We start from the raw sequence: 115,596 nt of genomic DNA on the forward strand, positions 1-115,596 counted from the left end.
GTTGTGCAAATATAAACGTTAACAAGTAATTAATAAAAGATTTTTAATCCATCATTCTGCAGCTTCAAAACACTTCATACCCTGGCAGCCCAAAAAGTCGCGCTAATGACTTGTAACTGATCTATAAGTATCATTAGGAAATGATTCATTATATATATGTAATAAATCAATTAAGACATTTGGTGAGAAGTCTTTATAAAGAGTGACTTTTTAAGAAAGTGGTAGTTATTTATATTGTTTTCTATTTCCAAAAGCTGTTGTTTTTACATATTAGTATGGAGAATGAACAAGAAAAGTTCTTACTGGCAGGTTTTATTATAAGTCTGTGGTGAAGTTTGTAACGTGTTTGTATATGACAGTGCTGCAACTCAGTTTATGTGAAGATACTAATCAGCCTTTAAATTCACTTGGATAGGCTGGTGTTAACATCTTCAGCACTGGACTGGAACTGTTGCTGCCGCTGCTGCAGTAAGAGGGATCCTGTGGTGTGGTTTAATGGGGAGCGGATCGAGCTTCTTGCCATTTGGTTTCCAGTCGCGTCCTGCGCGCTGTAGGACGCACAAACGATCAGCTGAGTAGCGTTTGGCTCTCAGAGGAAGACAGACAGAGCTGTGTTCAGTCAGAGTCTCTCTCTCTCTCTCTCTCTCTCTCTCTCTCTCTCTCTCTCTCGCTTTCTTTCTCTCTCTCTCTCTCTCTCTCTCTCTCTCACTCTGTGTGTGGTGTGTCTGGACAGTGTAACAGAGTTTGTTGCGAGCTCCGTTTTTACACTTAGTGAAAAAAAAAAAAATCTGTGTATCGCGGTTGCTTTTGTGAACGAGATGTTGGAGATGTTCTATTCGCCAAAATGAACACAGGTGAGATGATTATTTTAAAAGCTTATTTTCACTCTCCATGCGATACTTAATAGAGAGCATTTTGGGCAAGTGCATCGGGAGTTTTAGTTTTCATGCCTTCTTGTAATTTACTTTTTTTCCGTACATGCCTGTGAATAGATGGCGAATACAGCGGTAGTAACAGGATGTGAAGCAAACCAAAGTGCCCTTAACACGGTGTTTATTGATATCAGAGGGGCTGTGTAGTGATTGTGGACTTTATACCACATTGATAGATGTAAGACACCCACTCTAATGTGTGACTTAGCTCGAATTGAGCTCATCTTTGGTTGTAAAAAACATTTTGAGTGTCTTTTCAGTACATATAACATGTCTTTTGTAGTTTTGATGGGTAGATACACTTCTGCCAAAATCTTGAAAATAGTGAGAGTAATTTGCTGATGCCTTTCAACATGACAATGTTATGCACGAGTTCTTTTTTCATTTTGTCATTATCCTTTGCTGCATTTACATTATTACACTGAAAGCAGTAGAGGCAGCCTGAGAGGGGTTTCTCTCACTTAAATCACAGGAAGTAAGACTGGGAAATCCCTTAGACTTTTTTGTATTCTTTCTCAAAGGGTACACAAGCTTACATTACTCATTTAAAATCTCTTATTCTGGACTGAATTTTAACAGTTTGAGTAGTAAATGTAAACTAGAACAAAAGCCTCCAGCAGGCTTGCAACATCTGTGTAGAAGGTTCTTTCAAAGAAAATGATCGAATGGAAATGTTTGTGACAATTACAAATACAAGTACAATTTTATAACATCTGAAGATAGAATCTTTGAGCAGTTTTAGGTCACAGGGACACAATACAAATGACCTGTAAGCTATTTTAAAGCACATAATCTTACAGTTTCCTTTTCCTGTTGTTCTTTCAGACTGCACCAAGCCTTCTGTTGCTCCAAAGCCAAGATTTGCTTGTCACGCCAGCCTCAAGCTGCCCTCCCCTCTAATGTCTGCAGCCAGGGGTCCCAAACCTTCTATCGCCCCAAAACCTAAAGTCACACCAGAGCTTAATGGCAACCAGGGAGGATGCAGTAATGGCGGCTCACTAACTTCAGACGGTGAGGTGGATGAAGAGCACGAGATGGAGAATGGTCTGAACAAAGTGTTTACAGTAGAGGAACAATTTAACGCCTATGTCCTAAAGTCACCACAAAAAGATTTACAGAATGTGTCACAGGGGCTGGAGGATGTCGAAGTGACAGAAGAGGAAAAGGAAGAGGAAAAAGACATGATTCAGAAGATGGATGAGGACTGGAGATTAACTGACAGTGCTCTAACAGAGGAGGTGGACTCCCTAGAAACACTGTGGGTCAGTGATGCTGGACTCACAGCTGACTCTGAGGAGGCAGTGGAGATGATTGACACGGACGTAACGGAGGACATGGATGCTGAAGGCTGTGATGCAGGCGAGGCACTGGCTGACACAGATGGCCTCTCAGTGGGAGATATTTCTGTTAATAGCATTGATGAGGAGTCAGGCTGCTCCTCTGCTGAAAATCGAAAGGCGAAGGAGAGGCAGGGAAAGCTCCAAATCAAGGAGGATGAAACAGGTGACTGTACAAGCGATGATTTAACTGAGTCTCTCACAAATGAACCTTATGTCCCCATCAATACAAACGCGAAGGATGCTGATGCAGAACATGATTTTTTATCGAATGGAGAGGACAAAGAGGAGGAATCTGTTTCTGACTGTGGCATCACTTGCAGCATCCTGAAGTTGAGGTGTGGCCATAAAATGAAGGAAAAGGGTGAAAACCTACAGAACATTGGCTTTTATGACTTTATCCCTGAACGCCAGAAACAGTTCTGTGATGCCACCAAGAGACATGTTGCCTTAGGGGACGATCCAATCCATGAGCCTTATTATGTCTCTTCGGAGGACATTATTAACAGAGAGATAATGCCAAGGGATAACAAAGCTCACAGACTGCCAGATAGTTCACGAACACCACAGAAGCTTTTGTCTGTAAATAGCAGTGGAATATCTGCTGGGAACTATAGGGAAACAGCACAACATGGACAAACAGCGTGTGTGTCCTCTGAGGATTACGTAGAGATTGGTAACAACGGCAATGAGAACAAGGTAAGAGCATGTCAGAAAAGGACATCTTTCAAAACTGAAGAGCGCAAAGCTCATACAGCGGAGGCCTTGTTGAATCATTTGGACTACCAGCCGAGGTTCAGGCTGGTATCCATCTCGGTGCCAACAGACACTGACACCTCACTGACCTCTTCTCTCTCAGAAAGCCAGCTGCTTTCCCCAAACGACTCAGACGTCTTTAGAGACGATGATGACCTGGAGGGTCACATAGTGCCATTTCTGGATGACACCACTGATACAGAGCAGGATATCAGTGATGAGCATGTTTATGAGGAGCCGGGGCACAATTCAGAGGGTGAAAATGTTTTTCCATTTGACAGGAAGGCCACGGGGATGCACTCCCGCTCACTGTCACACCGAAGTGTGGCTGAGACAGGGGTGCAGTTTGTTCAGAGGACCTACGTGAGTGGATTCGGACAACCTGCACTAAGCAGCAGCCCCATGTTAAACTCAGTGCGGCACAAGGCCTACTCCAAACCCCACTATCTGTCCTTATACCCCCGCTCGTTCTCTATGGAGGGACAAGACATGCCTCTGTGTGTCTACAGAGACAGGGAAGAATCACAGCGACAGAAAGGTGGAATTTGTTCATCTGGAAGCTTCTCCAGGTGCTCACCTTTGTCATCCAGTGGCCTGTCCACTCCAACATCTGTGGTAGACATCCCTCCTCCATTTGAGCTGGCCTACATCACCAAGAAGCCCATCACAAAGAGTTCACCCTCACTTCTCATCGAGGGAGACTCATCTGAGAAAAACAGGAAAAAGAAATCTTCCATTAAGCGCTTCCTGATGCTTAAGTTTAGGCGGAAAACAGAGAGCAAGTCTGTGGTGGATGTTAGCCCTTCCTCATTTAAGGCTTCACCAGAGTCCAACCACCACACGGCCAGCAGACCGCTGGATTTAGATAGACACAGCTTAAGTAGTTCTCCGCATCTCAACTCACGCTCTGCTAGTAAACCTCACGTTTCATCTGAGCCAGCCTCCACCTTCTTGTTCTACAAGGAAAGTAAACGAAAAGGGAGCTCAGTGGCCTTCCTCAATCGCAGCGTCGTCCGAGTGGAGTCCTTTGAGGACCGCTCCCGTGTGCCTTTCGTACCTCTTCCTCTGACCAAGCCTCGCTCAATCTCCTTCCCCAATGCAGATACCTCTGACTATGAAAATGTTCCTGCCATCAGCTCAGACTATGAGAACATCCAGGTTCCGCAAAGGAGGCCTATTCGTCAGGGACCCTTCACAGACTTTTTTGACCGTCCCAGTCGAGTGCTGTCGTCATCCAATGATACGGACGGTTATGTGGACATGAGCAGCCTCCCCGGGTTCAAGAGCAAAGCTCAGTCACCTGAGGAGGAAACAGAAAGGTATGTAAATAAGACTGAGAGTCTACAACCGTGCTCTATGAGGATTTGAGTTAAATCACCATGCAAATACTCTCTCAATTACGATGCTAACATGCTAGTTAGCAGGTATAATGTTTACCATGGCCACTATGTTAGTTTAGCATGTTAGCATGCTAACATTTGCTAATTAACACGAAGCATAAAGTATAGCTGAGGTCTCTGATCATAAACCAAAGTGCTTTTCGAACTTTTGACCTGCTGATAGTGCTAGAAAAAATATTAATATCTCACCAAAGTCTTAAAAATTGATCATCTGGGGATCATGAATGTCTGCGCCACGTGCCATGACAATCTATTAAACAGCTGTAGAGACATTTCAGTCAGAATAAAGTGGTGGATGGAGCAACCAACAGACAGACCACCCTTTGAGCCTGTGTTCTGATGCTGCTGGACATAATGTTAGTGATACTGACCACCTTTTACACTGAGCACTGGTCTTTTTTTTATTACAGCCCACGACTGTGTGGGTTTAACAATGCTCCTGGGGACAAAGATTTATGAATATTTATTATTTAGAGTCCCATGATGCTGTGATCACAACCCTCATGAATGTGGTGGTCAGTGGTCGAGAGGATAGTGCAGTACAGTGGCTTCCCTTTTTTATTGCTGTGAGATATACTAAACCCCGGCTGTGAGGTATCCGTGTGTTGTTGGGGCATGTTGGGTGGTAGAGGAGGAAACACTGGCGGCAGGGGCGGTCTCTTCAGATTTAAGTTAAAAACACGCTGGTTTCATTCATAAATCATCTGTTTAGGTGCAGAAACAGACTCTTGTGTTGGTGCTGTAGGTAGAGCTTCTCGTCTCCCTGCTGCGGTGTTATGTGTTGGTATGTTCAGCCGTGCGGGGCTGACATTAACCCATCCCCCCCCAGCATTGCTGTTGGCTATGCCCATATCATACAGACCGCTCAGAATGATTAATAGTCAGAGCATTTTGGAGTCATTGCTCTTCTCTAGCCAGTCGGGAACAACAGGCTGAGATACAATCTCAGTATGTTCTATAGTCAGCAGTTGTTCACTGCAGTGCTTCCCTCTCATCGTGCTCACCATTTTGGTGTGTGTGCAACCAAAACTGTACAACAAAGGTTCTACAGTGGATGTAAAAAGTCCACACACCCCTGTTAAATGCCTTGGAAGTTCTTTTGTATTCCTCTCCTGTTTGATACCTTTCAACAGTGAGATCCTGTTCATGCTTTGGAAACTCTTTATGGACAATGACTTTTTCTGTAGGATGCTACTAAGAAGGTTTTAGGAAAATACTACAGGAACAGCTTTATTTAGAGTTAAACAGCATCACTTTATTTGATGGCAGGTGTACAAGAATGTGATTTGTTGATTCTGAACACAATCACACCCCCAAGTTTCAGTTTGTTTTTCATTTGAATTTTAGAGGTTATAGGTCACACAAAATGTGGCAAAGGTTCTGCAATGATTTATCTCAGTTTCATTTTTTACATCACAAAAACCTGTCATTTTAACAGCATAGATTTAGTTTGAAAAAAAAAAGTATGTTTTGTATTTCCTCAAAATGCTGTCTCAAGATTCTGTCCTCCACGCCACTGTGCTGGTGCCTCCACCATGTGGGCTCAGCCAAAACAACATGATGACTAAGTCCCCTGTGACTTACCTTTTGTGTGATTTTACATGTGATTTGATTTTTGTTTACTTTTTCATTCTATGAAGTTAGAAAAGTATGTGATTTTTTTTCATTTAGCTTCTGATGTGCAAAATGATATTTCAGTGATATTATCATACAGTGTGTTATATGTGTTCCTGTCAGCCTACGTAGACTCACTGGGTTCACAATGAGAATAACTCTGCTGGTACATTTTTGAGTTTTTAGAAGGTTTTTATTGTGGGTCATACCCTCAAAGCATGATAATTGACGTGTGTTCCAGCTATGACTAAATTATAGGTTTATTCTAAATTCACATTAGTGTGTATGGACTGTGAGCTCAGTGCCAGTATTTCTTTCCACTAAATGTTATTTTTATTACAACTGCATAAACTAAAAGTTATGTGTAAATTAGGCGTCTTCTTTGTCACGGTAATTTCTGTTGCACTTAATTCCTATTGTGCCAATACTTTGTCTTTATTATATTGTGGATTCTGTTGGTACGCCACACCACTCAACCATGGTTTTGCGTCAGTAAAATCTGAATGTGAATTTGAAAAAGATATCACTCTCCCTCTATACTAGTGTGAATGCAAATTAGAGTGGGTAAGACTTCAGCGTTTGGTGAGTCATTGGTGACGCCTCGCCCAAGTAGAATGATTATGACTGTCGGCGCCTGCTGAATACAGTGATTGTAATCACAGCACACCAGTATCTGGACAGTAGTGCCAGTGGTGGAGGATTTTAGTTTTGCAGTAGCTTGAAGGGGCAATATTAGCAGATAGTTTGGAGATTGTTGGCATCTTTTCCCCATCACTGATATCACTGGAACACTAGCAGGCTCACCAAGGAACCTGAGGCAAAAAGAAAATTAATATTTTTTTATTTCCTTCTGTAATTTATCTCCATAGATCTTGCCTTGAGCCTTCATACAACATGGCAGGACTTTGAGATGTGAGGTGGTTTCTGTGGGAGTGTTATAAAAGCCTAATATAGAAACTGTGCATGCAGATTGTGGTTCAAGCACCCCCCCGGTATCTCATCCAAAGTTTGATCCAGTGAGCAGTAATGGGCCATGTAGCTCTAATGCGTACGATGCAGAGATCTGAACTGCTCACATATGTCGTTCATATGTAGCTAATTTGCATCACAGTGGGGTTAAATCCAGTTAAATCCAGGGAGTGAAACATGGCAGGAACATTGGCAAGGCAGTTGGTCACATAGAGGACTACTGCATCACTACTGTAACTGAAGGACATGTTTTTATTTGCATAGCTTACACTCCCCACTGAGCTGCAGCCATTAGCATATTCATTTGGGCTCCCTGCAGAAGAGAATCTCGTAGCATAAAATACCGACATGCGTCCCTGGTTGGGTACAGTTGTCACCGCAAGCCTTTCAGGACCAGTTTATTGGTTTCTGTGGACCTGAAGTGTTTTATCTATTCACATTTGCTTCTAACGCTGAATACAGTATGTTTATTATAGTGATATTTCAATGTAGAGAACCATAAAGGACTATAAAGATGGCTTGGATGGTTAAATGAAACTCATCTGATTTATTTTCACATGAATGAAGGCAGTTCATATTATAGAATCAAATTTGTGGTAAAAACTGAAATGGTACATTGCAGACCAGACCACTGGTTTCCATCATGGAGGCCGAGATCCCCAAAGGGGTCTGAAGATAAATCTGAGGGGTCACAAGATGGTTACAGGAATAAAGAGAAGAACAAATACAGTGTTTCTCTTACACAAAATTTGCTTGATTTATATTTTTTCTGACTTTTGTCTTGTGAAATACTAGATACTGTCACATTAAAGGAATAGTTTGACATTTTGTGAAATACAGTTGTTAGCTTTCTGATGGAGAGTCACATGAGAGGATTGATACCACTCATGTCTGTGTGGTAAATAAACACAAGCTGTCGCAGTACAATATCGTTTATATTTGTGTGTCTACATTCGTATGCATACCGTGTGAACATATTTTACTGATCTGATCTTCTCCCCACAGTGCCTACACTGAAGCCTACAACGTATGTTTGGTGGCTGCTGGTCCACATACCAGTTCAGTAGGTGACACCAGGGGAGAGACAGCGGGTGAGGAAGATCAGGGGCGCACCTCTGAGGAGGAAGACGGAGGTGCGGACAGCAATTATGACAGACAGGTTAGTTCTGGCAAATGTGAATTGAGTTTGTGCAGAGATGGAAAAAAAGGACCTGTCTGGGATTTAAATTAAATTATTTGATCACTCAGGGATAAAAATAAATTATTATTTTTATCCCTGAGTAATCACTTGCCACCAAGGACCTATTTTACCCACTATATTTTAAAAATTGATTTAATTTGTTTTGTTAAATACTGTCATTTTGAAAGAGAAGTCATCACCTTTTTCCAAATGCTACAGACATGAAGACATACTTGAATAACAGAACACAACAAAAAACTGTTTTTCACCTTGGGCAGCTGCTAAAATTGCCCTCACAAGCCGGGATTTTAATGTGGGTTAATGGAGGTTAATGGGCTACTACAAGCCTGTCCTCATTATTTAGAATTTGATTGCCACTTAGAGACGATGTGGAAAGGAGAGCCAGCTATATTTGTTGAACCAGTGCCAAAATGCTTGAGCACTTCCTAACCCTGGGCTTATTACAAGTAAATAATATGATTGTTTACAGTCTGACGGCCGATGCAGGGCATTTTACATCGCGAAGGAACTGGTGGATACAGAGAGATTGTAAGTTGCATGTAAACTCATTTCCCTTATCAAACATCTCAGCCTATCTGTCAAAACTAATCAGGTTCTCATTAAATTGTGTATATATATATTTCTCTGTCCACAGGCATGTGAAAGCTCTCAAGCTTCTTCAGGAGGTGAGTGTATTCTTTTTAAAGTTACTATTGCTAATTCCCATAAATGTAAACATCTGTCTACTTTCTTCACACCCTAAATTTAGTTCTAGTCCTTTATCATATGAACTAACTTTTATTAAATGCTGTTCATGTTGTGTTTCTGTTCAGTTAGGGTCGTGCTCAAGGGCACCTTATCATCGGTGATGAGGGAGGAACAAGTGCTGCTTTTTCACACCCCTACTTAAAGTTGCTCCCTTGGTGCGGGGATTAAACCATTGACCTAGACCACCGCAGCTCCAGTTAGCTCGAAGAGATGATGAGATCCCTTGACATAATAGCTCATTTACTCCCTACTGTCAGATATTTTCTTGTTGTACTGTTGCAGGGGGAGCAAGGAAATACAGACTTTTGGGAAAGTGTAAGTTTAGTAAGATTTTTAAAATAAAATATGAAAAACAACCTTTCTGCCTTGTGTGCCAGGACTTTCGGGAAGCTGTGGGGACAGCCGTCGGGGACGAGGGGGAGCCTGTGGTGGAAGAAGAGAGACTTCGAGAGATTCTCAATGAGCTGCCTGATGTTTACACCCTGCACCGCAGAATCCTAACCGAGTTGGAGAATCGAATACGACACTGGTAAGACACGAGTTGATGAATACTGGCACACACCCATGCACACATATGCTATAACTAAAAGCATCTCCCTTCCCCAGCCGTCCCTTTTCTTCCATGGCTCCACAGAGTGCACACATTAATGCAGCTCAGAAAGCATTAAATATTACCTGAAGACAGGTGTATGCCGCTTCTGCTTCCTTCTGTTACATCTGTTTCTCCACTCAGGGAGGAGAGCCAGAGGATTGCAGACATCTTCCTGTCCAGAAAAGCAGAGTTCTTGATTTTTACCACTTACATCGGCCACTACGACCGAAGTATGAGCCTGCTGGAGGACAGCTGCCGAACCTCACCTGCCTTTGCAGCAATCGTTCACCAGTTTGAGGTCAGGCCTACAGTGTTTCTCTTACTCTAAAATGCAAAACATGTAATGCAACACATAATGCAGTCCATACAAATGAACATTTTAAAACACACCTTCTCAAAATTCTGAATTGAAATCAAAATTATAAACACATATATCACAATATGAATTAAATATTCTGAGAATGATATGCCCTCCAATGTGCTCCTGGGAAAACACACAATTATCTACATGTACCTATGAAGTCAGCCAAAATATTTTGTCAGAAGTTATATAACATGAAAACATGGCAGCTGGTTTTAATGTTGTGGCTGATCGTTGTATATTTGATCTTTATCGAGAGTCTTTCTTATCTTTCCACATTATCTGTTATCTGTAGAGTTGCTGTGTTTGTGTGTGTGTGTGTGTGTGTGTGTTACGTGCAGTGACAAAGATGAAGTGCGTGTTTTGCAGTAGCAGAGATAGCGATGGCAAAGTGTGTTATACTGGCCTGTGTTTGTGTGTGAGAGAGGAGAGACTTTAAAGAAAAAGATCCAAACCTTAAATGGTTCAAGCAAAAGACAGACATCTAAGTGAATAGAAGTAGTAATTTAATTTAAAGGAACAACCACACTGTGTTCTTGGCTGTTAAAAGAAATCATCACGAGACTCAAAGGAAAAATATAAACTTTGTGTTTTATAGGTTAGGAACAAATATGTTTGACATGAGCCTCTGAGAACAACAATTAGACACTGAACAGTTCTTTAAAAACAAGGGAAAAATTAAAATTAATGTAGGCTGCATTTCCCAGCAGCTTTTTTTGAGCACTTTAGTGAGGAGTTATAATTAGCTTCAAGTACATGAGCAGTGTTTTTCACACCAGTCAGCCAGAGACATTGTTACACAAGATATTAAGCTGATACATTAAAGAATAAAACATATAAAAAAATATGATGATATGATATATTTAAAAGTTCAACAGGGACATTGCAGCATCTGCTCACTATACAGTTTTATTTACCATCAAAAATATTTCCCCACCAGCTGCTAAGTACAGAACCTGGCAGAGATCAGTGGTAAGATTGGTGAAAGACTATTACACCCTTTTGTAATAATCTAGCTGGACTGTAGAAGGAGGTCCAGAGATACTGTATACATGAATCTCATTTATGGACAAAGGAGTTTTTAGTATTTTCCTTCCATTTTATAGACCACTGAGGAGAGGACGTGGCAGAAAGTCTTTGCAGAGCTGGGCAGTTTCCTCTGTCTGATTTAAGAGTGCTAGTCCTTAAAAATCCATAGATTCTCCTTAGCACTGTCTGTAGTAGTGTCAGTGCAGCTGCAGCATTACATTCATAGTTTTTAGCAAAGTATTAGATGGATTTCCAATGAGATTCATTGTCCCCAGAGCATGAATCCAGATGTCTCGACTTGATTTTTTGACCTTTTGTGTGTCACCACCATGAGGCTGACATATGTGCTTTTCAGTAAAATGTCCATAGGAAGGGTCTCGACAAGCAATGAGTAGATTACCGTAGAATATGGGACAGACATTAATGTCCTCCCTCTCAGGATGAACTGTAAACAACTTGGTGAAAACCCTCAAATTTAAATCTACCACCACCAGCACTTGGCAATTTGACTGTGTAAACAGATTTATGTCCCCACAACATGAGTAATACAAGCCCACACACATACAAACACAATCTGCAAGGCACTGTGCTGGCCAGCAGCCTGTGTTATTGGCCCTTGTTCACACTTAAAATATCATTATGACTGCTGGTTGTGCTCAGAGGTCCAGTGTTGTATAATTTGCTTCTTAGTGTGACTTTAATTTTCTTTGTTGAAGTTTTTTACACTGTCAGTGAAAACCCCTGACTTAAATTAATGTGACGTGGATTGGCCAAAGTTCATGTGAACTTCTACAGCAGATATGCCCCTAATAAACAGCAATGATGCAAAGAAAATGTTGAATTTTATTTGTTTCATTTGTCTCAGCAGCAGAGTCCAGCTGGGGAAAAGGTTTCTCTCAAGCATCAGCTCCTGCAGGTCATTGTGCGTGTTGCTCAGTACCGCATGGTCCTCACCGGTGAGTTTAAAGTTTAAAGGATGAGATTTATTTGAATATTTTTTTTTCTGAATGGAAATACATTTCACTTGCATGGGTTGCATTCTTGACTCTTAGGAGGAATTAATTTATTTCAATTTTCTTATAGATTACCTAAACAACCTCTCACCTGATTCCAAGGAATACGAAGACACCCAAGGTACCGTAAACCAACAGCAGATCCAGCGTGGACAGAGGCTGCTCACGCTGCTTTGTTACTCACAAGAGAGCTTTACTGGCCTGTGTTTGTCGCTGTGTGTTTACCAGGAATTTATTTGTGCTCATTTGGCATGGAGAGATGGCCACGAGAGAGCCAATTTAGATTTCTTTGTCTGTGGTGCTAACCCACCAAGAAGCTATTTCAACTCTCTCCAGTGTGCAGACTGTAATGTGTAATTCATGAGAAGGCAAGTTGCAGCAACATTATCTCTTACTGTATCTTCGATAAGAGAGCCTCCCCAGTCCAGACATGTAGTCCCTTCCTGACTCTTGACGTATATTGACTTTTATGTTCGGTGACTTTCTACAGAGACACGAGTAAAGAAACATCTCAGAAATTGTGAATCTTCATTGTAGATGTGTTCACTTGTTGACATGTAGTAGTGTTTTTCCTGATCTTGCTGTTTGTGTTTGTCTTATTCAGCTGCTGTGGCGATAGTGTCTGACATTGCAGATCAAGTAAATGACAGTTTAAAACATGGGGTAAGTGTCATGTTTGGATATATGTAATTCTTGATACCAGTGGACAATCATTTGCATCCAGAATTACGAAGACATTAAAACACAGATCTGCAAAATCCACTCAGCCTAGTGCTTCCAACAGTATGAGTGGTCTTAGTGCATCAAAAGCCTCATTTATGAAAACTGGACCCCTTTTAACTTTAAGATCTTCCTTGTCCAGTCATCCGCCTAAAGTTTACGTCCGGAAAACAAGTGAGAGCATTTTCACCCCAACAAACTAACAAAAATTATATTATTAAAAGCTTTCTCCTATTTGTGATGTTAGAATATAAATATAAATCATGCTCTTTACTCAAGGTTGAATCAGCTTTCAGGAGACAAAGCTCAAAAAAGAGTGAAGCCATCTTTTTGCCATTTTGACAAAAACTGAAAAAAGAAAAGACGGAGATTTTATGTTGTTTGAATTTTTTTGCCATGCCTTGTTAGCTGGTCCATCACTTTGGTCCAGACTGAAATATCTCAACAATCATTGAATGGATTGACATGAAATAGTCATGGTCCCCAGAGGGTAAATCCTAATAATGTTGGTGATATCCTGATGTCTTTTTCTTTGTTTTTTTCGGTGGCTGGTACAATAGATAGAGTTATGTGCCAAATGATTTTTTATGAATGGTCTAGCTTGGTCTAAAGAGAACAATACGACATGTCTGTTTGATTCAGGTGATAATAACTAAAATAGTTTGGGTTTACGGCAAGATGATTGCTAATGTTCTGTCATTGTTCCTCTCAATTCTCATTTTCCCTCCCTCTTTCTTTCTGTTCTTTTCTCTCTTTGTGCCTCAGGAGAACTTGTTGCGTCTGGTCAACATAGAGTACAGTGTTCATGGCCAGCGAGATTTGCTGCAACCTGGCAGGGTATGACTCTGATAACAGCATTGTTTCTGTCTGAAGCTTGCCAGCACGCCCTGTCTGCCCTGCACCACCTCTATGTTGCCCTTTACACAATCATTCAGCCGGGAATCCCCAGCCAGCCTCGAGTGAAACAATACTGATTATTGCAGACGTCCGATATCTGTCATGATCAGAGAATTTGTGAAATGTTCACTTTAATTTAATCCTGTGTATATGTCTTTTTTTAAATATATGTATATAATTGAATCAGGTTTTTGTGAAGGAGGGCACCCTGATGAAGGTCAGCAGGAAGAGTCGACAGCCCCGGCATCTGTTTTTGGTAAATGCTGTTTCCTGTGTGTAGTATATTCATTAATAGATAGCTATTAGGTTAATGTTTTATGTTTCTATGTCCAGACAGAGCTATTAAGAGCAGGGCTTCCTGGCAGGATGTTTCTGAATGCTGACTTCCTGAGCCAGTCCTTTACTGACAGCACAGGGAAGGTCAACACCAGCTCCTTATAAACTTAAGGATCCATGTACACCTGTGAACTTTTACAGCTTTAATTCTGTCATTTAATATTAGTCCAGTGTTTCTTCAGCACTTGTAATATATATAGCACTTGCAGCTCATGAAGATGATGTGAAAGTAAACAGGATTTAAAAAACTCAAGACTAAATTGAACTGAACTAAATTTAATCTGAATTTTTGGCTCATCCAGCATCTGAACACACTCGTGACGTCCTTTCTCCAATGGAAATCAGATATTATTAAGAAACTTCATCCCCCTTTGCTTTCATCTTCTATCCAGTTCATCCCAAAACCAGCTCCATGACGTTTAGTCTGGAGACTGTGCTGATCTTTATCATGTGAAGTCACCGTCTTGTTCTTTTCTTCTAAGGATTTCGGTCATTATTTTGCTGTAGAAAGAAGCCCTGACAAACTAGTCTGTCTTCCTTTGTTACCTGCCTTTTTCTCACCATTTATTTAGTAAAATGCAGTTGTTAGTGTAAACTAAATAATATAATTCTGACATTCTTCATCACCTGTCACTGCCAGGTCCACGTTTCATGAAAGAGGCAGTTGAAAAAGAGAGAATTACAGAGACATTCAGTTTGTAAAATCATAACAGACATAGCTCTAAAATATTGCAATCAAGAGAGATTAGAAAATTAAACGCCTTTGCAAATTATCTATAGAGCATCAGCAAAGTGCATTGCTTTTCCCTCCTGTGGCGTTTTTTAAATTTGTGATCTGGGCTCGACACTAAAAAAGCTCATAAATGTCTCTTCTGGAGGAATGTTGGTAATCATCGCTGCATAACTTTTATCCTGCCAGTTTATCCACCCAGATGCTGATCACGTGTGTTTAGCTGTTATTAATGTTGGAGACACTATAATAAAACAAGTCTGCAGGAACTGGCAGACTCCGAGAGAAGGCACTAAAACACACACGGACAGAGAGTAAAATGATCCACTGGAAAAAATAATACAGAGGTTAATGGTGCAATTTGATATCTACTTACTCAAGTATCTCATTCATGTGTGATGTGTGGAGGATTGGGTTCCTTCACATGGTGATAGAGCGTGTTCGCTTGTGTGTGAGCTGGTAATATTTTTACTGTAGAACTGTGCAACTATACATCATCCCATTGAGAATAAGAAACAAAATGCACAGAGTGTGTTGTACAGTTTTACTTCTCAGTGAACTCAAGTTTTGTGTGAGGCTGGAGTGCCACCTACTGGAGGATTGATGCACATACATGAGTTATGAAGCCATATTTTATCCTTTAAACATGTCCACACATCTGCCTTTGCAAATGACTTGAATGTTCCTCAGATGTGCTCTGAATTATAAATGTTGTCTCTTTTGTCAGATGAACGATGTGTTGCTCTACACCTACCCTCAACAGGACGGGAAATACAGACTGAAGAACACTCTGCCACTCACTGGGCTGAAGGTCGGAGTCTTTCATTAAGTCACTTAATGTCATAATCTCTTTCATTTCTAACTGTGGTTTCCCATCAGAATTCCTCAATTGATAATCTGTGTTTAAAGCTATTTCCAACACATATGCAAACTACAGTCATGAAAGTATAGTTAACACTTCATAACATAGCCCGTACTTTATAGTTTTGTGAACATTGGGTACCTACAGGATGTATAACTGGGTAACAAAGCTAAAGTTTAGGAGAAATGGTGCTAGCAACCTTACTCTTACTGTATAAATAAAGAGTCAGAGGAGAATAGTCAACACTTGATATTACAGCCCATGTGCCTTATTCTTACTGTGTGGTTGAATGATTATGACTGAAATAATAATTACTAGATAAGCTATGTTTGAGGCTCTTCCATGCTTTATATTATTACATGACTTTGTCATGTTATAGTTTTTCCTCTATTGGATGACACTGACCCCTTCAGAAGTACGGACATAATAATAAATCCCTGGAGAGTGGTTGTAGTTTGCCTGCTGACAGCATACCAGTAAAATGTACATATTGTATTCTCTCTTACAGTAATAACGTTTGTTGATAAGTAAAATTTAAGTTACACAGTAAGAACCTGGTCTACAGGCTGTAACATAATTTGTGGCTGTATAATCAAAAGTGTTTTACAAAGTGTTGCCAAAGTATTAAATTATATTTTTGATTAAATGATTTACATTTACCTGTTTGCAATCAAATGAAAGAGTGACAATAGGAAAAAAATATGGATTTCCCAAGTGTCAGACAGGAAAAATTTGTCCTTAACTTCTCTCTCTCTGTCTTCATCTTTCTGATTTGTTATATTAAACTGATTAATTACACAGGTCAGTAAACCCATCATAGAAAATGTCCAAAATGCTCTGAAGATCGAAGGAAGAGACATCTCCATCATTTTGTCTGCAAGGTGGGTCCCACTGCACCGTGTCCTGTTTAAATGATGGATATTAACCAATAGTGGCAATGATGAGTAAGATCCACATCATCACCGATAGTTAAAACATTTGAAACCTAAAACTCATAAAATGCTTACTGATGCAGCTGATGTTTTGCACATTTGGTGTTAATGACTTTGTTGTTAATGACTTCTGCAAAAACTGTAAAATCAACTCTGTAATGATAGTGTACTGTGTGTATTTGTATGTTTTGCAGTTCCTTCATCGAAAGAGAGGACTGGTTTTACACTCTAAGCCGCGCTGTAACTGAACACACTAGGGGATCTGTAGCATTCAACAGCTGCTCAGGAGAGGTGAGTTTTATTCATCTGTTATGTCATTAATTAATAACATTTTCTTCAGTCATGCTTATCCTCCCCAACCACAATGAGACGGATGTTTCACCTTATGGCCTTCAGTCTCCTCAGTATGATAAAGTACTGTATGTGTGTGTGTGTGTGTGTGTGCGTGCGTGCGTGCGTGCGTGTGTGTGTGTGTTTGTGTGTTTCAGGCCAGAGAACGTCTGCATCTGTCTCTGGGAGAGAAAGCTCCCACTCTTGTTCCAGTCTCACAAGTGATGATGTGTATGAACTGCACCTCAGATTTCAGCCTCACTCTTCGCAGACACCACTGCCATGGCTGTGGGAGAGTGAGTCACAATCAAATAAAACACAGAGCTCTATGCTACTTTAACATCTGACAGACAGGATGCAGCAGACTGTGGCTTTGACCAGAGCGCTGAGTGTGCTGAATGTGCTTAACGTTTCCAATTGTGCCTTTGGTGCCTCTGTGTTGTTTAAATACAGATCGTCTGTCGAAGCTGCTCCAGGAACAGATATCCACTGAAATACATGAAAGACCGCATGGCCAAAGTGTGTGATCACTGTTACGCCGAGCTAAAGAAGAGAGGTGGGGAAACTCTGCTTTCATCAATCACTTTGACCGTACTGATAACTGCTAAAGGCAAAATGGTAACCCCTGAGTAGTTAACTACGTCACTAATCATTTTCAGTAGGAGACCCAGTGTCAGGAAAAGTTAAACACAGTAGGAATGCCCTACTTACAATGGACTGAAATCAGATGGCCTAAGTTTATTTTACAGGAAGGCTCTTCAGAAAACACAGGAAGTGGTACATTTTGAAAAGTAGAAATAAAAGTAGAAAGTCATGGGCTCATCGAATCGAATCACATGCACGTCACAAAAACATGTTTACACTATACCACAATGTAGTTATCTGATGTCTGGTCAAGGCACACCGGGTGTAGGATGACGATAATGTAAAATGTATGAAATGTGCCCAGACAAAAATATACATAATTGATTTCAGTGTGTTACACTATGATGGAAGTGTGGTTACGCTCCAGTTTGTCTAACATGTAATTTATAAAACCAAACTGAAGCTCAGATGCATAAATAAAGAAAAAACTTTTCTCTTCTTGTACTTATAAAATGTGATTCTGTCCACATTTGTGGAAAACATCACCACACAGGAATAGCTCTTGAATTTATATTGTTGTTTGTTTCTGTATACTTTCCATAGTTATTCATGCATATCCTCACTGTCATTTAACAAAGACAGAAATAGCCTCTGGGTCAGTATAGTTCAGACATTAAGCTTGCACAATTAATCTGCCATGTTCCACAGTTTGTCAGTGTTGCTGTTGTAGTTTTGTAGCTTGTGTAGTTTTTTTTGTACTTTGCTTGAAATTATGTTGTATGTCTCTGCAGGGGGAGATGTGTCTCCGCTGACAGGCAAAAGTAGCCCTCGTCCAAACCGCTCCAGTCGCCCTCTCTCTGCTGTGTTCCAAAACATTCATCCTCCCAACATTTGGAGACATCGGAAAGGCACCGTCTCCTTCAACCAGGTGCACCTTTCTTTCTTTGTAGAGGAGCCATGTTCACTGTACAGTGCAGATCAGTGATGTGAATGACAGCTATGCCATATTTTTGTAAGTAACTGCCACTGTTGTGCAGGTGACGGTTTCCGAGGAAGGCTCCATTAGTGGCAGTCTACAGCGCAGCAAGAAGAGCAAGAGAAACTGGAAGAGACTGTGGTTCCTCCTAAAAGACAAGGTGCTTTACACCTACCGAGCTCAAGAGGTGAGGGGAAACATGCGCTCCCCTTTAACCTGAACAGCACACATGCATTCGCTCAGACACACTTTTACACTGTGAGGAGACATCACCAGGAGTTTTAGTTGTAGCCCCCAGTCAACTAAAAATAACTGAAAGTGCAGAAAAGCCCATAGTCTATCTTACAATCCATTTTTTCTTTCCCTGATGGATTTTCTGTCTGCAGGAGAAAGTAGCATCAGAGAGTTTGCCTCTGTTGGGTTTCACAGTGAAGCTGCCTGACAAGCAGGAGGGAGAGGAGGAGGCCAACGTCTTCCAGCTTTACCACAAAAACACTTTGTATTACACCTTTAAAGCTGAGGACAACTACACAGCCCAGAGGTGAGGAGCATGCTTACCTGATCACTAATTTTAACGTGTTTAGACATTGGAAAATTGAAAGATGTTAGTTGGACTGCGTTTTGAAACACTGTGCTGCTGTAACACCGTGACTATCTCTGTAGTCTGTCTTGGTGTTGGAGACTAAAAGAGACTCTGATGCAACATTTTTTTTTTAGTGTGACTGACTCACAGGGCTTCTATTGATAAGCTGTTGCTCTCTGGGAATAAAACAGTCAAGTTTATAACTGTCACATTAGTCACTGGGTTCCAAATGGTTTATGGGCCCAAGACTGGAGACTTTTCCTTGACCCAAAGCCTTTAACTGAAGTGGAAATATGAGCATCACCAAATTTGGAGTTTCAGCATTTTCCTCTTAATATGTGGGCTGAGTTCACAGAAACAGAAAAGTTAAACTTAGTCCTTTTGGACAAAATATAGTAATTTTTTAAAATTCAGATGCACACTATATTATTAGCTCAGTTAATAGTCTGGATATATGTTATGTTGACAGGCACAGGATTAATAGTTTTTAGGCGAAGCAGACTGAAATTGCTCATTTAGCACAACTGCAGTTTGTGCTGTTTCTTCTCCCTAATTTAAAATCTGTTCCTCATACAGGTGGGTAAATGCCATGGAGGAAGCCACAGTTTTATAGGATCAGCTGCTCTGGCGGGTTGCTGAAATTAGAAGTCTGCTGCCTTTCTTCTACTATAAACTCTTGTCTCTAAAATGAAATGACCAACTGTGAAACCAAAAAGGGTAGATAGGGAATAAAAAAAACAACATATGATTATGTCTGCAAGTTGTAACTTCTGTGACTGGTGTGAAGAAAAGAAGGACACGATCACCTAGTTTGTCACCGTGCCCGCTGTTACAGCAGGTGTGATGCTGAGAACCACGAGAGCCGATGGCCCAGATACCTGCCAGTGTGGAACATTACATTAATGTGACCTGTATTTCCCTCAGCAGCTGATCAGCGTCATTCCTCCAAATCAATAGGAAGATTGTGGATTTTTGGAAAAGAAATATATATTCTGTGATTTCAATTGTTTTTTTCAACACATCCAATATTTAAAGACAATATAAACAAATAGTTTCTTCTAACATATGCAGCCATTTTACTGTGGTTTTCAGGGAGGCTTAGAATAACAGGCAAATTCAGCCTCACTGAGAAATGCCCAAATATGGAATGGCCCAATTTTCAGTTTAAAAAAAATGTTTGTAATGCCTTCGTTTCAACATCTGTTCTTCCACTGGATTAAATGTATCTTTATAACTAATATTTTGAAGCACAGGCTGAATCAAAGAATGAGTAATTTTATATGTATAGAAGTGTGCGTGTGTAGCTTTGCCATGTACTGTATTGTTGACACAGTCCTGCAAGTGAATAAATAGTATCTATGCTTTTTTTTTTTGCACTGATATAAAGAAGAATGCACCTAGAAAAGGGATATGAGCGTACCTTCATTATAGAGGCCAAAAGCTTCAGCTACTGTACTTTACTTAATTAATTTACCTAACATGTGTTTCTATTGGGAAAATGTGGACAAGTATGTCTTTATTGTTAAGTACTTATAACAAGTATAATGTAAATTCATATTTGTATAAAGACTCCACATCCAGCTGTGCACAGATTTGTTGCCCTGGACTGAACCGTGGATCACTAATTTCACTGATTCCACATAATCAGTGTCTTGGACTTTGTACTGTACTTGATGATTTATTAAGTTTATTTCTAACACTATTATTTTTAAAAAAAAGTAAAAGAGGCTGTAATTATGGAAGCAGTCTGTGTCTGTGTTTTCTCTGTATCCTCCTCATGTCCTCTAGGTGGCAGGTGGACTAAACAATAAAATACAGGAGGCTGTCATTGACTTCCTGTCACTGTGTCCTTGCTGACGGAGCTCAGTGCCTACATTTAAAATGAAGACATTTCCCACTATGCTGCCAAACTGTTTGAACAACACTTGTAGAACCCCCTATATGAGCTTATCACATCTGTGCCGGCGTGTAGTCCATGTGTGGCCCTCTCTGATGAAACACCAAGCTGGCGAGTGTTTCAGATCACACTCTGAGCTGGTCGGGAAGACACCGGGGGACTGAGTGATACACAGACCAGTGTGCTGTGCGGCCAAAGAAAGGCCAGGCCTGCTCTGCTTCTCGTCTCCTCCTGAGGCTTCCTGACCCAGAATAATATCAGGGAGAAAGTTTGCTTTCTGGGACTCCTGAAAAGTTGCAGACACCTCGTCCTATATAGAGGACAGATCATTCATCACTCCCTTCTCCCTCTCTAGCCCCAATTCTGTTTTCTCCCTCCCTCTGTTGCTTTTATCAACTATCTTAGTTGTGTGGTAGGTGTTTGCTTTGCCTATGCTATGGCTGGTTAATACACAATACATATTTTCCTAATGTATTTATTGCACCATACTTGTTCCTTCTGACTCGATCCTTCCACTGGAATAACTTCACTTTACTCACTGCGGTCCAGTGCTGAGTGGAAATGTGCCTGATTTTGTCTTCACATAACAGAAAACAGAGAAATCTCAAGAACAAATCACTTCAAGTACCTGGTTTGCATGAACATAAAAGTCAGTTAGTTATTATCATGTTGGTATTTTTTTTTTTAATATACTTCAGCTTGTGATGTTTCTTGTTTCACCAAAGCAGCAAGGAAACCAGGAAATTGTTGACTTGTGTAAGATGAAGAGTAAACAGGTGTAAAACTGGAATGTCCAGTTGAACCTATAATGATTTTCTGTGTGCAAATAGAAAAACAAGCGATGAAAGCCTGCTGTGGGATTGATAGTTGAGATATAGGCTTTCTTTTTTTTTTTTTTTACAGTGGGCCTGCAACAGTGTTATAATCCAAGCTTACTTCCATATTGCTGCAGGCAGGAGCAATGCAGAGAGAAGCAAATAATCAATCATACACACACAGCCTACTCAGTAAGGTCAGATGCATTCAGCTCTGTTATATGTGCTCAGCCTCAGGAATCATTAACAACTGATGCTAAAAAAGGTAACATACAGTATCTCCTGAGCTGAGCTTTCTCCTCTATAGCTTTTTTCTTTTCTTTTTTTTTTTTTTTTGCTCTGACAGCAGAGTTGTGTGAACTCGGCTGTTTTTAATGACAAACTTGCACTGACACACTTTGTGGCCATTTTCAGTTTTAGTACAAGAAGGCAATGCGGTATTTGTGTTGATGTCGTGAGTAACAACAGCATCTTTTGTTGTGTTATGTGGGCAGCAGATCCTCAGGGGAAAGGGAAAGATTTTATTACATAACAGCCTGAGATTTAAATAAAAAGACTAAGAAGTAGGAGAAAAGGGAAGATAGCTGTGTCCACTTGACATTGGCTCGACAGTTCTGGGTTTGCACCTTGTCTTGTGTTTCTCGGCACCCCTTAGAGATGGGGAGAGGGAGAGGAAAAAAATGATGTGGAGAGGCTGGAAGAACAGAGGGACGCACTCTTACGTCCCACTTTGCAAACTCTTTGCAGCCTACACTGCCAAGTCAATGTTACACCTATTCCACCTCCCCTGAAGCTTTAAATAGACCACTCTCTCTCAACAGGACAAACAGAGAAAAACTCACAGCCTTCAGAACACTCTGCACCTCTGACTGAACATGTATTATCCCTGTTGCCTAAACACGGAGTCTTCATCGTGCTTTCCATTGTCTTGTGATCGTTCTGTCATCAACAACGATCTGCAGAGAAAGAAATATAAACACGTGTCAGCAGGGCCGGCATCTGTCACTGAGGGAGCTAAGACCTGTCTGAAGTGTTTAAGCCAAGACAAAGACAGAGAATTTTTTTTTTAAAGGAGTTTGACACTTAATATGCTCATTTGCTTTCCTGCCAAATGTTAGATGAGAAGATCGATACCAGTCTCACATCTGTACATGGCAAACATGTAACTGCAGCCAGCAGCAAAATAGCTTAGCTCAGCGTAAAGAATAAAAGCAGGGAGAAACATCTTTGGCTCATTCCAAACGTAGTCTTTAGTTAATAACTTTTGTGGCATTTCTGTGTTGGGTTATTGAAAATAAAAAGTCAGCACTGACTGAGAAAATGGGCAACATCCGCCTTCGTGCTGCTATCGGCTACCTCAGTCTCAATGGATTATCGCCCAAGGAAGTCCTTGGCCTGACCTGATTTGGCATCCTCAGACTACTACTTCTTCCCCAAGCTTCAGAAGGAGCTCAGTGGTCGCAATTTTGAGAGTGATGATGATGTCATTGCTGCTGTAGACCACCTGGAGGTCCAAGACGCCAACTTATACAAGGAAGGGATCCTTATGCTTCACAACCACTGGACTACATGTATAAATGTAGGAGGGGACTATGCTGGAAAAACAAATGAGCTAGATTTTCTGAAAATGACTCTTTCTGCCTTAGGCCTTGAACTTAACGATCACCCCTCATATACTGTTTTTTTTTATTGATGATGATTGCCTGAAAATGATGCGTCTTTTCCCTGACTGTACCCCAGCAGAGCCATATAGCCATATCAGCTCCATGCATATAGGTGTAGTCTCTGTGTTGATTTCCATCTGGCTGTCTTTAAGCTCTGCATGCTAAATTTAACATCAGTCTGTTCTAGCCCATACATCCCACAGGATGATCATGGCGGTGGGTATGTGTGGATGTGTGTGTTTGCAAGAGAAAAAGCAGAAGGAGAGGGTTCCTTCAGCTTTGTGTGTCTGTCAGAGTCAGAGAGGAGTCAGTGAGCAATGAAGTCTTTAGAGCACACACATAGTCTCCACTATAAACTTCCTGTGTCTGCCTTGAGTCACAAACTGCGCCTTACGTAAGCCCTCAGACTAGAGAGGTGAACACTGACACACCTGTGCCCCTTTCGCAAGCTCCTGGCAGGTTTTACTTTACATTAACTTACAGCAGGACGTACAGTTTCATACTTGTAAACTGCACCTAAACATTTAATTATGACTCACCCTGCAGGAATTAATCTGCTGCAGTCCTAATTTAGAGCTTTGTTCACTTCAGCCAATATTTCATTTGTGTCATAAAGATGAGAATAGCTCAGCTGGCATAAATGAAGTTCTACCCTTGCTCATTTGTAGGCACATAGCCTATGTGTGATGTGTGTGCGTGAGAGAGAGAGAGAGTGGGCGGCATGAAATATTGTAAATAAAGGATGTGGATAATTTGGAGTGCTTGTGTTTGCTTAGAACAAGAAAAGATCATTTTGGCTGCACGAGCCAAATTTTCCACCTCCTCACCGGCAAAGCCTAGCTCGAACCTCAAAACTTCCCCCGCAGCCTACCAACCACGTGACCCCACCCCCCAGCCACACGAACGCTTAAAGTGGAAAAAAAAGAGAGAAAATCTTCCCCCACATACTGGGCTATGCTACAGTAATCTAGGGCACTTTCACCAGCAATGCAGATCTTTATGTAGAGGGTATAGTTGCCTGGGTATTTTTTTTTTTTTTTGGTGATCAACAGGTTTGCAGTAATGAACTCATACTATCATGTTAATCACAAATGGGGGCTTAAATGGAAAATGACATGGGTGGCTGATGCAGATGTGTGTGTGTGCACAGCAAGTGAACTGTCCAGCTCATGTGGAAAAATGCATTATAATAACTGACAGGACCTTTATTCAAAATAGGGCAGCTGGGTGCAGTGCAACTATTAGGACGCAGACTGTGCATTTGTGTGTGTGCGTGTGTGTGTACCAGGTAAACGTCACTGCCTGTCGAGAAAGCCTCTGTGAGCGGGCGCCACACTTCCTCAAACGACGGAATCACAGAGCGAAAAAACGAGAGGAAGAGAAAGAGCAACTTTCCGTCGTGCCGCGGTGAAAAAGAACCAGCACCGAGGTTGCGGAACGAGGTGAGGCTGCCATTATTTGCCCTCTTTTACCGAGCTTTTCACATAATTTGTTTTGGAGTTTGCAGAAAGTTGCTGAAGATTAAAAAAAACATACCCCCTTCTTCTTCTTCTTCTTTGTGGTAGGTGGGAACAATCTGTAACGTTTACTCGTTTAACCGTAACCGCTGGCGCTAACTTTGGGGAATTATTTACAGTCAAAATGTACGTTAAACTACTGTTGTAACACTATGTCGGCGACTTTTATATTTCAATTAACAGCATAAATGTCACTACCTAGCTCTTCTGATTCATTACAATTATCTTTACCAACTTTATTTTTTAAAAAAAACGGTTGACGCGTAAGTAAACTGAAACGGTGCGACGGAATCTGTGAGCTGTCACATTTTAGGGATCAAATACAAAAAAAAAAAAAAAAAACCCAAACAAACAAAAAACAACCGACCGACTTTTTCCCCAAATATTGACAGGCGAGGTGTTAGTACTCTACACACTGACATATAAGGGCGACCACTTCATGTTACTACAGCTATTTAAATGTGACCCGATTTAAATACGGGAGGGGCGGCCACTGTTTTCGGGTAACACCGCCAGTATGTGGCTAACATGGAATTCCAGTTCAGGTCACAGAATCTCACGGGTCACAGACAGCGTCGTAACACCGGGCGTGAGGAGGAGGAATGCGGGCAGGTCTGGACAGCAAAGAAGGGGGAGTCTGTATTTATTTATTTTTTTTCATTTTAATCAAGGGTTACTTTTATTATTTGTCCTAAAGAGAGACACTGGTTGCAAACTGTCCTCAGAGTCAGACATGAAGTGACATCTGCTTTTCAGTCAACTGCCAGTCAACCACATCCTCCAGAGTCAAAAGCAAGGACTTACTCTGAAATCAGTACTGATTATCCAGAAATGAGGTGGCACCCTCTCATGCATTGTATATCACCATGGTGGACTGTCACATTGTTTTTGTGTACACTGTTTTACTCTTTGTACATGTGAATGATTCAAAACTAGTTAGAGTATGTTCATAGTTGTCACTGGAACTGTTTAAGTGTGTGTGTGTGTGTGTGTGAGAGAGAGAGAGAGAGACAGATTCAGAGAGGTACATGTGGGGACATGTTTCCATCACCAACCCTAAAAGTGTAGTTTAATGCACACAGGCTTCATTGAGAGGTGCTCCAAAATAGTCTGAAGTGGTTTTACATCCACAAATCAGATCACTACTCAACCCCCGTCTCTTTTTCTGTTTTTTACTTCTGTCTTTTTCTTCCTACCCTGGTGTATCAGAGGTATACCCTGTCTTTTTCTCCTTCACTTATTTATTTATTTCAAGTTGCTTAGTAGTAATGTCGAGCAATCGTTCAGTCTCAAGCACTCAGGCTTTATGGACACTGATGCTGTTATTACAACTGTATTATGATTGTGCATTCAGAGCCTGTATTGTAGTTGCTTATCTTATATTTTAAAATGTGATGTTCAAAGACATGCACACGTGCAAACAGTCCAGGTTTTTTAAGTGATTACATAGCCTCTAAACTCAAATTCTAGGTGTAATACTATAGTCACATAATTTAGCCTTATTTAATGTACTTGCCACTCCTGCTAACAAACCCAGTTTTGTGTTGCTCATTAATGCAGATATCAGGAAGTAGAGTGCATAAAAAAGAATACTGGGAAGTCGGGTTGAAGATTGCAAGTTACAGTGTACTGGTGCGTGGGACATAACTACTGAATTTAACAGACGGGACAGATCGAAACTGCACATGAACAGTTTGCTAGGAAATCAATCACTAACGCCCTCAATCACACAGTGTGCTTGTTATTGATTAACTCCAAAAACCCTGACATCACAGCTCACAGCAGCAGTGAGTGTGTGCGCATCGTCATCTATCGCACTCCCCTCACACTGCATACCAGTTTCTTCCCTGTGTTTTTTTTTCTGTGTTGTACTTTTCTGGCCTCAGTGTGGACGGTCTCGCTTTAAGGACTGTAACACCCACCGAGACCTACTGTAGAGCGGTGCATGCTTGTAGTTGGATTTGCGACGTGTTGAGACTTGCTCTGCCTTTGTAGCACAGTCAAACACATCCACTGTTGCAGCTGCAACCTTGCAGAAACTACACACTAGAGAAAACACAGTGACGGGGAACCAAACAAGTAGCAGTGGCACAAGTGTGATATGGGCACATTTAACACACTGCAGTTGTATTTTAAACATATAGAGGTGTGGAACTAATAGAATAAGCATGTGGTAGAGCAGCATGGGCGTGACTGAAGTTTCTGGCCAGCACATACGAAACACAGCGCATTGCATTGTAGGATGGCATTGAACTCTCAGCCAATATATCGCTGTCCGCATATATTTTACCTTTGATGCACAAGGGATGCAACTAGTTTTCATTCACTTTTAATGTATTGATATTATATTTCCTTTTTTCAGTAATGTAATCATTAGGTCTATGAAACAGAAACAGGTGTTGCTGACAGAGGTGTAAAAATGTTTCTCTCCTCCATGTGGGTGTGACTAAGTTTAAATGTCTCAACGCGAGATTACAAAGTACAAGAGTAAATGCAAAGTCATGCTGCCGCTTGGGACGTTTTTTTTTTTCCTTTTGTGGGAAATTCACTGTAGTTCGAGGGAAGTCACTCTGCAGATGCAGGTGTCTGACAGAGTGATCTCTGATATTGTTTGGCCTCACAGTGTACACTGTTGCCCATAAAGTTGGAATAATTTTGTTTTCAGACACATTCCTCTTTTTATTACTATTTATACAGTAATCACATTCAAAGAGACTGATCAATAAAGTTTTGAGAAGATATACACTTTATCAAGAATAAGTCACATTGTCACAATCATTTCATGAGAAGAGGTAAAATGTATTTTATTCCAACTTTATGGTGTGTCTACAGATTGTGCTGTTTAACATTGTCTTAATACTTAAATGTGAGCCAGCAGTTCTGCTGCACAAGATTATGCAACTCTGTGTATGTGTGCTATGTAACAAGTGGATATGGTGATAAACTTTATCTCTGTGTGTAACTAGCATGTGATTAGAGATAAATGTCACCAGGGTAACACTGTGTTTGTCCATCTCTGAGAGCAGGTGACCCTGGTACCTTGGTCACCATGGCTCCTTTCTTGAGGATCACCTTTAACTCGTATGAGTTGGGCATCCTGCCCCCGTTGGTGGACCCTCCCTTTTGTGCAATTAAGATGAAGGAGGCCTTGACAACTGGTGAGAAACTCTTTCACAGGCTGCAGTGCTCTGTCTTTCACAAAAGTTGTCATTTTGAAGCTGTCACTTCCTTCTTATATCTTACACTGTATTAATACTAATATTAAAACTACACTGTACAAGTTATGTTTCCCCTTTTTGCTCTCCTATCTTTGTTTTCTAAGAACGAGGTAAGACCCTGGTTCAGCGGAAACCCACCATGTACCCGGCTTGGAAGGCCAGTTTTGATGCACACATCTATGAGGGCCGTGTGCTCGAGGTACTGTTGATGAAGACAGCGGAGGAGCCTCTGGCTGAGGTCACTGTTGGTGTGTCTGTCCTTGCTGAGCGCTGCAAGAAAGCCAACGGGCGTGCTGAATTCTGGGTAGGACATTATGGATTGTCCTCTGTCCCTGCGGAGCAAAATCTCAGGCCATCTGTGTGTAACTATGTGTTTGTGTGTTCAGGTGGATCTTCATCCCTCCGGGAAAGTGATGATGGCAGTGCAGTATTTTCTGGAGGGAGTGGACGCAGGTGAAAGGAAATAAAATGGAAACATTTCCTTCTTTCTTCTATTCTTTGCTCTTTCTTTTTTTTCTTTATTGTAAACAACCCACCGTCATCAGATTTTGAGTAAGGTTTTTCTGAATTCAGATTGGTGCACAGAGATTTGTGACATCATTTCCATATCCATTTTAGCCTCGCCAACTGCAGTACTAAAACTGCTCATGTAAAATAACCCAGACTGAAAAGACAGACCCCCCCAACACAGAGGCACACGCACACACCGAGATATGTGCCAAGAGATTTAAAGTGGGTGAATAGTATGATAATGGGGAAGAATCTTTTCTTCTTCTTACTTTAAGATTAAACAGATACCATGTTGATAAAACTTTATTTGTAACTGCACAGCCAGTTTGTCTGATTTACTGTCTGTAGTTTTCATTCCTTTCATTTTTAACCTCGCCCCCACACCCATATATTCACACAATGTGCACGCACAGTGTTTTTCCTTTCCTCTTTCACATGAACAATTTCTGTGGGTCACCACTGATTCGTTAATTATATCAGTTTGTGATGTATACAAAATTAGCTTTTTTTTCCATTGAAGTGTTGTGGGATGACTGATTCGTATTCCTCTGTGTATATGGTAGAGAGTAAGTCTGCGGAAGGAAAAAAGGAGGAAGAGGCTCCTACTCTGAACCGCAGACGAGGCGCCATCAAGCAGGCCAAGATCCACTTCATAAAGAACCATGAGTTCATCGCCACGTTCTTCAGACAGCCCACTTTCTGCTCCGTGTGCAGAGACTTTGTCTGGTCAGTGGGGCCTACACTTCAGTCCTGTAAACAAATCTTCAGTGCAGCTAAAGGGGAACTGATAAACTACTGATCAGATAAACCAAAACACTAGACAATACGGAAAGATTAAAAACAGTTTTTAGAAACCTCCTGATACTTGGCAACATGTAACATTCTCTGAGTTGGCTGATTTCTGTCAAAGTGAGTTTGACAAGTTATTTGCTTTTCATGTTACTGATAAAACCAGTAAGGCCAACTTTCCCTTTAAGATGTAATGTGTGTCTGTGGCACACATTACATCTTGGAGGGCCACAGATCTGCACAAATCTGCTTTGAAGTCCACACTGGTCTCACAGGAAATGAAGCTTGTGTAAAAAGGAAACCCTGATACACAAATCAGTATGGGTGTGCTGCAGCACTTCTTTATCTCTAACAAGTGATTAATCAGCGAACCATTCACATTCACATGATCAAAGAATGGCACAAATTTACCTATTTGCATCTCCTTGTCTCCTGCAGGGGACTCAACAAGCAAGGCTATAAATGCAGACGTAAGTGTACAGTAATTGAAAAAAAAATCTTGTGCTTTGTGTAATACTTGAGCCCAGTGGATGAAAAATGTGTGCTTGGATAAAAATACATTTTCATTGTTCTGGTACAAGATATGCTCAGACACTGAATCAAAGTAAATAAATCTCTTTTATCTTTGCTTTTCACCAGAATGCAATGCAGCCATCCACAAGAAATGCATAGACAAAATCATCGGCAGATGTACCGGTACTGCTGCCAACAGTCGGGATACTGTGGTACGTAACACACATTTCTGCAGTACACCGTGTTCTGTGAGCGCTCTCCATATGCCACTTTAGTGTGTGCTTTTCTCTCTCTCTGGTTTATGGTGTTGTAAAGTATCTCTCCTCAACAATATAAACAACTGTGGCTATTTCATTGAACTGTCTGGTGTGTCTGGGACAGAGTCTGATGAAAAGACAGATACCAGTTAGGGCCCACATCCTTCTTCAATGATAATCAATTTTGGTGGATAAAGTCAATCAAAGGCCAACTGACCTAGATAATAGCGACATGGGAACACACCCACACAGTGGGTGAATAAGAGATGGGGTGTGGTGTCAAAGAGGCGCTTTAAAATCAGAGACGGAACAGATCTGGGAAGAAACAAGTAACTTTTTATTGAGTAGTGTGATCACATCTGATAGTATAAACCCAGGGAGAGAAGCAGAAGACAAAGACCAGAAAGAAAAGAAGAAGAAGATGAGGCAGATGCGCAGGGCTGTGAGGTATCACAGGCCAATTATTAGGATTCCATCACCGGTCATTCATGGAGATGATGAATCCTCTTTGTTCCCGCAGTTCCAGAAGGAGCGCTTTAAAATTGACATGCCGCACCGTTTCAAGACCAACAACTACATGAGTCCCACCTTCTGCGACCACTGTGGAAGTCTGCTGTGGGGTCTTGTCAAACAAGGCCTCAAGTGTGAAGGTACAGTACAGATATGATTGACTGATTGATGCATTGCAAGTGTTTTGTCTTTCACATATTTATTTTATTATTTTTGTAGATTGCGCCATGAATGTCCATCACAAATGTCAGGATAAAGTAGCCAACCTTTGTGGTATCAACCAGAAACTACTAGCTGAAGCACTTACACAAGTCAGCCAGGTGAGTTCATGGAGACGGTCACAAGTCTTTCAATGTATGGTCAAATCAAGTGTCTTTATGTAGTTAATCTAAAGTCAAAATGAAGTGGAAGGAATTAGAATGACAGGTCTGACTCAAGTATCATACCACCTAATTAAATCACAACATGGCTCTTTCAGACATTTTGGAGATCTGATTACATTGTCTCTTAACTGTAGATAAGCAGTTAATACATTTTAATGCCATTCTATTTAATACTATATACTAAGTAATACTATTTTTACACTTGAATTTTTTTCACACAAACATTTATTTACACTATACTAACATGTATACTCATAAAAATGGCAGAAGTTGTATGTCTGGAGGCCAGTCTGAAGTGAGTTTGGTAACACTTTATTTGGACGCTGTCCAAGTCCGAGGGTGTTACTAAACTACCCAGTTGAAAAAATATAACAAAATCAAGCAATTCAATGATAAAGTGAAATAAAAAAAATATTTTTAACTACCATCAAAACATACTGACAACTACATGTCTGCGTTATACAGTATGATCTGCAAAAAGATTATGTAAAAATACACACTATTGATGTACTAACATTATCACTTATAATGTTGAATGAATCTTTATTTTGAATAAAGATACAGGACAAATATATTGATTTTGAAAGCAGTAAAAATTTGGTGAACGATCTAGCTCTGCCTTCAGCAAAGTGGCATTGTTGACCCTAACCATGTTCCCAACTGGACCCCCATCACAACTACTGAAACCTTGACCCCATTTTAGTCCTGAATCCAGTCTTTATCTCTTTCTAACATTATGGTAATCCCAACACTTAAGACCAGTCCTAACCCAGATAGAGCAAATCTGTTGAGGGCCTCTTCACAGTATCATGAATATCACATGACACTCAGTTCATTGTTTACTGACAAATTATAATCCTTTGACTGTAAGTTGATTATTAACAATGCCCTATCAAAATGAAGTCAAACCATGAGTGTCACTTGAATGTGAACGTCCCGGTTCCCTGTGCGTGTTGATGAATTGTTTGGTGTGACACCTGACCTCGACGGGAACCTGAGCTTCCTGTCCTGGAGTGTTTAAGGACAGACTTGTTGTGGGACTCCCAGTTCTCTTCTCTTCCTCTCTTTTCACAGACCTCTGGTTTAAAAACCAAATGTGTGTAGTCTGGGGGAAGGACAGGTCACACATTTATAGTTCAAAAGAAGAGTCTGACAAAATGTTTTTGCATTGGATAAACCACAGCTAGATGGGTATCCATTGCTGGGAAACTATTTGTCTGGTTGTTTCACGTTTATTTTTTCTTTTTCTTTCTTTATTCCATCAGAAATCGTCCACCCGCCGTTCAGACCCAAACCTGCCTAATCTGCCTGATATTGGAATCTATGATGAAGTGAACAAACTTGCTGGACTGAATATCAATGGTCAGTGAGTGGTTTTTTTTTCTGTATGAGCATGTGAGTAGAATACAGAAACCTTGGTACTGATAGTAATACTTGCAGAAGAATATTTACAATGGTTAAATGTTTAAGATAATTAAGTGAATTAGTAATTTGCATGTGTGGTAATTTGTTTGTCCATTAGATGGATCTCCTTATGGCAAACTGTGGGAGGGGTCTAGTCCACGGCCTCAGTCTCGTATTACCCATCTGACCCGCATCAATGTGGACAACTTCATCTTCCACAAGGTCTTGGGAAAAGGCAGCTTTGGCAAGGTACCATGCTACCACGTTAGTGTGAATTAAACTGTGAGACTGCTGTTTTAACAAAAACCCTAAACAAAGAGCAAGAAAATAACCTCCAGTCAACACTTATCAGCTACAGTGGATACTGTGAGTCTGATATAGAAATAATGACATACACTGTAGGTGTTTGATCATATTGTGAGCTGCAGCCATCCCAAACGGACCTGTGGAAAACTTACCTGAACCCAGTGTTTGGAACCCAGTGGGGCCGTGAAGATCTCTACTATAAATTTCTTAGCACTTAACTTGACATGTCCATCTCCATGCTCTTTACATAGTTAAGTGCCAATATTAAACCCTTCTCTTCTCACAGGTTCTTCTAGCAGAGCTGAAGGGTCATGGAGAGTACTTTGCTGTGAAGGCTCTGAAGAAAGATGTTGTGCTGATGGATGATGATGTGGAGTGCACAATGGTAGAGAAGAGAGTCTTGGCTTTAGCCTGGGAAAACCCCTTTCTCACACACCTTTACTCCACCTTCCAGACCAAGGTAGTCCTTCTCCACCTCTGGTCACATTTATCTCCACTTTATATAATTGGTTGGGATTGTGCCATCGATGCTGAAGTGAAACTTGTCTACAGGAGCACCTGTTCTTTGTGATGGAGTACCTGAACGGAGGAGACTTGATGTTTCATATTCAAGAGAAAGGGCGCTTTGAACTCTACAGAGCCACGTGAGTCACACATGTCCCACAGACGTAACAATATACAACCTCTGTCGCATAAAACACACACAACCATCCCTCAGCTATCATAACTCATGTGGTTTCACAGAGACTCACGCATCCATCAATGAGCTGATGGAAAGCAGATACTCATGAAGAAGAGCTAATGTTTACTTTCTCCCTTTGTCACTCTCTTTGTCTCTCCCCCATTATGTTTTTTTTTCTTTCACATTATGTACTGAACTGGCTGGGATGGTGTCCATTAGCTGTGGCTCACCAGCAGACTAGCCTTGTAAGGAGTGAGCAGCTCTTAGTGCCTGTGTACTCTTTGTAAGGGGATGTATCAGTTACTACCACCCACCACTACACTTATCACTCTCTGAGAGTCCCTCCAGGAAAAGAAAACAATAGCACACTGATTTAAAAAAAAAAAAAAAGGTGTTAAAAGTCCAAAACATGGTGGCATCTGTGCCACTGCCAACTAAACTTTTTTTTTTTTAAATTTCACATTTACAAACATGGAGATGATTGCCTAGAAACATTTCGCAGCAGGTGCTGTTGGGTGCACAAATCATGCTCAAAGGCAATAAACAAAATATTAACAAGGGTGTTTTGTGTTGTTTGGAAAACAAACAAAATTTGGGCTGGATTGTTGGCTGGTTTAAGAGGAAGAAATGTACAGTGGGTTTGAGGGCCTTGTATGTTTGTGAAAACTAGTTTTATGTTGTTGAGACTCTTATTTACACGTCCACTGCTTTGTGTGCTGCTGTTTTGGTTTTACAACAACAATCGGTGTGTGCAGGCACTGATCTTGCTGTGCAGTCTGCAGTTACATCTCCTGTAGTTAAACTGGTATCTGGATCCATGAGATGACAGGAGTAATTCTCTACTTTGCAAACACAGACACCTGATCTTGTGTTGGCATGTGCTTAAATCCTCTTCACTCAGTGACTGTATTCAGCCTGGATGGATAGATTACCCTCAGTGAGTGAGACAGAGCAGGTTGTTTCATCATCTTAACAGTGCATTCATTTTTTTAATAGCATCTTTGCATATTTGTTTACATATATGTTTAAATGTAATAAATATGTTTGTGTGTGTGCTGCACAGGCTGTCACAGTGGAATGGAAAATATCTCCTGGATTTGGTTATGCAATATTTTTCCTTGGGCAGTGACTGAACTGCAGAGTTTCCAGTGACCTCGTTATCAGCACAAAGACCTTGTTCTCCCAGTAGCTACAGCTAACCTGTTGGCCCAGTGTTTTAGAGAGTCTAGTCCATCGTGTCTGTCTTTTTCGTGTACTGCGGCAGGCCCAAGTTACTTACTACTCACATACACAATCGATACCTAGACTTTATTTTACATTGTTGTAGTTGCTGTTTGTAGGGTTGCTTGTTGGGCAAGTTGGTCTAAATATGTGCACTTCTACGAGAGTGCACACTCTTTAGTTTTAAAACCTGATAGTGAATAAAAGCTGACAGAGTTTTCTGTCCTTGTCAGTTGGTCATTTCCAGAGAAGGAGCATTTACTGAGTTAGAATGGATGCTACTCTTATCTCCCCTAAGACTCAATCGTTTCACCTGACACAGATGACAAGAGAAGCGGGTCAGAGATAGGCTAATCTTTCGCCTCACAGCAGCTCTCAGGTTTCACATTATGACAGCGTTATTCACCTGTCTCCTACACCATACAAATGTCCTCCTCAATAATTCAGATCTACACTGAAATGAGTCTGTAATGACACCAGTGTTTCGCCGCCAACTCAGAAGTGCGATAGCTACGGTGCAGACCTGTAGCTTTCCACCAGCGATGAGTAGTTAATATCTGTCTGTCTCTGCCATCTTTGTCTTCCCAGGTTCTACTCAGCAGAGATCATTTGTGGTCTTCAGTTTTTACATTCCAAAGGGATCATCTACAGGTCAGAGCAAAATGCTTATTACATCTGAATGGACAGTACATACACTTAAATGACCATACTGGTAATTGTTCATGTTTTCACACACAAACTATAACACAAATTATATTCTTTGCATCCCAGCTGACTATTTTGGATTATTTTCCTTTCCCCAAAAGACTGCTGATTTCAGTTCAGCTGCAAGTGCGATGTGAAAGTGAACTTGCAGAGATTCTAAACTTGCTTGGTTAGATAATCCCACGCATTTTGACACTCTTTTTTTTCTGAAAGTTTCATTAGAATTGTGTGGTAATGCATTTGTGAGAAAGGACTGTTTAGAGGACTGTCTTTATGGCTGCAGTCCAAGAATCAAACTCAGAAGAAGAACAATGAGGCATGAATTCTGTGAAGTGGAAAATGAGAATTTGATGATTTCATGCAATAAAAAAAGCTGTCTCTAGTAAAGTAGTGTAACATAGTTATTCTATACTATTGGAAGTATGTAGTAGTGCCAACAAAACCCACCCCTAATTCCAGCCTCTTGTTCTTCAGAATTTGTCCTATATGACAGTAAACTGAATATCTTTTTGAACTGTTGGCCAGAAAAAACAAGACACTGAAGTAAACACTTATGTGACAGATGAACTGATTAGAATTGTTAGTTGGAGCCCTTATCTCAGGCAAGTTTCAGATCTCACCACATTTTGATTTTAAAATTACAGGGAAATTAACTGAAACCACTGCCTGGAAGTAAAAATTTAGCTCAAGTAAATTATGTAAATGCAGCTTTCAGCATTCAAGATGTCATAGTCCAGCTGACAAAACTTTTAAGACACTTTTTTTCAACACATCTAATCCTCTAAAATGCATAATAGTGATACCAGTCACAATCTATTTTTCAAAATCACCATTGTCAAAATCACTTGTGTTTATTTCTAATCCTGCTGATTGTTTTGTTTACAGAGATCTTAAGTTAGACAATGTGATGCTGGATCATGAGGGACACATAAAGATCGCTGACTTCGGGATGTGCAAGGAGAACGTGTTTGGAGAGAATCGCGCCACGACTTTCTGCGGTACTCCTGACTACATCGCTCCAGAGGTATAGTGTTTCAAATCTAGAGATGCACTCTTGTTCTGAAATATTCAAATCTGCAGCTGAGTTGCTTGTATCATTCTGCATGCAAAACTAGTGTCATAATTCTTATTTATAATGTTGTGCCTTCAACTCAGATCCTGCTGGGACAGAAATACTCATTCTCAGTTGACTGGTGGTCGTTTGGGGTGTTGCTGTATGAGATGCTGATTGGACAGTCGCCTTTCCATGGAGATGATGAGGATGAGTTGTTTGAGTCCATCCGCATGGATACTCCCCACTATCCTCGCTGGATCAACAAGGAGGCCAGGGACCTGCTTGAGCGGGTCTGTACTATACCTTTTATACGAACACCATCTGTCATATGACGCCCTTTCTGCCTACAGGGAAATGTGGTATTTTGGATGGATTATGGATGGATTATTTTATGGTTTCAATTTAAGACTCTGCAGCTCTTGGGCTGATTTAAATTTATTCAAATCCAGTTGTACAGTGTCAATGCAGTGCAGTTTTTATGTTGTGATGGTGCACATTCCATGCTTACCCTTACTGTTTCCCTGCAGTTGTTCGAGAGAGACCCCACTCGCAGGCTAGGAGTCGTGGGTAATATCCGTTTACACCCCTTCTTCAAGGCCATTAACTGGCAGGCTTTGGAGAGGAGGGAGATTGAACCCCCCTTCAAACCCAAAGTGGTATGTCTCACACACACACACAAATCACTTGGGATTAGAATGTGATAAGATATCAGTTATAGGTTTTGTTAATACAGTCTAAGATCTTGTAACACCCTGTTTTATAATTTTGCTGAGATATGTTTGTGGTCAATTACAGAAAGCACCGAATGATTGCAGCAACTTTGATCGGGAGTTCCTCAGCGAGAAGCCTCGTCTCTCCTACAGCGACAAGAACTTCATAGACTCCATGGACCAGTCGGCATTCGCCGGTTTCTCATTCATCAACCCCAAGATGGAGCACCTTTTAGAAAAGTGACTGTTTTAATGACAGTCATTCTCGGGTCACATCTCTGCTGTTTATGGGACAGTTCACTTATTGTGTTGCAGATGACTGAGCTCTTCCACAATCAGAATTTGTGACCTTATTTTGAACACAAACTATTCTTCTTGGGTACGTGTAAAAATGATAAGAGTAGAAATGGGCCCTTGTACTGTATATATTGATGTTACTGTATTTGTGTGCATGCTTATTATTTGTCTAGGTTGTTAAGGCCTGTATGAGTAATAATATTAGGGCGGGAGGCTGAAAGTCCTTACATTCCTCTTGATGTCACTGCTACCATCTGCAGCCATTCTGTGTCCCCTTCTGGTAACATTCACTTCAACCCAACTGGGATTGAAACATTATAAAGAGGGAAAGAAACACATAGAAATAAATTGTACTGTATACTTCAAATGTAGACTGTGTGAATGAGATGACTGCATGTAAAGACCAACAAAAACCTATCCATGTTTAAGAATAGCTTAATAATGAATATTATCTGTCTTTGAAACATCTGATTTCTTGCCTTTGACTGGATAAATTGTGTATTGCTGACAAAGAAGAACTTGTGGTTTTCTGGTTGACAAAACAGTGCCATGTGTAGATCAAATTTAAACAGAGCCACAGCGGTTCTCAGCTGTATGGAAAGGTCTTAGCTGTGGATGGGGCTGGATTGGGTGCAAAAAGTTCAGTAATGGTACTTGACTGTAAACAATGAGTGGAAAGTCACTGAAATGCTGTGTATAGATAATGTAAATGTACAGTATATTGTTGTAACATGTATATTGGTTCACTAAGGATGTACTTTTTTTTACTGTCTCCATCTTTTACATCAGATTAAAAAACCATCAACTCCCAGGTCTGATGTGCTCCTTTTAAAACTTCTGCAGCTGTTTCTACCTTGTCCTGGGTCTATGGAAGGTTAAGTCCTCAAAAACGAGAGGGACTTTTAGAGGTCAGATCAGGCTTTAATTGTGAATGAAAGGTATGAACAACATGTAAGTGGAGTAGAACTTCATTTTCACAAACATACATAATGGAAATGCACAAAGGAAGAAAGAAAAAGAAAGGAGGACTTTACATAAAACTGAAAACCTTTAAAATATTTTATCTGCTGGGAAGTGAATAATACTTGTCATAAAGTTTTAATGAACTATAGATTCTAAGATCTTTCAGAGAGATTAAATCATTTCGTTTTTTGGCAAATTGAATTTTATGAATATAGTAGTCACCTAATCATCTCAATATGTTGATGACAAATATTTTCACAGAAATGGACATACAGAATACAAGGGACATAACTTGCGTAACCCACTGCAGATAATGAGAAGGATGGTTACGCCCTCTAGCGGCACCACGCTGGACATGATGTTCTGTGACGTCAGCGCGTAACGCGTCTCCTTACACTGTGTACGGAAGTGTTTCCACCGCTTGCTGCTGGTGCTGCTTCTGCTCATACTCGATTATCAGTGTCGCCGTCGGCTTATAAGGCAGACGCTCTGGCGGTTTTCACATTATGTCTCTATAATGACTTTCCGTCGTAGAAAGCTGCGGGTCACGTGTGGAATTGACGCTTGATAAAAGTTTCAAGCGGGTCAGAGGAAGTGAAGATGAGCTCTCAGGATGTACTGAAGAATGCGTCCACTCTCGCATCGTATAATGTGTTGTTACAGGTACATGAACACACACACAGCTGAACCATAACACCATACTAGTCCGGTGTTTAAAGTTCTGTTAGCTAATGTTTTGGTCTTGGTGTGTTTTTGCTGTTTTGTTTCTTTAATCTCAGGTTATGTTCCGTGTGCTCACCTTCTTGCTGAACGCATTCACACTGCGGTTTGTGTCCAAAGAGCTGATTGGGGTTGTCAATGTCAGGTAAAGAAGACAGGTGCTGTGATTGGAGCACAATGGTGCCACGTGTCACTGCACCAGCTGCTGTAACGTGTGTTTTCTCTGTGTCTTTATTCTGCAGGCTCACACTGTTGTACTCCACATTAGTATTTTTATCCAGAGAGGCTTTCCGGAGAGCCTGTCTGAGTGGGGGATCTGGGACCAGCCACAGCTGGAGACAAGTTATCAACCTGCTATGGCTGACGTGAGTTGGATTTACAGAATAATTTCACTTAGGAGGTTTCATTTGATCTTGTGTATTCAGCTCGGATGTTTGCCTGTGTGTCTTTACCTTTCTTACCCCTCAGGCTGCCTCTTGGTGTGTTATGGGCAGCCCTGCTAGTCTGTGTGTGGCTGTGGCTCCTGGAGATCCCAGATCCTCAGACTGTCCCATACTACGGCCCTGCGGTGGTGTTGTTTGCCTTGGCAGGAGTGCAGGAGCTCCTGGCTGAGCCCCTCTGGGTCCTGGCTCAAGCGCACATGTTTGTTCGCCTGAAGGTGGTCGCTGAGAGCTTAGCAATGATCGCTAAGTGCAGCATAACTGTGGTGCTGGTGGTGTTGGCCCGTGAATGGGGCCTTTACATCTTCTCTGCTGCTCATGTAAGACATCAGTTGAAGCCTCCATTGTTATTTCTGTAAACATGTCTTTCATAATTAATAATTTTAGCCTTTTCTTAGTTGGTGTACACAGGATTCCTGGTGCTGTGCTATGCTGTCTACTTTATTCGCTTCTTGGGATCTAAAGATGCAAACAAGAAGAGTTTTCCCCTGCACAGCGTTGGAGATCTCTTTCCCTGTAGAGCAGATGGAGAGGTAGTGGAGCACAAAATTAAAGTGACGAGTTCTAAGATGTGCTGTTTAGCATGAAGGACTAATTATCGTCATCCACTGTTTTTGTAGCCGCTGGTTGATTGGACTCTAGCCCAGCTGACATGGAGCTTCTTCAAGCAGTCCTTCCTGAAGCAGATCCTGACAGAGGGTGAGCGTTACGTCATGACCTTCCTGAATGTCCTCAGCTTTGGAGATCAGGGTGTTTATGATATCGTCAATAATCTGGGCTCCATGGTGGCACGCTTCATCTTTTTGCCTATTGAGGAAAGCTTCTACATCTTTTTTGCCAAAGTGCTGGAGAGAGGACGTGATGTCAAAAGTCAGAAACAGGTCTGAATTTTGTAAATAAACACAAACATGTCTGCATGAATTGCTGGTGTGAACATCAGTTGTTGATGTTACTTTGTTTTGTGTCCACAGGAGGAAGTTGCCATTGCAGCAGATGTCCTGGAATGTCTGCTGAAACTGGTGTTGGTGATTGGTCTGATTATCACAGTGTTTGGCTATGCCTTCTCTCACTTGGCTCTGGATATTTATGGCGGCTCTCTGCTGAGCAGTGGAGCAGGTCAGTAAGCTATGATCCAGTCACAAACCATGACACAAACCAAGGTATAAAACTTTGTTTTGTTTGGAATTCTTAATTATATTATACTTAACTTTATTAAAGGGCCGACTTTGCTGCGATGCTACAGCTGCTACGTCCTCCTGCTCGCTGTAAACGGTGTTACAGAGTGTTTTGTATTTGCTGCCATGAGCCAAGAAGAGGTTGACAAGTAAGAATGTAAAAATACACAAGACTCAGATACAGTCATTACACCATATAGCAGCTGTCAGTTAACACTGTGTTTGTGTTTTGTCCTCAGGTACAACCTGGTGATGCTGGCTCTGTCTGTGTCTTTCCTCTTCTTGTCCTACATGCTGACCTGGTGGGCTGGTGGTGTTGGTTTCATACTGGCAAACTGCCTTAACATGGGTCTCCGCATCTTACACAGCCTCCTTTACATACACCGCTACTTCCAGTTCAGTCAGTGGAAACCACTGCGAGGCCTGCTGCCCTCACCGCTCCTACTACTGGCACTTGCTGTCAGTGCAGGTGTCACAGCAGCTTCTGAGGTACAAGAGAACCTCTGTCTCTTCATTCTCCACTCATGTCGAGCCGTTACATTGCAGTACATTCATTTTAAGGCTGATTTTCCAATAAAACCTGATCCACAGATTTTAATGCATATAACTGCAGCAGATTGATAGTATTTTTGTGTTAAATACAGTTCAAATCAGTGGCCCTAACTTTAGCTTCTTTTATCCTCTGGTTTCAGAGTGTTTTCTGCTGTGACAGCGGTTGGTTGCTGAGGCTGGTCCATATTGGCGTGGGAGCAGTGTGTCTACTTGGTGTGCTCGTAGCCGTTCTTCTCACAGAGACTCGGCTTATTCAGTTTGTGAGGACTCAGCTCTTGCCCCAGTACAGAAAAAAACACACGTAAATTTGACTAAAAATGGGAGAAAACTTCTCTACTGCCACAAACAGTAGTTAAAAAGCTACTGATTGATGGTTACTGGCTGTGAGAAAGCAACAAGAAAAATGGAAAGTTTTTTTAAGTCTGAAGTGTGTGTGCGCGCGCGTGTGATGTTTTCACTGTAACATTCCTTTGTTGGTACTTGCAAGTACGAAGAAATGGGTGAAAAAGAAGATGAATGTATTTTAAGACAACTGAAACTGAAAAATGAATTTGCTACAGGGACACGTAGTCCTACACAAATACAACAAGGCAATTTAATTCATATTTGTGGTGTTGTAATTTAAGTATGAAATGTTGGAATTTCAGATGACCAAAAACCAGCATTTTGTACTCCACTATCTTTAGAAGGTCCCAGCTGTTATTCAGGCCATCTTAAGTAACATATTTCAGTAAAATCTGAATGTGCATAACATTACACAGCATGAGACAACAAATAGTCGTTAAAATAAAACCTGTATAAATTACGGACTCTTACTTTTATATTTGGCTTGATGAGACGATCAAGGACTTGTGTTGTAGTTTGTTTATAAAAACCTGTGGATTTATTTTAGTTGTCTCATAAAATATGATGCCCACAAGTCTATTCTCATAAGCCTTTTTTCTGTTATGTGCACTACAAACAATGCACACGGTGTCTCCACTGGAGGTTTGCATAAATATAGGTTATAGGTCTAGTTTAACAAAGTGAGACATTTTCGTTGCCACAAATTGTTGCAAAGTGCACACTTTGTCACGCGTGGGTTTGCGTGCTACGTTTGCATTCGGCATTTTTGTCACTCACTCTTTACTCTATGAGAGCTAAATAGGTTGGATTTCACCCACTTATTAACATGCTGATGGGAAACACTGCGTGTTTATTTGTTGGTCTTTCCTCTGTGCTAATTGCCAGTGATCTTAGGGCCCCCTGAGGGCTGAATAATGATGTAATTATGGAAAGTAAGGGGGCAGGAAGGGGTGGGAACCGCATTCTTTAAAGGCAATGCAACGCTTATCCTAGTCTATGTTCCTTATGCTTTTACAGCTATGTGTATGTGATTCTGTCACGGTTTAAAGTTTGCCAGGAAGTTTGATGTTTTAAAACTGACAGCTGCTTATCTTTTGATTCATATCTTTTGAACTTTGTTGCTTGTTACCAGTGCGGTTAGAAAGCAGTAATTTGACTGCAGGAGGGAGCAGGAGAATACATAGACAGATATTTCTCATATTATTGCATCTCTGGGATTTATTTGGGGATATGTATTGCCACCAGTTGCAGCAGTGATCTCATCATTTTCTTATGAAGCTGCAGAGAAGACAGCAGACCATGAGAAAAAGCAGAGGCAGAGAGACAGAAAAAAGGAGGAGCCTGTGCACTCATTACGTCATTTATTGCTCTTAAGAACAGATTTATTGTCCACTGGAGAATCTCTGCTTGGTTGTGTATATATGTGAGTGTGTGTTGGGCTAGACACACAGGAGAAAAAGAGCGACAGCTGACAAGAGGTGGAGAGGAGAATTTCTTACAGGGTATCGTCAACTACTCAACCATCATGTCTCAAGTGAGTTCACTGAGTTTTTAAAACAGAATATATTTTCTCATATTGTTGAAAGGAATTATTGCAGAGTGCCAGAAATCTCTGATGTGTTGTTGTGCTTCTTCCTTTTTACCGCCCTTCAGCCAGGTCAGGAGGAAGATGAACAAATGAAGCGCCCTGAAGTGAGAGACGAGGACCTGACTGAAGCAAAAAGCAAACTGGGTACCGGTGGGCCAGCGAAGAGCAAGACATTTGAAGTAATGGAGGAGTGCGGTGAGGACACAAACACGCACACACTTCCATATGATTTGACACCATTCTTAGAGATTGGAACTGAGAGGAAGCGGTATTTTTCTTTCTGTGTCTGGTTAAACTAAGGTTCAATTTTGGCAGTGAGTTTGTATGAGGGGTATTTTCTATGACGGTCAAGTTTCCACTCCATATACAGAGAGGACGGAGGGTTGTGATGATGGGAGATTCCTGTCAAACTCTGCTTTCTCTCTCTCTCTCACCCAGTGGGATGAGAAATGACGTGTGTGTATTTATAAAAAGCATATCTTCAGTCTTACATAACCATTCTTCCTGCCTCATTAACAGAGAAATATTCTGATCGTTGTTTCTCTTCCTTCGCAGAGAAAATGGGCAAAATTGCTCCCTCTGTGTTCAGTGGAGTGAGGTCAGGAGCAGAGACTGTTTTCAACACACGTACAGCTCGACCAGTCAGAAAATAGCAGGGGACTTCCTGCCCATGATTGGACAGCACCTGTTCCATGTTAGGGGTTTGAGATCAGTTGTTTTCCAGCTGCACTTCAGTCCATGAAAAATTCTGCTTTAAGCTATTTTTTTTAAAAGTGGCCTCATGTTGTTAATCAGAGTCCTGCTTGTGTTTTTGCACTTAAAAGGGTTAGTTACAGCATGTTTTTGCACTTACGTTAATACTGCTAAATAAGTACTAATACATCCCTTAATTTCTATACACAGAAATAATTTTTGAAATAGAAAATTGTGTTTATTTAACCATTATTCTGTTTTCTTCTCACTGGGATTCACCCACTGAACATATGCAATGCTTCAAATGATACATTTGAACTTGTGAAAAAACTGCAAAACATCAGTGAGCCTTACATGCATTTCTAAATTAACATTAAAAAATAAACCTAATTTGGCCTATATGATTGTGAGGGTTTCAATGTCACAATTATGGCAAAAAAAAAAATTATTTGAGATGAATAAAAGCTAGAAATATGCCAGTGCCAGTAATGAATTAAATGTCAGTAAAATGTAATAAATCAATCCAGAAATATTAAAGAAAACCTGAGTCAATTTGTGTTTTTCCTTTTTATTCAAAAAAAATTTTTTTTTCATCAACAAAAACAATTAATAAAACTTTAAATTTATTAGAACAAAACTACTACAGTGACTGCAGCAGAAGCAGGGAGACTAGAATGAGACACGGTGGAGAGAGTGACAATGGAGAAAAGCAAGATTGAAGACATAAAGTGAACCATGTAACAACCGGCTGATAACACAGCCCTGTGTTGTAAAAGAAAGGAGGAAAAAAAATATAGAAATCCACTTCTATTTCATAAACTTGTGATGTTGGTCTTGGAGGATTTTTGCGGAGGACTTGGCGTCGTAGAACAGCTCGTTGATTTCCTCTACCTGCTCCCTCTCCACGGTCTCTTTTCCCTGAACACGGCCAAGCAGACTGGCTGGTGTCAGCAGCTGCACAGCGTATCTGTGGGGAGACAAGAAACATGAGCCAGTATGCTCACATACATCCATATATACTAAAACTATTAGTAACTTTCACTTAACACTTTTCCCCCTTTTCTTTAGTTGTTTGTAATTGTTCTATGTCTGTTCAGGTGGTAAAATTGCTCAAACACTGTCTATGGATAAAACCGTAACACTTAATGTAAGGCTGCTCAAATCTTCACTCACAGTGACTCACACAAAATGTATGTCTTTACCTGAGGGTTGTCTTTGTGCCAATCTCTGCCAGGTGTGTTAGTGCTTCCTCGCTGATGTTGATGCCCTCAGTCTGAGCACGGATCTTGATGATCTACAAACCACAGCCTCATTAGTGACGCGTGCACAGACGAGATGTCATACATCGAATATGGAGACCACCTGACTCACCTGCTTCATCTCCTGTGGCGTGTACAACATGGTGCGGATTATCATGACTCTGTCCAGTAAGTCCAGAGGAATCCCATGTGGAGAGCTGATGTCCTCTGTCCCCCTGGTGAACAACAGATGACTGTTAATATTACAAATCTTACATGTTGGCAAGAAAACTCTTTTTCATTTTGAAGATTGTGTTTCTTGCCGTAAAACACATTTTGGATGTCTTTACCTAATTAAACAGTTTCCCCTGTTAGAGGCGAACACAACAATGGGAGCGATGGAGCTCTCAAGCGCTCGGTGGAGATAGGTGAAGCATTCGATGTCCAGCATGTGCACCTCGTCCACAAATAGCACACCAGGCACGAGTTCAGCTACGCCTTGGTCAATGTAGCGGTTCACCACCTTGTTGATCTCGGCACGCAGCTTATCTAAAATGGGAAAAAGTATAAAATAGCATTGAATGGCACAACAAAAGTCAACTGCTGGCTTTGTTTAGATTTGGGTAGTTGTAGTTTTTCCCTACCTGTGATTTCTGTCTTTTTGGGCTTCATCAGTTGTCCCATCATGGAGAGAATGTCCTGGCCTCCCTAAGATCAAATAATGAACAATTATTTTGAAAATATAGGTAGCAGCTGGACTGATATTAAGTCGATGGTAAAGGGCATTTACAGTTATGTACCTGAGGTCTGGCATTTGCGACATCCAGGTCGTGCAATGTCACATCTTGGACAATCTCCTTCTTTTTGTGAACATCACCTTTGGGCAGCGGCACATACTCCTCTGCCTCCAGATCAAACTCTGTTGCAAAGGTGTCACAACGACCTTGTCTCTGCAAAGACACCAAAGTGTGTTAGTAATTTAAAAAAAAAACGACCCATTTTTAAATATAAATGAATCTCTCTGCACAGCGGTGAAACAAAGACAGAGTGTGAGAGGAGGGAGTGCAGGTGTATGATTGAACCCAGTGCCAGCCTGTTGCAGAGGGCAGGCCATGTGGCTGAGGGATGAAAGGGTTTGAGACGGCAGGTCATGAGATGGCTGTCAACAGTAACAAATGTGTCGTCCAGCCCTCCTCCTTTGGCCTCTGACTAGAGCCGACCCGCGCCCCGGGCCCACCTGTACCGATTAAAAGAACCGTCATCGCGGCCTGTCAACACAGGCCACAAGACCCGCTGCTGGAAAAGAAGCACTGTGGGAGATGGCGAGATAGAGGGAGCAAGAAGAGCTGCAGGAATGAGAGAGGCTCATTCCAGAGTACAGCAGAAATGCAGCAGAGCTGAGAGAGATGAAAGAATGTCACCATGAAGGACAGAAGAGGACAGGCAAGACAGAAAACACTCAACTTTGGCCTAACCAAGAATTTCTATACAGTTTTACTTACACTGTTTAATTTGTAAGTAAAACTGTATATGCCTGATCAAAATTTGTGACAATTGTGAGATAGTAACACATGAAAGTATAGTGATACCTTGACAGCTCCGCTGTTGGCTTCAATGTAGATAACGTCTCCCACTTCCACGCGCTCTTTCTGAAGACTCTCATAAATACTGGGATCCAGCTAAGGAAACAAGACAAGAGATATATTTACTGGCAGTAATATACTGGATCTTCCCTTGTTCATCATTAGAAAACATTATATGTATTTAGTTATACTATACTATCTGAGTTTAAATGTTCTCATGAAGCATTAATGTGATTACTACAATCATTGCTTGAATTGGTCAGTGACCAAGGTCCTATTTTCAACAGGACCTGGAAGATGCTCATAAAAAAATCATGTCTAGAAACAACCTGCTTTATAAGTAACAGTAAGACAAGTGAAAGACAAATGAAAGAGGATAGAAAAAAACTGTTATAGCTCCCAATCTGACCTTGAGCTGCTTTGTGCCTTTGCCTGTTTTCAGACCGATGATGACGTGGCTGATGGTTTTTCCGTAGCCTCCCATGGGATTCTCAGTCTCACAGGGGGTCAGCTCTGTCACCTCCCCTTCATACACCTCCTTTGTCTCTTTGATACGCAGCCCTGAAGGCAGGTGACATTACAGTCACACACACACACACACACACGCAGAATACAGAGTGAGAACTCAATTGGGCCTTTATATTCCTACATCAACTAGGCCTCCACATCCCTCAGTCTACCGAACAATGCGTTTTATTACAGGGAGAGAACATGTGTGCGCGTGCCCATGAAACGTCTGAGCATCGTTCTGTGTAACATGATCACATTCCTGCTCCTCTATCATGCAGGCTGCAGCCCTGTGTATGAGCAGCTCACAGGTGGATGATCCTCTGTGGTGGGGGTCAGAGAGCATGGCTTAAGGCAGGGACTGTCTGTCATGGTGCTCTTATCGACAGGGTGATGACAACCTTTGTATGAAACCCACCCCCCTGCAGATCCTGTTCTAGGGGAGGAGCAAAGGTGCTGATGACCACCTCTCCCCTCTACCTAAGCTCCATTTCCTCCCAAGTGACAGGTGCCATCAGCAGTCAGACAAACCCCTTCCCCCTCTCAGGCCTTCCTTCCTACTCAACACCACTCTCATAAATCCGCTGTAGAGTGCTGGCTTTCAGCTCATGGGGATGGTCTGAGCAGGACAACTTGCTCTTTCTGCCCACTGAGTCCTCAGTGAGGTACTGAGCACTTAAGGTCACAGTATAAAATGAGGGAATAAAAGTGGTCTTGTGTTTTTTCAGAGATGATATTTTGGTTACTCAGGATAATTCATGACGTTGATGTTAACACACTTCATTGGTTCCATTTGGTGGAAAAGAAAAGGTCTTAGTTGGAAATCTGGTGACTATTTAATTTTGTCAGTTTTTGTATCTCTGTTTTGGTTTGCTGAAGCTATGGTGATAAGTTTGAAATTTGATCTTATATTAACTATTTAGGTGACACTCACCAATGGCCCTCCTGAAATTTTCCATCAGTACTTCTGTTTTTTTAATTTCAGTTGAGTAGACCTCACTGCCGACCATAGGACAGAAAGGCACCTTGTTTCCCAGCTCCTGTGCTATAGCCAAGGCGAGGGCAGTCTGAAGGGAGGAGAGGTAGAAAAGGGATTTAAGTGTCGCAATCTGCAGCAACAGAAGACACATTCAGTTAAGGTTTACTTAACTGTCTTTCTAGTGGATGAATAGTGAACACTCACCTTTCCTGTACCAGGAGGTCCCGCCAGTAACACTGCCCTTCCTGCCATCTTTTTTGAGCGAATGAGCTCAACAATGATGCCACAAGCCTGGAAAGTGACAAAAAAATATAGAGCCATTATGTATTGACATACAATGATAAAATGTCAATATGTCAATTAATTGATTAATTGTTACAGCTATGACTGAAATTATCCATAAGCTTGACAGTGGCAGAAGCTACTGTAATTTCTAGTCTCAGCAATGTCACCTCAGTACCTTTGAAACCCTGGACACTCCTGTAATATCTGTGTGTGTGTTACAATACTGGCATAATCAAATAGAATAAATAAAAGATAATTATTTTACTATGCCAGTATAGTAACACACACAGTATCGCCACAGTCCCCTTGTGTCTCCTTTGCCTACAGATCCACTTATCTCTACATTCATCTATACCTTTAGTCTTTAACCGAATTGGTTAATAATTAACAAATCAAACGTTTAACAGAGTATATTTGAAATTAACATGAATGAACGTGACCTCTGGGAGGTAACTCTCCCTTTAACTCACTCATGACCTGGGTATGAAACAGCGACACCACTGTGCTAATTCAGCTAGCTTGTTGGTGCAGCCTGAATTGAGCGAAACATTCCTTGCAAAACATGATCAGCTCTATAGGTACTTCCTCCAAACAAAACACGAATAACGTTGGTGCAGTCAAACATGAATATTACCTCTCTAGCAGCCTCCTGGCCAACCAGACCACATGCGGACTGTTTAGCATTCCCGGCCTCGTCTAGCCCGAGTCCTTTGACATGACTGTGAGAGGCGATCCGCTGAGTTTTCGTGGTGCTTTTTACCTCCTCGATCTTCATAGTTATGTTATTTGTACCAGTATGTGAAGTAAAAAATGCAAAGCGGAGTTAAAGCGAACAAAAACGTCTCCTGTGTCTCGGACTATTTCTCACCGAAATCGGCGCCGAAACTCAAAACACAGGAAAATCGGTTTCCATGTGGGTTACTAGGGAAAATTGACGGAAGTGATACCTTGGAGTACCTCCCCTTTACAGTGTCCAGTAAACGATTGGACCTTGTGAACTCATACGACACAGCTATTGGCTAAAATTTGTGCCAATCATTTTGATCACTCAGAATCCCGCCCCTCAAAGGTTACATTTCCGTTTGTGTTTCAGCTGCTTTGTCGTAGTAGAAACTACGAGAAACTTGACAGTGAGTAGAAAAGAGTTGCAAAGAAGTACATAAGATAGAGGTTTTTCATCGCCATTTAACGTTTTGCAAATAATTTTTAATCAAAGAGCCATTAGTGGCAGACCAAGTTCCTCTTTTTTTGTTAGTGACTGAAAAAACGTTCCGTTTTAGCATGTTGGCCTGAGGATAGAGCGACTGACCACAGGGAAGTAGTTTCTCCCAACTGTTGAAGCCAAAGTAAAGTCCTATTTATAGCTAAGTATATTTTATAAGCACAAAGTAATTAAAATAGCGTGTTGCTCGATGTGTTTCGGTTTTAATTAACCAGTGCCAACGAAGGAAATGCTAGCGGACAGCTAGCAGCACTGCCTGACGAGCTGAGTCCAAGGTTCAGGTGAGAGTTAAGTAAAACACGTTACGCCAGATAACGATACTCTAGGCTGGGGTAAAATGACCGAGTCTGGTGGTGACAGCCGCGCCAAAACGTTAAATTTCAACGTTGGAGTGCTCGGACATGTCGACAGCGGGAAGACGTCGCTGGCCAGGGCGCTGAGCAGCACAGCCTCCACGGCTGCCTTCGACAAGAACCCGCAATCCCGTGAGAGGGGCATCACGCTGGACCTCGGGTTCTCCTCTTTCACGGTGGATCTACCCGATCATCTGCGGGACAGCGGGGGACAGCAGCACTATGACAGCCTGCAGTTCACGCTTGTTGACTGTCCGGGACACGCCTCTCTCATCCGGACTATCATTGGGGGTGAGGTCTTTGAATTCTCTGCAAGTTTTGGTGCCAGATGTCACTCTGATGATAGTAGATGAAGAGGTCGTAAATACATCATAGGACACATACAGGCAGGAAATGACGACCATGACAACAGTGGTTGATGATACAGGCTGAGGCGGCAGCAACCATACTTCACCAGCTACACTCAAAACAGTTTATTAGATACTTTCATGCAATGCAACACAACAGCCCTGAAATTTATTCTGGCATTATGAAGATTATTATGTTCAGTCAAACTGTTACAGAGGTGTTGGTTCAACTTAGAGGCTTTAGATTGTGGTGCTTTTGAGCTGTATTGCATTATGTTCAGGTGTTTATCTTTTAAAAAAAAATCCATTTTATTTACATCAATAGGCTCAGAGTAAATATTACAATCACTTCTGAACATAACCTTCATGGAAGTAGAGTTTATTGCATGACATACATAATCTACATTAGTTTTTGTCAGGTGTTCCTACTAAACTGCCAACTGTGTGCATACACAACTGTATGTACCTCTTAAATAGGCTATTTTCACTGTATAATTCACTTGTCATGGCAGGAAAATAATAGGTGCTGATACTAAAATTAACAATGGCTCTGTTCCATTCAAGTGTCTCAGTAGGTTATGACAGTGACACACAATACCAGGACCCTGAATCCAACCATCTTAAACTTAACACTGGACACACTCTATCATTCAAATGTAACAGAGCCTCAGTCTGGAAAACGACTGAAACTGCTGAATAAAAAAAACAGCAAAGGCAATAGAGCTTCTGATTTTTAATCTGAAGGTCCATAGATGAAGTTCCTTCTCAGGCATCAGTCTTTTTAGCTGTGTGAGGCAGATAGCAAAAACAGGAAAAAACATAGCCTTATATTAGCTAAAGTCTTTTCCATCTGTTCAAAAGTTTATCAGAAAATCCAAAAAGACAAACGACTGTAAAAACTGAACATTTCTATGCAATTCTCACAGTTCACACAAACATAGATAATGCTTCATGCCAGCATGTGTGAGAATGCACTGCTATTTATTTATTACACTTCACAATAGGTGGCTGATATGATACATTATTACATGTTCCACTGTTGTGTTCTTGACAAAGATCTGTCTAAATGCTGCAGTCATGGCCAGTGTAGGATGCTGTATATACTACAGTATATTCTCACTGTGAGTGCACAGAGATGTGACCTCTCCAGCAGAGGGCGCCTTCTCTCTGCAAGCATCTAGGTTCATCATATCGCATTGACTTGGATGGTTGGTAGTATAAGGAGAAATAACTACAGTGGTTTATGGATCCAGAGCAGATAATTACCTGCTTTCTCTTTTAGTCCTCATTTGTCACACAAATGAAAAACCAATATACCACTTTTTTTTTGAAACTTAAAGAGTGTGACATAGGCAGACTCTGATAGAGGTTATGGTCCTGGCATTAAAACAGAGTAGAGGTGCTTAAACAGCAAATGCTGCTGTGTTGTGTGACCAACATACTAAATGAAGCCTAGAAACCAGTGGGGTGGCACATGCTGTAGATTAGGGAGGAAGGAAACTGTAGGGATCGGGGTATGTATTAAACTTCCCCTCTTGTCCCTAGTGGGGAGAGAACAGGAAAGAGAGGGAGCCAAATAGAATGAGAGAAAAGAGGGGAGCACAGGAAAGAGAGACTGCCAAAGTCAGGAGAAGAAAAGAGGGAAAGGAAAGACAACCAAGAGAGCTCCAGCTCCAGTTTCAACCCTCTAGCCTTTTACTGTCTCTTTGCCTCCATGCACCCCTCCCCTAATTTCTCTTCTTGTTCTGCTGTTATTCTTGGGTGTCTGTGTCCATTCCTGTTTATATTGCTGTTGTCGGCTCCATAGTTTCCTCATTGGCTCTGCTTAGATTTTTTTTACTTCTTTTTATAGATGCAAAACAGAAAAGCACTAAGCATCTTTAACAGCAAATAACTGTGTTATTGTGCTTCTGTGTGCTGTTTTCTTCCATGTAATATCAGGTACATTCTTGACTATTGTTTGCATTTTCTGCCTTCTCTAGGTGCCCAAATCATTGACCTGATGATGCTGGTGGTGGACGTGGTGAAGGGGGTGCAGACTCAGACTGCAGAGTGTCTGCTGATAGGAGAGCTGACTTGCCCTCGCATGGTGGTTGTCCTGAACAAGATTGACCTCCTGCCACCCAACAAGAGACAGAGTGCCATTGAGAAGATGACCAAGAGACTGCACAAAACACTGGAGAACACCAGGTCTGCATTTAATATTAAAGTATAGTTAGTAAAATAGTAAATTGGGATAAGTGTTGAGGGTGGTGGCTGTGAAATGTGGGCTTAGGCAGCTAAATGGTTTGTGGCATCCGATATACTTCCAGTGGCACAGGATTGAATCTCTTGTCAAATTTCCTCATTCGACACACTTTATGTGTCTCCTCTGTACATTCCAGCGGTCTGTCTGTCAGGCCCACTTGTTTTATTATTTCAGCATTTTTCATTTGAAGTAAAATTACTTCAGCATCAAAGCATGAAGTAATTGCAGCATGACTTTTTTTTCCTGTTGGTCAGATTTAAGGAATGTCCAGTTATTGCTGTGGCAGCGAAGCCTGGGGGCCCAGAGGCTCCTGACACAGAGGAGCCACAGGGAGTGCCAGAGTTAATAGAGGTAAAGTCTGGAAGCACACTGGTGCCCCTCCATTGTTACTAATGTTGCTCAAAAAAGCACATGTTGATATTTAAAGATATTCTAAAAATATGATAATGCTATACCTATAGCTCTTGGATGTTTTATGTAACACACACTGGTTTTCAGTTGCTTCAGTTATATCTTTGTCATTTTTGTGCTGTATTTTCTCCTTAATTATTGGCCAACAATAATTCACTGATGTCAATGTATTTGCAATGAGCTAATATCAGCTTGGCTGATCTATCAGTCACACTGTTCTCTTGTCAAGTTTTTCAAATTCTGCAAATTGGGAACAGAATGAAAACATATATAAAACAGTGGTACTGTACACATTATGCTGCAGTAGAAGAATTATCATTCTATTTCCTGAAAAACAGCAGTACTATTCGCACATTTGGCTCAGATCAGCACTTATAACACAAGACAGTGTGTATCAGGCGGTGTTTGTGAAGCTACCATAAATCCAGACTGATCGCTAAATAGATATGTGAATAAATGTGCCTTTCTTTTTCCTTTTTTTGGTCGTCTACCTCAGCTTTTAAAGAAACAGACATACCTCCCTCGGAGAGACCCCGGAGGTGACCTTCTGATGGCTGTGGATCATTGCTTCTCCATCCGTGGTCAGGGAACAGTCATGACTGGCACCATCCTGCAGGGGTCACTGGCCATCAATGACACTGTGGAAATCCCAGCACTGAAGGTATGAAGGCAGGAATCCCGAATCTCTGATATTTACAAGCAACTGACATTCCTGAGAGATGGAAATGCCTTTGTAGAAACCACAGAGGTTCGGAAGTTCAGAAGTTGACTGGAAGTGGGCAGACAGAGGGAGGGATGGCCGAGTGGGTTCAGAGGGTGTGTCAGTTTAATGTGAGAGAAGGATGCGGGGACTGGGGGTGGACTGGCAGCGCAGGAGTTGGGTAATATAGAACAGATGCAAACTTTCAGCTAGGCTCAGCAGTTTTGTTTGCAGTTATCATGTTCACCTCTTGGTGGCAGCAAATGGCTAAATTATCAGTCTTTTACGGATCCTCAACCAGGCGGACTGCTGTCGATTTGGTCAGTGTGTGGTAGAGGACAAAAATAAAACCACCACAGAATCTATGATGACAATCATACATTGAAAGATAAACACAAATTCTTTTAACTGGCCATTTGTATACTTGTGTTTTTTTTGGAGATTAATAATTTAGTGAAACAAAACAAAACACATCAAGTATAATTAAAAAAAAAATCTTATCAGTGTTTTATTTCACATTTTTTTATTTACAAAAAAAAAAACAAAATTTTCACTCCCAAGAAATAAACCACATACAGGAGTTTCAAATTTCCTAAGACTTTCTGGCATTAATTGACCTCAGTAAATTTGATCATGGATTGCGTTAGGCATAAATGGGCAAAAGCAATATTTTGACTAGCTCTTTAAAAGTTCTGTTATCTTTTGAAGAAAGAAACAACTTAAACTAAAGGATTTAATAAGCTAGTTACTTTCCTATGTGTATATTTAATTTCATTGGATATTAAGATCAGGCCTTCTCTTTAAATATGATATAAACACTCCTGTACTTTGGAGATAATAACTGGTGTGTTTTCTGTATTTTATCTCTTGTTTTATTTCACATTTGGTTTCCAAGTCTTCTCATTCATCTTAAACATTTACGGCTGTCAAAATCAACCTATATTTTCCATTTTGTGAGCCGATAACCATGTGAGCTATGAACTTTAAGCAGCATAGTCCCGTTGTAGTCTGTGTTTGTACAGTTTTTGCTTTCTCTTGTACCTGTCTTTCCCAGTTTGTTCTGTTAAAATTTGCATGAAATTGATGTTTGAAATGTATGTTGTGTCAAAACATGTTTACACTGTGTTATTTTTCATGTCTCTACTCTCTCTGATATCAGGTAACCAAGAAGATAAAATCAGTGCAGAGGTTTAGGAAGCCAGTATCGGGGGCCATGCAGGGGGATCGTGTGGGAGTTTGTGTGACACAGTTTGACCCGAAACTGTTAGAGCGGGGGGTAGTATGCACCCCAGGGTCCCTGCGCACCCTCTATGCAGCTGTCATCTCTGTCAGGAAGATAGGCTACTTCAAGGGCTCTCTTGCCACCCGTGCCAAGTTCCACATCACCGTGGGTCATGAGACAGTTATGGCGAAGGTGACTTTCTTTGGTCTGCCACCCGTGGGTGCCTCTGAGCTCCCCTCTGACACTAAACCACCTCCATCACTGCCCTGCTCCGTGGAAACACCCTTCACCTTCGACAGGGAGTACTTCTACCAGGACGAATACATCACGGGCCAGGGAGAGACGAGTTCAGGACCTGACCCAGAGCAATGGGCCTTGTTGGAGTTTGAGCGGCCTGTCACATGTCCCCCACTCTGTCTCGTAATTGGCTCCAAGCTGGACACAGACATCCATGCCAATGCATGCCGGTTAGCCTTCCAAGGTCGCCTGTTACAGGGGTTTGAAGATAAAAGCTATGCTGAGACTGCCCTGCCTCGTCTGCGCATCTACAAGACCAAACACAAGGAGGGACAGGTGGAGAGGGTAAGTGGATACTTACTCAGTTTGTGTGTTATTTAAAATGGTCTTTTTCATGACTTTCTTCTTACCTTTGAGTTTTGACCTCTGCTCCTCTGCCCTCTCTGTCACCTTGTACTTCTTCTGACTCTGGTTCTTTGGATGTTTCTCATTGCTGGTGGCACTGGAGCGTGCCTCTCAGACAGAGCCCCTATTGTATATTCATAAACAGACACGTACACACAAACAAGCATGCATATGCAGCCCTGCTGAGCAGTTTTTGAGGCATGCGTGGGAGCGCATGCCTTAGCATGTGCTGTGACACAGAGGTGCGTGTGGGTGGCCGCCTGACGCCACTAGCTCTGTCTAGCTGTCAGAGGCTGGCGCTGTTTGGACACACCTGAGTGGCACAGGAATACCCACATAACTGTGTGAGTCAACCTGACTCTTCCCTCACTTCCCTCGGACTCAGAATCTCTCCCTCTCTCTCTCTTTCTTCCCTGCTCTTGTGTTTGTTCCTGTGTGATTGCCTTTATGTTCTGTCTTAAATTCCAAGGTCCAGTTCATACTGATCTGTATCTCATCTTATCTTATTCTGTTGTTTCGTCTGATTCGACAATTTCTCAAAAAGTGAACACCCTCCCCGACTTTGTGCAGTTAGCGTTTTCGGTTGTGTGCACACTGAAGATGTTATGACTCTTGTCATTCTGCGTGTTACAGTTCATTTTTTCTGTTCGCACCCTCGTGCGAGGCCAGACTCAGGTCAGGGGTCAAGTGTGCGAACTTGTTTCCTGCTGTTAGCACCTCAGGCTGCTGACAGCTCCAGTCACTGACTCAGGAGTGGAGCAGCGTGTGCGAGAGGTCAGACCGTGGTCATGTGACGTTACATTCTCCGTTCATCTGTCGCCCAGAAAGAGGCAGTTATGTATCAAGACTTAAGAATTCCCTTTCCTAAAAGAACACATTACTGGCATTGCTGAGATATGACAGCCTCATCCAGTCACAATTCATACGGTCTGTCAGATGTGTATAGCAACTGTATTTTTTTTTTTTTTTTAATCAGTGCATCAGTCACGCTTGAGGGACATCAGGGTCAAATGTTCAAGAATGAATGAGGGTTAGGAAGAAGAGAGAGAAGGAGCTGGCGGTGGGGGTGAGCAGGAGACAGTGGTGCCCTCCCATTATCAGATTAGTGGCAGGTTAGATTGACTTAGTGATGGATGATAAGCAAGAAATACAAACAAATATAGCATAAAATGTGCAGGAGGATGAAAGAGAGAGTGGTAGACAGCTAGGCGGCGATCCTAGCCTGTGGCTAACAGCGAACTGTGCGGATGATGAGGGCACAGGACAGAGAACCAGCTCTTCTTCCTCATCCAGCCATGAAGGCAGAGTAAAATCATTATAAACCGCAAGATTTAGACATTAGAGGAAGGAACCAGCAGATCTCGCTAAAACACATCCTGACATTTTCACAGTGCTAATTAGATCACATGCACACACCATTTACAGTAATACGGTTTCCCCACTTCTCTTCTGTTCTCAGGTGAGTGATGATTACACCGTGATTGGCCGCAACCTGTTCAAGAAGGAGACCAACCTCCAGCTCTTTGTGGGGCTGAAGGTCACGCTGTCCACAGGCGAGAGTGGCGTTATCGAAGGTGGGTTTGGACAGAGCGGGAAGTTCAAGATTCGGATACAAGGTAAGAACCTCCACATGTAACGACAGTAGAAAAACTACTGATGGTTCGTATGTTAAACTCATTTGGTTCTTTCGATAATGTGTAGTGTGACATCGAGCAGGATAAATAAGTATCCCTCCTTGTCAGTACACACATCCAGAGCACACTCTCTGTCTTTCCTTGGCTTTTGGGGTTCTACGGACAGTTTTCAGGATGTGGTAAGAGCGGTAGGCCCGACATCCCGAGCTGCATTCCCAGGATTCCTCTGGGGATTGCCTGTGTTCCGGGGGAAGTCTGTTCTCTGTTTATTTTACCTTCTGTTGCTCCAAACCCACGGCTCCACACCGGGAGGGAAGAGAAAACAAAAACATTTAGAAAGAGAACCTCACCTACATCCTCTTCACTGCCTCACACTTGCATACTCAGAAGTCTCAGACATACTGACACACACATGTTCTGGCATGAACATAATGCAGACATTCAGTGGTGTTCATCTGAGACTCCCCGCGGGCATTAGGGTAAAGATGGCACTATTCTGCAGATAAGGGGTAGCTAAGTAATTAATGGGGCAACATACCTGGATAAAGTCTCTTATGGAACTTAATTAATACACTGGAATCAATGTCATGATAGGTGTAGGTCTTTCCCTTACTGGAGACATTTTAACAGACGTTTTGCGTTATGGCACTTTAGCCTTTTGCAAGTTTTATATTTAAATGATGGCACACAAGAACATGGTGGTTTGAAAAGGCGTCAACTCTTTGAAGTTCCTTTATCTCATTTATGTATAAAGTTCTGGCCGAGTGAAGGCACCTTTTATTGTTGTTAGTGTTGTGGTGTTTTTACTCTTCTTACAGGTATTGATATAAGGCTTTGTATGACTCATTACCAGCTCTCAGTACTGTAAACTTCCTTGTGATTTCCCATCATTGCTACTGGTGTGTATTTGGTTACCTGTTTCTCAACAGACTTCCTTGTCATTTCTCTTCTACCTTTTCTTAAGGACCCGTAATATAAGATGAAGAGAATGAATGAATTAAAATGCAGAAAAGTCTGTCTGCTTTCATGCAGACTTCATTGTCAAATACTCCTCTGCTGCTCATACCTGCATTTTATCTAGGGCTGCGGCTGACTATCATCTTCTTTATCTCTTAATCTGCCTGCTGCTTTCTTGATTATTTGATTAAGAGTTGGATCTATAAAATGTCAAAAAATGGTGAAAAATGCCCTTCTGAGTCCAAAACCCAAGAAAGATATTAGTTACGTAACAAAACCCAAAGATATGAATTTGATCTTTACATAAGACAAGGAAAAGCAGCAAATTCTCACATTTAAGAAGCTGTAATTACATAATGGTCAGCATTTTTGCTTAGAAAATGCCTGACACAATTAATTGATTATCAGAATATTTGTAGGTTAATTCTGTCTATCGATTGATCTAATGCAGACCTACTGTGACACGGTCGTACTGATGCCTAATTCTTTTCTAGTGACGCATACAGACTCTTCGTTTCTCTGCCTGTGTAAACTGCACATGTGCCATCACAAAAGTAAAAAGTTGAAACTTTAGTGACAATCACTGATATTTAAGTGGAATTCTGCAACACATCAGCCAGTCACTGATGTCGTCCTTAGTATTTGATTCTTTCGCAATGACTGTGTTACAGTTTTCCTGTGGGACAACAAGATTATCATTCCTGCGTGGTCTTATCTGGTCTAAGCACCGAAAGCACAGTGGTTTAAAACTGGTGTTATGTTTCATCCCAAATAAATGTTGTCAACTTAGCTTCTAACCCCATTTTATTTGTCCACAACTGCCAATTTACCCAAGTTATGTTCTCATTGGGTGTTAATTGATTTTTACACCAGTGATAATCCCATTCCCCTTGAAGCCTGTACAGTATTTTTATTATATAGTAAATGTTATAAATGCTTTTATGTTTAAACATTCAAAAAAATTCATAGAGGACAAACATTGTAAAAGTGTCACTTGTGTGTGAACACAAACCATTTAAGTTTGGGTGTATGAGTGTGTTTTGTGGTGGCAAACGGACGTTTTCAGCTGATCATAGATAACAGGAAGAGATTTCTGGCTTCGCTGCAACCATAACAACCCTCACATTGGCATAACGATAAGAAGAAGAATGCTGGCGCCGTGGTACATGAGGTCAGACAGCCAGCGTGCAAAGCAGTGAACCCAGAACATTTCTTACCTTCCGTGTGCACAACAGCAAACAAGCAGTTTCTGTCCATGAAACGTGCACATACAGAAAGACAAAAGGGGGCAGATATGTCTGCGTAGAAGAATGTGTTGTGAACGCATGAACAGCCTTCGAACAGCAGCTCAGCATTCACAGGATACAGCTCAGTGTGGCTCAGAACGATGCCCAAATGCAGGCGGAGGGGTGAGTGTGTCTAAGCAGATAGAGGAGACACGATATTGGGGTGGACGTGTCAGGATGAGGCAGATGAACCTAGTGACCATAAGGCAGAGACTCAAGGAGCATCTGAGATATTTTCATCAGTTACATCAGGAGGATGAAGGCATCAGTTGATCTCGAGGTCAGCACACTGAGCAAGCTCCAGCACTGGTACAGCACCCAGTGTACACATAACAGGGAAGAAAAGATCTCTATCATGCATCAGATACACCTACACTGGGATGATTGAGTTGACCTGAGTACTGTACATAGTGTAGGACAGTATAGTATGCTAGATAGAATGATATACAGATAGAAAGATAGATGGATATTCAGCCGTTTTGCTTGACCTGTCTGTCTGTTTTTCTTCAGAGGGTCTTTGCCCAGAAACCAAGCAGTTGTTATCCTCCACCTCTAAGAAGAAAGGAAAGGGTGGAAGCAAAGGTGGACCAGCAAATGAAGAGGAGCCCAAAGCAGACTGTCAGCCTGTTAGCATTCACTTGCATTTTAAACGGTATGTCTTTGATCCCCATAAAAAGATGGTTCAGTCTTGACCTCGGCTGCACTCACGTCAGCCTGACACTGTGTCACAGTGCTGGACACGGGGAGAGACAGCTTCAGAGGTCATGTAGAGGTGAGGGGAATACCAGCCTCTGTATCAGGGTTGCGATAACTTGGGCCCGGAGACAGTCTGCTGAAATGCAATGACTGAGGAATGCTGAACGCATGTGAAACAGTGATTGTTTTATCTCCCTTTATGGAGATGGACTTAATCCAGTTTGCTCCATCACAAGGCTAGAAGTTCCTCCTCTTTTCCTGATGCATTTGTCTTAAATAATCTGAACTTTTTTTTCTTCTTTGTTGATAAAGTCTGAATCAATTCTTTTGATTAGCAGCAATCAATTTTTTTTTCTTTTCTGGATGTTTCCAATTTATTGGCATAAATACATTGGCTAGTGTTAGAGAAATACTGAAGTCACTGATTTCCTCAGCTTTGTTCAAATCTCTCACTGTCAGCATCTTGCTCTCCAGCTGTGATAAAGGTCATGTTATGTTTCAGGCTGGGATTCATTGGCTGCTGCTGTGTGGTTTCGAAATCATTTGTCCATATTTCAATAATTTTTCTTTTCCTTTCAATTTTTTTAAATGGCAAGAACTGAATTTTAGCCATGAAAAGCAGTTATATCAGAGGGTTTTTTAGTTGACTTGAACAGTAATCCTTGAAAAATAAAGACAAACTTGTGCTGAAACTCCAGTTCTGACTGTTCTCTGTGTGACCATTGGTAATATTCTTGAGGGTAGCAAAGGATGTACGAGTTGTAGGGCTGCAATGTTTAGATTTAGAGTAATCAGTTAGTTGACAGAAAGTTAATTGTTTAAGTTAAAGTTAAAGTAAAAAAAGAAATCCAAACATTCTCTGGTTCAAGCTTCTCAAATGTGAAGATTTGTTGCTTTTCCTTGTCCTAATATATTTTTGACTTTTGGACTGCTGGTCAGACAAAACAGGACTTTTGAAAACTGTGATGAGCATTTTAACTCTTTTCTGACACTATACAGTCTGAACAATTAATTACTTGATTGAAAACAATATTCCGCAGAATAATTGATTATTAAAACAAGGCCTAAACTCTATTTGTAGAACCTGCTGAATTCATCAGTAACTACAATATGTACAAAAACATTTTTGCAACATTCTCACTTGAGCACAACATGGAGCACTGTCCATGCTAGCTGCAATTTGTATGTTACTTACCTGCTGCTGCGTTTAACAGTCGAAAGAGAGGCTATATCTGTATATCCGTATATATTTTATTACAATTCCTACACATTATGCATACTGAATCCTAAGCATGTCTAACCCGTGGTTCTCTGTGGTTGGTTTATTCTGCTGTCATGCGTGCCGTACAGCGTAATGGGCACATTTGACCTCATAATTTCCTAAATAAGTTTCCCTGATGTCACGCTCTGCTCAAAACCTGTTCGATACATATACAATCCAAGCCGTAGCTAATATCCGTAAGATGTGCACCTACTACTGCAGCATGGAGCTTGAAACTTCCCTCTGAATTGTGTTACACTGTACTGCAAAAGTCTGGTCAGTATAGGGTTTAAGTTACAGAAATGGTACTTTTAAAGATTAAAGAAGATTTAAGAAGAAGAAGATTTACATTTTTAAAAATTATTAGCGCTGATGAAACTAATACTAATAGTTGAGATCTGTACAGGGTGGAAATGGTCTTGTCTGTGGGTGTTTGTGTACATGCGTGTCCATCCTGTCACAGGAGTGTTGTGGGGCAGGGCAGTGAGAGTGGAGGATACTCAGTATGTAGCAGATGATGTCAGCAAACTGTCCCTGTGAACAGCGACTCTATCTCAGCAGGAATCTGTGGAAATTGGAGAGAGAGAGAGGGAGAGAGGGAGAGCAGGAGGGAGTGGGGGGGAGGGAGGAAGGAGGAGCAGCAGGAGCAAGAGGGGACACTGGAGGGATTGTTCCTCTGAGTGACAGTCCTTTTAGTCTTATCTCCTCTCGTTCCTCTTATAGAAAACCAGACAGGGAGAGAGAGAGAAAAAAAAATCTCTGTCGCTTTTTCCTCCTGTCTCTCTCCAATTTCTCTTCCTTGCTCCACCCCTTCTTTCATTCCCCATCCATTCTAGTTTTTCTAGCTTTTTCCTCTGTCTATTACTGCTCTCGTGTCTCATCATGACGCAGTGATGGAAATATTCTTTTAGGGTCTTTAATATTTCCCCTAATGTCGTAATTACACAGGTAGGTCATGGCAATGCACATATTTGTGTCATTGCTGTGATATAGTCAGTTGGTGATGAATGCAAGAGCATTTTTCTTTCTTTTTTTCCCTAAAATCTAGTTTTCATATTAGTCTGATCTATATTTAATATCTAATTGACATTTTTACATGTCTCTTACAATTTTTAAACATTAAAAAGAAGCATAGCCAGTGATATACCACTCAGCTGAAAGCCATTGTTGTCTTCTGTCACAACATAATTGAAAAAATAAAATGCACAGTGCCTCAGTATAATTGTAAACACTGAATCAGTTTTGCATCTTCTTAGAAGATTATTTTTTTTTCTCTGTCTTGATAAAGACCCTCTCGTGTTTCATTAATACAGACGCGGGAGTGCGGGTGCAGCGCGTTTCCCTGACTATGTTTTAACATGCATGCTAATCCTGTTGTGTGTATGTGAGTGTGTGTGTGTGTGAGAGAGAGACTACAGTCCCTTCTGAGCTTAGGTGAGGAGGTTTGGGTGGACTGACTAATCCGCTTTTAGGGCCGTCACTGATTGTGGCAGGAGGAGACAGACAGGGAGGCTATGGGACTGCAGCTGGGAGTGTGTTCTCACCTCAGCTCATCACAAACTCACACACCATCATCAAGCTAAGACAAGGGGTAGATACCTGACATGGGATAGTGATCACACTGACTGTTCTTCCTGAGACAATCTGATTACAACGTTTTGGCCTGTAAATGGTGCTTATGTTCTTTACTTCAGTTCCCCTTATGACTCTCTGTATGTTTTTCCTTTTAAATCTCTCCTCTCCCTCCGTAGAGATAAGACACAGTCAGGATGATTTCCCTTCAGTACCCCTGCCTCTTTTTGCTCCTGACCTCCAGGTCATCCAGGAGTCGAGGGTCAACGTCTGAGCTCCTGAATGTTTATAGATGGGAAACAGTCACTGATGAGCAGAGATAACAGGCAGCCGCATGAGAGAAAGAAACAGAGCGGTGGCTGGATTATTGACAAGGCAAAGGAGGAGGCAAAGAAAGGAGTTTCAAATGTGGTTCAAGGCAGAGGAGATTGAAAAGACTAATTAGCAGCCATTTGACTGATAAATGGGTGCAACATTAATTAACAATTTAACCAGTGGGGAGGTGGTTAGGCTGCTAACATGACCTCTTGTGCTCAGATGTATTCATAGCTTACTCCAGACTATTATATTCCTTCTTAATTGTTTGACGGCATATTTTCTTATTCCTCTGTTCATACCCAAGCAGCTCCGTTCAGGTGTTAGTCTTTACCATACCAACCCGTCGTACAATCTCAGTTTTAACAGTATCGCCTTCCTCTGATCGAGATGATGTTTATTGCTGATGATTTGATGAGAGAAGCCGTTTGTTGCCATCAGACAGCTCCACCGTACTAATGAGCAGAGGCACAGATACAATCACCCTCAGCCCCCTCACTCAACCCTTGCCTGCAAATATAATTAGCTATGATTAAAATGGGCATTGTTTAATTAATACCACCTCAGCCTCTTTCAGTCGCCTTCTCCATTTCCGGCGCAGCTTATCTCCAATCCCCCCCCCATCAGCTGTGGAAGTCTTTTTAGTTGTTTTGTTTTTGCCTTTGTAAATTGTGGACATAAATGCAGGCCTGCCAATATAAAGGTATATGATTGAGATTGCTTTCACTGCCCCTAAAATAGTTTGAACTCTGGTTTTGTTGGCATATTCAGATCATCATTGTGCAAACAAATGTTATTACAAGTAATTTTGGCCAGAAAGGGCAAAAGTATTTACAGTAAAAGTTACCCAATATCCCTCAGAGTGTAATATTATATCGTAACACTGTAGCAGCGTATTAGTGCCTCTAAACTGTTTGGCATTACCGGTTTCTTTGTGTGGGAGTGGCTAAATAAAAGCTGCTTTTAGAGTATAGTCAGTAGGACAGTTTAACATAACTGCAAGAATACAAGGTTTTCTCAGCACTTGTGTAGTGACATATATCCCGAGTAGGTAAAATATCAGTACTCACATAACTCTAAACAAGTTGTTAAACCGATATCATGGGATGTGTAGGGTCTTGGGGACTATAATCGTGTTGTTACTGTAAAGATTACAAGGAGCATAAATAAGACTAAGAGTAGGAGGAAAATAATTAACCTGTGAACTTCTTATCTTGTATACCGACAACAAAGATCCCAGAGCGGCAGTGTGTCAGCCTTTTTTCTTAACATTACTTGTTCCTTATTGTCCAGCCTATGTTGCTTTGTACACTCATGTTTAACTCTCCTCTTTCAGTCTAAACAGGAGAGTATAGGCTGTGACTGTGTTTTTGGAAATGGGATGGGTATTATAAAGTGATATAACAAACAAGGAGACCAGTAAATTATTAAATTAGCTTTAATCTCATCATTTAAAATCCACATTAACTTCTCTTCTGCATGGCCACTGTAAACATTAGTGCATTAATCTATTTAGAATTTTAGTGCAAATAGTTCACCAGTGCAAAATAAATAAAAATAAATAAAAATAAATAAAAATAAATAAAATAAAATAAAAAATAGAAGTTACTTTGATACATGCTGATTGTAATTATAGTAGTGATTTTTTCTGATGTGCTTTAATGTCTTGCTGACTTGTCGCCAAAAAAAGTCTATATTTTCAGGTCAGTAGTGATATTGAGTTTTTAACCATGCCAGTCAGTTTTGAAAAAGATCAGAAATCCTGTTATCATCCACTAAAGCCAAATTCTTTATTTCCTTTCCAAATTGCATAGGCTCGTTAGCTGATCTGTCCAAAAATATTTTGAACGGGATAAACAGCACACGCCAATGAAAGAAACTCTCTTAAGACCACCATTGTTCTCCCATCATCACTGAGTTGTTTGCATATCTATTCCTGTCTCATTTATGCAGTCAGAAAAAAACATGCAAATTAATTCTGGCACCTCACTAAAGCAGCGTATTGATATACTGTTTCCATACCCTGACACACACATACACAGCACAGACGACTGTCTGTTTTTCCTGCCGCTGTCATCCTCTCTTCTCCCGTCTCGTCACCTCAGGACGAGGGGACAGTTGATGAAAGGCAGAGGCTGATGGCCGAAGAATAACAGTCGATCTTTACAGCTGAGCTCAGCAGAGTCCAGTCATCCAGGTCAGAGGTCACCTGCAGCATCACCTTGATAGATGCCAGCCAGTATTCTGTGCACCTGCTGGTGTTATGTTGTCAGTCATTCACCTTCACATACAGAGGAGGCACAGATACACATAAACACATCTGGAGAATCTGCAGTTGGGACATGAGAGATTGAGTTGACCAGCAAAACTAGTGAGGGAATGATTTAGCTGTCAGAAAAAAACTAAAGTACTTTTCTCTCATAGTCTCTCTTCATTGTTCATGCTTCTTCCATAGTTTTAATTTTCTTAAAAATCACACCGCTGTCCTCTCTGTGGTTCATGTAGTTTTTATCCCATACAAATACGTGCAAACCACTGCTACGCTTCAGCAAAGAAAAAAAGCCATATGTAAATTATGCTGTAATTGGCTGGACCTATATACTGGCTGCTATTAGCTTAATACAGATGTGTTAGTATCAGCTGATAAGTTACAAAACACAGCAGTACAGAAACGCCAGAGATAGCGTTGTGAGATCTGAGAAACAGTGTCACCATTACTTAGACCAGAGTAGTGATAAGCTTGTTTTTTAACTATAAAATGTCTTGTTGTTTTTCAAAAAACAAATATGAGGGATCCTTATCAGAGTATTTATTTATGTTACATATTTATGTATATAAAAAAAACTATCTGCCTATATAGATTTTTTAAATTAAAAAAGTATTTCTGGTATTGGTATAATTCTTTAAAAAATCAGTATTGGGGTTGGTATAGTGTTTTGATTTGGCAAAGCTGACTGGATTTTAAGTATTTATGATATAAACACTAAAACAAAAAGATGACAAAGGTTCAAACTGAAGAAGAAAGAAATGAGACTAAGCAAAACGTACATCCACCAATGTATTACATGGTGCACTGGATTGCTAATTTCATTTAAATTAATGAAAAATGTCTTTTTTTCTCCAAAATAATTTTACATGCTCTGAAAAACAGTAGTTCCGGGTTGACCTTTTCTCTTTTAATCTGGATTTTTGTAAAACTAACTTTCATTGCATATCATGCCACCACTGTTGCCATCAGCTCAGTTTAGAGACTTAACTATTATTAAACTACGGGATTTTGGTTTGAGGTCCTGTGTAAGCACAAAAATGTTCCCAATAATTATGTTAAAACAACATAGTAATGAATTTGAAGGAAAGGCCTGGAGCTGTTCCCTTTCGAGCATTGTGTTACTGCTGGGGAGACTTAAGGCTGCAGGGAGGAGGGTTTAAAACTGGGGGTCCAGTTCATCAGCTTAAAATTGCTGCTGGTAGGGTTCATGTGATGTGTAGGGTCATGTGAAAAGTCATTTCCACTCTGGATAACCTTGTAAAAGATGTCAAAGAGATGTCAACTATTCTTGGATTTTCATGCTTGTTTTACAATCTAATGAAATGTCTTCAGGGAGCCTTGGGGAGTCCATTTGCCCCGCTCCAACCCAGAGGTAGATGTTATGTTTATTATATTAGTCACCAAACATGATGGGCCCAAACAAAGAGATCAGTCCTAATTCACTCCTTATGTGTCACACAGTCTGTGCCGTTACATTTCTGAATCCACTGAGTCCAAAATGCCTTTAGCAAATTATTTAATTCATTGGAGGTTAAAGCTGGTGGAGGTGCAGCTAATTTTCTCTTTACATATTGCCGGCTTTACATATTGCTGGGTAGTTCCATTCATAACAATGCATGATATTTTGTAAAGATATCTTTTTAAATATAACATTTCACTTTGTAAAGTAGTGACTACACCTGTAAAGCAAATGTTGTGGAGTAAATTTACTATATTTCTAACTGAAATGCAGTGGAGTGGAATTATAAAGTAGCATAGTGGACCTACTTGAGTTCAGAACAAATAAAAATCCAATTTGCACCTAAGTACAATATTTGAGTAAATGTACCTGTTACCTTCTACTACTGTAGCTGTAGTTGCAAGTTAATCTCAATAGATTGACATTTTGATGACAAATAACAAGCAGCACATGCTGCCAGACTTTTAGACAATTATTTACACTTAGAGTTGTCATCACAACACTGACATATATCATTGCTAATAAGTTAATATGACAACCATGTTAGTGAACAGTTGCTAATTACACATCCAGCCCATATGAAGCAACATTAGCATTCACTAAGATTTGTGTCCACCTGACGAACACAAGACCAATATTCAGTCTCTTTTAGCTCTGTTTTTGGTCACTACCAACTCCTGCATCACTGGGCTAATCTCTGTGTCTGTCTGCTGTCTCGTGCAGAGCAGGTAGTCCGTAGTGGGTTTATCAGAGGTTCTTTTTTGCTGTGGCTGGAAACTCTGTGACAGTGGTGAGAGTGAACCAAAACAGTAAAGTTCTGGGTCATAAACAATGAACTGAAAGGAGCTAAAATGCTTGATAAGCGCTTTGAGGAATGGATGATAATTCTATTGTGGGTTTGTAGTGACGCCTTTCAGATACACACAGGAATTTGATCCATTGTCCGTATAAAAATATTGATTATAGCAGCTGTAAATGGTTTTTAAAATAATGTTTATTAGGTTAAACAGCCTTCACTGATCTCTGACAACAGCTACTGTGTATCCTTATGGACTGAGCTGCTGGGCCTCTGTTTTGACTGTGGATAGATTTCTTTAAATGTGTTGGAATGGAACTGCTGCTATGCTGCCGTGCAGAGTGTTTTGGTGCAAAACAAAACCAAAAGCACACTTAAGAACCTCAGAATCTCAGCTTTAGGAAACCACAAATGGTCCTTGAACTTTCAGTGAAAAACTGTTTACAGATTTAGAGGTTCTTCATACAGTAATAAGCTAACATACCATTTTAAACCCACAAAAACCTCTAAATAACTTTCTTTTTTTAAGTAAGCACAAGGTTATCAGATTAAAGGATATTTATTGTGCCCTGAGGTCTACACTGTGTGTTCTGTAATGGACCAGTATGTATACAGAGTTAATCCTGGACTGACAGGCAGGGACAGTGGGATTCTGACGGGCCTGGGGGGCTCTGTGTCTGCAAGGGGACCCAAACATGGCTCTGGTTCTGTCTGGGACCCGTCTGAAAGCCCAGCACTGTCAGGCTGGCCCAAACACTGCCTGATGGGGCTTTTAGAAGAGCAGAGTGAGTGACGGAGGTTTAGAGGAGATCTGACACTGCAGCCTGTGGTGCTGCTGTTTATGTATGTATGCTAGCCCTCCAAAAACTGTGTTTATGAAAACAGTGGCCCAATGCCCATCAGATAGGAGCTGCGGGGCTGGGACAGGGACAGGTCCTCTGAGAGAACTAAAAGGAGAAGACAGACAAAGACAGAGAGAAAACAACAAGAAAAAAGGACAGCAAGACAAACGGAACATATGAAAACGGAGCATGGGGGAATGGGGGGGGGGGGGGGGTTCTTTTGATGCAAATGTGGTCTGAAATAACCAAATCAGTTTTAGCAAATGTCTTTCTAACTCTTTATTCTCTGTTTACCATTTTGTCTTGTCCGCTCTCTTTCCAAATGTTTGAGCTAAACTCTAGCAAAAGTAGAAAGTACTTTGCCTCTCCCACTAATCCCCTCCTGCCTTTAATTTGATTTCTCCCCTCTGTTTTGCCCCTTCGGTTGTCTTCCTCCTTAATTAGCTCATATCCCTCTGGTTTGCCAGATTGAGGGTGTTGACATGCACACGGCAAAGCCCCAAATCAAATATATATAGAGCCCTCCCAACCACTAGCATCTCACACACACACTTTCTAACTTGTTCTACTTCTTTCAAGGAGCTTAAATTGCATTTTTTTGGTGCTTGCCCACTGGCTGCTGAAATTATCTGTTGTTTTCTGTTTGAAGTGGCATATGCAGAGTGGAGAGTTTATGTTCATTATAATTTCATTTACGATGATTGTTATTTGCTATATTTGAAATGACGTTTATTTAATTTTGCACTGAATGGATTCATAATGTAAATGTACAACATACAGTTTGTTTTAATAATTTATACTTTGTTTTGTTGCCGTTGATGCGTCGCAGTGACAGCATCCACATTGTGTGCTATGATTTTTTGCAGTGGTACACTCACTCTCTTCTATTCTAAGTTTATTTCACTTGTCCTTGATCATTTTAGTGTTATCAAAGGAAAGCGGAGGGAAAACTGCTCCTCAAAGTTCACATTTCAAATATTTTTAATTGTTTTATACAGCTTTCATTTATTTTTCTAATAATCCCCTGAGGCAGCTGGAAGACTGTTTACTGTCTTTGATTTGCAGTCCTGTAGCTTTAACTCCAAGCGTTAATTAACCTTCAAATGGAGAAATTATAGCAAGCACACAAGTATGCGTGCACGCTTGACAACTGCACACACACACACACGACCACACAGACTCCCAACAATGGAAGAGAGTTTTTTTTCTCTTTTTCATCTGAGATCTACCTTCCTACATCTTTCTCTCTCTCTCTCTCTCTCTCTCTCTCTCACACACACACACACACACGCTTACCAGACATAAAACATGCAAGTCGACATTTATTCTCTCTTTCTCCTCCTCGTTCCTTTTGTGCACCAAAGTCTAACTCAATCTCGGCCTCCAGATTCTTTGAACTTCTGTCAGCGCAGAAATAACATTACAGGTTCAAAGACAACAGATATCTGTTTTCTGCTCAGAACCAGTTAATCTCTCTGCCTTTCACTCCGTTTGTCTCTCTCTTCAGCTCTTTTTCGCGCTATATGTCATCTTTGTATTTTTTTTTGTTCACTTCTTACATAGCTGGTAAAACATTCTATTATTTTGATATAGGTTCTCATTAGCTGTTCAGTCTAATTAAAAGAGCTCATTCATATGAAAATGGGCAGCTGATAGTGATTTCCCTCCCCTAGCAACAATCGCTAACCTTGCACAGCAACTCTTAATTAGAAACCAGCTTGACTGACATTGAACACGTACTATACACACTTATACACACATGCATGCATAAGCATTCTGTAAAACAATGTAATACACCTTTCACTTGTGTAATATCATTAACAGTAAAGAATCACCTGCAGTCAAAGTAATAAAGGATATTTGTTGAACGATCAATAATCCTGAAAACATACATTTTTGAAAAGCTTTATTACTCTTAGTCTTGTGTTTATGAACAGTATATTATGTGTATATATGCCATACTATACTGTTTCTCCTCTCACCCTCTCTTCATTTGTTTTCTGCTCTCGCCTCATGTTGTCAGCGCTCTGATAGGTTAATTCATGCAGTGTTTACCGTCCCGAAAAGATTCCCATCAGGCCTTTCTCCCCTCTGTTTTTCTTCTGTCCCTCGCTTCTCTTTTCACGGCTTCATCGCTGCATATTAATCATCAGGTGTGTGTACATAACATCATTGCGAGAAGGCGCAGAGCAGCGGGGGGAGACAACAGAGGAGCAGAGACCATTTGAGGGTGACACACTGAATGGCACATACAGTGACTGATAAAGCAGAGCAAAATATCCTGTTCTCTTCTTTCTTTGTCTAATTTCACATCTGCGTTTTGAAGCATCAAACAGCCGGTTTATTACATCACAACTCTCTATAAGATGTATCAGACCCTGCAGTCTTGACGCAGCAGTATACAAAAGTTAATATGGCACACTGTGGCGAAATTATCATGCAATTTAAGATGTGTAAGGAAGCTGCTCACTTTTCTATTGATTGATTATTGACTAAAACTTTACTTATTTAGGATTCACAAGCAGTATGTAAACACTTAATAAATGTTTAATAACACAGTTATGTAGTTGTATTGGCATATTTAAGTGTATATTGATGTGTTTTTCAACAAATACAATAAATTAATAGACAATGTAACATAGATGCATCATACATGAACAGATCATTGCATATGGTCTATTTATACACCATATACAGATTATTCACATGGCAGTTGAGTTTGGAAATAGTAGTTTGACAAAAGATTCTCACTTCAAGGTCTGTTTACTAGATTTCTTCAGTGTGATGAAGAAGTATTAAGAAATAAATAATGAATAAATATAACAAATAGAGCTGGACTAATAAATCGACCAGAGCGATATATCAACCAATGTTTGTTGCACATTTATTGTTGTTGTACATGTATTGTACTGGTGTATTTATCAGTGGATATGTAACAAGAGATTGCAGTACAGAAAACTAGGTTTGATGTACTTTAAAACAATGCTGGCATTATATAGTTTGTCTACCAGAGATCAGTAATAAAACTAAACTAAACTAAACTAAATAAAACAAAACAAAATTAAAAAAAAAAAAAAACTCTAACCAATTCCTATCAATATTGTCTATTTTATGGGTTTGTGTAAAAACAAAAAAAAATTGTATTGTTACAGTATTTTTCAAATTCACAAATATTGATATCGGTATTGGCCTCAAAAACCTAGTAGTCATTCAGGCTATAATAAATATAATTATGAGAAGTATTTCACTAATAAATACTGTTTATAAATATAAAAAATAAATCCTATTCATATGAGGGCATATTTCATTTAGTGTACATGTTGTCAATCATTCGTTATCTGTTTATACACCAGTTAGTGGTGATTAACAGGTTGTTGTTGACAAATACACTAATGGACACTAACAGAATGTTCTTATCACTGCTCACGGATACTTTATCGTGTGTTATAAAGCTTTTATCATTTGTTTATTTTGTGCTTACAAATTCAAAATAGCGTAGTTAAAGTAAAGTGTTACTGATACGGGTTATTTTTTTTAAAGAGCATGTCAAGTCAGGTTTGTTTGTTCAATCCAGTATCACATGTTACTGTGTCTCACTGGTCTTTACAAACTCACAACAGCAAGGTTCCCAAACAAGGTCAGCAGATATAGATATTTTGTGTGATAAACTAATCTAAAAATTAACCCCAGAATTTGTAAAATCATTATCAGATTATCAAGGGTGTTTATTTAAATTACACCCTAGTTTCCTCAGTTATCGCTTGGTTATGGGAAGAAATCTGCATCACTTCTGCATCATTTTTTTCTGCATTTATTATCTTTTTGTAAATATGAGATGACATAGATATGCAGTGTTAAACTGTTTTATGGAGTGTAATCAGCTCACATGTTCTCCTAAATATATAAACATGGCAAACCCCCCCCCCCCCCCCCCCCTGCTGTTTTATTCTCCTTTCTTCCTTTAATGGTCTGTTTGCTTTTGTCTGTAATTTAAATTCTAATGAGTTAACTAACATGCAAAATGTTTTCCAAACTTTTTAATTATACATCCAATTATGCCTTCTGTATAAATATATGACCAGATATTACAGATTGTTTTGAGTCATAAAATGCAACTTTTCTGTTATTTCCAATCTGCAAGTATTGTATGTTTCAACACATTCACTGTGTGTAGTTAATTTTCCCCTGACACACAAACAAACAAACAAACATGAGCGAGCATGCAAATAACTAATCATGAATTCAGCCTGTTTCACCTGTCCTGCCACCAGCAGGTCCGACTCTCCGTCTGCTTTCTGGAGAGGAGGACTAAACTGAAAAATCAGATTAGACATACTCCTGACTCTTATTCCTGTGTGTGGATGGGAAGATTTAATGGAGGGATGGGGGTTGAGGAGGTCGTCTCTTTACTGATGTCAGACCCAAGGCTTAAGGGTAGTGTCCCACGGAAATGAGCCATTAAAATCGAGGATTTATTTATTTTTCTCCTTCTCCTTTTCCTCCTCTGAATTTGGCATGGGGGTGCAAAAGTCAGGCAGACTGTTTGGGAATGATTTAGGGGGACAGGACAGACAGCCCCCATGGTAGCCTCATCTGTGAGTTAAATTTCATAAATGGAAATGCTGCTTCAATTATTGTGACTGTATTATTTAATCAGCAACATCTAGGAGGGGGTTGGGTGTCTTGAATGCTTCCGATTTGCCCAGACAGTAGTTCAAGCGTGTAACTGGATCTCTTGTTCTCACACACAGACATTGCTGTAAAGTTAGGTCTGCACACCGCTGACTCTCTTACTGGTCTTCTCTTTCCTGCTCTAGTTTTTCACCTTACAGCGCTTTTCATAAGTTTTGTCTTTTTAAGTCCCAGCCGTACAAGTACAGGCTGGTGTCAAGCAGATACAGGACGATAGCACAGGAGTGAAGGATGTGGTTGAAGTTACAGACGAGGTGTTGCTTTATCAGCCAGCACGAGGCCAGGATTGGTGCGCTGGGCAGACCTTTGATGTGAGTTGCGATCCAGACAGCGAGGAGGTGAGCTATCGCACAGCAGCGATGAGGGGCGATGAAGGGAGGAAGCCTTGTTTAGACGCAGATGAGCAACACAGAAACACCAAAACAAACTCAGACTGCAGACTACAACAAACGGCTTAAGAAAATCTAGGAAGAAATGACGTTTTCTATTCTTGTTCCGCAGATTTTTCTGTTTGGTGGAAAATAATTTTGTCTGTTAAACCATAACATGTTGAGTTTATCAGTCAAAGTCACATAATTCATTAATTAATATAATCACTAACAATTTTTGTAAAACAATTAAACATCAGAAATAATTTATTTACAGTTCCAGCTTCTCAAATGGGAGTCAGTTTTTATATAATTTTAAATTGTATATCTTTAGTTTTTGGATTGTTGTGGTGTGGGAAATGTGATGGTAGCCCTGTAATACAGCCAATAGAGAACTTAAAAACTGTAAATTGTAAATGTTTTCAAAAATGTTCTCAGACAATAAACAGAAAGTGATGAAGAGTTTTCAGGTTAAAAATGTAACTGAACTGTTCCGTGAAGCAGAGTAGACTCTGACAAACCTCCGTATCAAGATCTGGTGTTTTGAATACAAACTTTTATGATGAGTGGCTCTGTGCAGCATTTATGTATCTCAAATCACTGTAGACAGGTTTTGTTACTGATTGTGTTTTCTGTAAACACCAGAAAAGACACTGAAGTGTGTCCCTCATCTGCCATTTTGGGGGATTAGAAGTTGACACATTTATATTTAGCCCTGCCGTGTTGTATGTTTTTGTTTTGCAGTGTATGTTTTTGCAGAAGTCATTTGGATTCCCCAGGGTTCATGTAAATACCGGGCTCACCATAACCACGATGGTCATTGTCTGGTCTGATCCATCTCTTGCTCTCTCTCTTTGTGTATTAATCTCCATAACCCCAGTGTCAGTGAACTCAGAGGGCAGGACAGACTTCACCATTTCATGTGGAAAGGGTTAGCTGATGGAAGACACATCTTGGTTCACTTATTTGTTTTCCTTCCCTTTGTTAATCGTTTCTTTCCTCTTCATCCTAATGAACCAAAACTGTTTTCAAACACAAATACGGTTGATCCTTCGCTCTCATATTCCTCTTTCTTTCAGTGGAGGCGTTCCTCAGCTGTCCCTCCTCCTCTGCTCTTGTTTCTTCTCACATTTGGTAAAACTTTATTTAGACCTAAACTTGTTTAGCCTCTCCTCCTGCCTTCCTATTCCAGTCTGGATGGAGGGATGAAAGGGGAGTCCATGGTGTGTACTTAAGGCGGGTACGCACATTAAGACCGTTGAGGCGTTCATGAATATGATTTGTGCATGACGACTGATTGGACCATACCAGATCTGTTCCAGTCTGGGCAAGTTTACACTGACAGATAAAATCATATAGTGTTTGATACGTAAAGATTCTAATCTTAGGTCTTCAGATGCAGTCGCTGCCAACTGGTCTTATAAAGAATTTTTTAAACATGTTTGACGTTTGCAACTAAAATTGACAACCAGTGACTTTTCGTGTTTGTTATCTGAGGGATACAACTACTGGTAAATAAACAACTAAACCTGAAGTTTGCTTCGTTTTACACTACACGTTCACTCACCTCCAGTTCCTTCTGTAGACTATACAGTCCACGGTGCCCACGCCCATCCATGTTTATTTTGGTATAGGAACACGTAAAACGTGGATTTGCAGGGTCGTCTACTATCAGATCTCCAGTCATGACTGACTGAGTCACTTGCACTGGGTCGTTCCGTGTAGTGTCTACTGTATTTACTCAGTAGGGTTTATGCTTCTTCTGTCAACTGTTGGTGGAAACAAACTTTATGTGTGGTGTGTAGGTTTCAGTTAGTCTACAGGTTTGTCTCAAACCTTACGTACGTCACAACTCTGAGGAACCAGAACTCTTCTTTTACAATCTTTATCCGCCCACTCTCTCTGTGTCTCCGTCCTTTTCTCGTGCTCAAACACTCTTACAATAATTCTTACCCTTGTATCTGTGTCTCACCCCTTGCATCCCTCGCTTTAGTCTTGGACTGTGTTAGTGATGCTGTGACCTGTGTCTCAGTTCACTGTCCTTCTCCTCTGTTCAGTTAGTAAGTAGCACAGATGGTTTTTACATTTCTATGTATTTTGTTTAAATATGAATGAAGCAGAGCAGTAAAAGTAATTTCACTCGCTGCTGCTGCTTGTGAAAACACTGCGGGCAAGGTATGTGAGCGTATCTGACTGTACACACATAAATAGGCACGCTTATAACTGCTAACACAGGAGGAACGGACACATGTGGACATTTACAATCAGGTTTTCCTACTTTGATCCATTTGTCCAGGCCTCCAGGCTTTGAAAACCTTTCAGTATCTCGCTCTCAGCTCCGACCATATGGTTATTGTGGTTAGTCTAAGTGTAATATTGAGGCTTAATGACATAACACCCACCTGGAGAAGCAGGCTTTGAACAGCCATTATTAAGCCTGCTGCAGAGATAAGGCAGCCATTAGCCAAGCCTGATCATTTCATGGCTACTGCAACAATAAGAGTGACAGCCCTTTAACGTTAACTGCGCCCAGTGAGACGAACTGCTTTCTCTTTTTTAGGCATGTCTGGAAGGATGTGGCGGAGGGTATTGTGTGTGGGTCAGAGGCCGTTTTAAATAAGCAATAAATGTTAAATCTGCCTGACATCTTCAGTATCCATTACTGCAAAGAGCATGCTGGGGAGGAGACAGAGACGAAAAAGCAGGAGTGAAACTGGTAGACGGAGGAGATGAGATCAATAGAAGCAGAATGGAGGATTGATTCAGGCTCTTAGATCTTTCAGATTAGTGGCTCGATTGGAGACAAATATGGAGGCTTATTCATCTGACCTTAGTGGTGACAGCCTGAACTAAGTGGTCATAGAGTAATTACATTCAAACCAAAATGTCCCACTGATGATGAAGATTTGGAGATGACTGCTGGGCAGATTTTCTAGAATCTTACAGGACAAAAAAAATGTTTGAATGTCCCAGTTTTGGACAAAGCTGGTGCAATCAGCCACTAATGTTGCTCTACGCTGCAGATTCAACACTCACACACACTGTGGCCAAGTTTGTCCTTTCATTGGTCAGTGAGACTTCATCATCTTGGATTTTACTTCTAACTGATCTCTTACATTGCACTGTGATGTTATCTTGTGGAGAATGCTTGAGGAAAGTTTTTTTTTTTCTGCAGCAGAATGTGTTTCCAGCAGACCTGAGGTGTTAAATGCAGCAGTTACAAACAATGGAGGCTTCATGAGATCTGGATGTCCCAGTATAAAAATAGAACCCAGGCAAATTTAAGCAAATGTGCAAGTCAGTGTGTTATCTGTTGGCTCTTGTCTGGAATCAGAACTGGTCTGACTGGTGGACTTGCATCGTAACCCCAAATAGACCAAGACACTCAGCTGAAAAATAGACATGCCAAATTAGATGGGGTGAGATAGATAGGGTGAACAATGAAACTCTACTACACAAGCAATATTTTAAGGAAAGATCATACCGTATGTTTGTAAGCTAATTTAAAAATTGAACTGAAATTTAAACCCTCTAATTTAAACATAAATTAAATAAAAAAAATAAAAAAAAGTAACCATTTCGTTCTGTTTTTGTTCCCCAGTCAGAAAGTGGTACCTAGTTAGCCTGGCTTGTGCTGATTCCTACTAGATGTTACTTTTCCTGAATGTTATTTCAGCCTCCTCTGACTGCTTCTGTCGAGCTCCTGCTCTGTCACTGTTGCATTTGTCCTGTGTTGTAAGACAAAGGGCAGCCTAGCTAGCGTTACCTCTCTTTCATGGGCCCGAATGGGGTGATAACAAGTGCCTCAGCTGTTAAAACTCTGATAATAGCAGCACTCTGTATGTTCACCTGTGACTCGAATCAAGATGTGGACTAACATAGGGGGTGCTGAAATCACCGATAGGACAGAGAAACAATTCACTGTTGCCCCCATTGCTTGTGTGGAAGTGACTTGCAAACTATTTTTAGTGCCTGCCCACACAGACATTGCACCAGTCAAATTACAGCACCAGCATTGTCAGTTGTTACCAAAAATACCAAATGCTTCCTGGAAAACACTAATGTAAGGAGCTCTGTCACTGCAGAAAAATAAATGAAACTTCAATTTATTCTTTATGGTCGCTGCAATTTTGACCGAATATGTACATAAGATACAGAACAGACACCAAGAATATACAGTATATATAAGAGGACTGCAGTTTTTGTAGCATCTTTGTTTTGGCATGGATGCAGTGTTTCCACTGTTGTAGTGTGCGTCCTGTGTAATTAACGTAGCTGACGGGTTGTTTATGATTGGCAGGTGAAGCTTGTGTTGCCCGCACTAATGCGACTGTGAGAGATACGACAATAAACAACACTTACAGCAAGAATTAGCGCAAGGAAACCCCTTTCTACCACACACAATACTTCTGTGCGGATGGCTATTTTAAATTAGATGAATAAATTTGGAAGCTTAATTATTTTTGGTGCTTTGAGCTATTAGTCTCCTCTATGGAAAAGTGAGGGATGAGATGAGAGAAAGGGAAGGGATATATGATCCCCAGAAGACAAATGCAGATGTTGTTGCTCAAAATCTCTCTTTTCTTTCACTGTATTTCTGTCGCTCTCCTTCAGTCCCTGAAAGGCATAACTTTATTTCTCTCACCCATCATGAGATTGGCTCCAAACAAAACAAACTCAATTAACCTTATTTCACCTCCTTAATTCTCTGTTTCTAGAAGACGCCATCCAGCTCACACAGATATGTGTAACAGGCTCTGATACTTGTTCTTCAATGGTAATCGTTAACTGTTAAATAAACGTTAAATGTTAACTAAGCAGCTGTAACAGTCTCGATCAGTCTGTGCAGTCATTATTAACCGCAGCCTGTCATTCTCTCCACTTTCAGCCCCACACATGGTGTTTTTGGCCAAGTGTAATTCAATCAATTCACACTAACTCTCTCCTCCTCCCCTCTTTTCCTGCTGAACTTGCCAGGTCATGTTCTGTGGCTCATGTGTTTGATTGAGGCCTCCCTCTCGTGTCTGGGAGAGAGGGGAGGTGGGCTCCGCGGGGAGAAACGGCCCGGTCGCATCGGGACTGAACTTCCCTGAGCTGGGAAACAATTACAGCCCCCTTCCACCCCACCCTCCTGTTCCTTCTCCTCATTTCTCCTCCATCTATGCACCACTATTCTTTTCTTTCTTTCTCTCGCTTTAACACTCTGTCTCTTCCATCCCAGTCCTGGGGCACTATATACCCCTTTATTTATTTATGTATCAAGAGACGGAAATGGACTCCCACCCAGGGAAGAGGGGTGAGAGGGAGGTGAATTGTGAGTGCGTGCGCATTGATGTGTGTGTGTGTGTGTGTGTGTGTGTGTGTGTGCACATGCAGGCATGCTGTATATACAGTATGTATTGTGACGTATTCATTATTAAAAGGTATCATGTAAAGTTTTTGACTAGTACTACAGAGAAATATTTTTACGAGTACATCCCTGTTTTGCTTTTATCATGCACCATCCTATCCTGTCACAGTGGTGGGGCAATGTGCTAACAAAGGCCGTCAGCAAGTAAACATGTTTATAAAACATATAAAATATATTTTAAAATGAGCTTGTAGCTGTTTTATGAGAAAGAAATCCACTAGTTTGGACCTCAGTGCCTTTTGGTGAGAAACACTGAAAAAAAACATAACTGTTTGTTCATGAAAACTCAACAGTAAACCTTTAATTCACGTTCAGTGTTGCACATTTTGCAACTTGAAGAGCAGACAAACCATAGGGGACGTTGCCATGGCAGCAGACCTCCTCTCTCCCTGTCTCATTTAGTTTTTTATTTTTGTTAATCATTATTTTTTGTTTTGCACACACACATTTAGAGACACTTTTATGTGAAAACATTTTTCAGTTTTAAATTGTTGAAAAAAATTCAGCTTTTTGCAATAGCAAAAAGCTGAATTTTTTTCACTGATCCCCACGTTGACTGCATTTTAAACCAACCCAGATGTAGTCCTCATACTGCAAAGTTTTCTTTTAACAGGGGTGACTTACTGTGCAGGACACGCCTGCATGAAGAACTTCTGCCAAAAAAGTCTCAGCCACAAGAAAAAAGAAAAAAAAAAAAAAAAAAAAAAAACAGAGAAAAATCAACTAAAATGGAAAAGACAAAAAACACACACAGAAAAACGTTGCAGGCTCACTGTTAGATGAGAAGTTCTGATTGTGTTGTACACTTCCCAGCTCCTTCCTGTACTTGACCTTTGCCTGACCTTTGGGAAGAAGTCAAGGACTTCTGCTCAGCCGCTTTAGGCTCAAGGTGGAGGAAGACGGGGTGAGCTGAGGTTCAGAGTGCCAGCTTTGTGTTCGCCCCAGAGCGCACGTTATCACCTTCATCACTGCAACACACTGTTGTAATTGCAGCCTGTGATCTCTTTCTGGCCAAGCTTTCATTTTCCTCGGAGGAGATTTTTGAAGGTTTTTCAAATGTTCTCCTCCACCCTGTTGTCACCCTTCAACCCTTTCACTTCAGATACTTGAAAAGAAAATCAAAAGAGCACTAACTCAGTGTTGTCAGGTCTGCGTTTGAACTACATGAGTGATTTATTGTAAACATCACACATAATAGGTAACCAGTCTATTACACTCTGCTTGACATTTCTTTATTCTGTCGACTGCTCCTCTGTCAAAGTTTTGAATGAGGTGGATTTGGGGAATATTTGAGATGCTTTGAATATATTAAACGCTTTCCAAAGAAAACATGCTTTGCTGTAAGTTTGTTACAGCACATCCAAAATGTACATGTGCAAACTGTACTTTATGTGACAAAGTCATGGTATGAGTGTGAGCATTTTTTTTTGTTGTTTCTCTGCCAAAAAGACACAAATGGTCACAAACATCTGCTAAATGATTATTGAAAGAAAAAAAAATCTGTATTTTAGATCTGAATATCAGGATTCTCTCACATCTGTTTGACGTTAAGACCATCAAGACTTTGCATTCTGGGTCCTTTAATCAGATTTAAAGATGAAACACAGCTAGTTTGATAAGTTTGGGGTAACACAGTGTAAGTGATTCTTTTCATGAGGTCAGTTTATTTGTGTTGTGAGAGGGTGAAGAGTTTGTTTTTCACAGTTTATGTTTTAAATACACTGAAGATTACACTATTAATATAATATTAAACTAACTTTTTTCAAAATCACAGTAAAATTTGTGGGAATTGTAATAATTTCCATTTTAATTTTTGGGACTGAGATAATTCAATCAGCATATTTTACTGTGAAAAACATTTCAGAATGTGTCATGGCATGTTATGATATTCTGAAAATACAATTTATTCTGGACTGGTTTTTATTGTACTAACACCAATTTTCAGAAGGTAAACGTTTATATTTTCATTGAACCAGTTTTAACAAAAAAAAAAGAAAAAGAGAACTAGCCTGTGGCATAGATATATGTAGTGATATTAAATAAAAACTTCAGCTATGGTATTATGCATGGTAGCAAAATGTACATATGCTACACTTTTGTGTATTTTGTAGGTGGTTTGCGTGGCTCTGAGTCTCATCACCTGCAGGGCCAGGTCTGCTTTCTTATCACTTTGTACCTCTCTGATTGGCCTTTATCAGCCCTCTGAGTTCTGATTGGCCTTTATCTCTGAGCCCAGCTCTGATTGGGAGGTCATAACGCCTTACTGCAATGGAGCATAAATAGCGTGATAATGCACTGAAACTAGAGTTCAGCCTCAACACACTGATAATGCTCAACATTATATCCTGACCCTCATCCTGTTTCCACCGCATCTTCGCCCTTCTCCATTCATTCGCTGTCCCACCTAGTTTTTCACGTTGTGTAACATGTACAATAGCGAGTGGACAGTTTGGTTTATCAACTAAATGTGACTTTTTTTAATGATTTTTTTTCGTTTCGTTTTTGCTCCATTGTACTGTATCTACTGAAACTGTTACGTTTGACACCAATATATTATTCTTATCCTAAATCCGTCAGTCAGTGGGGTTTTGGGGACTGATTTTCAGTTTAATTGATTTATACTAAATTAAATCAGTTTTCTTTCACTATAACAGCTTGAATTTCCAGTTGCCATCTTGCCAAAATTGCAATGATTTATGTGATAGCTTCTTTATGTTACAGCCAAACTAAGCACAGATTTAGGACTGTAAACACACCAAATTTAAAAATCTTCTGTTGTGAAGCCATTTTTGTGTCAGATGTTTTTTGTAGAATCCATTTGTGTTTAGTTTCCCTTCTCTCTGAAATATTGTGTCTACTTTGTCACAGCTGCTGGTCACCTTCAGCATTTCCTCCTTTTTGTCTTGAAGATATTCCTGTAATGAACTGTGTACCTCTAGGGGGTAGTAGTAATCAAGAATGGTTAACTCAGTGACTGATTAGTGTGTGTGTTTGTGTGTGTGTGTGTGTGTGTGTGTGTGTGTGTGTGTGTGTGTGTGTGTGTGTGTGTGTGTGTGTGTGTGTGTGTGTGTGTGTGTGTGCTGCAGAAAAGACACAGAGGGGATTATAGATTTTTAACAACACTTGTTTTCGCGTGTCCTTTTATGAAAAGATAGAAAACATGAAGTGAAGAATTGAGGAAAAGAGAGGCAAGTTTAAATGTTTCAGGATCCCATCTAGTTACCAACAATTTAATTCTGCAAATGCTGTCAGATCGTTCAGACTGATTATCACTGATTCTGTTTGCTATAATTGTGTGTCCTGTTTTCTGGTAATTTAAATAACCATAAATCTGTAAATCCCGAGTACCATGTCATGACAGTTTACTGTGGATAAAGTGAATGGATGTGGCTTTGCTGAAAAAATATTCAACATAGTTTTTCTATTTTTTTTTAAATATTTAACTTTAAAAGTATATTTAACTGTAAAAATCTGTTGTGTGATGCAGACACAAGCACTTAACTTGTTTGATGCGTTGACACAGTATCACTCAAAATCTTTGAAAATCACAATCTTTCAGGTGTCTTTCATCCTTTAGTTCCAACTTATGCTGCTTTTTATACAATTTTGGATCAAATATAAATATAATATGAAAATTCACTCAATAGTAGTGAGTTAAAACAAATTCTGCTTCACTACATTTCAGAGACAAATGCTGTCCTACACTTTATTTAGTTTAATATTGAGATTTGATTTTACTAAAAAATGTATGATCAATTTATGAAACACATAGTATTGTTACAGTCTTAAACACCACTTTGACCAACATTAAAATACTGTTTATATGTTAAAGCAACACTATGTGCATTTTGCTGAGCAGCGGCAACAGCACATCAACAACACAAAATCATCATGACAGTACAAACCAGCAATCAAACTGTCAACTCATGTCAAGTCAGCATTTGACTGATCTGATTAACCGAAAACATCTGAACCCACAGCATAGGTGCTAGCAGCTAATCCAGTGGTGTACTGGGAGAGAAATTCAGCCCGGGGCCTACCGATGCACCAGGATTTGTCCTGGAATGCCTGATGGCCAGTGCACCACTGAGCTAGTCTCTTCACCTCTGACACGAGGTGTGTACTGAGAATACCGAGCTAGTTTCTTAAGGTAGCTAGTTGAAGACTCACAGTTGCTGGAGCGTGGCTTAGTGCCGTGAAGGCGGCTTGTTGCTAAGCATATAATGAGAACATTTTTGAAAGCTTTCCCTGTATGTGAATTAAATAGAGCTACAACACCTTAAACATCTGTACATTTTAAGTAATTCAGTAATTAGTGATTGCACACCAGGCTACTCAGCTCTGTTTTGTTGTTTGCATTTAAACATATTTTTTGAGAAGTTGTCTTTTATTAAATATCACTAACCTCTTTGGTCCTCCTGTGTAATATAGCAGCAAATGTTGAGCAGAGTTGAACTGATCTGTATGACAAATTATTTAAAATACTCAGGAGGTTTTCCACAGTGGAAAATTTCCTCTGCCCTGAACTCGACTATTCTCTCCCTCAGTAACCAGCTCAGACCTTTAGTTTAATGGTGTATATCAAACACATCCAGATCTCAATTATCATTCTTAATGAGGGAACGACTCTAGAGGAATCCCCTTTCCATCTGCAACCTTCAAAGGTCCTTAAAAGAACATCTGAGGGTCTTTATCGGACAAAGTTTCTTCCTCATTTGAATAATTCTCTAAATCGGCCGGAGGGAGATATGAGAGTGAAGAGTGAAGTCCTAAAGTCCTGGAACTGAAATGAGATCTGGGTATCACAGGGAAGGACGTAGCTATTGATATGGATTAGAGTTTAGGGATCTGTATCGTTCTCTCCCCCTTTTTTCACTCCTTTTTTTCCCTTCTCCTTCCACTTTATGTTTCTCTGGTGTTTGCACTTCACCTTCACATGCATACTGCTATACATGCACTCACACAGACACATTAACATACGCACTTGCTCAGAGGTAAAAGGAGGGTCAGGAGGTGTCGGAGGGGAAGAGAAAACGTCTAAGATATGTGTGTTCAGAGGGCCTGTATCTCATTACATAGGAGGGTGATAGCCATCAGAGTCAGAATAATATTTAGCACATGCTGCCTGCTAATGAAGCGGTAATGTCCACGGACTGGAAATGAGAACCAGAGATGGCTCTCTTTTTCTTTTATCCCCTCATCTTTATTGCCCCTCTCCTTCCATCCCTGGCTTGTGTTTAAAATTGATCATCAAATAACTGAATGCTACCTGTTATTTGATGTATTTGAGACTTTCGCTCTGTCTGAGTCTCAAAAAGGCAAAAAAAAAAAAAAAAATCTTTAAGGTGAAATAGAGCAGATGATCTTGTTCCAAATTATTGATAACGAACGTCTGTTTTAATGAAATTGTTATAATAGCTTTACTGTAGCAGCAGTTTTATGATTTGTTAATTCATGTGATTTAGTTATGAGTCAAATCAGAGCCTTTTTTTTCCTTAATCTTCCCCACATAAAAAACAATTGATGAAATGAGTGGATGGTTGCTGACTGAACTTTCTGGCCCATGCTCACTATTCCTACAAAGTTCATTGATTTTATATCATCAGCAGAACTAATAAAAACACGTTTTATTCAGTTTTTTTTTTTGGTCTACATTTTTTGTGTTAGAGCAGCTTATGCTGACATTGAAAGCCCTTCAAAGCTTTTTGCACTGGGATTTTTTTGATTCGAGCTGGAACAAAAGAGTTTCTATATGAAGATATGCTATTTAAAGATCATTTGTCAATGCAAATCACCAAACGACAACTGTACATCTGTTTCAGGCAAATCAGCTGTAGGCCAGAATATGCGCACAGCTGTCTTCTATGCCTGTGACTTTTTTGCAGTGTTTGATTATAGCAATAACTCCAAAGGGGTTGTTCATTATTTTACTGCAGCGTAACACTGGAATACAAAAGAGGAATAATTTCTAATTGAGCCTAGCAAGCCAATTAAGAGATATCAGGACTTATGTATTGTTTACCTTTTTTTAAAAAACGGTCTGGATGGAATTACTTGTTTTGTAAAACAGATTTCAACACGTAAATACCTTTAAAGATTAATGGTTGATAGAAACAGCACACACTGAAATAAAACTGTCATTAACTACTTGGAGACCACACTCGTGGCTCTGATGGTGGATTTGGTTTATAGTCAAAATATAAATTAGGTTTTATTGTTCCACAGTAAAACACTCTGTACTGACTGTGCTCTGCTGACTTAATTTGGATTTTGGCTGTAATGGCTGAAATTCTCCTTTGTTCCCATTTGTGGGTTTATTACACTATTACAGTAAATGCAAATATCAAGCTTAGTTGTGGTTTGTACAATGATATAACATGACAATATAAGAATGAAGCCATTATTGATACATTTGCAGTTCTTTTATTTAAATAAATAAATAAATAAATAAATAAATAAATAGAATAAAAATAAACTCTTAAATCAACTTTTCATAATGAAATTAAGTCCATAAAAGATGTACATCACTCTCTCTCTTTCTCTGTCTTCTTCACCCACACATACACAACCACGTTCAGGGTTTGGCATAGCTAAAGGGCAAATGCAAATCATCCGAAAGTTAAACCAGAGGAGAAAGCAGATCTGAACTCAGCTTATTTGGTTAATGCCATTAAGTCTGTCTGTGTCATTCACCCTTCGCACAACACGTCTTTTCTCTCTCTCTCTCTCTTTAACGCACGTGCACACACAAAAACACCTGCACAAAAGAAAAAGTGATTGTTTCAACTTTCACCCGTGCCCCCTCTTTTCTCCCTCTCCGGCCCTCTTCCATGTCGAAAAGATTTACATGCTCTTTTTTTCTGGCTCTTTTATGCAGGGACTGTCCTCCCCTGTAGACACCCCCACCCCCACACCCACCCAGTCACTGCACAAACACAGCTGACAGGAGGTGGGGGCGCTGCCATGACACAGTCGTGTGCCGTCCAACAAATCCCTCTCAATCCGCCAGCCAGCAGGCCCTGAGTGGGCTTGTGCGTGTGTTTGAACCTGTCCTCAGTTTTGGAGTGTGTGTATCTGTGTGTTTTATGGGCTCTGCCTTTGAGTGATTTTCACAATTTCTGTGTTACTGTTTTGTTTTTTGGTTTTTTTTCTGCAGTAATTATTTATGATTGTTTTAGAGCTGTTTGTCCTCCTGGATTTAAAAAAAAAAAAAGAAACAGAGCTGCACACTTGATTAATCAACACAGAGAGCTAGTCAGTACATCGGACATCAGATACAAGTTTTCTTTTGAGCCAGCTGATTGGATTCATCAATCCTCTGTCTGATCAGGTTGTCACTCTAGATTAATCAATATGTCTATCTGGTGAATCGGTCTTGCACAGTCAGGGAATCGCCAGTTTAATGAGGATTCTTGTTCTGTGCACCATGTCTATACCAGATTTTATTGAAATCCATGCAGTACTGGTTGAGACATTTCATTAAAAAACACGTGTAAATCTGCCAGAGGCTCTAGAGGAAAGCTCAAGGGATCAACAAATTCTGCAGGATTCATCCTCTGGGGACCATGAATGTCTGTGCAAAATATAGTGGAAATCTGTCCAGCAGTTGTTAAGATATTTCAGCATGGACCAAAGTGGTGGACCAGCCAACTGACAGAATGTATGGATGGCAAAGTCAGTTGGCTGGTCAGTCTAAAAACAAGAAATCCAAGGCCTGAGCAATTCTTTTCATCAATAGTACGACTGCATATCATTTTGCTCAGCGGCTCATCTCTGTTCAGAAAGTATTTATTTTTTCAACAGGTCTTTTCATGAAGGACCTTTGCCCTTTCACACTGTGCAAAGAGGTTGCTGTTTGTCTTTGCTGTTGTTAGGACGCTATAAAACCACGCTGACAGACCATTGTCATGTAAATACAGACTGCTGGTGGTCTACTGTCTATGATGAAAATCAGATTCCAGACAGAGGTTGTATCTGCTTATATGTGTTCATGTTCTTACATGGTTAAATCAATCATGTGAAGGATCTGAAATGTACACACATCCTCATACGCATGATAGTTTGCCTTTGTTGCTGGTTGTACATGAGATATTTGCATGTGTTTATATTGTGTGTGTGTATTCTTCATACATCATGTCTCAGAGATTCAAGTGATGCAGTCAGAGATGGATGGATGTGCTTTGCTGTGCGGCATTTTAACCAGGTCTTTAGAAACAACTCTGCAGCTGCCTCCTGCTACATGGCACTGCGGGTTAAGCACACACACGCGCGCATGCACACACAAACGCTGCAGCCCTCCAGCTCTCCTCAGTCCAGGGGGCAGTAAAGTGGTTATCTCTCGCTTTCAGATCCTAATCTGACAGCAGCTCCTGCCTGTTGCCAGGTTACCCCCGGGGCGTCAATCTCCATTTAAATCCTTGCTGCCTCCCCGCCCACCCATCAACACCAGTCCTGTACACCCACCACCACCACCCTCCACTGGCGTCCTCCACTCCCCCTCCTCTCACCACCACCCACCCCCACTCCAAGCCCGAGGGTCTGCTCTGTCCTCCCTTGCCCCTCCACCAACCCACAGTCTGATGGTGGCATCAGGCTGAATTCACACAGGGCAGCAGGTGACACATGGATGCTTTGGAATCAGCTGCTGTTCGTAAAAAAGATGGACTGTGTCTTTTTATGTTGCAAGGGCTCATGGTAGAGTTTGTTCGACAGTTCTTTGGAGCAGCTTCACATGCCATGTACAACCTGGTCTTGTAGAGCAGGGGGATGCAGGCTTAGTGGGTTTTTGTGAGAGAAGGGTGGCAGACAGAGGGTCTTGTAGCTGCAGGAGGATGTGGGCAGAGTGTTTTTGGCCTGCTCTGTTCAGACGGATGAGGGGAAATGATGGAGAGATAGAGTGATAGGGAGTAGAATGTCTGAGTGAACGTTCTTCTTCTCCTCCTTCTTTCTGTCCTCCCCTGCTTTGTGAATGGAGGTCCATTGTGTATGTTGGAAGGGACGTCTTGCATGTTGACCCTCACCCGTAGGTCAGAGGGCGAGCTGTGTGGTTAAGAGAGAGTGCATAATTGCAGCACAAACACAAAGACGAGCCCACTGAGAGGCTCTGGCGTTGTCTGCGCTCAACCTCAAAGAAGCTGCCAGCCTGAGCCGAGCAGTCTGCTGGTGAGCAGGATGTGTTTCCTGAGCTGCAGATATACAGTAGAGTGTGTGTCCATTCTGTCGTATGATGGTTTGTACTTGGACATTTGTTTGATTTGTTATCTATTGCTGACAGGCTAAAGCCCGGATGGAAAGTTTTCCATGGAAGGAAGAAGGAAGCACAGGTACCTGTTTGAAGGTTGAAAAAAGATGAAAAGGTAGATAGAGACACGTTTTTATTTATATGTAAGCAAACCCACCATCTTTCTCTAACCTTAACCTGAACTCTTTTTCTGCCAAAATCTAACCACAGACAGGTCTATGGATGCGAACTCCAGTTTCTGGAGTGACAGTCATGTACTTTGTATGCCTACCACCTACCTGTCAAAACCAACCATGGTGTTGAGCCACCACATGCTGCCAGAACAGCTTTATTCTGCCGTGGCATTGATTCTACAAGTCTCTGGGCTCATTTGGAAAGATGAACACAGACTGTTCATGCTGACACAGTCTGATCATGTCCTGCACTGACATTCTCAGTCACCTGAGGAAGAGTTGCTCCTCTGTTTTTCCTCATGTATCATACTAATGCACGAACATCACTGTCATTGAATATGCCCTGTTGACCACATTTTCCAACCCTATTTATTTTGACGTCTGTCCCACAGATCTATATATAGACATCACTTTAGTCACTGCTCCTATTGAAACACTAGCTGAGCAGTCTTTGTGACTGGAGCTCCTGCCAAGGGTGTGGTGGTTAGAGTGGTGGGTGAGTGTGTAGCATGTATGACATTCATGTAGGAGACCAGAGACTCACCTTAACCCGAGTTTTATTTGCTGTAACCTTGACTTTTCACTAACATTGATCATACTATAGTTTCCATGTCCAGATACTGAAGAAAGCAAAACTTTTGAAAACTCTTGTTGAGTGTACTCAATATTAATGTACCACAATATTACCATTATTGTCTGGTGATAGCGTTACAAAAAGCATACAAGGGGAGGCAAAGCTGAGACAAGAGATTAGGGAGAGATTTGTGTGTGTGTGTGTGTGTGCCTTGCAGTAGACAGTAATCCAGCCTTGGCCCCTACAACCTGGTGCTGGGTGCCAGGATCCCAGAAGACCTGAGGTTTTGGGCATAGGTGTGTGTGACAGGCCGTCTCTTCTGTTTGTGTGTGCCTGCAGTCCAGTTGGCTCACTCCTGGTCAGTGTGTCAGTCAGTCTGTCGTGTGAGAGGGCATGCTCGGTGCATCTGAAACCTCTGGGCTGACGGCCGGCGGGCATGGCTCAGCCACCGGTGCTCCACCTGGCTGATTGATGCAGGCCTGTTTGAAGTCCTCTCAGGGAGAATGAGCCCCATTCATAAGCTACTGCACCCTCCACACTCCCAGCCCCACCTCTCATTGCTACCCCTCCACTCTGTTAATAGCTGAAATGCCACACTGCTCAGAGCTCACAGTGGTATGAAACTGAGGTGGACAGGCAGCAATATGATAGATAGCCTCAGGATGTTCTCCATCTGTGTGGAGCTGCAGCCTGTTGTGGCTTTAGTTTCCTGCTCTTCTGATTTGAATATACTGTACTGCGTGTAAAGATATGACCATCCCTAACTGTTGACATTCTTCACTGGATTTGCTAATCAATCATGCCACAGTATTTTGAGTGACTCTAAAGATATTTTAGCTGTAATTTTCTTTTTTCTTTTAAGTGCTGATTGTTTTTGCAATTTATTTGTGAGTTATTTGGTTAAACAAAAACATCAGAAAATAGGTTAAAAAAAGCTCATGACATTTTCCTTGAGTACACCATCAAAGTGCTTTTTTTGTCCGACCAGTAGTCCAAATCCCAAATGTATTTAGTTTACTATACTACTTTACTATATTTAAGACAGGGATAAGTAACAAAGTCTCATATAAGACGCCAGAACTAGCAAATATTTGGTATTTGCTTGAAAAATGAGAAAAGATTAATCTGTTCTGATTAATCTATCAACATAGTACAGATATATTTTTTTTATCAATCGACCTATCAATGAATCAAATAGTTTTAACTCTAACACATACCGTAGTGTACATATTACATTTCACTCACATCAGACCTCCAGGATGACTTTGGCAGTGGTCAGTCCTGCTTCACATGACAAAATCTGTCATAAGACAAGACTAATTACTTAAATTTATAAAACTACAGGACAGAAATTTTAAAGTTACAGTTCAAAATTTTAAGAATACGAATTTATTTATTATTATTATTTTTTTTTTTTTAATTTTCTTGTAGAGAATGAGGTGAAAAGCAGCTGCCACTTCCACTCTCAAGTTCATACAATACAGTAAATATGTGGCTAAATCAAGTGGCTGGTTAGCTTAGCTTATGAGACAGACTGTACAAGTGGGGGAAACAACTAGCCAGGCTCTGGCTAAAGGCAATAAAGTCCACCTATCAGCATTTCTTAAGCTCATTAATTAACATGTTCTTTAATCCCTTCAGAAAACAGAGTGAAAAACAACATGTTGTGTATCTTTGTATGGAACCAGGCTAACTGTTTCCCCCTGCTTCCAGTCTTTATGCTAAGATAAACTCAGCTTATAGAAATGAGTGGTGTCAATCAATCAAGCAAATAATCTGCCAAAGATGCTGCTTCTAATTAAAGATCCACAATAAGGCGCTATAAATCTAATTGAAATCAAAACTGAAAAAAATGGTCCATGTGTAATTTATATGTTGTGGTGTGTATACATGCATGCATCTGGTCACACGTATGTTTTTCTTGTGTCTGCTTGTATCATGCACATGAGAGTATGGGTCCCTTGCAAGTTCTATCAGAAAGATCTGCTGTTGACAGGCAGAGCCAAGGTCAGTTCCTGGCCCTCTCACCACACTTTGTCCATGAGATCCCAGGAATGTGCAGGAATGTGGGCTCCGACAGGTGGAGAGGTCCTCTTAAGAGACAGACACCCAGACACAACCCGAAAGCCCCCTTTCCTCCTCTTCCCCCTCTTTCTCTCCCGCAACCAGTCTATGCTACACCCTGCCTGATCCCTCTCTTTCGAGTTTCCCCTCGCTCTGTTTCTGAAGAATGAATGTCAGGAAACCGCTCTGCTCTTTTCTGCTTGCACATGGTGAGCAGAAGAGAAAGGGACGTAGACAAACTGGAGAGAAAAGGTTGATTTAACATGAGAACAAGAGTCCAGGCATTTCCTTTAGTTTTTTTCCTCTTGGCGATTTTCTTCCTCTGTCTGATTGATTGGCTTCAGACACCATTGTTGCCACATTTAAAGTGATATTCTCATTCTCCTGCAGATGAACTATTTGAGTGTTTCAGGACAATCGTGGCTTTTTGTTCCCAGCTTTGGTTCATCCAGTCCACCTCAGCAAGAAGCTAGACTCCAGTTGAACTACAGAAACAACCCACCTCAAGTGGAGCTGGATAAAACTAAAAAAAAAAAAAAGAAGCCTTCTGCTGTCAGCTTCCCTCATCCCCCCATCCACCCGCCACCCTCTTCCCTTCACTCAGATTGTTATCGTCAGTTAGATTATTGCTTCCTGTAGAGACCTGGAGCTGCCTCTGCTCTCAGTTTTATGTTCCTCATGTTCCTGAATATAACGAAAGGCAAAATTATTACTATCCACACACAATAAACCCAACAAAAGATCCAGTTTACATATTAGGGTAGGCGGCCCAATATGCTAAAACCAATCAGTGGCTACTTTTTGAGATGTACCTACACTAAACGCTGCCAGTTTATTAGGAACATCTAGCTAAAACTAATGCAGACTAATGCAAAACTCCTTCGATGAAATTTGTGAGACTTTTTCTTCGGGAGCGAGGTCTTTTCTGAAATAGTTGCCCCTGCTTTGCAACTACATTTCTTTATGTTGTTCTGACAGAGACACTGATAGGGTGTATGAAGTACTGCCTAAAGGCATCCTTGGAGCGTATTTGCATTGTGATTTTAATTTTCCTACATGCAGTTATACACACATTATTCAAATATCACATGTCTACGTCCTCCTCTCCTTCCTCACCCTGACTACTGTACAGTTTACCATCCGTTAGCCTCCCAGTCCCCATTATGGGATCACATCTGGGGTAACCTGAACCATCCAGGCCCCTCTGACACCCACTTCAACACACTCTGTCCTGTAAGACTTCTGTGTCCTCTGATTAGATTTGACTCCTCAAATTGAATCTCCCTCTGAAACAAACACCCTTTTATGCGCACCAGCATACACACAAGCACACATAAACTGGATACTGAAACCATACTTAGTTGATTGTTTACACTGGGACTCTTATTCTCAGTAAAAGCTGCTAATAGGAGCAAATTACTGCCAACAACTTGGAAATATCAAGTGCCTGACCGCTCGGCTGTAATGGAGTTAACTGCTGACCAATCCAATTATGGGCCTGCAAGGGGCTCAGTGGAGCCTGGGGAGGGACGGATGGGATGGAGAGAGGGGTGTGTCGGCCTCAGGGGACGGGGAAGTGGAGGGTACCTGGCTCCTGGGCCGCTAACTGTCACTGTTTGGCTGTAATTGGATTTGGAGTGGACCATGGGGTAGAGTTGCCCCTGCCATCCAGACTCGAGCAGGAGATGTGATCTGATCAGTCTTTATTAGCAAACGTAAAACAGCTCAGGGCTGAGCAGTGTCTCTTATTCCCTGTCTGTCTCAAAAATTAGTCTTCATTTGTCTTGTTTAACCTGTTAGAACAATCACATCAAATCTACCTGAGCAGTACTGTGCTATATTTTTCCTTTGAGAAGGAGAAAAGGTTTTGTTGAACTAAAATACTTAACATGATTGTCCAAGTTTTATTGAGCCCTCCTAAGGTTAAGGACATGTAACACCCCTTTAAGTCAGAGCGGTTTCAGCCGTCGAGGGCCACTGAGTGTTTGTTTTTGTTCTGCTTTGTGAGAGACATTAGGCTGGTAGTGACCCCGGGGAGGTCAGCGGGAACACAGCTCTCAGCTCGCTGGGTCAGCTTTGTTTGACGTCTGGAAATGTTAGAGCAGTAACTCAAACCAGGCCTGCTAATCAAAGCTAATGCAAGTTTGATGCAGCTGTATTTCTCCCTCTATCTCCACTTCATTTAACCTCCATTACCTCTGCCTCGCTTCCTCATTCCACGTCCCTGTCCTCCCTCTTCAAACTCCTCTAGCCCCCCCCCCCCCTCCCGTAGTTCTGTTCTCTGTTCAACTGGCTCCATTACTGGGACCCCCCCCACCTCCACCCCACCCCTCCAACTCTCCAAGCCGCTCCCCTCAGGCATCCCAAACCTCATTTACACAGATATGTTTAGCCAGCACAGGAAGCAACCCGTGCCCTTAACAAAATTACGGTCCAGCCAGCGAATGAGCCGCGGGGCTGGTCTGCAGGGACCAATCATAGAGGGCCTCGGCTCTACCACTTCCTCCTTTAAAAGGAATGGCAGTTCCAAAACGCTGACTTTTTTTATATTCCCCCCTTTCTGTGAGACGACTTTGGACCCGACCAAAAGCTCACCTCTCACAATGTGAACTAATGTACTCCATTACAGCTTTAATATGGGCTTCATGTGTAGCTTTGAACGATTTTAATGATAAGGACGGTAATGATGGTGATGTAAATGCACTGAGTGCTGCGTTAACAGACCCAGGGTGCACAGCCCCGCTCTGATCACTATCTCTGCGGCGCCTTAGTAATTTGGCTCTGAAGTTTTCTCTATTAATGGGACTCTGCTTTTCCTTTTTCCTCTCATATCCTTTAATTCTCCCTGTCCCTGCTTTCCTCTTTGAATCTGGTGAAACTCTTGTTCTTCCAGGCACAGTCTTTAAGAGATCACACTGTTTGTATTAAGGTTGATGTGACCATAACAAATGCATCAGAAATATTTTATATATTTCTAGGTATAAAAGAAGTTTATTCAAGTGCATAAAGTGCATCTATTTTGCATTAACGCCTCACAGCAAGCTTTAACAACCTTTACTTAAAACATTCCTTCATGCTTTTTATTGCTGCGGGGCTGCAGGTCTGTGGCTTGGTGGGAGATAGCCTAAAGATGAGTGTCTCCCTTTGATTCCTGTTTAATATTCCAATGTTGTCTGTGGTCTTGGAGGGACCATGGGGCCACTTAAACAACCCCCCTATTCCCACTCCTCCCCCTTAAAATCTGTTTCAGTATGCATCAGGCACTCTGGAGGGTAGCCATGTGAGATATCTCTCTCTCCCTCATTCCAATCACCTCTCCCTCCATGGCCTCTGCTCAGGTAATTAACTTCTCCCTCCCATCTCGATCCCCTCCACGCCCAGCCTCTCTCTGCTCCTTATCTGGGCTCCTTTCAGACTGTTAAAACTATCAGCCTTCTTCCCCGTCCCCCCTGTCTAATTCCTCTGGCTGAAGGTGGGGAATAGGTAGAAACTAATCCAGACCTGCCGTCCACCCCTCCACCGCCACCACCTCTCCTCTACCATCCTGTCACTCCCCATATCCGCTCACCACCTCTTGCCAGCTGAATCACTCTCGCTGCCTGTTTTGTCCCTTTTTAGAAGAATTGGGGCTTTTCAAAGATTCATCTTTCTCAACCTCAGTTTGAATGGAGATTCAAGAGCAAGAGATTGGATTAATTAGACATGTTATCCTGATCAGTGAAAGAGAGACTTGATCCCTGTTCACTATATCCTGATTAGGACCAGCACACACCACACATACACACACACAGGCACAGGCACATACTGAGGAGGTGAGGTGAGCAAAGACCGGCTAAATCTTTGACTTTTTCGAACTGCTAGGGATTAAAAGGAGATTGTAATTGCTTTTTCTCCTTCTCTCAGTTCATTTGTATTGACAACTTGTTATAGCGAGGTCGTAGCTCTATGAATAGAGTTGGGATGACGCTTGACAAAGACAGAGCACGAATGAGAGGACAAGAAAGAGTAGAGGGAGCTTTCATCTCTCCTCTAGTGAGGCTTCCTAGACACTAATGCCAATTTATGATCTGATTTGGAACGTCTGTAAAAGGTAATGTGCAGGCAGTGGGCACATGTGAATGGAGAATACAAAGAAATGTATGATCTTTGGCAGATAATCACTGTCATAATTACCATAATGTGATAATGGAGAGAGTTCTGATTGAATGTGAGAGGTATTAGGTGGAGGGACACATTCACTACTCTCTTCCTTATTTCTCTTCTTCTTTCTTTCTTGCCTCTCACTATTTATATCGCTCTCTAATAGCCTGTGACTCGTAGTGTGTGGTACTGCTCGCTGCGTTAGAGGTCAAGTGTTAAGTGTTGTGTGTGCGGTAAGGATTTGTTCCAGATCGTGTGTGGTTAACCGAGACGAGCTGAAGTGCACTGTTAAAAATGAGCTGAGCTCACAAGCACAAATTATCTAGCTGAAGTGCAAAGTATAATTAAGCAAGCCCTGAAGCATCAACAACCTTTAAGGTGGTGATTTCTTCAACTAGAAAAGCAGAATAAGGGCAGCAAAAATACATTAAATTAATCTGTTTAATCATAATTTTCAGTTTCTACCTATAAATAAATACAGTTATATCAAATAAAAATGTATTACTCTCAATGTCGACTGTTTACGTTTATCAGTGTATCAGTATAAGTTAAAGAGTGCAGGTCTAGCAGCACACTCAACAACTAAACAAGTGTCCAGCAGTTTAATTTGACCAATTTATGTCAACTAACCATTATGTTGAGAAAAAAAAAGTACGAGGTTTAGAATGTTACAGAAATATTACTTAGATATTACAAAGGATTACTTCATAGTTGTTAAATGTATTGTCCATTTAGACAATGAATTCAATATTCCACTGATTCCACCGTTAACATACATAGAATGACAAAAACCAACTGTACTCGTATTAGCACTTAACTTTATTGATCAATGATTCAAAGAGTGAACTGTCGTATCAGTGTTTTATTTTTATTAATGCCACTCTTGAGAGAAAACAGACCTTAAAGTTTAACTGGTTCAAATGAAAATCTGAGAGAACATTTTTTACAGTGTGAAACCTGCACTGTCAGGCGTCTCTGGTGGGCATTCATGAAGGGGGGAACCTCAGACCTCCACCTGGGCTTTTACCATCAGCTGATCAGAGGTGCTCTGTTGATAAACACAAAACCCATGTCTACGGTTTCACTCTCTGCATTGTCCCTTTGCTGCCACTTAAACAGCCTAAAAAAACAGTCGGTGATAGTTTCAAATTAAATGATTTCTGTCATGAAATCCTCCGTCATGGGCTCGGCACATACATACTAGACGGTATAAATTTCTGGATTGAGGCCTCTTTTCTTTTTTGCTTTGCTGGTTGTATCATGTTGCCGGGACAAAGTCATGCTGATCCCTCCTCCTTTTACACCTCTGTGTTTTGTCAGGGACAAAGACCTGATTCACACACCCTCTATACACTCTTTCCTCTCTTTGAGTGTTTACTGTTTACCGCTCTACACCCAACAGCACGGCCGAGGTTGGGCCTCCAACTCAGGCATCCTGGACAGTGTGGTGTTGCAGTGAAAGCTGGAGGGAGCTGTGCAGGTCTCGGTGGGGGAGCAGGATGGATGGAGTAAGAGAATGACTGAGATAAAAGTAGAAATGGATAGATGGGGAGCTGAAAATGAGAGGGTGCAACAGGAGAAAGGGAAGCAGGAGATAACTCAGAGTGCTTATCTCAAAGTGAAGGAAGGTTACAGTGACAAGAGGAGGAAGGAGGGAGAGTGGTTTAGTGTTTGGAGCTGGTTGGTCAGCTTAAGGGAGACGATGAGTGCAGCTCCATATAAGACCTGGACCTCTGCTGGTGTCTGATCTCCCTGTTTAGTGACGCTGCATGAAGATGAAATATAACTGCCTTTCATCTCTTCCCATCACTTCACCTCTTTCATCATCTCTTCAACCCATCCTAGAGAGGTTGGGTGTTAGTGACAGCAGGGTAGAGTGTGTAGGATCAGTATTTGACCACTAGTGGAGCAGTGTTTTAATGGAGGGTTCCCCAGTTTGTTAGGGGTAAGGGATCTCGTGCTCTACTAGCACTTGCATCAGGACATGCTTGTAAGGGGGTGACATGATGCCCTTTCCCAACAACAAGCCTTTTTTACAGACAGTAGAAAAATCACAGGTATAAATAACACAATCAAAAATGGCTGAATTTCATTTAGCTATTTCAGTTTTGGGGTCCTGGTACCGTTCTATTCAAGTGGCCCAGTAAATCTGGATTTGTATTTGACTCAACCTAAACATTTTCTTTGTAGTTCAGTGTTGAATTTCACCCACTGACAGTGCCACAACAACAGCAGACGAATGTATCGTATGCAGCCAGGCTATTTTTTAACTTTAGATATATTCTAAACGAGACGTGATGAAGCTGAAAACTGTAAAATGTTAGTAAGTGGACCTTGAGTTGGGATTGTTTTAAAATACTTGTGTCTGTTTAGAAGACACAGGGTAAATGTTTTTGTGTGACAGAGCTTATACAGTAGCTGTTCATCTATCCTACATTGTCACTTTAACTTATTAATTTAACATCATATAGTTGAAGGCTAAGCATATTCTGGAGGCTGAAGCTAATTTAGCTTTAATAGAAATTTAATAGTGACTTCTTATAATGTTCACAGCTGCTGTTCTGGAAACACTCAGCTGACATTTTGTTCTATGATTACAACATTCTTGTCTTTTTCAATCCTGCTTCCTTATTTTCTCTTTTACTGAAATAGGTTCAATCGCTCCTCTGCCTTTTCCCCATTACTCCCCACCTGTACTCTGACTAACAAGCAGCCCAGTCTAAGATTACCCACTATACCCCTGCAGCTTTGTTGGCATGACAAAGAGCAGAGCGAGCACTCAAATGACAAACTATGGCGTTGCATAAAACAACCACCACCCGTATATTCAATCACAAAGACAGCTAGTCATGTAATGCGCGCACTATATCTTTCTCTTTGTTCTGGGCTTGCTGATTTGCTCCTTTTCTTCTTTGTTTTTTGTTATATACCTCCTCCTTCCTCATCACCTGCTCCCACTACCTTCACCAGCTTCTTCCCTTCTCACACTGACGCGATCATCATATTCATCTTCATAATGTATCTTCTTTTCGTAGGTTAAGTGGAAGGGTTGGATATCATTTGGATGCGCTGGGCACTGTTTAATTTATATATTTTTTGTTCCTAGTCAGTAGGTTGTTACTCAACCTTCCCTCAAGTTACTATACATTGTGTGTCACATGTTAGAACTATAAGATGAAGTCTGTTGAGTTTAGTGGTAAAACATGTTAACAAAGTGCTATTTTGGGACCGTTTGAGGTCTTCGGAGTGATTTAAATGCAGGCACCATCACTCATTCACTATGTGGCAGATGCTACAAAGTGCCGTTACAAGCAGCTCCCAAGGGAGCGAACAGATAAGAGTGGAGGATTCAGCAGGAAGGAGGAGGAATGGGATGCACAGGGTCAGAGGAAGATACGATATCTGTGTCAATCAACTAGAAGTCGTGCAGAAAATATGAGTCGCTGACTGGCACAATCACTTCCTGAACATTATAATGCTCACTCAACATCCAGAAATAAATAAATAAAAAGAAAAGGTATGGCCGTCAGGATAAAGGCTATACCGTAGTAATGTGTCTAACTGGATTAGGATGGATAGACAGAGATGGAACCAGCCAGAAAATAATGGCATTAGTACCTGCAGACTGAGCACTAGTGATCCGTCGTCAATCCAAACCCATTCGGCCATGATTGACTAGTGATAAAGAGTTTTAAATGAAGAGCACTTTGCCCTCCATGTGATAACCATACATTTTAGGATGGGGCATTCACAATCTAGCAGAAAAGTACACTTTACATGTATTAGCATTGGTTGTTTTTAATGGTTTGGGTCATTGTAAATCAATCAGATGGAATGTCATCGTAAACCAGCTTTCCATTGACCATCTTTGTTTTGTGCAGCACAATGAGGAGTGACTGACTGACTGGAATTTGCTCAGCAAGGCGCATGCTTTGTATCTTTGTTCCCAGAATAATCGGCGACAGTGGCTGTTTCCTATAAGTCAGCCAGAAATCCCCCTGTAAAAAAAAGTAGAAATACCACAGACAAGAAAAGATAGCAGAATATATCGGTAATAGTGAATTTGTGAGCCGTAATCTCCTGCGATCTCCATTAAGTGGCAGTGAGCAGAGAGCCAGTCTGATAACCTTGCTGTCTGGGAGCCTGCACTATCTGTTAAAAGAAGACATCATTGGATTAAGCATACCCTCCCACAACCCAAAACATCTGATCTCTAACTGATACATGCCATTATTAATTACTAAGTGCAATTACAGCTGGACAGATGGAAAAATGGTGATCACTTTCAAGCCCTGGCAAAGTCTTACAGTAACCTAAACTTCTGTAATTCTTTTTTTTTTTTTTTTTAAATACTTTTACACTTCACAAGGGATGATTTTGGAAAAGCCAGTGGGCTGTCTGGGTAAAGTACTTGCATGGAGGACTGTTACAGTTCTGTGTTAGTTTCTGTTTCACTGAGCTCACGCTGATAGACAAAGCTCTGTGCTGTGATGGAAATTCATGGATGATCTGATGGTTGTGGGTGCAGTTCATCATACTTTAATAGCTAATTATAATTAATAAACTGTGATTATGTTTTGAATGTTTTCTGTGCAATCAACCAATACAGTTTCTTGGTGCAAAAATACAAGACTTAAGACTTAAAAAAACAAAAAGGTTTGCAAGAGAATGAGAGGCCAATGGCAGGTAGGACCGACCCTCCCATTCAGACACAACCATCCTAATATGTACATGCACACAGACCCATGCATGTGCATCAATGCCATAAATATCTGCACCACCAAGTTTTGTGCCAATCCATAGAGAAGATATTTCATTGAATAATTAAAAAATTTGACCTCCTGGTGGTGCTAGATGAAAAGTCAAGTGATCACCAATTTCACTATCATTTGTGAGGCATGAATTTTTGTACCAAATTTCATTGCAACCTGTACAATATTTGTCAAGATATTTTAGTCTCAAAAAAAAAAGTGTCAGATGAACCACACTGCCATCTCTAGAGCTTTTGTAGTGGGGAAAAAAGCTATATACATAAGTATGAGTGCCAGACGTATGACTGGAGGACTAGAGATGGGCAGCAAACAGAGAACAAACAGCAGAACCGCAGAAGATGATAAATCAAAATAAAAGAAGGGTGAATAAAGGAAAAGGCCGAACCAGTATGACAGCTGACTTAAGAATGGACGACGTTAACCTCTCATTGAGGTGTTGGAAAGAAGTTTTACAAATGATTACACCAAGTCTATTGAATAAAAAAAATATGATCTGGCAGATTTGTTTTTTTTTTTTACTCCCAATATTGTGTCTTAGAAATTTGATTGATATTAGTATAAGTGAGATAATGTGCTGGTGGTATCAAAGCTGTAGCTTCAGTGTAGTTTGAAAGGAAGCGTGCTGGCATGAATGAAGATGTCTGAATGCAGGGAGGGAGAAAGCGAGCGTGAACACAGTGGAAGTGGCGCTGTTCATTTGTCAGGAGATGGATTGCAGCCATTGAGAGGAAAAGCTTTTAATTTGGCTCTGGTGTGGTAATTAGGTTTCAATTCGCTGCGCTCACTAAGAGGAATGGGGAGGGTAATGAAGTTAGTCATCTTACTGTGTGTTTAGAGAGAGGAAGAGAGGAGGGAGGGTTAAGTATGCACAGTCTACATTTTTCAGTGGCCCTCTCTGCCTCTCATACGCTAATTCATTGTCTAATGCTGTTTATTGCGGGTATCACAGTGCTTTTATGCATTAGTTAAGTGGGCCCCGGCACATTACTGTAATGGGGAGAGAACATGAAAACACACCGAAACCTGATCCACCACCTCTCTCCTGGTCTCTCCTGCTGTATCTTAATAATGTCTCCCTCTGCCCTCTACAAAATATTTTTCCTCTGTCTTGCTCGTTCTCCATCATTTGTCCAATCTCTCCTTTCACTGATCTCCTCGTCCCTGCATCTGAACTGAGTTGATATGACTAATGGCTCTGTATAATATGCAGAAAGGACAGGACATGGGAATCTCAGGCTACGTGACTTGGGAAAAAGAGGAAAGAAGGGAGAACGACATATTAGTAGCAGTAGAAGTAGAAATGGACAAGCGAGAAAATGAAGTATGTGTGTTGAGGGGGTGAAGTAAAGGGGTAAATATGGGTAACATATGTCATGATAATAAAAGAATGTGTCTTATCTATAAATGATGAACATGGGGTCATGTGAAAATTAGCCCTGGGTTGTTCTGATGCTACATTTGTGCTCTTAGTTTGTGCATTTTTGTCCATGTATGCTTCTTAACTGTTATTGTGTCTCTGTGCACACTCATGGTTTATGTGTGTGTATGTGTATTTGTATATTTGACAGTGGGCACAGTAGCCACATGACGACCCCTGCGTGACCCCTGAGAAGCGTGTAGGCGCCTGGTTCAGTCTGACTCTTGTCACATGATCCCCTGCTGCCCTCCCTCTCCATTCACAATGGAGTATTAATCTGAACAACACATACGCACACACGCACACACACATACACGCTCATATAGGCAACTCAAAAACAGTCACACATACTTTGCGCAAAAAAGCTCCAGTGCAGCGCTTTATGAAAGCCAGTCATCTGTAACAATATGGACAATAATCAATATTTGACACACAATTTTCTATATTGCTTTCATATATCATATTTAATGGTTCCTCCACAACCTGATCTGTTCCTCGTCTCTCATTCCGTGGCAGATGTCCCGATGTCTGACTGCTGCCAATGTTTTTTTGTCTTTTAAAACCGTCCACAGGTCTCATAACACTGTGGGGATATTTCTAGTTTTTTTTGTCCCAGTTGTCTCCACTCCTTTCTCTCTCCTCCTGTCTGCTGACTTTCGCTCTCGCTGGTTTGTCATTAAGGGATTAGTGGGGCGAGAGAGAGATGAGTTGGCCTGAGGTGGAGCTGGGTTTTGTGTAAATAGAGGACGTGTGCCTTCTGTCAGTCATGTTACGCCTCCTTTACGCCCAGCTTGAATCAAAGCGCTCTGCAGTGTTTTTGTTTAATAATTATTTCCCTGTCTGGTCAATATATGTTCATATACTGTTAGTTAAACGAGCTGAAGCCGACTTCCTCTTACCTCTCCCATCTCTCCCACGGTTGGGGCCCAGGGCCTCCAGAGTCCCAGCATCCTTGGTGTGTGGGCTGACTCCAGCCTGGCTTCCTGTTATAGAAATTCGCGGAACCATGTTCCCCGCACACACAGACACGCATGCACACACCCCTCAGCAGCCCTGCAGCCATCTGTAGGTGAGTGATTGTGTGTGTCTGTGTATGTGAAATATACTGTATGTGTGCTGCTTGCTCACACAATAGAGTCCACACGCAAGAAAGAACAAGACCTGCCAAAAAGCAGAGTGAAAGGTGAACTGGTGGTGCAATGTCACGACACACACACATGTGCAAGGTGCTCAAGGCTCTCAAAAATGTGTCAATGATATTGAAAGAACATTGTAATTTAGCGCACAACAAAATTAAAAGAATCTATAGATTTATGAACAAGTACACGAGCTATATGGACTGATAACAGTAGTATTTTGGCATTTTATATTTGTCAGCTATTATGTTGTACCAAATGCAAACGCAAGGTACAGTAACACTGGATTACTGGGTATCTGTGGCACTCATAGTTACGCAGGTGTAACAGGAGTACAGCACAGTACAAGATGTAATTTATAGGCAGTGTGTAGCGGAGAAGGTGAGCAGGTTGAGGTTTCAGAACATGGACTAATAACCTCGCAGCGTCACTCAATCCACGTCGATTGTGCCGCAGCTCCTCGGCTGCGATGTCACGGCAATCTGAGCGGCATTGTCCTCATAGGTGGCCCGGGGCAGTGGTTCATGAAGGAAGTATTTTCTTAAATGACAATAAAAAGCACAATAAGGGGGTGTAAGTGAGCAGTTTGATCATATTTATTTCACAAAAGATCCAGTTTAGAGGAGACAGGCGGATTTCCTTACAGGCTGTGCACTTGAGTATGAGCAGGATGACTGTGTGAAAATCTCAGACTGAATATCTGTGTTCACTTGATAGAAGTGTGGCTGTAACTCATACGAGTGCCTCTGTTTTTGTGTAAAAACAATTTCTTATTGGTATATTGTCCTACTGGTGTTTGCCATTGGATTTTGTGCATGTGATTGTCTATAATCATAAAGGTCAGAGTGCCCTGGCTCAGACTGATGTAACTGGCTAAGCTTGGGCCCACATTGACTCCGGGACCCTCACAATGGCTGAGGTCTCCTCGCTACACAGTAAAAACATTGTACTAAAACCAGTCTCCTAACCCCCGCCCGTCTCTGCTCATGGTGTGGTGGCACAGCACGGAGGGAGGCCGCTCAGATGCTATCTGACTCGCTCATCAGCAGGTCAAGAGAACAAACCAGAAGAAGGACTTGAATGGAGAGGAATGTGAAAAGGCTTTAGTTGCATGAAGAGCTTGATAGATTGAAGAACAAAGGGAAAATTTTCTCATATTTGTTTCAATAGCTGATATCCTCCAAATCTACTATAACCTTGTCTGCTGGAATTGAGGTTTATATACCACTAATTTGCCAAAACAAATACATTTTGAGAGAAACATTATGGCAACAGAATTAAGTTTCTTATCAAAGCCTTTAATGAACGTTTCTGCAAAGTTGCACAGTACATCTGCAAAATATTCACTGACAGCATATCTTAAATTTTACTACAATCTGCTCTTGCAATATATCTGCTCATACCAACTCAAACATGATAAAAGTTTAGTATTGTTATATTTTTACAACAACAACACCTGGTTAAGGTTAGGGAAAATGTGTGTATCAAAGTGCATCAAAGTCATGCACTTTGTGTGCCCATCATTCACCATAAGAGAAGCACTTCTTGTATATGAAAAACATTTTGAGTGAACCTAATTCAATTAGTGATTCAATTTCAATTTCCCAACATATATCTGACAAAACAATGGGCGGCACGGTGGTGCAGTGGTTAGCACTGTTGCCAAGAGGGTTCTAGGTTCAAACCCCGGTCTGGGCCCTTCTGTGTGGAGTTTGCATGTTCTCCCTGTGCCTGCGTGGGTTCTCTCCGGGTACTCCGGCTTCCTCCCACAATACCAAAAACATGCATGGGATAGGTTAATTGGCTACTCTAAATTGCCCGTAGGTGTGAGTGTGTGGGTGTGTGGTTGTGTCTTTGTGTGTCAGCCCTGCGATTGACTGGCAACCTGTCCAGGGTGTACCCCGCCTCTCGCCCATAATCAGCTGGGATAGGCTCCAGCTCCCCCGCGACCCTGACAGAGGATTAAGCGGTAGAAAATGAATAATGAATGAATATATCTGACAAAACAAATTACAAGTTTGTAAACATTATTTCAGTGTTACCCTCTAAACTTCACATTTTGTTAGCGTCTGTACAGTAGCTACATTGGCTACGTGAGGCAGGTCACTATTGACCTGCCTCTAAATTCTCACATGGTCTGGTCTCTTCAGATTTCAAATGTGTGAGTGCATGTTCAGTGTGTGTGTGTGTGTGTGTGTGTGTGTGTGTGCCTGCCTTAATGAGGTTAAACTGTTTAGGAAACACATATTGTCTGCAGGCTCATTGAGTTGTAGCAGCTGCAAATGCCTGCAGTGATTTCTGTCCGCACAAATGCCTCTTCTGCAGGTGACAAAACAGCCTCATTATATCGGAGCTGTATAAAGGACAATACAACAGGGTGTTGTGGCCACCGCAACAATAGAGGTGAAATTAAAGATGTGAAGGAGCTGGTGGAGGCTGTGTGGAAATGGTTACAGAGGACCGTGGTGGGATAGTGCTAAAGGACTGAAGGGAAAGGGGGTGGGGGGGTGGGGGTGTCTGCTGGGTTATACACACTCAAGCTGCTGCAGAAGCTACAGGTGAAGTGGATCCATGTCCGTCACTGTCTTTTCTTTTTTCACTGCCTCTTTTTCTCTCAGTGCTCACATCCATGTCTCCAGTTTCTCTTGGCCCGATTTCCATCCCTTGCCCCACCTAAGTGTGTGAAAGTTGTTGTGTTTGCAGTTGCATCTCCTCTTCACAGAAAACCCTGCTGTTCGTACGAAACAATATAAACTCATTTGTTTCTGACAGTGAAACATGGGAGAAATTTTTTATTCCTTTTAGAATTATTTATGAAAGAGCCAAGAGGCAGGATAAATGAGTTTACTCCTCCTGTGTCAGACACAGCAGTGCTCAGTAGGGTGGTGGAAGGGTTAAAGAGACACACCACACAAATTCTAAAAAAAGAAAAAAGCAATAAAAAGGAGAGGAAATGAAAAGCAGCTTGATGGTGATAAGAGGTGCACTCGTCAAAAAGGCAATCAACTGAATTTTTTGTTAAAAAGGGAGAACTTAGAGACCTGCCACCTACAGATTTTCTCTAATAACTGGAGTTGTTGGATGCATCAGGGGGGTGGATGTGTCCGTGTACTGGAGGGTGGTGGACAATTTTGTGGACTGGTGTGAACTGAACCACCTGTGGCTCAGCATCAGTAAAACAAAGGAGCTGGTCATGAACTTCAGGCGATCCAGGACTCCTGGTGGAGAGATAGTGGAGATGATACAGGAGTACAAATACCTGGGTGTCCTGGGTGACGGCAAACTGGACTGGACCAGAAACTCTGTGGTCCTCTACAGGAAGGACCAGAGGTGTCTCTTCTTCCTGCGGAGACTCCAGTCCTTCAATATCTGTGGCGCCATGCTGTGGGTGTTTTGTGATTCTGTGGTGGCCAGCGCCATTTTCTACGCTGTGGTGTGCTGTGGCAGAAGCCCGAGGGTGGCCAACATCAAGAGGCTCAGAAACCTGATTCAGAAGGTCGGCTCAGGCACGGTGGTGTAGCTGGACCCTCTACACGGTGTTCTGGTCAGCCAGAGGAGCATGTTTCGTCAGATACTCCAAGTGACTAAGTGCTCCACTGAATGCTGCAGGAGGTCCGTCCTTCCTGTGACCCTACAGCTCTACAGTCCTCTTCTTTCTGCACATCTCCATCAGTACTCTGTTGCCAATTTACTGTTGACCCAAACTACATTTTCATTCAGTTTACAACAGTAATTTCCCTGTGTGGATCAATAAACAATTTTCTGATTCCGACTCTGAATCAAAGCTTTATGAATTTGTGTGTGTTCCTGTGTACGTGGGTTGGTGCCTGCATGTCCGGTTTTGCATCTTTAGCTCATTATCAGTTCTGACTGCAAAGTCATTTCTAATGCACTTAGTGAGATATCAGAGTTGTCATCTGCCTGGGGGAAGTTTGTGCTGTAAAAAATCGCTGGAGTTGCATCATATGAGCTGCGTACGCTGTGGCTGGGATCAATTCTGAGCCTCTAATGCTTTTCAGCTCTGCTCGAGACAACCTGATCACTTACGTCAACAAATAGGAGCCCCAACACGCTGTTCCTTCTTTTACAAAGTCGCTGTTATTCTGCTCTCACAGCTTCCTTGTTCATTTGTCATCGCGTCTTCCCTTTTCTGTGTGTTTTATTATTATTTTGCGCTGCAGTAACTCTCTTGGTAGTACACACATGGTAGTCTTGTTCTCTCATTCTGAGTTTGTTTCTCTCCAGTGTTTGGTCCCCAGCCAAAGGGGCCTCTTCCCTGGGCTGTTGTATGCACTGCAGGTCAAAGGAAGGTCAGCTGAGAGGCAACATTAACAGCAGAGACACTTGGCCTCCAGCATAAATCCCTAGAAATGATTATCTCCACTCTCTCAAGCAGCCCTGCTCATGGCCATCACAGGACATTGCAATTTAAAAAGTGCAAAACACCAGTCAGTGTTGACAGCAAAGAAAAATGTGTCAGTTGGATGCTGCCAAATGGACACATGGCATTTTTATGGCACTGGAGTGAAAGTGAAACGTAGGTCTGTGTAAATAGTGAGTAATAGTGGAAGGGTGTGGGCAAGAGTGAATACTCCGCTGACAGCTGATGTAATGATACAGCTAAATAAAACAGTTCAATCCCTTGACGAGTTGGAACGACAGTATCCAGAGATTGTGACCGAGACCGTGCTCCAGTGTCACATTGTTGCCTATCTGTCAAATCTCCTAATACGCACAAAACACGGTGACAGATATTAGCAAAGTCCACAGTAAGTGCTTTGTTGGTGTGTGCATGTGTGTATGCACACATGTACAGTGATGGAGAGGTTCCTCTCTGCTGAAGTGTCCTTGAGCAGAAAACTAAATGCCTGCCAGCTTATCAGGCGCTTATCAGTTGCTGATCCTGACCTTTGACCTCAGAGACAACTTCAGATTTACCTTCCTGCAGCAGTCACAAGATTGTCACAATACTCTACATCCATATCTATAAATATTAGGTGTCAGGGTTCCCCTTTCTGTCTCCTTCTACCCAGACTCTTAAGGTATGCTTAACAGTATGCTTCAAACAAAGTGCTTGTTCAATTATCAGGAACAGTCTGAAAACAGTCCAAAACTTCCTGCTCCTCCTTCCTAAAACTGCCTATAAACTACTTTTCTGATGCCAGGTTTGGATGGGCTGCGTTTGACAACTTTTGTAACTTTCCAAAGCAGATACCAAAACTGGTTTCGGTTCATGTTTGTTTGGATTTTGGTGAAAATTTTTAATTTTTCTGATCAAATACCTGCAAAAGTAAAGACATTCCTACCAGCCTCAGCTGTACTTTGTGCAATGTGCCACACCTGTCGCCATAATGCACTACAGCTAAAGAGCACCACAGACTACACCCTCCAAAATGATCACACAGTTGAATCAGCACCTCTTTAAACTCTCATGAAGGAAGGATGTGTTGAAGGACTGTTGCATTGCTCTGTTTGTATTTCACTCTGTTCGTATTATATATATATGTCTTAGCATATTCATATATACCCCTCACTGTTGTTTATATACATCTATACATATGTTTAATACTGTATGCTCTACTACTTTTTGCACTTCTGGTTAGCTGAACTACATTTCATTGTCTCAGTACTTGTAGTGACAACAAAGTTAAATCTAATCTATTACACTGCATTAGTTTTAGCTAGGTGTTGCTAATAAACTGACAACTGAGTGTATATGGGCCAGCGTAGGTGCAACGTACCTGAATGTTTTGTCCGTCTTTCCCTATTTCCTACTCTCCCGGCCTAGATACCCCACCTCTCAGATTTCCTGAGGGCAGAGCCTGAGGGCTTTTTGTCAGTTGTGTTATAAGATAGTGGGGCCCAGACGCCCAGTCCCAGGGGCCCTAACACACAGGACATTAGCTTAGTGCCTACAGTGTTGCTCTGTGGGGCAGATGCATTTCTCCCTCCCTCTTTCTCTCCTGGACCCTCCCTCTTTCTTTCATTGGTGCAACAGGCAGAAGAAAAGAGGTGATTGTTTGGAGACAAGAGGGATGAATTTGTCTGCCTCAGACAGGAGAAGAAAAGCAGTTTGAAAGAGACTTGTCAGTGGCTGTGGATCGGGTGGTTGGAGGGTGTCCCACTTTTCAGAGAGAATGCACCATGTGTCAGCATGTTCTACCTTTCCTGCAGAGCCTGGTCTACATTCACAGTGTGTGTGCATCCATAGTGTGTGCATGTGTGCGCACATCTGGAGCTGCAGTGTGTGTCTCTGGTTGCACATCCCTGCTCCAGCATAGTTACATGGGGACATATCTGCCCAGTTTACAGTTTTTTATTATAATTTATCCTCAGAATTGTTTCATTGAACTCTTTCTTTTCCGTTTTTTCCTCTTTGTGGGAAGTTTTACCTTATTCTACACAGAATTTGAATTATGGCACTTGAACTCTACGGCACACCTCTCATATCCACGCTCATGTTTAGACTATGTCTGTGGATCTCTTTGGAAGTTATGTCTGACATGTTGTTCATTTCTCCTCTGAGATGCATCAGATTCTTTCATACATGCTGAGGATCAGTGATAGGAGCCCTCTCCTCTCCTTTCTCTTCCCTCTTAATGTTTTTTGTGTATTTTGGTCCTGTTGAGATCACAGCAGAGACAAAACCTTTTGAACCCAGATCTCACTGAAGCTCGTCCCAGATTGGAACAGAGCGCCAAGTCCCATTGGTGCAGATCTGACAAATCTTACATCCCCTGGTTCTTCAAGAGTGCAGTGTGAGACCATGTTGTTTAACATGACTACATCAGAGGTTTGTTTGTCTCTTGTTTACCCAAGAGATGAGCATTTAGTTTTAGTTATCAGGGTCATGCATTCATCTAAGTGGTGAAATGCTCCCTGACCTATTTCCAACATAGCTTTTAAAGATGCACTAGTGACATTATTCCAAATAAAGACTATTGCAAGTTCTTATTTTTTCATTGTTTTTTTACAGCCTAAAGAATTTAAAATTTCCAGTTTCTTCTATGCTATTTTTTCCCCCATAGAATAGTCACCATACATTCGTCATTTTATTTTATCACACTTGATTCCCTAAAATTTCCTTTTCATTCACCTTGTGCTAAACGGCCATATCGGTAGCATATTTGGTATTTTGATGATAGATTTTAGGTTCTCCATCAATTGCATCTACAGAGAAAATTTCAATTACTACTTTCCATTGGAATTGGAGAGAAAATAATCTGAATGCACATTCACACATGAGTATGACCCTTGGTCCTCTTATGATTTATGCTGCATTTGGTCAGCAGCTCATGAATCTCCCCACGAGTTTGAAAAACGGATTATTCTCAAAACAGATTTAAAATGTTAAGGTAACAGTTTATTGTGTAAGCCTGTGTATCTTACAGCTGTCCTCTGTGTGACAGGAAGCACTAAATGAATGCCAAATGTGTTACACCACCACCCTTCCATAACAAAACTCCTACACTGGTTTCTAAAGTCTGTATTAAAACTGATTTATGACATTTTCACACTCTTAACAGAGCGAGACCTTTATTACACAACAGGAAATAATTAGTTAATCAAAACAGAGAGATAGCAACACATTTACATGTAAACTGGGCTGTGTACCAAAATCACTGTAATTGCTATAATTTACAAGAGATACCAAGGTCCCAAAAGACCTCGAATGAACAACTTACAGGATCACGTTGACATTCTTTTTCTTTTTATTTTTTTAACCAGTGAGACCAGTCAGAGAATCTGTAATAGTGGTAAAATATCATATCTTAATTTGTGTATAATCATAATCTCATTGCCTCTTGTCTTTGAGTTTGTGAAAAGCCCTTTGATGTACGTGACCTTAACTTTGGCATCCAAGAATCCAGACATGATGAGGATGAGTTGTTTTCTCCCACTTTTGGTAGACGTCCTCCCCCTTCATCATTATTAGGGCTCTGAACTGGATAAAACTCTGCTCCTTTCCCCTTTCATCTCCTTTATCGCCATCTCTCTGCTAACTCACTCCTCTGAAGTCAGTTCGGACCTTGTTTTTGATTCCATTAATTGAGTTTGGTAGAAAAACAAATGGTCCGAAGAGGGGGGTACTTGTGCAAAGGTGGGAGCTATAAATCTCACTTGTGAGCTGATTTAGGACGCCCACCCAGTCCCCAAAGACCTCCACAGAGGTCCTCAGAGAGGTTCACCTCGCAAAGCGACTCGACTCCTTTTTATCTCCTATTTATGAGAAGTCGTGTTCTTTCACTCCGTTATATTTTCGGGGAGGAGGTGACATTTTAAAAGGGTCTGTGAATAAGTCTGTGGGAGGGCCTGGAAGAATGACAGAGTAAGTGCTTCCAAGGTGAGAGGTCAGGGAAGTCTTGAGAGGAGGCTACAGGCTGCACTTGGGTTGACCCTTAAATGTGTGTCATCTCAAGGCTCACTGCTGGAGCCTGGGGGCAGAGACATCCTTTTGCTTTCTGGGGAACTCCTGCAGTCACAGACAAACATTTCACAACTCAAATCTGTGACAGAGATTATTTGTTTTTGCATGTTTACAATACTGCTGATCATTTTCCAAATGAACTCATCCTGAAGGTGGCAGTTTGCGAAAGTGTGTGACTTTCCCATAGTTTAATGAATTACATCACACTCAAAGATTTCCTACCGTACATTTCCTCAAATTAAAATCAATTTCACAGTAATGTGGTAATAAATATTGTGTGATTTCAAAGGTTTTGCAATGCGCTACCACACAATGATAATGTTTCTTTGACCCTATATCAGATGAGATGTTCACTGGGATGAATCATCTGTCTCAAGCCATCTGTCTCGAATACAAGTCTTTATAAGTGGATTTTTATAAAGACGGAGTTATGACTGAATCTCAGCAACACCTGGGAAAGGAGGAAAAGTGTAATGAAAAACCAAAAACACTGGTGATAGTGATATAACATTTACAGAATTTGTAGTGAAAAGGTTAAATTGATAAGAAAAAAAGCCCTTATGGTCTTTAAAGAAATGTCTTACATCACTGTTGGATTAACCTCATGCACCAGACGGACAATGAGAAGGTCTATTTCATAAGAGTATTATCCAATGAGCAGATGCAACTGGTTAAGTAACTGTGGGAACATACGGCTCAACCTGCTCAATTTCTGTCAACAGCACTAATCTCCACTGCCCAGTGAAGTAACCTGTTTGTTAGAAAGTGGCAGTTCATGTTAACAAGGGTGAGAGTTACTTAAATACGTTGATACTATACAAATTTGAGATCTACTACAAAGCCTGTCTTGAAAGGAGAGAGGATGGACAACATATTATGCAGCCAAGGAGGTCAGTGGGTGTGTGTATGTGGGATACAAAAGCACCAGGATGGTCTACATGTCCTGGTCAGATAATTAATGTGATTTTTGGTTGTTTTATAAAATTACTCTTTTCAAAGCCCTCTGTTTTTGACAGGGGGATAACTTCATCCGTACCAAATGTTGCACCGTTTTACTTGGTCTTGATAAAGCTGTAATAACCCATTTTTTGGCCGATCACTATTGTGTTTACACCTAAAATAAGCTGTAAACACAATACTGATAGCAAACTTGTTACCAAACAGTTGCCTATGTATACATCCAGCAGATAGAAAGCAACTTTAGCATTCATTTAGAGTCGTGCTTCTGTCCACCTGGTGAATACAAGTCCAACATCCCCACCCTTTTACCTCTGTTTTTGGTCTCTACCAACTCCTGAGGGAAAAATGTGGCTCTTTGGTGGCTAAATGCTCCACTACGTTCACCAACCAGTCACTAACTTTGTCTGCAGGTAGTGTACAATCAAATGTCAGAGCTTTTCTACTAAAAACAGTTATGGATAACAACAATGCTATGAGAGCAATGAGAGTAGAGTTGTGGCCCACAACTCTACTCTCTACTATGAGCTGAACTAAAACGCAGGAGCAGAAAACGCAGTGGGAAAACTCGCTGTGAGCTCATCACTATGAGGGACTCCTATCACATTCATGTAGTCATATTATTCATTGTTACTATAGCAATACTGGTTTAAGCTGCTTTAAGTTTGTAGAATCCTACCAGAAAGGAAATAAGTTTTCTCAGTCAGGATTATATGTTTTTTTTTATTATCAACATTATGCAATGGGCACCAGATTTTCATCTTTTTTCTTTTTTTTTTTTTTTTAACAGGTAGTAAAGAGCTGGCAGTTCATGTCAACAAGGGTGAGAGTTACTTAAATACGTTGATACTATACAAATTTGAGATCTACTACAAAGCCTGTCTTGAAAGGAGAGAGGATGGACAACATATTATGCAGCCAAGGAGGTCAGTGGGTGTGTGTATGTGGGATACAAAGGCACCAGGATGGTCTACATGTCCTGGTCAGATAATTAATGTGATTTTTTTTTTTTTTAACAGGTAGTAAAGAGCAAGCTTGTGCTTTCTGACTCTGGTGAGATGGTAGAAGTGTTAGGTGAATATAACACAGATCAGCAGCATAAAGATGCAGAGATGTTCTCCACATGGTGACATTAACATCACCTGTGGAACAACAGAGGAAGATAAAATGGTTCACACTCAAAAAGCTGTTAACCTGTTGCTCAAGAGAAATAGAAAACTGACTATCTGATGCACGTACAATTAAGATACTTATTATGATAGTACAAAGAATCAAATAATTATTACTTTAGCTCTGATTTGTGCTAAATGAACTTGCGATAGTGCCCTTTCTCTGTAAGATATACATTAACCTCTTGTGTTTCTCAGTATGACAGCACATTAATCAATATGAACTACTGTATCTGTTCTCATTTCAATGACTTACACATTTGATATTGAATAGACGGAGCAGACTGGATAATGAACTTGATCTCTTTATTTCTTACGAGTATAAATGTTGACCAGCTCAGAGAAAGCGCTTCAGCTAAAAATATATTCATAACTGGGATAACAGTATCCATATTATGATTCAGGTGATATAGTCAAAGAAAAAAAGGCAGTGAAAATAAATTATCTGAATAACAATAATAACAATAATAATTATAATAACAATAATTATAATAAACAGTGACAAATTAGGATTCATAAAACATTTTGTTTACTTGTTTCGTTTGTGAAAATTCCTTTTAAAATTGTCCATGAGCAAAAAAATCCAGCATATTTTCATTTAATGTTGTGAAGGGGATTGCTCTGTCTGGGATGTCCCCCTTCAGTCTAACACATTTACAATATTCACAGTTATATAAACCTGTTCGGCACATACTGAACCACACTGCAGACAGTCAGGGTGCCAGTGGGGACTGCTGGAGCAAAACTATGAGGTGTGATGACATTGTTGTGTTTACATGTGTGTTCCTGGCCTCCATCAAAATAGGTACCTATAGATAAGGAGTAAAAAGGTCCTCTCCTCCCACGATACATCTTTTCTCCATCATACCACTGGCATAATCAATCAAGAGACAATCAAAAAAAAGACACACAAACTGTATGTCTGTAACATTGTACACACTGTCCTCTAGTGAGACCCTCATCCCCCCTTCATGAAACCATCTCAGGTTCTTGAAGTGGCTCAAGGCTAACCCTCTTTGCCCTCTCAGCCCATGGCCGTCACCATATTAGAGTGGTGTGGGTGGCCGAATGAAGGGTGTATCGGGGTGGGAGTAGGGAGCATGTGTCCAGTGTGGCTGAAAGGTGGCAAGTGGCCCATGGACATGTGTCCGGCCAGAGAGGCGGCGCTGAAGGATGAGCTCTTGTCATGCAGGCTTTTGGAAAACTCCTCATAGCTGTCGCTGCCCCGCTTGCTTTTTTTGGATTTATTGGACATTTTCCGGTTGCGGGTCTGAATTCCCTCCTTTTTCATGGTCAGAGGTCGGTTCACCTGTTCAGAGAAGGAGAAAAGAGGAGGTGAATGATGTGATTAAACTCTGGAGGGAAGGTTCAAATCCAGAAAATCTGAATTTTTTGTTAACTTGTGATCCAACACATTTTTAAACATGGGGTATCTGAGTTCTTTTGTTAAGCTTACAATATTCTTTGTTTTATGTTATTGTCAGCAAATCCCATGAATAGACCAAAACGCATTATCCACCAATATCCTACTTCTTGTGGCACTCAGCCTCAAGCCCACTGGTTCCTACTGAGAATGTAAATCTTTAAAAACAGGTCACAGTTTCCTTTAAAAAAAATAGCTTCAGTAATTTCCTCAAACAGCAGGGCACTGTAGTTTTCAAGAAATGTTACTCAAACATGACTTAATAAAGTAATTTTCTGGGACTATTCTCAGCTGCAGATTAATACAAATTTGGTGTTACTACAGTTCCCATGTTCATCATAGTGAAGGGGAACATGTCACCCCGTGCAAAGGTGTCGCTCCCTGGTGTTTTTTAATAGTTTTAGGACAACAATGGAGCTCTGTGGCTAAGAAGAATGAGCTATATCAGACTTTGACTACACAAAGAAAACTTTGTAGTACGAATTAGTTTATTATTGATGTTGGACTTTTTGTTGAATTTCTTTTCGTCACCAGACTTTAAAAATATACCTTTCTAGTACACTAATTGTATATTTTGACGCCTCCAGACTTAATTCATATGGAGACCTTGTGGCAGTCCCACTCAACAACAGTCCCACCATTGTGACTCTCGGGGGATTACGTCTACCATGGAAACAATAAAGCACAAAGAAAGAAAACACCAACGAGTCCAACAGTGTCTGAGAGTAAAACAGCCCTCACTCTCTCCTTCTCCTCCTTCTCTCTTTTCTGCCTCTTATCCTTCAACAATCAGTCAAACCTGCCTCCCCACTTCCTGTCTACTTGACCCTTCCAACTTTGTAAAGGCCCCAGTGTTGGCGATCAGCGGGCAAAGACTTACGTTATGCAGTTTATAGTAGAGGCCGCAGGCATTGCACACCGGGTCTCCATTTGCATTGCGCCGCCAGAGTGTGGTGGTGGTCGTCTGACAGTTAGCGC

General features: G+C 41.1%; 7 protein-coding genes across 11 annotated transcripts in view; 5 read left to right on the forward strand and 2 right to left on the reverse strand.

The window, feature by feature from the left end:
- Positions 1-726: 726 nt before the first annotated feature.
- Positions 727-20,692, forward strand: LOC121179356 (FYVE, RhoGEF and PH domain-containing protein 5-like). Of its 4 annotated transcripts, none has more exons than XM_041034151.1 (21): positions 727-854; positions 1,758-4,344; positions 8,014-8,167; positions 8,679-8,737; positions 8,844-8,874; positions 9,334-9,485; positions 9,690-9,846; positions 11,804-11,894; positions 12,022-12,072; positions 12,556-12,614; positions 13,437-13,508; positions 13,756-13,824; positions 15,362-15,445; positions 16,298-16,377; positions 16,623-16,719; positions 16,917-17,054; positions 17,212-17,314; positions 18,135-18,271; positions 18,381-18,506; positions 18,706-18,860; positions 19,479-20,692. In XM_041034151.1, exons 1-21 carry the CDS (start codon positions 845-847, stop codon positions 19,513-19,515), a joined length of 4,449 nt encoding a protein of 1,482 aa, XP_040890085.1. In that variant the 5' UTR covers positions 727-844; the 3' UTR covers positions 19,516-20,692. The 4 variants fall into 4 exon arrangements, with proteins under 4 accessions (XP_040890085.1, XP_040890087.1, XP_040890086.1 ...); XM_041034153.1 differs by having other exon boundaries at positions 18,381-18,479; XM_041034152.1 differs by having other exon boundaries at positions 11,807-11,894.
- A 3,895-nt stretch (positions 20,693-24,587) lies between these two features.
- prkcda (protein kinase C, delta a) lies at positions 24,588-38,165 on the forward strand. The gene is made up of 18 exons (XM_041033676.1): positions 24,588-24,720; positions 27,822-27,953; positions 28,118-28,317; positions 28,400-28,466; positions 29,087-29,249; positions 29,751-29,782; positions 29,952-30,037; positions 30,603-30,732; positions 30,812-30,912; positions 32,241-32,337; positions 32,498-32,628; positions 32,972-33,145; positions 33,238-33,329; positions 35,177-35,239; positions 36,179-36,317; positions 36,449-36,637; positions 36,875-37,003; positions 37,143-38,165. The coding sequence occupies exons 2-18, from the start codon at positions 27,845-27,847 to the stop codon at positions 37,299-37,301; spliced, it is 2,061 nt and encodes a 686-aa protein (XP_040889610.1). The 5' UTR covers positions 24,588-24,720; positions 27,822-27,844; the 3' UTR covers positions 37,302-38,165.
- Positions 38,166-38,726: 561 nt separating this feature from the next.
- On the forward strand, positions 38,727-42,522 carry rft1 (RFT1 homolog). Of its 2 annotated transcripts, XM_041033227.1 has the most exons (11): positions 38,727-38,980; positions 39,097-39,182; positions 39,280-39,402; positions 39,506-39,797; positions 39,876-40,010; positions 40,098-40,176; positions 40,321-40,358; positions 40,449-40,593; positions 40,696-40,801; positions 40,892-41,141; positions 41,345-42,522. In XM_041033227.1, exons 1-11 carry the CDS (start codon positions 38,918-38,920, stop codon positions 41,507-41,509), a joined length of 1,482 nt encoding a protein of 493 aa, XP_040889161.1. In that variant the 5' UTR covers positions 38,727-38,917; the 3' UTR covers positions 41,510-42,522. The 2 variants fall into 2 exon arrangements, with proteins under 2 accessions (XP_040889161.1, XP_040889160.1); XM_041033226.1 differs by having other exon boundaries at positions 40,098-40,358.
- Positions 42,523-42,930: 408 nt separating this feature from the next.
- mustn1a (musculoskeletal, embryonic nuclear protein 1a) lies at positions 42,931-44,295 on the forward strand. Its single transcript, XM_041033229.1, has 3 exons — positions 42,931-43,083; positions 43,203-43,332; positions 43,693-44,295. The coding sequence occupies exons 1-3, from the start codon at positions 43,075-43,077 to the stop codon at positions 43,788-43,790; spliced, it is 237 nt and encodes a 78-aa protein (XP_040889163.1). The 5' UTR covers positions 42,931-43,074; the 3' UTR covers positions 43,791-44,295.
- Positions 44,296-44,370: 75 nt separating this feature from the next.
- On the reverse strand, positions 44,371-49,348 carry ruvbl1 (RuvB-like AAA ATPase 1). Its single transcript, XM_041033228.1, has 11 exons — positions 49,057-49,348; positions 48,342-48,428; positions 48,093-48,225; positions 47,061-47,212; positions 46,658-46,747; positions 45,869-46,018; positions 45,713-45,776; positions 45,419-45,617; positions 45,202-45,304; positions 45,033-45,124; positions 44,371-44,797 (listed from the first exon to the last, which is right to left on the reverse strand). Exons 1-11 carry the CDS (start codon positions 49,195-49,197, stop codon positions 44,638-44,640), a joined length of 1,371 nt encoding a protein of 456 aa, XP_040889162.1. The 5' UTR covers positions 49,198-49,348; the 3' UTR covers positions 44,371-44,637.
- Positions 49,349-49,482: 134 nt separating this feature from the next.
- eefsec (eukaryotic elongation factor, selenocysteine-tRNA-specific) lies at positions 49,483-60,832 on the forward strand. Its single transcript, XM_041033225.1, has 7 exons — positions 49,483-50,288; positions 52,327-52,534; positions 52,847-52,943; positions 53,500-53,664; positions 54,863-55,507; positions 57,027-57,183; positions 59,955-60,832. Exons 1-7 carry the CDS (start codon positions 49,982-49,984, stop codon positions 60,134-60,136), a joined length of 1,761 nt encoding a protein of 586 aa, XP_040889159.1. The 5' UTR covers positions 49,483-49,981; the 3' UTR covers positions 60,137-60,832.
- A 52,155-nt stretch (positions 60,833-112,987) lies between these two features.
- gata2b (GATA binding protein 2b) overlaps positions 112,988-115,596 on the reverse strand; it is a 9,031-nt gene continuing 6,422 nt past the window's right edge. The window contains exons 5-6 of the mRNA XM_041033875.1: positions 115,499-115,596; positions 112,988-114,504 (exon numbers count right to left, since the gene is read on the reverse strand). The exon at positions 115,499-115,596 is cut by the window's right edge and continues 28 nt beyond it. Coding sequence (XP_040889809.1) covers positions 114,220-114,504; positions 115,499-115,596 — 383 coding nt within the window. The 3' untranslated portion in view covers positions 112,988-114,219. The remainder of the gene's footprint in view (positions 114,505-115,498) is intronic.

This window comes from Toxotes jaculatrix, chromosome 3, assembly GCF_017976425.1.
Source record: "Toxotes jaculatrix isolate fToxJac2 chromosome 3, fToxJac2.pri, whole genome shotgun sequence".
NCBI lineage: Eukaryota > Metazoa > Chordata > Actinopteri > Toxotidae > Toxotes > Toxotes jaculatrix.

What these genes read in the sequence shown, in the direction of transcription:
- eefsec (XM_041033225.1), top strand. Translation starts at nt 49,982, where the DNA reads ATGACCGAGTCTGGTGGTGACAGCCGCGCCAAAACGTTAAATTTCAAC. An exon ending in GAGTGCCAGAGTTAATAGAG is followed by an intron (nt 52,944 to 53,499) that starts GTAAAGTCTGGA and finishes CGTCTACCTCAG; the next exon opens with CTTTTAAAGAAACAGACATA. An exon ending in AGGAGGGACAGGTGGAGAGG is followed by an intron (nt 55,508 to 57,026) that starts GTAAGTGGATAC and finishes TTCTGTTCTCAG; the next exon opens with GTGAGTGATGATTACACCGT.
- prkcda (XM_041033676.1), top strand. Translation starts at nt 27,845, where the DNA reads ATGGCTCCTTTCTTGAGGATCACCTTTAACTCGTATGAGTTGGGCATC. An exon ending in GAAAAGGCAGCTTTGGCAAG is followed by an intron (nt 32,629 to 32,971) that starts GTACCATGCTAC and finishes CTCTTCTCACAG; the next exon opens with GTTCTTCTAGCAGAGCTGAA. An exon ending in CCAGGGACCTGCTTGAGCGG is followed by an intron (nt 36,638 to 36,874) that starts GTCTGTACTATA and finishes GTTTCCCTGCAG; the next exon opens with TTGTTCGAGAGAGACCCCAC.
- ruvbl1 (XM_041033228.1), bottom strand. Translation starts at nt 49,197, where the DNA reads ATGAAGATCGAGGAGGTAAAAAGCACCACGAAAACTCAGCGGATCGCC. An exon ending in GCCAGGAGGCTGCTAGAGAG is followed by an intron (nt 48,429 to 49,056) that starts GTAATATTCATG and finishes GTCACTTTCCAG; the next exon opens with GCTTGTGGCATCATTGTTGA. An exon ending in AAATTTCAGGAGGGCCATTG is followed by an intron (nt 47,213 to 48,092) that starts GTGAGTGTCACC and finishes ACCTGCCTTCAG; the next exon opens with GGCTGCGTATCAAAGAGACA.
- LOC121179356 (XM_041034151.1), top strand. An exon ending in CTCTCAAGCTTCTTCAGGAG is followed by an intron (nt 8,875 to 9,333) that starts GTGAGTGTATTC and finishes CTTGTGTGCCAG; the next exon opens with GACTTTCGGGAAGCTGTGGG. An exon ending in GAGAATCGAATACGACACTG is followed by an intron (nt 9,486 to 9,689) that starts GTAAGACACGAG and finishes TTCTCCACTCAG; the next exon opens with GGAGGAGAGCCAGAGGATTG.
- mustn1a (XM_041033229.1), top strand. An exon ending in TGAAGTAATGGAGGAGTGCG is followed by an intron (nt 43,333 to 43,692) that starts GTGAGGACACAA and finishes CTTCCTTCGCAG; the next exon opens with AGAAAATGGGCAAAATTGCT.
- rft1 (XM_041033226.1), top strand. Translation starts at nt 38,918, where the DNA reads ATGAGCTCTCAGGATGTACTGAAGAATGCGTCCACTCTCGCATCGTAT. An exon ending in CGTATAATGTGTTGTTACAG is followed by an intron (nt 38,981 to 39,096) that starts GTACATGAACAC and finishes CTTTAATCTCAG; the next exon opens with GTTATGTTCCGTGTGCTCAC. An exon ending in AGCCAAGAAGAGGTTGACAA is followed by an intron (nt 40,802 to 40,891) that starts GTAAGAATGTAA and finishes TTTTGTCCTCAG; the next exon opens with GTACAACCTGGTGATGCTGG.